Genomic DNA, 144,179 nt, shown 5'->3' with positions numbered 1-144,179 from the left:
AAATGGGTGGAAATTAATGTTATTGAGGTATACAATACAGTAGGATCAGAATTACCCCTAATATTGTGATTTTAGCTGTTTTTATGTTTTTTTCAAAAAAACATCCAGATCCAAAACCAAAACCCGAAAAGGATGGTTTTGGCAAAACCAATCCAGATCCAAAACACGGGTGGAGATCCAGATCCAAAATGAAAATACAAAACCTGAAAAGTGTCCGCCGCACATTTCTAATGCATACCGGTGTTATTAAAAACCACTATGCATGCAATAAGTGGTGGGATGTTGCATTACTTGATACATCCCATCCTATATATGGGACATAAAGGGCTATTCAGAGATGGACGCAGATATTGTTCCGCAGCACGATTTGCGTTAATCTACTCACATGCTGGGAGCAAGGACGTCCAGCACGTGTGTTTCGCTGCCCCGCGATACGTTCACAATTTAGTTGGGAACGCATATCAATTAGAGGACGACTCCTGCCTGCACAGCCTGGCTACGCTGGCAAGCAGTTTTGCACCATTTTTTTTCTTTGGAGCCGATGTGTGTGATGTCACGCAGCCGCCCTATAAACGGACCGTACACGTCTGCGTTGTCCGGACTGCGCAGAACAATCGACCCCACCGCTGGCCACCGCTGTCAATCACCTTGCAGGCTCATCCTTCCGTGATGCGACCACATGATGAAGGGTTGCGCACGCGCACTATGGCCAGTGCGTGTGTGCAGACCCGATGAAAACTGCCACTGCCTTAATAAGGGCCATATTCCCACCCACTTCCTTTCTGCTTTCAGCACACTGCTTTTATCTTGGCATATCTCCTTTAGGTGGAGATTTATCAAACTTTAGATGGAGATGAAGAGCTAAATTTACTAAGCAGCGGATTCTGTGACAGTTAGAATCCACTGGAAAGAAACCACTGTGTATTGACAATGGTTTCAAGGTCTAAGTGCTAGTATTTTTCAAGTGAATCTGCCATTGATCCCTGGCACATTCTAAATAACAACTTGCCATGTTGTGTTCTATTTGGCAGCTATTTCTATTGAATCCACCATTGCTACAAAAGCTAAACAATAGAGAAGCACTGTACAGCCGCGGACCTCTGAGTCTAGGCTGGTATTTGAAAATAGGGGCAAAAAACGGCAAGGGTATACTTCGAATTTCCAATAACCACCACCAGAGTGAATCAGCTGGGGTGGATAATGCTATAGCTGGGGAACAAAATACCTATTTAAGGGTAAGGACCTCCCTGGTTAGCATACTTGCTTTCTAAATGACTCTCAACAACCCCTTTGTATTTAAACTATTTATATTACATATTTGACCCCTAAAAAAGATGAGAGTTATCTTTTCCATACCCAGACTAAGCATTTAGAATAATAATAATGTGGAGCATGCCTTTAATGATAAGAATCATCTTATAATTAATACGGTGAAAAGCTTTCTCAAGATGTTACACAGTCTGCGTCACATTAAAAAACTAGTTACAATTTCTGAATCTTAAGTCTGTGTCATTGTGACATTTCCCTTCTCTGCATTGTATGACATGTACATTTGCAAATTCTAAAAAGCATTCACTTGCAAAATTTAAATGAGACTATTTGAAATAGCTTTGTGTTTTCCAGAGGACTACAGATGAACACAGGTGCATTAAACAAATGGCATGGGCTTATTTGCATGTGATTTTATATTCTGTATAAAATTTTATATTTTATTACAAAATGCATTTTAAATTATCATATAAGAATCTTTTAGGTGCTCACAAATTTGCACCGGAAATGGAGTATCTCACAGGTAGTTAGTAAAATTCATTACAATAGTTAGTCATCAAATTATAGCATCAAATTAAATTATTATTATTTATTATTGTGCTGTGGCAAAATGCATACGTCATATAATTTCTAGAATTAATTTTCCAATTGGATGAGACCTGGCCTTTTGCCACTTGGACGGTAGTATAGTAAGGGATAACATAATATATTGATCCCAAAGGGGCAGTGCGGTGGTCTCGTGGTTGGAGGAGACCAGCACCACAAGTGCAGATGAGTCAGTCTAGGCCCAAGAGCTGGCAATGGTAGCTAATTGATGTTTACATACACTTAGCAGCCTGATACCCCTGATTTACATAAGGATCTGCTGATACAGTCTCAAAATGACTGAAATACAGGGTGATAGCACTTATCTATCAAGTACATTTTGTAATGTGCCTAAAAAATATGTGGTTGCTATATGGTATACTGCAATGATTGATGTAATGTATAGTTGTCTGTCACAGTCAACTAAATCTTGTTACATTCTATACTGTGGAGTACATTTACTAAGCAGTGATAAGAGCGGAGAAGTGAGCCAGTGGAGAAGTTGCCCATGGCAACCAATCAGCACTAAAGTAACAGCTATAATTTGCATACTATAAAATTATACAGAGCTGCTGATTGGTTGATGGGGAAACTTCTCCACTGGCTCACTTCTCCGCTCTTATCACTGCTTAGTAAATGTACCCCTGTGACCCTAAGGCAAGGACACTATCATAAATATGGCAATTCACCTCTAGCAAACACAATGAAGTATGTATTTCTAATGCTGCTCATCTGTCTTGTAGTATCAAGCCATAAATTACTCATACAGTAGTCCAACAATGCAGAAATTATACACATTGCTGAATTAATCAGCAAACAAGGATATATAAGCAAGGTCTAAATAACAGCCAATGGGTCAGATGCAATGATAAGCTTTCGCAGCAAGCAGAGGTACAGTAAGACAGAAATGTACTCCAAAGACAAGTCTTCAAAGACAAAGACAAAGACTTCAGTACACAATGGTTTTTAGTAAGCAGACAAGGGGTTTGTGAACTTGTCTTAGTAAATGGTCCATGAAGGTATACAGTATTAATCCTTACAGAGAGGACCTATTATTCCATAATAGGGACAACTGACCTCTAAGGTTGTTAGGAATATTGCTCTAATATTTCCATCTATCAGCATTCATGATCCCCTTAGTGGACTTTGTTATATAGTGCACACACTGTATACCTGTAAAATATAAGCGATTAGCCTTTCAAGAGGTACACATGTGTATAATCCGCAATGATAACAGTGTATTATATACTTATAATGAAAGCAATAGCTTCTCAATAGGTACACACGTGTATGATCCGTAAAGATAACAGTGTGTTATATATTTATACAGTAAGGTACTAGTCACTAAGTGTGATTCTAATACCATACACACTAGTGTAGTATTACTTTACAAATCTTCTTTCTATTTCATGAATCTGTATTGCAACAATTGTTGCTCTTATGTTACACCAGTCTAAGGACATTTTGCAACATCTCTTTCCTCACCTCTAAACAGTGTGGACTGAAGTAGATTCATTTTGTGCCTACATTTATAAACAGCTATAACTGTAGTATCTAATTACATCTCTCAATTGACTCTATTAATATACGGGGTACAACTTTGATTACCTTGGATTCATCATAAGGGGGGATGTTTAATATCCACACAGACAGTAATTAATTAATCTATACACCTTATTCTCAAGACATATCAGTTCTTAGTATCTGTGTGAGCGCCCCACACATTAATATTGTGTGAGTACCCTAGAACCTGTTACTGTCAACTTTTGACAAGCACTTATATTCTTAGTGTTATTGATTCATTCAGAATCAGTACGTAAGGAGATACACAGTCTATCGCAATATAGGGCACTAGTGGCACATTTTCCTTCATGTCTCAACCATCAGTGCCAATGTAGTCAATGTTATCTATTCAAGAGTAACTCACCTGCATATTTTTACTAGGTGGGAAAGAGGTCCTAATTGTAATATTCCATATACTCTACCGTACCTACGCACCAGAGGCAGTGTCCCATTATAATATCTTATTAACTGTGGCTATATTCAATTTCTCCACACGACATTAAGTATATCCAGGACTGGTAAACACCATCCAGTCTGTATCTTGAGTGGCTACTGTTTCACACAAAAACAAATAATTATACTTGTTGCAGGAGTTATTGTGGTGACCCCACTTTTTAAGAATCTGTCTTACACAATCCTTTTTTCTTTCTATATCACTTACATGTTTGTATATGTTATGTTTTTAACCTCTATATTTTGCTGTGTGTGTCCTACTACAAGGCTAAGCTACGTTTTATTTTGATAATCAATCCAACAAATAGATATTGTGAACCCAACTCAACAACCGCCTTTCTAGTTCTCTTCATATATTGTGATATCCTGGTTGTAATAGGGTCGCACCCCCAGAGAGGCTTAAAGTCTAATTTAGACACACGTATATTGGGGTCTCACTGATCCATTTACAAATAAAATCCTTAATATAGATCATTCAAGTGTGCAGATGTATTTTTCTCCCTTTTTTTTTCATACAGTATTCCAATATGGGAGCAGATAGCAGAGTAATCATACTGATGTCAAATTCAAATGTCTTCGGGATGTGCACAAGAGTAGGTTTCCAGAACAACTTGCATTCACAGTTCAAGAGAGATTAAGTGGAGACATTGCCAATAATAACCAATTAGCTTTTGTAATTTTATAAATTGTACTAGAAAAATTTTAGTTATATGCTTATTGCTTTCTATGGGCAACTTCTCCGCTATATATTTATCCAAGGCATAGCACAGTACATATTCCAAAAACCATTCCTTGACAGGTTAACTGGTAGTGCACTTACATATATATATATTTATTATATATTTGTGTATATATTAGTGATGAGCGGGTTCGGTTCCTCGGAATCCGAACCCGCCCGAACTTCAGCTTTTTTTACACGGATCCGAGCGACTCGGATCTTCCCGCCTTGCTCGGTTAACCCGAGCGCGCCTGAACGTCATCATGACGCTGTCGGATTCTCGCGAGGCTCGGATTCTATCGCGAGACTCGGATTCTATATAAGGAGCCGCGCGTCGCCGCCATTTTACACGTGCATTGAGATTGATAGTGAGAGGACGTGGCTGGCGTCCTCTCCGTTTAGAGAAGAAATAGATAGGAGAGTGAGAGTGAGACAGTGACACTTCATTTACTGGAGCTTAGGAGGAGTACTCAGACAGAGAGTGCAGAATTTTGCTGATAGTATTAGTTAGTTATACTAGTGACAGAGTGAGACAGTGACACTTCATTTACTGGAGCTTAGGAGGAGTACTCAGACAGAGAGTGCAGAATTTTGCTGATAGTATTAGTTAGTTATACTAGTGACTGACCAGTGACCACCAGTGCAGTTTTATATTATTTAATATAATCCGTTCTCTGCCTGAAAAAACGATACACAGTGACTCAGTCACATACCATATCTGTGCTCAGCCCAGTGTGCTGCTGCATCATCTATGTATAATATCTGACTGTGCTCACACAGCTTAATTGTGGGGGAGACTGGGGAGCAGTTAGGTTATAGCAGGAGCCAGGAGTACATATTAAAATTAAACAGTGCACACTTTTTTTCTGCAGGAGTGCCACTGCCAGTGTGACTGACCAGTGACCTGACCACCAGTATATAGTATACTATATTGTATTGTGAATGTCTGCCTGTAAAAGTTAAACACACGTCGTGTGACTTGTGTGGTGTTTTTTTATTCTATAAAATAAAAAACGAATTCTGCTGACAGACAGTGTCCAGCAGGTCCGTCATTATATAATATATACCTGTCCGGCTGCAGTAGTGATATATATATATTTTTTATATCATTATTTATCATCCAGTCGCAGCAGACACAGTACGGTAGTTCACGGCTGTAGCTACCTCTGTGTCGGCACTCGGCAGTCCATCCATAATTGTATACCACCTACCCGTGGTTTTTTTTTTCTTTCTTCTTTATACATACTACATCTCATTATCATCCAGTCTATATTAGCAGCAGACACAGTACAGTACGGTAGTCCACGGCTGTAGCTACCTCTGTGTCGGCACTCGGCAGTCCGTCCATAATTGTATACCACCTACCCGTGTTTTTTTTTTCTTTCTTCTTTATACATACTACATCTCATTATCAACCAGTCTATATTAGCAGCAGACACAGTACGGTAGTCCACGGCTGTAGCTACCTCTGTGTCGGCACTCGGCAGTCCATCCATAATTGTATACCACCTACCCGTGTTTTTTTTTTCTTTCTTCTTTATACATACTACATCTCATTATCATCCAGTCTATATTAGCAGCAGACACAGTACAGTACGGTAGTCCACGGCTGTAGCTACCTCTGTGTCGGCACTCGGCAGTCCATCCATAATTGTATACCACCTACCCGTGGTTTTTTTTTCTTTCTTCTTTATACATACATACTACATCTCTTTATCAACCAGTCTATATTAGCAGCAGACACAGTACGGTAGTCCACGGCTGTAGCTACCTCTGTGTCGGCACTCGGCAGTCCATCCATAATTGTATACCACCTACCCGTGGTTTTTTTTTCTTTCTTCTTTATACATACATACTACATCTCTTTATCAACCAGTCTATATTAGCAGCAGACACAGTACGGTAGTCCACGGCTGTAGCTACCTCTGTGTCGGCACTCGGCAGTCCATCCATAATTGTATACCACCTACCCGTGGTTTTTTTTTCTTTCTTCTTTATACATACATACTACATCTCATTATCATCCAGTCTATATTAGCAGCAATCACAGTACAGTACGGTAGTCCACGGCTGTAGCTACCTCTGTGTCGGCACTCGGCAGTCCATCCATAATTGTATACCACCTACCCGTGGTTTTTTTTTCTTTCTTCTTTATACATACATACTACATCTCTTTATCAACCAGTCTATATTAGCAGCAGACACAGTACGGTAGTCCACGGCTGTAGCTACCTCTGTGTCGGCACTCGGCAGTCCGTCCATAATTGTATACCACCTACCCGTGGTTTTTTTTTCTTTCTTCTTTATACATACATACTACATCTCATTATCATCCAGTCTATATTAGCAGCAGACACAGTACAGTACAATAGTCCACGGCTGTAGCTACCTCTGTGTCGGCACTCGGCAGTCCATCCATAATTGTATACTAGTATCCATCCATCTCCATTGTTTACCTGAGGTGCCTTTTAGTTGTGCCTATTAAAATATGGAGAACAAAAATGTTGAGGTTCCAAAATTAGGGAAAGATCAAGATCCACTTCCACCTCGTGCTGAAGCTGCTGCCACTAGTCATGGCCGAGATGATGAAATGCCAGCAACGTCGTCTGCCAAGGCCGATGCCCAATGTCATAGTACAGAGCATGTCAAATTCAAAACACCAAATATCAGTAAAAAAAGGACTCCAAAACCTAAAATAAAATTGTCGGAGGAGAAGCGTAAACTTGCCAATATGCCATTTACCACACGGAGTGGCAAGGAACGGCTGAGGCCCTGGCCTATGTTCATGGCTAGTGGTTCAGCTTCACATGAGGATGGAGGCACTTAGCCTCTCGCTAGAAAAATGAAAAGACTCAAGCTGGCAAAAGCAGTAGCACCGCAAAGAACTGTGCGTTCTTCGAAATCCCAAATCCACAAGGAGAGTCCAATTGTGTCGGTTGCGATGCCTGACCTTCCCAACACTGGACGTGAAGAGCATGCGCCTTCCACCATTTGCACGCCCCCTGCAAGTGCTGGAAGGAGCACCCGCAGTCCAGTTCCTGATAGTCAGATTGAAGATGTCAGTGTTGAAGTACACCAGGATGAGGAGGATATGGGTGTTGCTGGCGCTGGGGAGGAAATTGACCAGGAGGATTCTGATGGTGAGGTGGTTTGTTTAAGTCAGGCACCCGGGGAGACACCTGTTGTCCGTGGGAGGAATATGGCCGTTGACATGCCTGGTGAAAATACCAAAAAAATCAGCTCTTCGGTGTGGAAGTATTTCACCAGAAATGCGGACAACATTTGTCAAGCCGTGTGTTCCCTTTGTCAAGCTGTAATAAGTAGGGGTAAGGACGTTAACCACCTCGGAACATCCTCCCTTATACGTCACCTGCAGCGCATTCATAATAAGTCAGTGACAAGTTCAAAAACTTTGGCCGACAGCGGAAGCAGTCCACTGACCAGTAAATCCCTTCCTCTTGTAACCAAGCTCACGCAAACCACCCCACCAACTCCCTCAGTGTCAATTTCCTCCTTCCCCAGGAATGCCAATAGTCCTGCAGGCCATGTCACAGGCAATTCTGATGATTCCTCTCCTGCCTGGGATTCCTCCGATGCATCCTTGCGTGTAACGCCTACTGCTGCTGGCGCTGCTGTTGTTGCTGCTGGGAGTCGATGGTCATCCCAGAGGGGAAGTCGTAAGCCCACTTGTACTACTTCCAGTAAGCAATTGACTGTTCAACAGTCCTTTGCGAGGAAGATGAAATATCACAGCAGTCATCCTGCTGCAAAGCGGATAACTGAGGCCTTGACAACTATGTTGGTGTTAGACGTGCGTCCGGTATCCGCCGTTAGTTCACAGGGAACTAGACAATTTATTGAGGCAGTGTGCCCCCGTTACCAAATACCATCTAGGTTCCACTTCTCTAGGCAGGCGATACCGAGAATGTACACGGACGTCAGAAAAAGAGTCACCAGTGTCCTAAAAAATGCAGTTGTACCCAATGTCCACTTAACCACGGACATGTGGACAAGTGGAGCAGGGCAGGGTCAGGACTATATGACTGTGACAGCCCACTGGGTAGATGTATGGACTCCCGCCGCAAGAACAGCAGCGGCGGCACCAGTAGCAGCATCTCGCAAACGCCAACTCTTTCCTAGGCAGGCTACGCTTTGTATCACCGCTTTCCAGAATACGCACACAGCTGAAAACCTCTTACGGCAACTGAGGAAGATCATCGCGGAATGGCTTACCCCAATTGGACTCTCCTGTGGATTTGTGGCATCAGACAACGCCAGCAATATTGTGTGTGCATTAAATATGGGCAAATTCCAGCACGTCCCATGTTTTGCACATACCTTGAATTTGGTGGTGCAGAATTTTTTAAAAAACGACAGGGGCGTACAAGAGATGCTGTCGGTGGCCAGAAGAATTGCGGGACACTTTCGGCGTACAGGCACCACGTACAGAAGACTGGAGCACCACCAAAAACTACTGATCCTGCCCTGCCATCATCTGAAGCAAGAAGTGGTAACGAGGTGGAATTCAACCCTCTATATGCTTCAGAGGTTGGAGGAGCAGCAAAAGGCCATTCAAGCCTATACAATTGAGCACGATATAGGAGGTGGAATGCACCTGTCTCAAGCGCAGTGGAGAATGATTTCAACGTTGTGCAAGGTTCTGATGCCCTTTGAACTTGCCACACGTGAAGTCAGTTCAGACACTGCCAGCCTGAGTCAGGTCATTCCCCTCATCAGGCTTTTGCAGAAGAAGCTGGAGACATTGAAGGAGGAGCTAACACGGAGCGATTCCGCTAGGCATGTGGGACTTGTGGATGGAGCCCTTAATTCGCTTAACAAGGATTCACGGGTGGTCAATCTGTTGAAATCAGAGCACTACATTTTGGCCACCATGCTCGATCCTAGATTTAAAGCCTACCTTGGATCTCTCTTTCCGGCAGACACAAGTCTGCTGGGGTTGAAAGACCTGCTGGTGAGAAAATTGTCAAGTCAAGCGGAACGCGACCTGTCAACATCTCCTCCTTCACATTCTCCCGCAACTAGGGGTGCGAGGAAAAGGCTCAGAATTCCGAGCCCACCCGCTGGCGGTGATGCAGGGCAGTCTGGAGCGACTGCTGATGCTGACATCTGGTCCGGACTGAAGGACGTGACAACGATTACGGACATGTCGTCTACTGTCACTGCATATGATTCTCTCAACATTGAAAGAATGGTGGAGGATTATATGAGTGACCGCATCCAAGTAGGCACGTCACACAGTCCGTACTTATACTGGCAGGAAAAAGAGGCAATTTGGAGGCCCTTGCACAAACTGGCTTTATTCTACCTAAGTTGCCCTCCCACAAGTGTGTACTCCGAAAGAGTGTTTAGTGCCGCCGCTCACCTTGTCAGCAATCGGCGTACGAGGTTACATCCAGAAAATGTGGAGAAGATGATGTTCATTAAAATGAATTATAATCAATTCCTCCGCGGAGACATTGACCAGCAGCAATTGCCTCCACAAAGTACACAGGGAGCTGAGATGGTGGATTCCAGTGGGGACGAATTGATAATCTGTGAGGAGGGGGATGTACACGGTGATATATCGGAGGATGATGATGAGGTGGACATCTTGCCTCTGTAGAGCCAGTTTGTGCAAGGAGAGATTAATTGCTTCTTTTTTGGGGGGGGTCCAAACCAACCCGTCATATCAGTCACAGTCGTGTGGCAGACCCTGTCACTGAAATGATGGGTTGGTTAAAGTGTGCATGTCCTGTTTATACAACATAAGGGTGGGTGGGAGGGCCCAAGGACAATTCCATCTTGCACCTCTTTTTTCTTTTCTTTTTCTTTGCGTCATGTGCTGTTTGGGGAGGGTTTTTTGGAAGGGCCATCCTGCGTGACACTGCAGTGCCACTCCTAGATGGGCCCGGTGTTTGTGTCGGCCACTAGGGTCGCTTATCTTACTCACACAGTCAGCTACCTCATTGCGCCTCTTTTTTTCTTTGCGTCATGTGCTGTTTGGGGAGGGTTTTTTGGAAGGGACATCCTGCGTGACACTGCAGTGCCACTCCTAGATGGGCCCGGTGTTTGTGTCGGCCACTAGGGTCGCTTATCTTACTCACACAGTCAGCTACCTCATTGCGCCTCTTTTTTTCTTTGCGTCATGTGCTGTTTGGGGAGGGTTTTTTGGAAGGGACATCCTGCGTGACACTGCAGTGCCACTCCTAGATGGGCCCGGTGTTTGTGTCGGCCACTAGGGTCGCTTATCTTACTCACACAGTCAGCTACCTCATTGCGCCTCTTTTTTTCTTTGCGTCATGTGCTGTTTGGGGAGGGTTTTTTGGAAGGGCCATCCTGCGTGACACTGCAGTGCCACTCCTAGATGGGCCCAGTGTTTGTGTCGGCCACTAGGGTCGCTTATCTTACTCACACAGTCAGCTACCTCATTGCGCCTCTTTTTTTCTTTGCGTCATGTGCTGTTTGGGGAGGGTTTTTTGGAAGGGCCATCCTGCGTGACACTGCAGTGCCACTCCTAGATGGGCCCGGTGTTTGTGTCGGCCACTAGGGTCGCTTATCTTACTCACACAGTCAGCTACCTCATTGCGCCTCTTTTTTTCTTTGCGTCATGTGCTGTTTGGGGAGGGTTTTTTGGAAGGGACATCCTGCGTGACACTGCAGTGCCACTCCTAGATGGGCCCGGTGTTTGTGTCGGCCACTAGGGTCGCTTATCTTACTCACACAGTCAGCTACCTCATTGCGCCTCTTTTTTTCTTTGCGTCATGTGCTGTTTGGGGAGGGTTTTTTGGAAGGGACATCCTGCGTGACACTGCAGTGCCACTCCTAGATGGGCCCGGTGTTTGTGTCGGCCACTAGGGTCGCTTATCTTACTCACACAGTCAGCTACCTCATTGCGCCTCTTTTTTTCTTTGCGTCATGTGCTGTTTGGGGAGGGTTTTTTGGAAGGGCCATCCTGCGTGACACTGCAGTGCCACTCCTAGATGGGCCCAGTGTTTGTGTCGGCCACTAGGGTCGCTTATCTTACTCACACAGTCAGCTACCTCATTGCGCCTCTTTTTTTCTTTGCGTCATGTGCTGTTTGGGGAGGGTTTTTTGGAAGGGCCATCCTGCGTGACACTGCAGTGCCACTCCTAGATGGGCCCGGTGTTTGTGTCGGCCACTAGGGTCGCTTATCTTACTCACACAGTCAGCTACCTCATTGCGCCTCTTTTTTTCTTTGCGTCATGTGCTGTTTGGGGAGGGTTTTTTGGAAGGGCCATCCTGCGTGACACTGCAGTGCCACTCCTAGATGGGCCCGGTGTTTGTGTCGGCCACTAGGGTCGCTTATCTTACTCACACAGTCAGCTACCTCATTGCGCCTCTTTTTTTCTTTGCGTCATGTGCTGTTTGGGGAGGGTTTTTTGGAAGGGACATCCTGCGTGACACTGCAGTGCCACTCCTAGATGGGCCCGGTGTTTGTGTCGGCCACTAGGGTCGCTTATCTTACTCACACAGCGACCTCGGTGCAAATTTTAGGACTAAAAATAATATTGTGAGGTGTGAGGTATTCAGAATAGACTGAAAATGAGTGGAAATTATGGTTTTTGAGGTTAATAATACTTTGGGATCAAAATGACCCCCAAATTCTATGATTTAAGCTGTTTTTTAGGGTTTTTTGAAAAAAACACCCGAATCCAAAACACACCCGAATCCGACAAAAAAAATTCGGTGAGGTTTTGCCAAAACGCGGTCGAACCCAAAACACGGCCGCGGAACCGAACCCAAAACCAAAACACAAAACCCGAAAAATTTCTGGCGCTCATCTCTAGTATATATATATATATATATGCGTAAAAATAGAGATTAATACTGCGCCACATGTGATGTATAACAGATATGTATTTGAATAGGCTGCCCTGAATGATACTCCCCTATTTGCTAATAATGGGGCGTCAGCTGGGTCTCTCACTAAACCAGGGGTGGTAAACCCTGAGATACAATTGTGTGAGATACGGGGGAAGAGAGATATATAGCGACCACTGTATCAATAAATAGTTTTAGGCGCCTATAGTAATAAAGTTGATTTAATATAAAGATGCATATAAACATATATAAAAAACATACATAAAAAATGGGACAACAATAAATACACAGCTGGACTAAAAAACACTAAATGAACTAAAAACTACAGTAAAAATATTTTAAAAGTACTTAAAAGCAAATATTCCTTATCTTTAGAGTGAGGTAGGTACAGGTCACCCAACGCGTTTCGTCTGATGAGACGTCTGCTGTGTAAAGGGTACCGACAGCTCTTCCAGTGACCTTAAGTGTGGTGCGAAAATCTTTACCTTTTTACCTCAAAGGAGGAGCCCTAAGGAGAGCGAGAAGCTAAGCAAAGAGACCTGGGGCCCTTTGGAATAGAGTCAGCCTATCCCTGCAAACCTTACATACTGTAACATACAGCAGGTGGAGCTTGGCCTGTCGTCCCAGCATTTACAGCACTGAGCAGGGCAGCATCAGAGGCAGGACGGGGCAGAGAAGGAGGTGAATTATTCTCCTCAGCACTAGCCTTTTGACAGCATCAATCTAGGGAAGGCCTGTCTGGAGGTGCGACCTGACAAAGATTGGCAGCGCCAAGCGGAACATGTCCTGTTGTAAGCCTAATTGCTGATCTTCTGTGATAAACCAGTTAACTTTAGGTATATCCTGTTGTCCAGAAAATAAGACACAGAGACTACAGACACCCAAACTGTGCAATGGTACAAGGCTGCAGGTGAAGACTCTGCACAAACATGTAATTGAAGCGCCAATATTCACAGGCAATGGCCAGGGAGAGACTGTCTTCATTCCAAGAATCGTCTGATCCTATCAGACTACTGCTTCCAGTTCAAACAGCTGCAGTTCCCGGTAAAGGTCTGCTATGCCATGACCATTAACAAAGCTCAGGGGCAGAGTTTGAAAGTGGCTGGTGTAGATCTGAGGAGTGACTGCTTCTCCCATGGCCAGTGGTATGTTGCCTGTTCCGGAGTCAGCTCCTCTGACAGCCTGGCCATTCTCCAGCATGAAGGAAAGAATAAAAATGTAGTTTACAAGGAAGTCCTTCAAAATTAAAGTGGCATGCCAATATAATAATTATCTATTATTAATTGCATTTTAGTAATTTTTTGATTTTTTTCATATATATATATATATATATATATAGTTACGAGTAAAGCGGCACTCTCAGGTCTTCATTCAAGAAAGACAGGACATCACCCCGTCAAGCAACGTTTCGGTTTTATTTCAAAAAACCGTCTTCAGGCTTACATAACAGTACACAAACAAAATTCTTACCTATATAGCAGCATATCACCATGTGCAGATCGTGCCAGGTGTGCACAGCGTCCATTTCCGCCAAAGCGTCAATTTCCGCTGACATCACCTGGAACGCAAAGTAACCACTGTGTATTAACCCTTCACCAACAAATCATATTCAAGTGACAGAGACATGGACACATATATTTCAAAAGTCAATAAACACAATAGTGCAAATTAACTAATTCATTATTACATAATGATGACTATATGCAGTCAGACATGTAAGGATACAAATACTTATGCAACGGTGATTGTTTTTGTAGTTAAAAACTAAAACATAACTCATTACAACCAGCCTTTAAAACATGTGGACTCCTTTATGTAGGTAAAACCTCTTGTACCTTCAAAGAGAGGATGGCACAACACAGGAGTGCCATCAAATTAGCCCTAGAAGGCAGGGTTTCGGAACAACCTGTTGCCAAGCACTTCAAAGCTAAGGGTCACAATTTATCTAGCTTAAGGTATAAAATGATCGATCACATCCCTGAAGGACGTAGGGGGGGTGATCGCAACAAAGCGTTGTTGCGGTGTGAAACCAGGTGGATCTATTTTCTAAATACCATAGCCCCACATGGATTAAATGAAACATTGTCTTTCTCCAGTTTTTTGTTTTAAAGGCTGGTTGTAATGAGTTATGTTTTAGTTTTTAACTACAAAAACAATCACCGTTGCATAAGTATTTGTATCCTTACATGTCTGACTGCATATAGTCATCATTATGTAATAATGAATTAGTTAATTTGCACTATTGTGTTTATTGACTTTTGAAATATATGTGTCCATGTCTCTGTCACTTGAATATGATTTGTTGGTGAAGGGTTAATACACAGTGGTTACTTTGCGTTCCAGGTGATGTCAGCGGAAATTGACGCTTTGGCGGAAATGGACGCTGTGCACACCTGGCACGATCTGCACATGGTGATATGCTGCTATATAGGTAAGAATTTTGTTTGTGTACTGTTATGTAAGCCTGAAGACGGTTTTTTGAAATAAAACCGAAACGTTGCTTGACGGGGTGATGTCCTGTCTTTCTTGAATGAAGACCTGAAAGTGCCGCTTTACTCGTAACTATACATGCAATTGCTTTTGCTTATGAAGGCACCGGGCGTTTAATTTGAATTATCTTAGGAGTGCCGGGTCTGGAACTGTATATATCTTGCATCGCAGTATGTTTAAATGACCAGGGCACCCACTCAAGATTTTGTGGCATGTTTACATTTTTCCTGAATCAAGGAGTGATTTTAACCTGCACAATTTGACTGCACTTTACTTCACGTTTGTTGTATATCATGGAAAGTGGCAAAGATGATGGCATGGGGTTACATGTTGCAACATACCCCCAAGGTGAACTTTTATCATTGTCTGACATAGATGCGGAGCGCATCTTAATTAAGGATAAACTGGCTACCACCACTAGACTGAATTCTAATGAATCCTACTTTTTCCAATTGCTTAAATTAAAGAAAAAAGAAACGGATTTTTATTACCATGGCGTGTCATTGTCCGATTATTATCGGGAACGGAAAATCCCACGTGGTTTCCGTATTAAAAATGTACCGGCAATTGGCCGTAATAATGCTGAATTCTGCCGCAGGTGGGCAGCTGTTTTAAACAAAGCCTCATTTGACTTGATCTTACTCGTAATTGAGGAGGCGACTAGAGAACTTAATATTGTTCGTGAAAAAATCAAATGCTTAGAGGCAACATGTTTGGAAGGTTTGAGCTCTGATAAGGATAATGGATGTGTCAGGAATCTGCATTTTCCATCACATCACTGCTGTGGAACTACAGGTTCCAGCAGTTCAGTTCTGTTCCAGTTCTCGTTTTCAGTCCTCTGCAGCCTGGAGTACATAGTGCTTCAACTAACTCACAGCTGATCTGGACACCCAATCCAGCTAGTATCTCCGCCTGCAGTTTGTGTCCAATCACTGCTGGGCAGGTGGTATAACTTCCAGTTTGTGGCTCTCTCACATCGCCTTGGACAACACGTCACATCCCGTGAACAGGCGGCTCCTGTTTGCAATCCTCTGTCTACAGAGATTTCCTTGTGTATTAGACCTGTGGAACAACAGGTCCCAGCTGTTCAAGTTCCGTTCCTGTTTCCAGCTGTTCCAGTTGTTCCTGTGGAACTATAAGTTCCAGCAACCCCTCCAGCTCTCCTGCGACATTCAGTGTGCAAGTTCCTGTGTTCCTGTGGAACTATAAGTTCCAGCAACCACTCCAGCTCTCCTGCTGCATTCAGTGTGTAAGTTCCTGTGTTCCAGTCTCCAGATCCCCGTGTTCCTGGTTACCTGCTTGTTACTCCGTGTTCCTGGTTATCCTACTACAGCTCCGTGGAACTACAAGCATCAGCAATTCCTGCATTCATTTACAGGCTTCACACCAATCTCCAACACAGTGTGCTTCAGCCTCAGCTGTAGAGACTCCATCTCCAGGTGCAGCTCATCACCTCACCTGTGAATCAGCTTGCAAGCTGCCTGTGCTTTCCAATAGCACTGTGAACCCTGCATCAAGTCTTCTTCATCTGCTATCAGGTTTGCTACCATTATCATCACCTCTGCTGGCTCCACGTGTTTATCATCTCTGGTTCCCATACCAGCATATTGCCATAGACTCTCACTGTATTGCCATAGACTCTCACTGTATTGCCATAGACTCTCACTGTTTTGCCATAGACTCTCAGCTTCCACGCTGCATCATACCCATTGCATTTATTATTGTTTATTTCTCCAAGTATTCCTGCTGCCATATTGTTTTATCTTTCTGCTTAATAAACAACATTGTGCACATGCGCAGGAATCCAATCCAGTATCCTCACTTCTTCCATCCTACCTCCACTGACCCACTAGCGCCCCCTCCGGGGACACAAACCAGACCGAACCTGACAGTTTGTCCAAGGCCCATGGACTCGGATGGTGGTCAGAATGTGGGGTCAGGGGCCTTACAAAATCTGGTCTCCCGTTTGGATGGTCAAGAGGCTGCGCAGCAGCAGATGTTCCAGTTTCTACAGGGAATGTCTATCCGTTTGGATACCTTGCAGCCATCCCTTCCAAGTTCTGTTGTTTCTCCAGTTCCTGTTCAAGTCACTCCTGCTCCAGTCATTTCAACTTTCCCTGCACATTCCGTTCCTGTGGATGGATATTGCTCAAGTCAGTCCTATGGCAGTCCCTTCACAGCGAATTCTCCTGAGAGAGCGACTTCCTCCTTTGAAAGCTTCAAGACTCCTTTGTTGTCTGCTGTGAACTCTGAACCAATAAGCACACTTTATCATCTATTGGAACAACTTCAAAGTCTCCTAACAAAAATCATTCCAATAATGCCAGAAATCCTGGGTGGTGCTTTAAACGCAGTGAAGAGTACTGCTCAAAGTATTGAGACTAGTGCGACCTCCGTGTCAACTTTTCTTCAAGCTAAAGTCTCTTCTCCTATGCAGAGGGAGGGCAGATTCCAGAGCTACCCGCGCTCCAAACTAACGGAAGCTGAACGCCGGCATCGCAAGCAGCTTCACCTCTGCTTTTACTGTGGGAGTTCTAGTCATCTTATTAAGGACTGTTCCTTCCGCAACTCAAAAGTTGGTGACAGGTCCCAGCATCACAGTGTTTTCACCTGCAAACCTTCCAACGTATCCTCTACAGTTTCAAGTTCCTTTACCTCGGACAGGAGTGTCCAAAAAGTATACGATTGGGGTCCTGTGACAAATAGACCCAATCCCAAGTTCAGAAATCAACAGAGACTATCTATGTTACCCATAACTAAAGTAGTTTCTGTGCCTACAGCCCGAGAAGGGGCATCCATGTCTACAGCCCGAGAAGGGGCGTCCGTGCCTACAGCCCGAGAAGGGGCGTCCGTGCCTACAGCCCGAGAAGGGGCGTCCGTGCCTACAGCCCGAGAAGGGGCGTCCGTGCCTACAGCCCGAGAAGGGGCGTCTGTGTCTACAGCCCCAGGTGGGGCATCTGATGTTGTGACCCCAGTAGGGGTATCTGATGTTCAGGTTCCAGAAGTGGCATCCGGGCATGCAACTCAAAGAAGTGTGTCTGATCTATTAACCCCAGGAGGGGTCTTTGGAGTTTCATCCTCAAGTGAGGAATCCAGGGCCAAGATCCCAGGAGGAATTCTTAAAGCCACAGATAATGACATGAACTTTTGTTTGCCAACTTCAGAGAGTGCTACCAGCTCAGTACCACTCCAAAAGGGATCATCAGAACATCCGGATTCTGTCTATACAGAGTCAAGTGTCAATGGACCTAGCCCGGTTCCAGCCGTCGGTCCAAAGTCTCCACTGGTTCCAGCCAGCCTGAGTGGCTCCAATGATGGGCTACCTCCTTCGGTTCCAGCCGATTCCAGAATCCTCGGATCAAATCCGGTCCTATCCGTCAGTCCGAGGACTCCACCGGTTCCTGTCGCTTCAAGCTCTTCCGGACCCAATCCGGTCCCATCCGTCTGTCCGGATCAGCCTCCTCTGGTTCCAGCCAGCCCGAGTAGCTCTGTTTCCAATGCTGAGCTACCTCCTTCGGTTCCAGCCGATTCCAGCATCCTCGGATCAAATCCGGTCCTATCCGTCAGTCCGAAGACTCCTGCGGTTCCAGCCGTCGGTCCAAAGTCTCCACTGGTTCCAGCCAGCCCGAGTAGCTCTGTTTCCAATGCTGAGCTACCTCCTTCGGTTCCAGCCGATTCCAGTCTCTTCATATCAAATCCGGTTCCAGCCGGTTCAAGCTTATCTGGACCCAATCCGGTCCCATCCGTCTGTCCAGATCAGTCTCCACTGGTTCCAGCCAGCCTGAGTGGCTCCAATGATGGGCTACCTCCTTCGGTTCCAGCCGATTCCAGAATCCTCAGATCAAATCCGGTCCTATCCGTCGGTCCGAGGACTCCACCGGTTTCTGCCGCTTCAAGCTCTTCCGGACCCAATCCGGTCCCATCCGTCTGTCCGGATCAGCCTCCTTCGGTTCCAGCCGATTCCAGTAAGCCTCCTTCGGTTCCAGCCGATTCCAGTCTCTTCGGATCAAATCCGGTCCTATCCATCAGTCCGAAGACTCCTCCGGTTCCAGCCGGTTCAAGCTCTTCTGGACCCAATCTGGTCCCATCCGTCTGTCCAGATCAGCCTCCTTCGGTTCAAGTCAATTCAAATAGTCCTGTACAAGTTCCAGGTCCATCCATTTGTCTAAAGTTGCCATCGGTCCCTACCGATTCCAGTTCCTCTGAACCCGGTGTGGTTCTCTCCGGTGCTTCAAGTAAACAACTCCTGTCGCTATGTCCAGAGTCTACAGTTCTTGCAGATGTTGCAGTTGCCTCAACCCAGATGGAGGCTCTACGCATCTCACCCCAAGATGAAGCTTCTAGCGTTCTGTCAACCTCAGCAGAGAATTCCCGTCAGTCAATCCAGGAGATGACGTCCTCTCTCCACCCTCGAGCATTTCAAGTTGATTCTACTCCTGCTTTTGAATGCTTATTCCAGTCCTCAACTCTCAAGTGTCCTACATTGTCTTCCGAGACTTCATCTGACATTCAGCCTTCCAAGTGTCCACCAGATACAAAAGCTCCAGTCTACTTTGATGGTGACTATGCTCAGTTTCGTGCAGTGGCGAGCCAATACCTCGCTTTTACTGAGTCTGAACCTTCAGTGACTATTTCTCCAGCCAATGCAATCAGATACTTCCTCCTGTTCTTCAAAGGTAGAGCACTGGACTGGGCGAATCCTCTCATTGAATCTAAAGATCCGCTACTGAGTGATCTTCCCGCTTTCTGCGAAGCCGTAAAACAGGAGTTTGCTCCAAAGTTTATGCATTCAGAGTCATCTGGGCATTCTGGCCAATTTGTCAACAGTTTGTCTACTGCTAAATCCTCTCCAACATCTCTGTCTGTGCAAGATCAGGATACATTAGACCAAGCTATTAAAAATTTCCAAGCTGCAAAGTCAAGACAACGTTCTCAGACTTTAGATTTGAAAGTTGCATATACTTCCGTGCCTCCATCCTACAGCAACACTTCTGACAGTATTGACTCCCCAGATTCAACATCTGCTCAGTCTTCTGATCAGTCTTCCAGTTCTCAGTTTTTCGACTCAACTCCTTCCAAACACGAACAGGTTCTGTTGAATCAACGTATCAGAGATTTCAAGAATTACAGGAATTGGAGAGCTCCAGAACCAGTTCAAAGTCTACCATCTGTTGACGTAAGTGTTGGCTATGCTGCCGTTACCCCTAGTCCTGGTGTCTCATATAGTTTCAAATTCACTGGTCCACAGATTGTCTCAGATTCTGTTGTTCCTAAACAAAAGGCTCCCATGACCACACTAGACCTGGACTCTGACTCTGAAAGTGAGTTTGTTGATGAAGACTCAAGTTACATTATGGGAGGTTCTATCCTTCCTAGCTATGCCTTTTCCCAGGAAGTAAATTCTGTCTCAAATGACCCTGAATGGTCTACTTGTTCTGACGAGGAAAATCTGTCTTCTGAAGATGAAAGTTGGGAAGACTTTTGAGGACCTCTGCTTTTGTGTTTTCCTAAGTTCTTTTTCAAGGTTCCTCCAAGTTCCAGCGTGGGTGTTCGGTGCCCACCCATAAAAGGGGGGGTACTGTCAGGAATCTGCATTTTCCATCACATCACTGCTGTGGAACTACAGGTTCCAGCAGTTCAGTTCTGTTCCAGTTCTCGTTTTCAGTCCTCTGCAGCCTGGAGTACATAGTGCTTCAACTAACTCACAGCTGATCTGGACACCCAATCCAGCTAGTATCTCCGCCTGCAGTTTGTGTCCAATCACTGCTGGGCAGGTGGTATAACTTCCAGTTTGTGGCTCTCTCACATCGCCTTGGACAACACGTCACATCCCGTGAACAGGCGGCTCCTGTTTGCAATCCTCTGTCTACAGAGATTTCCTTGTGTATTAGACCTGTGGAACAACAGGTCCCAGCTGTTCAAGTTCCGTTCCTGTTTCCAGCTGTTCCAGTTGTTCCTGTGGAACTACAAGTTCCAGCAACCCCTCCAGCTCTCCTGCGACATTCAGTGTGCAAGTTCCTGTGTTCCTGTGGAACTATAAGTTCCAGCAACCACTCCAGCTCTCCTGCTGCATTCAGTGTGTAAGTTCCTGTGTTCCAGTCTCCAGATCCCCGTGTTCCTGGTTACCTGCTTGTTACTCCGTGTTCCTGGTTATCCTACTACAGCTCCGTGGAACTACAAGCATCAGCAATTCCTGCATTCATTTACAGGCTTCACACCAATCTCCAACACAGTGTGCTTCAGCCTCAGCTGTAGAGACTCCATCTCCAGGTGCAGCTCATCACCTCACCTGTGAATCAGCTTGCAAGCTGCCTGTGCTTTCCAATAGCACTGTGAACCCTGCATCAAGTCTTCTTCATCTGCTATCAGGTTTGCTACCATTATCATCACCTCTGCTGGCTCCACGTGTTTATCATCTCTGGTTCCCATACCAGCATATTGCCATAGACTCTCACTGTATTGCCATAGACTCTCACTGTTTTGCCATAGACTCTCAGCTTCCACGCTGCATCATACCCATTGCATTTATTATTGTTTATTTCTCCAAGTATTCCTGCTGCCATATTGTTTTATCTTTCTGCTTAATAAACAACATTGTGCACATGCGCAGGAATCCAATCCAGTATCCTCACTTCTTCCATCCTACCTCCACTGACCCACTAGCGCCCCCTCCGGGGACACAAACCAGACCGAACCTGACAGGATGGCTGTTAAAATTACAGAATCAGTCAGAGAAATATCGAGATGATTTGATAGCATTCAAAACAAAAAAATTTTCAGCTGTTACACGTGATTATGAGGACAATCGAGTATACAATTTCTCTAACCCACTATTCAATAGATCTAAGCCTTATCGTCCTAGATTTCGTGGAAATCCCAGACAATTCCCATTGGAGACTGATGCTTCCAGTGGGACATCTCAAAGTGACACGGATAAACCAACTACGAGTAGGAGATATAACAAAGCAAAAGTCCCTTTAGGGATAAAGACCAGGGCACAGAGGGACGCCCTACCAGAGGACGAACCAGAAGGGGAAGGCAGTGTGAAAGAGAGTGCAAGAAAAACGGGAAGAACAAAGAAGTGATCTATAATCTATCATCTGTCCCTTTATCAGATATTGAAGTACGTGTACTTCAACGAGGACTGAGTTTCATTCCTACAACTAAACATCAAAGTTTTGAGAGTAAGGTGGACTTGGCACGCTTCAATAGACAGCTACGATTGAAAGAGTTCTTTTCTAACAAGGACTCAAAAGTGGTTTCTATTAGTGATTGTCCTATACGTTCTAAATCACAGTTTGATCCTATGTCTTCCAATGCAGCCATTCGTTCATACACCAGAACCATGCATAATGAAATTGATAAATTGACCTCTAATCCTGTTAAAATTAAGGGTAATTTAACTTATTCTGAACGTAAAGCTCTGACTAATCTTTCGGGTCGTAAAGATATCACTATCCGCCCCGCCGACAAGGGGGGTGGGATAGTGATTCAAGATCTGAAGGATTATATCAGCGAAGCTGATCGTCAATTATCTGATATTAATGTCTACATTAAACTGATGCGTGATCCTACAGATGAATTCATTAGTGATTTAAGCTATGTATTGCAGGGTGCGGACAGGGATGGTCTGATTGACTCTGATACAGTCGTAGCTTTAATGAATAAAACACCAGCCATACCTGTTTTTTATTTGATCCCAAAACTTCACAAGAGTGCGACCCATCCACCCGGTCGCCCGATCATTGCTGCCCGCAACTCGTTATTCTACCAAGTTTCTAGATATCTAGATTATTATTTACAACCTGTCATTCAAAATCAGAGCACATATTTAAAAGATACTTTTTCATTTCTGGAGAAATTGAATAGTGCTAATGTACCAACTGGGGAATGTTGGTTATGTACAGCTGACATTGTCAGTCTGTACACCAACATACCACATGATAGGGGTGTTCCTGCGGTCAGAAAATTGATCGAGGATAATCCGCAATTATATCATGGACCAGACGTTAATGTTTTCATTGATCTTCTTAACTTGGTTCTCACACGCAATTATTTCTTATTTAATAAGTGTTATTACCTGCAAGTGCTTGGCTGCGCGATGGGGTCCCCTGTGGCCCCCGCGTATGCGAACGCATTCATGTTTGATCTTGAGAAACAACTCTTTTTTGCTAAAGAGGAATATAAGAGGTATATTCCGTTTTTTCTTAGGTACATAGACGACGTGTTTTTATTATGGACTGGTACCCGGGAGTCCTTTGTTCTAATGATGACAGAGATTAATATGAGAGACCCCAATATTAAATTCACATTCAACATTCAGAAAGACAATATCCATTTCCTTGACGTCAGTATTAATAGATCTGCTACTGGCTTTAACACCTCTATATTTAGAAAACCAACAGATTGTAACAATTATTTATTAGCTTCCAGTTTTCACCCAGAACCCCTAAAAAGGGGACTTCCTTATTCCCAATTGCTCAGAGTGCATCGCATCTGTAGCAATGAACAAGATAAATTGAATCAAATGGATTTGATGATCCAGAGATTCTTACAACGGGGCTATCCGAATAAATTGTTACAACAAGCTAAAATGAAGGTATTAGCTAGCCCTAAGTGTAAGTCAACTAGCAAGAGTAAGGGTGACCAAGAAGCATTGGTATATGTAAGCAAATTTACTACTGCAAGTAAAAAGCTGACTTCTAAGGCAAAAAGGATTTGGCCGATATTGCAAGCTGACCCCGATTTAAAATCTCTATCCAGTACCAAGCTGTTACCTTGTTATCGGAGAGGTAGAAATCTGCGTGACATGCTGGTGCACTCGGATATTTCAGATTTCTCATCTCCACAATCCAGTAATTTTTTGAGTAAAAAGCCTGGCAATTATAGATGCCTAGGCTGCACAACATGTATTTACTTGGAAACTGGTGATACATGTTATCACCCGCATTCGGGTAAAGCAATCAAAATAACACACTGTCTAACTTGTACCACTCGTTTTGTAGTATACTACATAAAGTGTCCATGTGGACTCCTTTATGTAGGTAAAACCTCTTGTACCTTCAAAGAGAGGATGGCACAACACAGGAGTGCCATCAAATTAGCCCTAGAAGGCAGGGTTTCGGAACAACCTGTTGCCAAGCACTTCAAAGCTAAGGGTCACAATTTATCTAGCTTAAGGTATAAAATGATCGATCACATCCCTGAAGGACGTAGGGGGGGTGATCGCAACAAAGCGTTGTTGCGGTGTGAAACCAGGTGGATCTATTTTCTAAATACCATAGCCCCACATGGATTAAATGAAACATTGTCTTTCTCCAGTTTTTTGTTTTAAAGGCTGGTTGTAATGAGTTATGTTTTAGTTTTTAACTACAAAAACAATCACCGTTGCATAAGTATTTGTATCCTTACATGTCTGACTGCATATAGTCATCATTATGTAATAATGAATTAGTTAATTTGCACTATTGTGTTTATTGACTTTTGAAATATATGTGTCCATGTCTCTGTCACTTGAATATGATTTGTTGGTGAAGGGTTAATACACAGTGGTTACTTTGCGTTCCAGGTGATGTCAGCGGAAATTGACGCTTTGGCGGAAATGGACGCTGTGCACACCTGGCACGATCTGCACATGGTGATATGCTGCTATATAGGTAAGAATTTTGTTTGTGTACTGTTATGTAAGCCTGAAGACGGTTTTTTGAAATAAAACCGAAACGTTGCTTGACGGGGTGATGTCCTGTCTTTCTTGAATGAAGACCTGAGAGTGCCGCTTTACTCGTAACTATACATGCAATTGCTTTTGCTTATGAAGGCACCGGGCGTTTAATTTGAATTATCTTAGGAGTGCCGGGTCTGGAACTGTATGTATATATATATATATATATATATATATATATATATATATATATCACAAATGTTATATGTGTAGTTTTGTGTTTACTATGTAAAAAAATGTAAAAGCAGTATTAAATTTGCTTAAATACCAGCGCTTTTCATCTCTTTGTGATTATACTTGAAATTCCGTAGCGAAACATGGGTATTCAGCTAGTACTTTTATATACGTTGCTTCTTATCCCCATGTCAACCTCTAGTAGAAAAGTAATTGAAACGGTACTATGTCCAGGGTTAACACAGGTGAAAGCCACCGTTCTTTGAAACCAGCTTTGAGTTTATTTTTGGTGGATCTGATCCTAACCCTAGTACAAGATGGTTTACGAGCATTTGCAGAGGTGATCTCTTTAGAATGGCAGGGTTTCATATGTTTCTACTAACTGAGGGTTGAAATCATATGCCAGGGATATGTTAGAGCCAGGGATGGACTGGAGTTCTAAAAGAGCCCTGGGATTCCAGGGGTCACACGCACCGCAGGTGCATGACAAGGTGGCATGGACATGGTTCATGGGGCATGGCCTCGCAGCATGCTCCTGTGGCCCTTTATGCTGGGCAATATAGCAGAGTGCCAGGAAGTGTACAGTAGTTGCCCAGCCAGCCCCTATCCCCTGCTCGGCCAGGCTTTTAGGCCGGTCGGACCATCAGTCCATTGGTCTTCTGGCATTTGACAGAAGTGCCAGATGGCCAGTCTGGCCCTGGCTAGAACCGTTGAATTCCAATTACCTCAAGTTAAGCTAAGTAGCAGTGGCTGAGCCAGAGAGTGATGGTCGCAGAAAAAAGTGCTGTTTGGTAAATAAATTCCAATGATAAAGATAGGTATTCTAGTTGCATCCTCCATGTGCACTCTGTCTGAAGATGTGTGTACTGTACTGATCATTCCCTCTGTTTCTGGATGATCTGCATGATGTTTTATTTTGTGCTCCCCTTCCCACACCTATATGATTGGGACGGGGGATACAGAAGATAACATTCCTCTCGAAACTGCATGTTCTGTATTGTGTCCTTCCACTCTCCTCCTGTAGCGTGCATCCACCCCATTTCTATGTTTTTTGCATTGTGTTCTCTACTTGAATGTCCTTTACTGTGGTTCCTCCTTCTACATTCTCCATGCTATATAGTGGTTCCTACTTCCTGCCCTCTTGTGATCCTTCTGTCCTCTGCATCTGCATCCTAATGTGCTGCAGTGTTTGATCCTTTAGTCTTCTTGTTTTGACCGTTAGCATCACAATGTCATTACTTGACATAAGGTAAGTCAGCACTGAATGGGCTTGTGCTGTGGGCAAATGTGACTCCTGGAAGTGGAGATGGGCAGTGGGCAGATCCGGAGCAGTAGAGAGGTCGGCTGAGAGTAAGTAAGCAGTGAGCAATCTATATGCAGCAGTAGATTTCTGGATGCTGCCCGTCCGGTACTGTGGACAAATTGCATGATTTCCAGATAGCTTACAGCAATCCAGTATGGGAAGCAGCACCTAGTGGCTGACTTGCTGGCATACTATAATGAGTCATATAATGTCGCCAGGTGTGGGCCCCCATCATTGCCATGGGCCCCAGTGCAATGTACTGATAGTTCCTCCCCTACTAAGTAGCGTGGGCATGAGCTTACTACAAATACTCTACATTTTGCAAACAGCTTTTAAAATACTAAAATACTCAAACAAATCTGATATTGATTGGTTTTCCTTACTATCCAATAATAAAATACTGTTCCTAATGAAAACCCAACACCGTTCCATCATTTCCTACCAGCAGTCCCACAACAGTATCACTTGAAATAGATGAAAATGCAGGTCTAGTGAAGGGTGAGGGAAAGAACACTGCAGCCACTGGTCTGATAAATCAAGAAGGCTGATAGTGCAAGTAAAGCATAAAACCAATTAAGGCACAATGAATGGGATCTGGTCATCCTCGGAATACCGGTGCCCGGATGCCGACATGGATCACAATGCTGGCGCCAGAATCAAAAGCACCAGGATCCCGAACATAAGTATGCCGGGGCAGCTGAGGGTCAGCCCGCAGGTGGAAGGAAGGTTATGTTTAGGCTGCGGGGGAAGGTTATAGCTAGGCTGTGGGGAAGGCGGAGTTAGGGTTAGATTGCAGGGAGGGGGGGTTAGGTTTAGGCACCCCCGGGGAAATTCAGGGTTAGGCTGCAGGAGTAGGAGGGTTAGGTTTAGGCTGCGGGAGGGGGGTTAGGGTTAGGCACCACCTGTGAGGGTTTGGCTGCTGTGGGGGGGCTACGGTCAGACTGCTGGTAGGGAGGGTTAGGGGAGTTGGAGATTAGAGTTAGGGTACTTACCTAACAGGCTTCATAATCCTGCGCATCGCACCGCGGTCAGTATTCTGACCGCTGGCATCCCAAGCGCTGGGATCCCGATACTATCCCCAATGAATCTGTGAATTTGACTGCCAAAACAAAACAGGGACTAAAGTGGCACTATACAAGCTAGAACAAGAACAAGTCAAGAAGTATATGCAAAGTAAATTCATTTACTGTTAATAGACAATTATTTTACTTTCCAAAATCAGGATCAAATGACTTCTATTTAAAATTAATCAAGATCCAAAACCAAAACTAAAACAATACACAAGTTATCCATGGCTGTTGGAGAAATTTATTTTGAGCAATGTGGATTTTGAAAAATATTAGTTCTGGGTTGTAAATTTGTCACCTACAAGTGCAAGCTTTGGAGAGGATGATTATTGCATCTTAGGCCCGTACAAACCTAGATGCTAGAGTTAAGGTTGCACATATCTTGACATGCCTCCAAATCAAAATACAGACATGCAAACAGACAATAAAAGTTTTGAAATTCCAAAGTTACAAAGTACACGAGGCAGGTTACAACAAGATTAAATGTAAAACACAGTATTTTGATCATTGAAAACATTTCCAGAATGAAAAACAGAAAATGAAGGAAATGGTTACTCCCAGTCATAAATATAAAAACTACAGATTTTTTATCATATTTACAAGACTGTTACAGCTATTCGGCTTTGATGTTACCCTTGTTTAATATTCAAAATGTTTATGTATAAACCTAGACCCAACCAAGTGGCTTTTCAGTTACAATAACCTGGTATAATAAAACATGCATGTACAATAAACAGATAAACAAAATAAAAAGTTCACAGTGAAATTCCTGAATAATGAACAGTGTGCCTCATGTATTATTATTATTATTATTATTATTATTATTATTATCATATTTAAAAATTGTGCAGCAAAACATAGCAACCAATTTGAACATGTTTTTTAATGTCCTAGGGAAAATAACTCAATGTGATTGGTTTGTTGTGGTTCAGTCCCATTTTCCACCTAAATACAATATAAATATACAGTATAATCCCTTTGGGTACTTTTACTAAAGCTTCTAAAACAGACAAATGATGGTGTTGCCCATACAAACCAATTAGATTGTCTATTCATTTGTAGAATGCAGTAGAGAAATGCTAGCTAGAATCTAATTGGTTGCTGTGGCGAATAACACCAACTGTTTTTGTAAATCATCTCCTTGTGTGTAGCCAAACTAACTAATGTACAGCATATAACCTTAAAATAAATACATAAATTAGCCACAGTCAATATCACAAACGGGTATGAAAAATACAGTAATTATCACAAATAGTTGATGAGAGGCTGCTATCCTAATTTTTATTAGGTATTGTGTTAAAAAATGACCTATGTTATCCAGCTTGTGATGAACCACACCAGTATCCATGACAAAACATGAAATGAGTACAACTGAGTAAATGTCTACATTATGGAAATGGTGGTTGCATTTCATTTTAAATTTCACATTGCTATCATGATATTCTCTCCTTTAAATACTCAATACAAATACTTATTTATATGGTCCGCTACTGTATATTATTGCCTCCATCTATAAGACTTTCTCCGCTGCTATATCAGCTGTGCCATTTTCTCCTCTGTCTGCGCCATTGCACATCTGATTTCTTGTTCTGGCATAAATAGATATACTACTTTATCTTTACTACTCTGAGTCTGCCTATATTGCAATTTCTAACCAGCCTGACCTAAAACTCTGTTACAGAGCCCTAAGTAGACATTTTGGTGCCCTGTGTCAGAAAGAGCAGTGGTGCCGTGCCCCTACCCCCCCCCCCCCCCCCCACCCCACATACTGTGAATAGGGGAAAAATGGGTGTGGTTTTTGTGGGGATGGGGAGTGGTCACACTACAGTAACCCCCATTCAAATAACGCCATGCAGTAGTATAACCTTAATCACGTTACACCACACAGTAGGCAAATAGGGAAGGGGGGGCGTGGTTTTGTGGGGATGGGGCATGGTCACACTGTAGTACCTTCAATTAAAACTGTGCTACACAGTAAGGCAACTTTATTCACATTACATCACACAGTAATACCCCTTCTTCATGTTACGTTAGATAGTAGTATCCTTTTACATGTTATGTCACACAGTACCCCTTATTCACACTATGCCACACAGTAATACCCCTTACACATGTTATGCCACACAGTAGTACCCCTTATACACGTTATGCCACAGAGTACCCCTTATTCACGTTATGCCACAGTAGTATGTACATTTTCCCACAAAGTAGTGCCCATTATTGACAATAAAAATCACTAATCCTGCTGGTAGATCAGACTGAGGAAGAGGGGTGAAGGGGAAAGGGAAGCATTAGAATTCAACTATTAAATTAAAGAACAATAGTTGAATTCTAATATCCCTCTCTGTCAGATCTAGCAGCACTGCAGTGTTTTTTGTCTATAATATGAACTCTGTCAGTACTCCCCATTAGCCCTGGCTCCTGCTCCCCCTTCCATAGTGTGAATCACCCAGCCACTGCTCTCAGTCAGTCGCTTCCTCATTGACGCTTGCTCCTCAGCACTGTGGGTGATGTCTCTCCCTACACGCTGTGCAACTGCTGTAAGGCACTCAAAGTGATGGCACAAATGATACGCACCAATTATAAAAACATTACAGAGGACATAGCAGTGGAGTACAGCTTTGCCCACATAGTGACCTGTGCGCTGTGCAGCGGCTACACCGCTTTAGTTATGGCTTTGTTCTATTGCTTTTAAAAGTGAACCCTGTCATTTTCTCCAATGTTTCTGCCCTCCGTTTAAATTTTTCCCAGGTCAGTCCTCCTGAAATCTAATGCCTCTATTTTCATGTGGTATATTTCCTCCACTGTATATATACTTAACTGCACTGGGTGATAATAACTTGAACTCAAATTCTCATCCACACTTACCTCTGATATTCTGTCAGCATTTGTAAGTTTGAAGAATCACTTTATAGCAAGTGTGCTCTCTTACTGATTGCTTGAAAGAACACAAAAGGGGTGATTCTTAGCTGAAGTGTAAGAAATAAACGTAGATGTAGCACGTGTTTGCACATATCTAGAGCGTAGCACATTGTGCTAAATGGGCCACTCCTCTACTTGCAACATTTGTTGTGTACACCTCACTTATATCTGCACACAAATATGCTAATATGCTCAATTAGACTCATTATCCATTAAATATCATTGATCCTTAACAATTGTCTAATACAGACAGGGTTGGACTGGCACACAGGGGTACAGGGGAAACCCCCCATGGACCCCACTGCCTAAAGGGCCCCATACACTAGAAGGATTGTGCCCAATTTCAGACCAATTCGGGCATTCGGGACGATATATTGGGTGAAACTGGGCATTTTGGCTGTGTATCTGATCCGATGCGCGGCCCTGTGAGAATCGGTTTGGCTCCTCTAGATCTTTAGTGCTGCACTCGTGATATGTCGGTTCCCACAGGCATGGCTGGGATCGCATACGATATATCGCCTGCAAAATGTACCAAATCGTATGGAATCGTATGGAACCACTCCTGGGAAGCTCCCGAGAGAGTTCAAGGGAAATTGCTTCCGACTTCAGCCTCAGACATATCGTTGTAGTGTATGGGGCCCTAATGGCTAAGCCTTCATATGTAGGGATAAGGTTCCAGACTATGATCTTAAACTACAGTATACATTATAAATGAGATAGATAGATAGATAGATAGATAGATAGATAGATAGATAGATAGATGGGCCCTTCATGCTCCAGTCCGACACTGAATACAGAGTTTCCCAAATGCTGCCACAGTACAGGTTTTAAGGACAACCATGCTTGAGTCCAGATGGTTAAATCAAATTGACTGAGGTATTAAGTAGAGATGAGCGCCTGAAATTTTTCGGGTTTTGTGTTTTGGTTTTGGGTTCGGTTCCGCGGCCGTGTTTTGGGTTCGAACGCGTTTTGGCAAAACCTCACCGAATTTTTTTTGTCGGATTCGGGTGTGTTTTGGATTCGGGTGTTTTTTTCCAAAAACACTAAAAAACAGCTTAAATCATAGAATTTGGGGGTCATTTTGATCCCAAAGTATTATTAACCTCAAAAACCATAATTTACACTCATTTTCAGTCTATTCTGAATACCTCACACCTCACAATATTATTTTTAGTCCTAAAATTTGCACCGAGGTCGCTGTGTGAGTAAGATAAGCGACCCTAGTGGCCGACACAAACACCGGGCCCATCTAGGAGTGGCACTGCAGTGTCACGCAGGATGTCCCTTCCAAAAAACCCTCCCCAAACAGCACATGACGCAAAGAAAAAAAGAGGCGCAATGAGGTAGCTGTGTGAGTAAGATTAGCGACCCTAGTGGCCGACACAAACACCGGGCCCATCTAGGAGTGGCACTGCAGTGTCACGCAGGATGGCCCTTCCAAAAAACCCTCCCCAAACAGCACATGACGCAAAGAAAAAAAGAGGCGCAATGAGGTAGCTGTGTGAGTAAGATTAGCGACCCTAGTGGCCGACACAAACACCGGGCCCATCTAGGAGTGGCACTGCAGTGTCACGCAGGATGGCCCTTCCAAAAAACCCTCCCCAAACAGCACATGACGCAAAGAAAAAAAGAGGCGCAATGAGGTAGCTGACTGTGTGAGTAAGATTAGCGACCCTAGTGGCCGACACAAACACCGGGCCCATCTAGGAGTGGCACTGCAGTGTCACGCAGGATGTCCCTTCCAAAAAACCCTCCCCAAACAGCACATGACGCAAAGAAAAAAAGAGGCGCAATGAGGTAGCTGTGTGAGTAAGATTAGCGACCCTAGTGGCCGACACAAACACCGGGCCCATCTAGGAGTGGCACTGCAGTGTCACGCAGGATGTCCCTTCCAAAAAACCCTCCCCAAACAGCACATGACGCAAAGAAAAAAAGAGGCGCAATGAGGTAGCTGACTGTGTGAGTAAGATTAGCGACCCTAGTGGCCGACACAAACACCGGGCCCATCTAGGAGTGGCACTGCAGTGTCACGCAGGATGTCCCTTCCAAAAAACCCTCCCCAATCAGCACATGATGCAAAGAAAAAGAAAAGAAAAAAGAGGTGCAAGATGGAATTGTCCTTGGGCCCTCCCACCCACCCTTATGTTGTATAAACAAAACAGGACATGCACACTTTAACCAACCCATCATTTCAGTGACAGGGTCTGCCACACGACTGTGACTGATATGACGGGTTGGTTTGGACCCCCCCCAAAAAAGAAGCAATTAATCTCTCCTTGCACAAACTGGCTCTACAGAGGCAAGATGTCCACCTCATCTTCACCCTCCGATATATCACCGTGTACATCCCCCTCCTCACAGATTATCAATTCGTCCCCACTGGAATCCACCATCTCAGCTCCCTGTGTACTTTGTGGAGGCAATTGCTGCTGGTCAATGTCTCCGCGGAGGAATTGATTATAATTCATTTTAATGAACATCATCTTCTCCACATTTTCTGGATGTAACCTCATACGCCGATTGCTGACAAGGTGAGCGGCGGCACTAAACACTCTTTCGGAGTACACACTTGTGGGAGGGCAACTTAGGTAGAATAAAGCCAGTTTGTGCAAGGGCCTCCAAATTGCCTCTTTTTCCTGCCAGTATAAGTACGGACTGTGTGACGTGCCTACTTGGATGCGGTCACTCATATAATCCTCCACCATTCTATCAATGTTGAGAGAATCATATGCAGTGACAGTAGACGACATGTCCGTAATCGTTGTCAGGTCCTTCAGTCCGGACCAGATGTCAGCATCAGCAGTCGCTCCAGACTGCCCTGCATCACCGCCAGCGGGTGGGCTCGGAATTCTGAGCCTTTTCCTCGCACCCCCAGTTGCGGGAGAATGTGAAGGAGGAGATGTTGACAGGTCGCGTTCCGCTTGACTTGACAATTTTGTCACCAGCAGGTCTTTCAACCCCAGCAGACCTGTGTCTGCTGGAAAGAGAGATCCAAGGTAGGCTTTAAATCTAGGATCGAGCACGGTGGCCAAAATGTAGTGCTCTGATTTCAACAGATTGACCACCCGTGAATCCTTGTTAAGCGAATTAAGGGCTGCATCCACAAGTCCCACATGCCTAGCGGAATCGCTCCGTGTTAGCTCCTCCTTCAATGCCTCCAGCTTCTTCTGCAAAAGCCTGATGAGGGGATTGACCTGACTCAGGCTGGCAGTGTCTGAACTGACTTCACGTGTGGCAAGTTCAAAGGGCATCAGAACCTTGCACAACGTTGAAATCATTCTCCACTGCACTTGAGACAGGTGCATTCCACCTACTATATCGTGCTCAATTGTATAGGCTTGAATGGCCTTTTGCTGCTCCTCCAACCTCTGAAGCATATAGAGGGTTGAATTCCACCTCGTTACCACTTCTTGCTTCAGATGATGGCAGGGCAGGTTCACTAGTTTTTGGTGGTGCTCCAGTTTTCTGTACGTGGTGCCTGTACGCCGAAAGTGTCCCGCAATTCTTCTGGCCACCGACAGCATCTCTTGCACGCCCCTGTCGTTTTTTAAAAAATTCTGCACCACCAAATTCAAGGTATGTGCAAAACATGGGACGTGCTGGAATTGGCCCAGATTTAATGCACACACAATATTGCTGGCGTTGTCCGATGCCACAAATCCACAGGAGAGTCCAATTGGGGTAAGCCATTCCGCGATGATCTTCCTCAGTTGCCGTAAGAGGTTTTCAGCTGTGTGCGTATTCTGGAAAGCGGTGATACAAAGCGTAGCCTGCCTAGGAAAGAGTTGGCGTTTGCGAGATGCTGCTACTGGTGCCGCCGCTGCTGTTCTTGCGGCGGGAGTCCATACATCTACCCAGTGGGCTGTCACAGTCATATAGTCCTGACCCTGCCCTGCTCCACTTGTCCACATGTCCGTGGTTAAGTGGACATTGGGTACAGCTGCATTTTTTAGGACACTGGTGACTCTTTTTCTAATGTCTGTGTACATTTTCGGTATCGCCTGCCTAGAGAAATGGAACCTAGATGGTATTTGGTACCGGGGACACAGTACCTCCAACAAGTCTCTAGTTGGCTCTGCAGTAATGATGGATACCGGAACCACGTTTCTCACCACCCAGGATGCCAAGGCCTCAGTTATCCGCTTTGCAGTAGGATGACTGCTGTGATATTTCATCTTCCTCGCAAAGGACTGTTGAACAGTCAATTGCTTACTGGAAGTAGTACAAGTGGGCTTACGACTTCCCCTCTGGGATGACCATCGACTCCCAGCGGCAACAACAGCAGCGCCAGCAGCAGTAGGCGTTACACGCAAGGATGCATCGGAGGAATCCCAGGCAGGAGAGGACTCGTCAGAATTGCCAGTGACATGGCCTGCAGGACTATTGGCATTCCTGGGGAAGGAGGAAATTGACACTGAGGGAGTTGGTGGGGTGGTTTGCGTGAGCTTGGTTACAAGAGGAAGGGATTTACTGGTCAGTGGACTGCTTCCGCTGTCACCCAAAGTTTTTGAACTTGTCACTGACTTATTATGAATGCGCTGCAGGTGACGTATAAGGGAGGATGTTCCGAGGTGGTTAACGTCCTTACCCCTACTTATTACAGCTTGACAAAGGGAACACACGGCTTGACACCTGTTGTCCGCATTTCTGGTGAAATACCTCCACACCGAAGAGCTGATTTTTTTGGTATTTTCACCTGGCATGTCAACGGCCATATTCCTCCCACGGACAACAGGTGTCTCCCCGGGTGCCTGACTTAAACAAACCACCTCACCATCAGAATCCTCCTGGTCAATTTCCTCCCCAGCGCCAGCAACACCCATATCCTCCTCATCCTGGTGTACTTCAACACTGACATCTTCAATCTGACTATCAGGAACTGGACTGCGGGTGCTCCTTCCAGCACTTGCAGGGGGCGTGCAAATGGTGGAAGGCGCATGCTCTTCACGTCCAGTGTTGGGAAGGTCAGGCATCGCAACCGACACAATTGGACTCTCCTTGTGGATTTGGGATTTCAAAGAACGCACAGTTCTTTGCGGTGCTTTGCCTTTTGCCAGCTTGAGTCTTTTCAGTTTTCTAGCGAGAGGCTGAGTGCTTCCATCCTCATGTGAAGCTGAACCACTAGCCATGAACATAGGCCAGGGCCTCAGCCGTTCCTTGCCACTCCGTGTGGTAAATGGCATATTGGCAAGTTTACGCTTCTCCTCCGACAATTTTATTTTAGGTTTTGGAGTCCTTTTTTTACTGATATTTGGTGTTTTGGTTTTGACATGCTCTGTACTATGCCATTGGGCATCGGCCTTGGCAGACGACGTTGCTGGCATTTCATCGTCTCGGCCATGACTAGTGGCAGCAGCTTCAGCACGAGGTGGAAGTGGATCTTGATCTTTCCCTAATTTTGGAACCTCAACATTTTTGTTCTCCATATTTTAATAGGCACAACTAAAAGGCACCTCAGGTAAACAATGGAGATGGATGGATTGGATACTAGTATACAATTATGGACGGGCTGCCGAGTGCCGACACAGAGGTAGCCACAGCCGTGAACTACCGCACTGTACTGTGTCTGCTGCTAATATATAGACTGGTTGATAAAGAGATAGTATACTCGTAACTAGTATGTATGTATAAAGAAAGAAAAAAAAACCACGGTTAGGTGGTATATACAATTATGGACGGGCTGCCGAGTGCCGACACAGAGGTAGCCACAGCCGTGAACTACCGCACTGTACTGTGTCTGCTGCTAATATATAGACTGGTTGATAAAGAGATAGTATACTCGTAACTAGTATGTATGTATAAAGAAAGAAAAAAAAACCACGGTTAGGTGGTATATACAATTATGGACGGGCTGCCGAGTGCCGACACAGAGGTAGCCACAGCCGTGAACTACCGCACTGTACTGTGTCTGCTGCTAATATATAGACTGGTTGATAAAGAGATAGTATACTCGTAACTAGTATGTATGTATAAAGAAAGAAAAAAAAACCACGGTTAGGTGGTATATACAATTATGGACGGGCTGCCGAGTGCCGACACAGAGGTAGCCACAGCCGTGAACTACCGCACTGTACTGTGTCTGCTGCTAATATATAGACTGGTTGATAAAGAGATAGTATACTCGTAACTAGTATGTATGTATAAAGAAAGAAAAAAAAAACACGGTTAGGTGGTATATACAATTATGGACGGGCTGCCGAGTGCCGACACAGAGGTAGCCACAGCCGTGAACTACCGCACTGTACTGTGTCTGCTGCTAATATATAGACTGGTTGATAAAGAGATAGTATACTCGTAACTAGTATGTATGTATAAAGAAAGAAAAAAAAACCACGGTTAGGTGGTATATACAATTATGGACGGGCTGCCGAGTGCCGACACAGAGGTAGCCACAGCCGTGAACTACCGCACTGTACTGTGTCTGCTGCTAATATATAGACTGGTTGATAAAGAGATAGTATACTCGTAACTAGTATGTATGTATAAAGAAAGAAAAAAAAACCACGGTTAGGTGGTATATACAATTATGGACGGACTGCCGAGTGCCGACACAGAGGTAGCCACAGCCGTGAACTACCGCACTGTACTGTGTCTGCTGCTAATATAGACTGGTTGATAAAGAGATAGTATACTCGTAACTAGTATGTATGTATAAAGAATGAAAAAAAAACCACGGTTAGGTGGTATATACAATTATGGACGGGCTGCCGAGTGCCGACACAGAGGTAGCCACAGCCGTGAACTACCGCACTGTACTGTGTCTGCTGCTAATATATAGACTGGTTGATAAAGAGATAGTATACTCGTAACTAGTATGTATGTATAAAGAAAGAAAAAAAAACCACGGTTAGGTGGTATATACAATTATGGACGGGCTGCCGAGTGCCGACACAGAGGTAGCCACAGCCGTGAACTACCGCACTGTACTGTGTCTGCTGCTAATATATAGACTGGTTGATAAAGAGATAGTATACTCGTAACTAGTATGTATGTATAAAGAAAGAAAAAAAAACCACGGTTAGGTGGTATATACAATTATGGACGGGCTGCCGAGTGCCGACACAGAGGTAGCCACAGCCGTGAACTACCGCACTGTACTGTGTCTGCTGCTAATATATAGACTGGTTGATAAAGAGATAGTATACTCGTAACTAGTATGTATGTATAAAGAAAGAAAAAAAAACCACGGTTAGGTGGTATATACAATTATGGACGGGCTGCCGAGTGCCGACACAGAGGTAGCCACAGCCGTGAACTACCGCACTGTACTGTGTCTGCTGCTAATATATAGACTGGTTGATAAAGAGATAGTATACTCGTAACTAGTATGTATGTATAAAGAAAGAAAAAAAAACACGGTTAGGTGGTATATACAATTATGGACGGGCTGCCGAGTGCCGACACAGAGGTAGCCACAGCCGTGAACTACCGCACTGTACTGTGTCTGCTGCTAATATATAGACTGGTTGATAAAGAGATAGTATACTCGTAACTAGTATGTATGTATAAAGAAAGAAAAAAAACCACGGTTAGGTGGTATATACAATTATGGACGGGCTGCCGAGTGCCGACACAGAGGTAGCCACAGCCGTGAACTACCGCACTGTACTGTGTCTGCTGCTAATATATAGACTGGTTGATAAAGAGATAGTATACTCGTAACTAGTATGTATGTATAAAGAAAGAAAAAAAAAACACGGTTAGGTGGTATATACAATTATGGACGGGCTGCCGAGTGCCGACACAGAGGTAGCCACAGCCGTGAACTACTGCACTGTACTGTGTCTGCTGCTAATATAGACTGGTTGATAAAGAGATAGTATACTACTAATATTATATACTGGTGGTCAGGTCACTGGTCACTAGTCACACTGGCAGTGGCACTCCTGCAGCAAAAGTGTGCACTGTTTAATTTTAATATAATATTATGTACTCCTGGCTCCTGCTATAACCTATAACTGGCACTGCAGTAGTGCTCCCCAGTCTCCCCCACAATTATAAGCTGTGTGAGCTGAGCAGTCAGACAGATATATAATATATATAGATGATGCAGCACACTGGCCTGAGCCTGAGCAGTGCACACAGATATGGTATGTGACTGACTGAGTCACTGTGTGTATCGCTTTTTTCAGGCAGAGAACGGATATATTAAATAAACTGCACTGTGTGTCTGGTGGTCACTCACTATATAATATATTATGTACTCCTGGCTCCTGCTATAACCTATAACTGGCACTGCAGTAGTGCTCCCCAGTCTCCCCCACAATTATAAGCTGTGTGAGCTGAGCAGTCAGACAGATATATATAATATTATATATAGATAATAGATGATGCAGCACACTGGCCTGAGCCTGAGCAGTGCACACAGATATGGTATGTGACTGAGTCACTGTGTGCTGTGTATCGCTTTTTTCAGGCAGAGAACGGATTATATTATGTACTCCTGGCTCCTGCTATAACCTATAACTGGCACTGCAGTAGTGCTCCCCAGTCTCCCCCACAATTATAAGCTGTGTGAGCTGAGCAGTCAGACAGATATATATAATATTATATATAGATAATAGATGATGCAGCACACTGGCCTGAGCCTGAGCAGTGCACACAGATATGGTATGTGACTGAGTCACTGTGTGCTGTGTATCGCTTTTTTCAGGCAGAGAACGGATTATAAATAAAAGTGGTGGTCACTGGTCACTATCAGCAAAACTCTGCACTGTACACTACTGAGTACTCCTAATGCTCCCCAAAATTAGTAAATCAAGTGTCTCTCTAATCTATTCTAATTCTAAACGGAGAGGACGCCAGCCACGTCCTCTCCCTATCAATCTCAATGCACGTGTGAAAATGGCGGCGACGCGCGGCTCCTTATATAGAATCCGAGTCTCGCGATAGAATCCGAGCCTCGCGAGAATCCGACAGCGTCATGATGACGTTCGGGCGCGCTCGGGTTAACCGAGCAAGGCGGGAAGATACGAGTCGCTCGGACCCGTGAAAAAAAACATGAAGTTCTGGCGGGTTCGGATTCAGAGAAACCGAACCCGCTCATCTCTAGTATTAAGTAACTTAAATGACAGGGGTAATCTGTGCACTGCGGTAGTGAATTGATGCTGTTTGGGATGTGCTGTTAGTTAAAGGGTGTCCTTACCCACTTTTTAATAATCTAAACAAATGGCTGCTAAGCCTAACAGCGCTCAACCCCTACAGCAGTGTCTGCTTCTGAATATATTGTGCAAAATGACTGGTGACTGATTGAGTACACTGAGTTGTGATGAATAAAATAGTGAATATTTATTAAATTAGAATAAACCTGGGTAGGTAATACTGCTACTGTGAGCAAAGGAAAAGAAAACTTGGGTAATATAAAAATAAAATGTATAATGTATAATAAACAAAAGAAAAGAAGGATAATGCAGGTATGATTGTGAATCACATATAATGCACGTGAGCACTTGTGAATGGATTCTTCACAGGTGCTCTATCAGTAAACCACTGTGGCTTGTGATGAGTCCCTTGTGGTATTTTTTATGATTTGCAGAATGAATGGAAAAAAGTCTGAACAATTGATGCTGACTCTAATTGTGAGGCGTGAATTGATGGATTAATTAAATTAAAATGTCCTAGTCCTAAACGGACTGTTATTTGCCCTTGTGAGTCTCTTCTTAAATAGAGGACAGCGTCCGGTACCCCTATCGTTAAAGGCAAGTGATGGTGCACTAACATTGCGACCGTGAGATAAGGGGCACAGGTGCGGAAGGGTTTGCGGGATCTCCTGGCGGCTCCGGACTGACTTGCCCCTCTGCGTCCGTGCCTTCTCTTGGTTCGTCCTTTTTCGGATCTCCCCGTGAGTCAGCTCCGTGCGCCGGGCCAGTCGCTGTCGGGGGAGAGGGTGCTCTGCTGCAGGGTCTGAACGGAACCTGTGGCAGGGGCACACCTCTCCACTACGGAGACTCACCTGCGGGATCCTCTAGCTGCCCGTCCGTCTGTGCGGCTTACCGGTGACGTGTCAGCACCGTGGCTCTCGATCTCTCCTTGCACTTTCCCGCTGTCTGCTGGTGTGGATTAGGTGTCGTTATTCGCCAACGCGTTTCAACCAAATTAGGTCTTCCTCTGGGAGTCTTTGCAGTGGTCAGGCTGCGTCTAGAGTTAAATAGTAGAAGGGCGGGATTCACTGCTATTCTTCCTTTGTTCCAAGAGTTTAATTGGATGTTGGAATTGTCAATCTGTCACATGAGGGGAGTGGAAATCCTAAATTAAGAAGGAACTAGCTTCGTTTTTTGCTGTGAGCAGAGTTTTTTTCTTTGTAAGATAATAAGATCCTGTAATAAAATAATGCTATCCAATGTTCAGGAATCATGATGATTATGATATAGCTGGAAGTTAAACTAAACTAAGCCGAATAAATAGAATAGGTGAAATGAAAGGAATAACCTATGCTGGAAAAACAGCTGAAAAATGCTGACAATGATAATGATAAGAATATACTGAAAATAAATATAAATAAAGACCTGAATGAAAATATAGTGCAGATGCTGAGAAAACAACTGAAAAATGGTAATGATGATCAAGATAAATAATGTTAAAAATGGGATAAATTAAAATAAAATAAAATAAAATAAACTTGGACCTGAATGAAAATATGGTGCATAAAATATTGCAAGGTGCCAGTGATTTTGGGTACATCTAGGTACCTGATGGGATAACTAAATCACACTTATTGGTTGCACTGACTTCCTGTGCAGTGCAAAATTAATTGTAGATTTTAAATATTTACAACATCCCCAGCATTCTCTATTAGGCACAAGCTGTCATTAAAACAAATGCTAGAAAGCCAAACACCCCCTAATTCCTCCTTTACAGAATCCAGGATTTCACTTTTCCTTGCAGCAATTATTAGTATATAGGGCATGCTGGGCCAGAGTTATGTAACATCCTACTATTTGTTGAAATGATAGCATAGTTAGGAAAGTACTACTGCATGATTGTAACTACTAGACTGAGCTTGTCTGAGACTGATAATTTATCAGAGAGTTAACTTATTCATACAGATTCTGTGTTGAAGAAATCAGCTATTTTATTGCTGAGAGCATTAATATTCTTGCGCAATTTTGCCTGTATGTCGTGTATCAACAGCTGAAGACTTCCTGCCCGACATGCTTACAAGTATAGAAGTAAACCAATCATATTTGTTTCATCCATTTCATAAGATTACAAATGAATATGCTGTCAGCTTGTATAGTTTCGATAAATGCAATTATATTACAAATAGTCTGCAAGCAAAGTCCACATACACTGGGAAAAAAACATTGTTAGACAGCAGTGCACTGCGGCACTATCGCCTGTGCACACATGCTGGGCACTAGGACCCAGAGTCTGCAAGAGGTCGACCTCTGACCAGATGTGCTACAGTATGTGCAGACTGCAACCATTTTTACTGTGTAGAGCGATACAGTACTGTGCATCTAGCTCCTGAAGTAAGATACCTAATACAGGTTAAGTATCCCATACCCAAATATTCCGAAATACAGAATATTCAGAAATACAGAATTTTTTAAATGAGAGTGAGATAGTGAAACCTTTGTTTTCTGATGCCTCAGTGTACACAAACTTTGTTTAATACACAAAGTTATTAAAAATATTGTATTAAATGACCTTCAGGCTGTGTGTATAAGGTGTATATGAAATATAAATTAATTGTGTGTATGTACCAGGGACGTGCAGTCAGGGGAGGCAGGGGAGGCAGTGCCTCCCCTGTCATAATGATTAAAATAATAAAAAGAAGATATTTATAACAGAGTCTGTTATCAATATCTTTTTTCCTTATTTTAATAATCCCCCCCCCCCCCCTGTGGCTGCTTGTGAGGGTGGGAGGCAGCGGGAGAGGTGCCTCCCACTGCTAACATTAAAACTCCGGGCAGCGGGGGGCGGGGCGCAGCAATGGGCTGTGAAAGCCCATTGAAAATTAATGGACAAGCGGCACCTATACTGGTGCCGCAATGACAGGGGCGTGCGATGAATGCACTCCCCTGTCAGTGTCCAGATGTGATTGGCCCAGCGGATCCAGTGCTGGATCCACTGTCCAATCACCCCCTTCCCGGCTGCAGCAGGCACCGTGGGCTGTGTGGACGCCCGCTGCAGCCAGCGCCGCTACTATGGGAGAGACGTCATGAGTCATGACATCTCTCCCATAGTACAGAAGAGACGAGCCGGCGGTGGACGGACGGAGGACGGACGGAGGACAGCGCTGCAGGAGCGGTAAGTATGTGTGTGTGTGTTTTTTTTTTTTTCTTATGTGTTTGTGTTGGGGCACAGCAAGAGGGGCACAACAACTGGGGGGCACAGCAACTGGGTGGCACAGCAACTGGGGGGCACAGCAACTGGCACAGCAAGAGGGGCACAGCAACTGGGGGGCACAACAACAAGGGGCACAGCAACTGGGGGGCACTGCAACAGGGGCACAGCAACTGGGGGGCACAACAACAAGGGGCACAGCAAGAGGGACACAGCAACTGGGGGGGCACAGCAACAGGGGCACAGCAACTGGGGGGCGCATCAACAAGGGGCACAGCAACAGGGGCACAGCAACTGGGGGGCACAACAACAAGGGGCACAGCAACAGGGGCACAGCAACTGGGGGGCACAACAACCAGGGGCACAGCAACTGGGGGGCACAACAACAAGGGGCACAGCTATAAGGGGCACAACTACAAGGGGCACAGCAACTGGGGGGCACAATTACAAGGGGCACAGCAACTAGGGGCACAGCAACTGGGGGGCACAACTACAAGGGGCACAGCAATTGGGGGGCTCAACTACAAGGGGCACAGCAACTGGGGGCACAATTACAGGGGTCACAGCTACTGGGGGCAAAGCGACTGGGGGCACAGCGACAAGGGGCACAACTACTTCGGGCACAGCTAGGGGCAAAGCTACAAGGGGCACAGCGACTGGGGTCACAACTACTGGGGGCACAGCGACTGGGGGCACAACTACAAGGGGCACAGCAACGGGCACAGCAACTGGGGGGCGCAACAACAAGGGGCACAGCAACAGGGGCACAGCAACTGGGGGCACAACAACAAGGGGCACAGCAACTAGGGGGCACAACAACAAGAGGCACAGCTATAAGGGGCACAAGTACAAGGGGCACAGCAACTGGGGGGCACAATTACAAGGGGCACAGCAACTGGGGGCACAGCAACTGGGGGGCACAACTACAAGGGGCACAGCAATTGGGGGGCTCAACTACAAGGGGCACAGCAACTGGGGGCACAATTACAGGGGTCACAGCTACTGGGAGCAAAGTGACTGGGGGCACAGCGACAGGGGGCACAACTACTTCGGGCACAGCTAGGGGCAAAGCTACAAGGGGCACAGCGACTGGGGTCACAACTACTGGGGGCACAGCGACTGGGGGCACAACTACAAGGGGCACAGCAACGGGCACAGCAACTGGGGGGCGCAACAACAAGGGGCACAGCAACAGGGGCACAGCAACAAGGGGCACAGCAACAGGGGCACAGCAACTGGGGGGCGCAACAACAAGGGGCACAGCAACTGGGGGGCACAACAACAAGGGGCACAGCAACAGGGGCACAGCAACTGGGGGGCACATCAACAAGGGGAACAGCAACTGGGGGGCACAACAACAAGGGGCACAGCAACAGGGGCACAACAACAAGGGGCACAGCTATAAGGGGCACAAGTACAAGGGGCACAGCAACTGGGGGGCATAGCCACAAGGGGCAAAGCTACAGCGGGCACAGCTACAAGGGGCACAGCGACTGGGGTCACAGCTACTCGGGGCACTGCTACTGGGGGCACTGCTACAGGGGGCAAAGCTACTAGGGGTACAGCTACTAGGCTCACAACTATTGGGGGAGCCTGCTCCATCATCCCAGTTAGCAGCAGCACTCTCCCCTGTCTGTGCTAACGTCTTCCCGCATTAGCGAGGGCATAATATTCATTAATTTCTCTCTCTCTCTCTCTCTCTCTCTCTCTCGCTCTCTCTCTCTCCTCCTGTGGATTACTTTGTTTGTAAGTATAATTTTCATTTTTACAGGTACCCCTTTTGGATTCTACTGGACAAGTGGACGTGACCGGCGTGGGATGTAGGTAAGTGATCTCTCTCTCATTTTTACAGGAACCACCTATTGGATTCTACTGGACAAGTGGACGTGACCGGCGTGGGATGTAGGTAAGTATGTGTGAGTGTGTAAGTGTGTTTTAATAAATTTTTACTTTCACGGTGTGTGTGTTGTGTTTTTGTTTGGGTATTTTTTGTTGTTGTAGAACTACAGGTACCAGCGGGCCCGTTATTTCCCCGCATGCTGGCACTTGAGGTTCTCCAAGTACCAGCAAGCGGGGGAGGCTTGCTGGGCCTTGTAGCTCCACAACAAAAAACAATATTCTTTTTTATACACACTTATGGCTATCAGCCCGGCACCCACCGCCCAGGGGTGCTGGGGATAGCCTCGGGCTTCACCCCTGGCCCTTGGGTGCCTGGAGGGGGGGTACCTCTTGATTTAAGGGGTCCCCACTCCTCCAGGGCACCCACCGCCCAGGGGTGCTGGGGATAGCCTCGGGCTTCACCCCTGGCCCTTGGGTGCCTGGAGGGGGGGTACCTCTTGATTTAAGGGGTCCCCACTCCTCCAGGGAACCCCGCCCAGGGGTGACTAGTTGGGGGGGTAATGCCACGGCCGCAGGGACCTACATAAATGTGTCCCCCGGCTGTGGCATTATGTCCCTGGCTAGTGGAGTCCGGTGCTGGTTTTAAAAATACGGGGGACCCCTACATCTTTTATCCCCCGTATTTTCGGAACCAGGACCGGTCTAAGAGCCCGGTGCTGGTTGTCTAAATACGGGGAACCCCTGTCCAATTTTTCCCCAGTATTTAAACAACCAGGACCGGCTCAAAGAGCCCGAGGCTGGTTATACTTAGGAAGGGGGACCTCACGCATTTTTTTTTTTACATCTTTTAACCCATTCAGATCCTTCTCCATTAAGTTAATGGAAGCCCTGGACAACAAAATTGCATTCATGTCCTCCTCCCACTCCCTTCCCAGACACTAATTTTTATTTTTTTCTATAAAAATGTACAATATATCACAAGTATGATAAGCAGGCAGGCAGCGGGCATTGGCGGCATCAGACTGAGGTGCAAATTAGTGGCGGAGGGCTGGGTCAGTTGATGGTGGGCTAGTTTGTAAGCCATTGGCGGTGGCAGCAGGCATCGGCTAAGTGGCAGTAGTGGGCATTGGCTCGGCAGCGGTAGGGGTCATCGGCAGGATTCGACGGACATTATGGCTGTAGTGCCTCACCAGCCTCTGACCTCACCGCACGCCACTGGTATGTACACAAACTTTGTTTGATGCACAGTTATTAAAAATATTAGCTAAAATTACCATCGGGCTGTGTGTGAATAAGGTGTATATGAAACATAAATACATTCTGTGCTTAGACTTGGGTCCCATCACCATGATATCTCATTATGGTATGCGATTATTCTAAAATACGGAAAAATCCAATATCCAAAATACTTCTGGTCCCAAGCATTTTGGAAAAGGGATACTCAACCTGTATATGCATTTACCACGGTTTGATACCACTGCTGCTTTACCTCTGGTTACAGCTGTTAACTATTGCATTACCACTGTGTTATATATATCCTGTTACTGCTACTTACCAATAAACCCAGCATCCTGGTTCCAAGATGACATTGAGTACACTGTTTGTATTCAATGTCATCTTGGATACTATAATCAAGCATCACAACTAATAACCCCACTGACAGAAATCTGCCTTTTCCTTTTTAAAGAATTTACACCTATGCACATATATATTTATTTATTTATTTATTACCAGCAATTTATATAGCACATACATATTCCTCAGCACCTTACAGAGAATATTTGACCATGCACATCAGTCCCTGCTCCAGTGGAGCTTGCAATCTATATTACCAATCACATGTACATGCACATAGATTCACCACACCGCACGTCACTGATAGATTCACGCTAGGGTTAATTTTTGTTGGGATCCAATTAACGTACCAGTATATTTTTGGATTATGGGAGAAAACTGGTGTACCCGGGGAAAACCCATGCAAGCATGAGTAGAATATACAAACTCCACAGTTAGGGCCGTGGTGGGACAGCTTTATCAACCAGTGATAATCTTGGTATCACTATGAATGACAAATGGTGCTCCAGCTAATCTGCTCCTGTCATGTGTTTTGTTTTGTTTTTTGTAATATGTAATATAATATATATATATTTTTTTTGCAAACCATGTAATATGGTGCACATTCAGATTATACCTTGAAGGCCAAAACAATTTTAGAAGCAGTCAGTATGTAGAAGACACAACAAAGTAATTAAAAAAATATTTACGGTGGCCCTGATCATGTAAAAAAAAAAAAAAAAAGATAGCGACCTAGTAAATCATAAACCAACACAATTTCTGATGCAATGCTTCTTCTATTTTCTTATTAGAATTGTTTTACCAGGTTTTTATAAATGAAATACAGTAAGTAACCATTTTATTTAAGGTTATATAAGAAAATAAAAAATAAAAAAGAGAATAGAGAGAAAGAGAAATTAAGGAAAAATGGTGAGGGGGCATTCTTGGGAAAGGTACTGTACAATTTCAGAATGTCAATAGCAAATAATACTGCTAGCAGTGCTAGGTAATGATAGCCAAGGACACTAAAATAGTTTTTAAGTGCTAGGGGAAGAACCAGGGGCAGATTTAGGAGTCTAGCCACCCCTAGGCACATTACTGGCCGCCCCCAAGCCCCCACCACCATCACCTAATCACGTTTATTTATGGGCCAGTCCAGATGCCTAAAGATCACCATACAGCCCCAACGTCACCCCACTACCACCTCCCGGACCAAAATTTGCTGCCAAATGTCCCTCTCCTGTCAGTTGCAAAATAAACTATTGAAAAAATAAGTCAAAGTGATGAAACAAAAGAATTACCTGGTCTCATTAGCCTTGTGTGTCGCCCCCCCAACGAGTGCCGCCCCTAGGCACAAGCCTCACATGCCAAGTGGAAAATCCACCACTGGGAAGAACCCAGAATAAAAGTAAGCCAAGGGTCCTAGACCTGGTTAAACCCATCTACTTTACTGTGGAGAAATGGAGTCAATTTTCTCCATATTATCAATAAACCAGATATTTTGCTTTAACCATAACCAAAGATGGAGTTGAAGGTTGTTTCCAGCATTTGGCTAGAGAACATCTAGCAGCTTGATGCAAATTAAAAATTTATTTATATGAAGAATTACTAAATCCAGAAACTGGGAGCCCTAATAGAGCCGTCCAGGGACTCATGGGTACTGATATATGTAGAATATCACTTAACAGGTTCCCAATCTCACCCCAATAAGGGACAACTTTTGGACAGGTTCACCAGATGTGTACAAAGTTGCCCACCTAACATCACCGTTGCCAACACAGGGAAAAATCTTAAAAACTCTGGGCAGTACTAGGTACCATCTAGCATACATTTTATAACAGTTCTCTTAAATCCAAGTGGACATAGATTACTGCTACATTTTTTATATTGTTTTTCGATGAGTCTTTTCCTGGGTGCGGCCCCAAGTCGTCCTCCCAACTACGTTCATGTTTAATAACAGAATCTGAACCATACTGTAAGAACAGAGAATATTATAAAAAAACTGACGTAATACCCTTTCTTGTAGGGGAGAAATAGCATAACTTTTCAAAAGGAGTCAATTGTCTAAAAATGTAAACTCTATGTAAAGAGTGTAGATAGGATCTAATCTGTAAATACTCATAAAATACAGGCCTAGTTATATAATATTTGCATATCAGGAACTCTAGAGAACACCATGAATCACCTTCAATAAAATAACAAATAAATCGAGGGTGGTTGGGTGAATATAACCAAGATTGAGAATAGAGTGTGGAGGGGGGGGGGGGGGACCTGCATTATCTGCATTATCCCAAACTTTTTATATTTAAACCGTGGCTGCATTATCCCAAACTTTTTATGTTCACACTGTGGCTCCCTCCCCTCCCCTGTCCCCTTTTCTTAGTCCTGTTTCCCTTTCCCCATATATATGTTTGCAAAATTTGAAGAAGAAAAAAGAAATATTCATGCTAAAAGATATGGACATCAATGTTGTTAGAGCTCTGGGTTAATGCATGCAGCAGTCTTAATTCATTCTGGGCAGACAACAGAAAGATCACATAGGTGGGAGAATTACAGGGCATAATTAAAAGGCAGCATGTTGTCATACATTTCATTTTTTCATGTATTATGCATATGTGGAAGTATAAATCAATCATTTGACTAATGTCACATACCTTTTTTGTTATCATTACCATCGCTAACTTGTCCATGTATACACTGTTTTTAAGCCAGTGGACAAGGATAGAAGAGTCTGTAGCTAAAATAATCAGCAGCACAGAATATTTGAGATGAGAAACTAATCATGTTGGAGCTACAGCCATTAATGTGATTGTACATGTGATGAAAGGATTCAAGCAGCAAGTTCCATGATGTGATAAAGAGAAATTGGGCAAACAGAAAGCCAAAGACTGAATGTTAAATAGAGCAAAGAGTAGGCACTCAAAACCAACCTAGTTTTGCCTTGTTAAAGATTGCCGCAATAAAAATATTGCCATTCTCGGACGATATCCTGGACCTCCAGCAACTCAGACTCTATTGCATTTACCTCCAAGGACTTTTTTAGCTATAAGCCAAAAAATTTCAAAGCTGTCCTCAAGTGATCTTATCAGGGTTTGGTTAAGGATTTTGCTGTACAAACTATGGTTATTAATTGTAGATTGCATAGCTACCTATAAATAACTGCATATGTGAAACTCAAAATGTAGGCTTCAAATGGAATTAAAATATTAATTTTAATTATGCAAACTCAATATATAAACTAAAAAACAAATAGATATTCTGCCATTACAGTTATGTTATTAGTAGTGGTAGTAAATTGTTTCACAATATACGGAATGGTTTGTAGATTTAAATTGTTTAAAATAGTTATCAAAATGATTTAAATACATTGTAGAATAAATATATATTTTCCTACTTTATATTTCAAAGAATTTTCCATTTTGAATAAAGCGTAAATTGTTAGCAGATGCTGACATCATTCCTGCTGAAATAATATCCATTGTGGTTATGAATCATGTTTACTTGAGTTTATGCAATTGTACTTTCATTTCATGTTATGCTACCTTCCAATATGACCCACTTCCCTCCTTAATTTTCCTGAAATACATGAGAGCATAACATTACATACCAACAGGTCATGTTTATGGTATGTACAATTGCTTACAATTAGTAGTGTACAAGTATTTATTGAGTTCCTACACATTGCCAATGACCTGTTTATAAATAGTATGGGTTATTGGGAATGTACCTGCAGAGGACACAGCCTGACAAGTGTAAAGACCTGGGCACTGTCTGCAGAGCTGCAACACCCACAGCCCGAGGAAGGAGCACAGGAAGACGAATGGCAGTGGGTAGGGTGATTTAAGGAGAGTCTCCTGCATCCCTACATTGGAGCAACATGGAACACCAACCCCTACGAAAGATCTCTAAACATATACTGTTTGTTTTAACACATTTTTATACTTTTACTCACTGTTGTTGCTGCCCCAGTTTTACATATTTTTACATACTAATGTTAATTAGAAAGAAGTGTGTGTGTGTGGGGGGGGGGGGGGGGGGGGCTGTTGCCAAATTACTGCCTTGCCCCGAGTGATAAAAACCCTATCCTCCACCGCACAAATCTAAACATACAGATTGAGCACTGTCACGTGGTGAATTTAGTTGCTTACAGTGGTTACGTGCTCGAGATCATGAGAGTAGCAACCCGAAATGCAATAGGCTACACTCTGTAAATTCATATAGTTGACAGTGATGTCAAAATCCTCCTAGTTTTTACGGACAGTGTAAAGCTGGAACTAATTAATAACTGAGGTGCTGATGTGCATGGCATTCAGCTGGGTGTTGCTAAACTTAAAAACTTTGCAGATTTGTTTTGATAATATCACCATTGAGTTCTGGTCACATACATGTGCCTCGATGAGTGCATTGAACCCACAGGTTGTGCTCCAAGGCAAGTTCCACTTGCAATGAAGGACAAGGTGGTGGCAAAGCTTCCACACATGACAGCAGTTAGAGTCATGTCTCCAGCCACACCAGCATGGCTTTGTATGCATTTGTTTTGAGTTCAATGCTCCTTTGAGAACAAATCACCCCCCTTAGGGCCATTTAATACATCATTGTATAAAGATATTCACAACTTTGGATGCCAAGTGTGGCTTCTGGCAAATCACCCTTGATAAGGAATCATCCATGCTAATAACATTCATGACACCTTGCGACAAGGTAAACATTCCGCAGGAATCCTGCTGTATGGGAGTGAGTTATTCAGCTGTGTGTGGAGCATATCTTTAAATGGTACCTTTGCAAAATAATTGTGGATGCTATGCTGGTTTGGGGTTGTAGTATGAATGACCATGATTAATGCATCAATGCAGTACTTTGGTGAATCTGGTTCTTCAACATAAGACTGACCCATGATAAGTGCCATTGCAGAATATCTGAAGTTACATACGTAGTGAATTTTACCAACTCTTTCTGATAATGACCAATTACCTGTGTACGTTTCTGACATACTATAGTAAGGTGACAATTGCTTCACTCAGATTCAGAATGGTATTGGGATGAACACCAAAATGCTGCTGTCTCAAACCTCAAGTCCTTGTTACCAGCATCTCTGTACCCCAGTATTTTGATGTGTACCTTCCTGTTTTGATATTTGATGCCTCTCAGCGTGGTTTATGTCCGGTGTGCATGCAACAGAACAAGCCTTTTTCTTTTGCTTTAAGGGCCCTTCATGAAACCAGAGTCCAGATATGGGTAAATTGAGAAGGAACCATTAACATTCCATGGGTTCATCTACGGACAGCCTCTAATCACAGTATGACACAAACCACTGTACATTGCTTCTGCTGAATGCTACGTCTCATGATCAAACTTAAACAATATCACACTGATGTGGTGTACAAGCACTTTAGGAACTACATATTGATGTTCTTTCCCATACTCATCTGCAACACTCTGATGCACCTGTTGATGATGGTGGATGTAATGGAGTTTGATGTCCTTCACCTTGAAGACCTTCATAAGGCCACACTCTGGACCTAATGAGATGCGGTTGTTCTTGCGATTGCTGTTGCTATCTTTTGCCGTTCACAATTGCAATTATATGCTTAGATGGGCAGAAGCTAACCTGAGCATAAGAATGCCCACTGCTGTTGCATTATTTCTGTCCAACAGAATACTACTGATACATCGGTACCATCATCGCAAATCAGGTCATGTCACAGAATTTGAGTGTCTCTAAAGATGAGCAGGCTGAACTACTCTCCAGTAGCAAGTAAGATCGCAACTGCTAATGTATGCATGCCCAGAAACACCATCTGAAAAGCCATGACATGCCTGCGTTTATATGACTACTCCCCATTACCTCCCCCAAATGTTGTCTTCCTGTCATTAACTTTGTGACTAATTCCTCTGTGCGACCGCCATCGCAATTCAATCATTGCACATGCTCACTGCGGCTCAGACGCATGTGCTGTGAGAAAACATTCACCGATCTGCATACAATAGCCACTTAGCGACCGTATCTGAATTAGGCCCTCTGTGATGACATGTGCCATCCTCTTTCTAAAGTTGTAATGAATGGCTGGCCTGCCTCTTACAGGAATTGCCTCATGATTTGAGATTCTACTGTGCCATTCAGGATGACATATAGATGTGTCCACATTCATTCATACTGGTGCTGCTAATATTCGTGGCTAATTTTCCATGATAATGGTGCTCATGAATGTGCACAGGCACTGCATACACACTCTCAATCCATAGGATCACACTGTGCACCTGCTTCCACTCCTGTGTTGCACGCGGGTGTGAATAATGACACCTGCAATGCATATGGATGTGGGAGTATAGATGACCGTGGACGCATCTGCGCTCTGTTGTTCTCTGGCAGTCAAAATTTTGTAATCCATCATGATCTCCAAAATTTCTATGCCGCACAGGTCCATCAGGGACACGTTTGTTTGTGCTCTCAGTAAAGTCCTGCATCTGCACAGCTCAAGTGTCCCATTGTGTCTTGCTACAACAGACAAATGTACAGTATTTAAGGTGGACAAATCAGCCATATTCATTTTATTAATGCACTAGGAACTAGAGATGAGTGGGTCCGGTTCCCTGAGAACTTAACCAACCCAAACATAGGGAATCCGAGGCAAGCAGGGCCACCACTCGGATCTCCCTGCCTGCCCCAGATCCCAAATCCAGGCAAAACCTTGAGATCCCGCTGTCAGATCTTGCGGGCTTGCCTCAGGCGCAAGTCCCATTGAAGTCAATGGGTTGACCACTGATTGGCTGAGAGAGCCATCTGTCACAGCTCTCAGCCAATTAGCACTTACCATATAGTTCAATGGGCACAGAATTAAAGATACTGGGCGGCGACACCCCTCGCACTAGCACCCCCTGCTGCTGACCACCAGCACCCCTGCACTGCTGACACACCTGACATCTCTGCACAGAGGACACCGCAGACACCCCTGCATTGCTGACACCACTAGCACACCTGCACAGAGGACACTGCCAGTACCCCCACACTACCAACACCGCCAGCATGATCCTTCTCATAAACACCAGCAGGGGCATTTATCATCGCAGGTCCAACTTCGGCCTACTGTCACAGTAAGTGCTCTATTGGTGTATCCAATCCACACTGTATCCATCCTGTACTGTATTGAGACCCACACTATATCCAACTCACACTGTATCATACCCACACTGTATCCAACCTGACCTGTCTGTAACCTGCACTGTATATGTCACTCACTGTATCCAACCCACACTGTGTCTGACCTACACTGTAACCAGCCTGTACTGTATCTGACCTGCCCTGTATCCAACTCACAATGTATCTGACATGCACTGTATCCAACCTGCACTGTCTGTAAACGGCACTGTATCTGACCTTCATGTATCCAACCTGCACTGTATCCAACCCACACTGTATTCGACCAACACTGCATACAACCCACACCATATCCAACCTGCACTGTCTGTATCCTTCACTGTATCTGACCTGCACTGTATTAAACCCGAACTGTATCCTAAGCACACTGTATCTGACCCACACTGTATCTGACCCACACTGTATGCGACCCACACTGTATCCAACCTCCATTGTCTGTAACTTGCACTGTATGAAACCCACACTTTATTTGACCCACATTGTATCCGACCCACACTGCATCTGACCCACACTGTATCCAACCTGCACTGTCTATAACTTGCACTGTGTCTGAACTTGACTGTATCAAACTTGCACTGTATCTGAAGCACACTGTATCTGACTCACACTGTATCCAACCCACACTGTATCCAATCTGCACTGTCTGTATCCTGCACTGTATCCAACCCACACTGTATCCAATCCACACTGTATCCAACCTGCACTGTATCTGAAATGCACTGTATGAAACCTGCATTGGTTCCAACCCATACTGTATTTGACCCACACCGTATCCAACCTGCACTGTAACCTGCACTGTATCTGACCCGTGCTGTATACAACGTGTCACTGACCTAGGTTGGGGGTGTTGTGAACTCGGGGGTTCTCCCGATGGTAGGGGAGAGGAACCACAGTTGGGTCGGAACAGGGATGGCTTGATATAGGTCTTCCTCATACAGGACTCTGACAGTAAAGCTTGGTGAAAATATTAAAGAACTTTAATGCAGGAAGGGAGCAACACAATGTCACATAGCAGAGAAGGTACGTATGGGGGGAATGTCCAGGCCTATAGGAGAACTTGTGAGCAATGTTAAAGATTCCAGGAAAAGAAGTACTTGTGAGTGTTGGTACAAGATAATAGTGACTGAAGAACTTGTGAGTGATGTTTTTAAAGATACTGATGATTTGAAGAACTGGTGAACGGTGGTTAAAGACTCTGATGATTTGAATGACTTGAGAGTGGTGATTAAAGACACTGTAGAACTTGAGAACGGTGGGTAAAGACACTGATGATTTGTATGACTTGAGAGCGGTGGTTAAAGACACTGGTAACTTGCAAAACTTGGGAGCGGTGGTTAAAGACACTGGTAACTTGCAAAACTTGGGAGCGGTGGTTAAAGACACTGATGACTTGTAGAATTTGAGAACGGTGTTTAAAGACACTGATGACTTGTAGAACTTGAGAGCGGTGTTTAAAGACACTGATGACTTGTAGAACTTGAGAGCGGTGTTTAAAGACACTGATGACTTGTAGAACTTGAGAGTGGCGTTTAGCCCGCAGCCCACACTGACTCCAAGAAGCACTGGTGACAGGATTGCAGAGGAACACACCAGCCGCTGAATACGCTGGAACTGTGCAGCAACTGGCACCTGGAAGTGCCGGAGACACTGGGGTACGACTGCAGAGAGATTCGCCGGGAACAAGAGCACTGGCATCCACTTCAGGGGAAAAGACGATACTCAGGCGCCGAGGCTCTGCCCGGCGTCTGCCTTTGAATCTCCCGCCTCCGCTGGATTGGCGGAGCAGTCTGATGATGTCACCCGCTCCCTGCCCACATGATGCCGGGTGTCATGGCGGCACCCCTGCCCCGGGGAACTGCCGGGAGCCGCGCCAGCCAGACGCCGGAGCCCGTGGACCACCAAAGGCGGAGGCCGCAACACAGACCAGCAGGCACGCAGGGGTGAGCGCGGTGAATGCCGCCTATGGCATGTGACAGTACCCCCTCCTTCAGGAGTGGCCCCCGGACACTTTCCAGGTTTTATTGGATGTCTGGAATGGAAAATCTGCACCAGTCGGGGAGCCATAACTACAGTAGCCTTGACCCAGCTCCTCTCCTCGGGGCCAAAACCTTTCCACTCCACCAAATACTGTAGATTCTTGTGAAGATAACGAGAGTCAAGAATAGCTTTGATTTCAAAGTCCGTTCCAGCTTCAGACTCTGCAGAGGTTGGCCTCGGGGACAATAAATGGAACCGTTTTAAAACAAGGGGGCAAAGGAGAGAGACATGAAAGGAGTTTGGTATCCGGAGGTGGGAAGGCAATCCCAATTTGCAGACAACCGGGTTCAGGACTTTTAACACGGGGTAAGGACCAATAAACTTTGGGGCGAACTTCATAGTGGGCACTCTTAACCGGAGGTTGCTGGTGGAAAGCCATACCCTGTCACCAACCTTGTATTGGGGAGCTGCTCGTCGCTTCCTATCCGCAAAGAACTTATAGCGGCCGGAGACTCTCTTGAGATTAACATGAACTCAACTCCAAATTTGGCTGAAGTGCCGAAGAGTAGAGGCTGCAGCAGGAACATCCTCCGGAGGACAAATGGGTAATTCAGGAACTTGAGGATGGAACCCATAATTAATGAAAAATTGGAACTCACCAGTCGAAGAGTGGTACATATGATTATGGGCAAACTCGGCCCATGGCAACAGTTCCATCCAATCATCTTGCGAGGGAGAAAGATAAACACGGAAAAAAGTCTCTAAATCTTGATTGACGCGTTCAGTTTGCCCATTGGTTTGTGGATGGTAAGCGGATGAAAACTTGAGTTTTATTTGTAAGGCCGTACAGAGAGCTCTCCAGAATCTTGCAGTGAATTGTACCCCCCGGTCAGAGACAATTTCCTGAGGTAAGCCGTGCAGGCGGAAATGTTCTCGGATAAATAACAAAGCCAACTTGGGAGCTAATGGTAACCCGGTCAAAGGTACAAAATGTGCCATCTTAGAGAAACGGTCGATAATTACCCAGACAGTATTGTGATCCTTGGAGAGGGGCAATTCGGTGACAAAGTCCATAGAGATATGGGTCCAAGGCCTCTGAGGAATGGACAGTGGATGCAACAACCCCGCAGGAGGCAAATGAAGAATTTTGTGCTGAGTACACTGAGGACATGAGTTGACATAATCTTGAATATCCTTCTTCATAGTGTACCACCAGTAAGACCTTCGTAGAAACTCCCACATCTTTTGAACTCCAGGATGACCGGAAAACTTGGAAATATGAGCCCACTGCAACAACCTTGGTCGAAATTTAGCTGGCACAGACATTCTCCCAGGAGGAGGACCCAGAGTGGTGGGAGCCGCTGACATAGAAACTGGACTGAGAATCAAAGCCTTCTCAATGGAATTCTCCTCATCCGAAGCTGTTAAGGAACGGGATAAAGCATTAGCCTTGGTGTTAAAAGTCCCAGCCCGGTACTTAATAACAAACGAAAACCGAGTAAAGAAGAGCACCCATCTAGCTTGACGGGGATTCAAGCACTGGGCCGTCTTGAGGTACAGCAAATTCTTATGATCAGTGAAAATTGTAATTAGGTGTTTAGCACCTTCCAAAATATATCTCCATTCCTCCAAGGCAGATTTTATTGCCAATAGCTCTTTGTCTCCAATGGTGTAATTCTGTTCCGCAGGAGAGAATTTGCGAGAATGGAAACCACATGGATGTAACTTCCCTTCTGAAGCGTACTGCGAAAGCACGGCACCTATGCCTACCGTGGAAGCATCAACCTCCAAAAAGAATGGATTTGAAAAATTTGGTTGTTGAAGTACTGGAGCGGACATAAAGGCTGCCTTTAACTGAGAGAACGCTGCTACAGCTTCGGAGGACCAATGACCTGGGTCAGAACCCTTCTTTGTTAGGGTAGTAATAGGTGCCACGATGGTAGAGAATCCCTTTATGAATTTCCGGTAGTAATTTGCAAAACCCAGAAATCGTTGTACCGCTTTCAAGGAAAGAGGCTGAGTCCAGTCCCAGATGGCAGTGAGTTTCTCTGGATCCATACGAAGCTCCGTGCCCGAAATGATGTAACCAAGAAATGGAATAGAAGGAACCTCAAAAGTACATTTGGAAATCTTGCCATAAAGATGATTCTCTCGCAATCGAAGAAGTACCTCTTTGACCTGTATTCTGTGCTCTGTGAGATTTTTAGAAAATATCAGAATGTCATCCAAATATACCACTACACTTAGGTATAGCATATCCCGAAAGACTTCATTAATGAATCCCTGGAAGACGGCCGGGTCGTTGCTGAGGCCAAACGGCATTACCAGATACTCGTAATGCCCATCCCTGGTATTGAAGGCCGTCTTCCATTCGTCCCCCTGTCGGATACGTATCAAATTATAAGCTCCCTTTAAATCAACAAAAAGGAAATTTTTGGCTACGGATGCCCACAGGCGCCTACATACAAAAGTTCAAAGTACTTACATGCATAATGTATACATAAAAGACATATATACAACCCTTAAAGTAGCAGTGAGAGTCCTATTCTTGCTCCTCTCGCTTCCTCCTCTTAATATGGTAGCATGAAAAATAGAGGGGAGAGGGAAACCACATGTGCAGTACAGTAATTTTAATAACATGTATACACAGACAAGAAGTATGGACAATCACATTAAAAATGTGCAGAGTGATAATATCCAAATGTGACAGCCACAAGGTGGTGTTCAAACTAATTACCAGAGAGTTTGAGAACTCAAAAAAGTCCTCAAACAAGTTCTTTAATCTCCAAAGTCCACCCGGGTAGGAGCTGGAAAAATCCTCTGGTCCTTAGGAATGTAGACCAACAAAGGGGCTGACCGCAAATGGAGTGCGCCGACGCGTTTCAACTCCTATTCCTGGAGTCTTTTTCAAGGCTGAATGATAGCTGCACATAGAACATCCGGTTCTTAAATGTACATTATTATTGGGATGTGCACTAGATATTTGTAGTCATTTATTAAAGATTTGCTGATGGGGTAACCACGGCAACGTCTATTGGGACCTGGATAAAACACACTTCCGGGAGAGATTACCCGTGCGGCCGGGACTTGGATATGACACTCTTCCGGGAGAGATAACCTGTGCGGCCGGTTACCATGACGACATGACGGAGGACGCCGCAGCCGGAGGTGACGTTCCGTCGGCGTCAGGTTACTATAGGAACAGCACCATGATCTCCGGAGGAGGGAACAAAGGAGTGGAGCCTCCGGTTGCCAAGGGAACCGGCAGCGTACGTGTATGACAACAGGTGAAACCTGTTAAAGGATTGTTCGTGATTGGCCATAGGAACATTTAAGAACCGGATGTTGTATGTGCAGCTATCATTCAGCCTTGAAAAAGACTCCAGGAATAGGAGTTGAAACGCGTCGGCGCACTCCATTTGCGGTCAGCCCCTTTGTTGGTCTACATTCCTAAGGACCAGAGGATTTTTCCAGCTCCTACCCGGGTGGACTTTGGAGATTAAAGAACTTGTTTGAGGACTTTTTTGAGTTCTCAAACTCTCTGGTAATTAGTTTGAACACCACCTTGTGGCTGTCACATTTGGATATTATCACTCTGCACATTTTTAATGTGATTGTCCATACTTCTTGTCTGTGTATACATGTTATTAAAATTACTGTACTGCACATGTGGTTTCCCTCTCCCCTCTATTTTTCATGCTACCATATTAAGAGGAGGAAGCGAGAGGAGCAAGAATAGGACTCTCACTGCGACTTTAAGGGTTGTATATATGTTTTTTATGTATACATTATGCATGTAAGTACTTTGAACTTTTGTATGTAGGCGCCTGTGGGCATCCGTAGCCAAAATTTTCCTTTTTGCTGAGTTATTTACAGTGTTTTGGAGAAACACTGCTCTTGACTGCGGGGACTATAGGCAGCCTTTCCTTAGACTGCGCGACACGCAGGACGACTAGACAGATTTTCTGTTTCTTCGGTTGTATCCCTTTAAATCAAGTTTGGTGACAACTCAGGCTCCGCAAACTCTACCAAAAAGCTCCATAATGAGCGGCAAAGGATACTTATTCTTAATGGTGACATCATTTAGACCACGATAGTCAATACATGGTCTCAACCCTCCGTCCTTCTTCTTCACAAAAAAGAAACCCGCCCCCGCTGGGGAGGTAGAGGGGCGGATGAATCCTTTCTGCAGATTAGACTTGATATAGTCCGACATAGCTTGGGTCTCGGGCAATGATAAGAGATAAGGGCGACCCCGAGGTGGCATTTTCCCCGGAATAAGCTCAATGGGGCAGTCCCAGGGTCTATGCGGTGGTAGCTGATCGGCCGCTTGCTCCGAGAACACGTCAGAAAACTCCCGATAGGCCTCCAGAATGAGCCCTTCATCTGACTTGGAAGATACACACAGCGGATAGACAGGGGTTAGACAATTTGAATGACAAAAAGAACTCCAAGATGTTATTTGTGTCGAACTCCAGTCGACGTGAGGGTTGTGAAGTTTAAGCCAAGGAAGGCCAAGAACCAGATCGTGGGGCATCTCCCGAATCACTAGGAACTCCAGGTGTTCTTGATGCAGAGCTCCCACTTGCAGTTTGATTGGTACTGTACAACTTGAAATCAGACCGTTAGAAATATGGGTACCATTGATAGCAGTCAACGTAATAGGTCGTTCGACCGACCGTAGCTGAAAACCCAGATCCTGGGCACAGGAAAGGGAAATAAAATTCCCTGCAGCCCCTGAGTCCAGCAGAGCCTTAACGGGTTTGGCTATTGACTCGGAGAACAGAGACACGGAGAGTAAACAGTCCACTGGCGGAGAAGGTTTAGAAGAAACCCCTAGCTCGACTCCTCCGGAACAAGCTAGGACTGCCCGTTTCCCGGGCGAGACTTGCAAAACTTGAGAAAGTGATCCGCGGCTCCACAGTAGAGGCAGAGTCTACCCTCACGACGACGCTGACGTTCTTCTGGGGACAGCCGAGATCGATTAATCTGCATGGGTTCATCAGAACTTGGAATAACCGTTTGCTTAGACGGAAGAGATTGGACCCTTGATCGATCTGACCGACTACGTTCTCCACCTCGTTCCTGCATGCGAAGATCCACCTTTACACAGAGCGAGATCAACTGTTCTAAAGAGTCCGGCAAATCTCTAGTGACCAACTCGTCCTTTAGACGATCGGAGAGCCCGTTCCAAAAGGCAGCCCGAAGGGCATCATTATTCCAGCGCAGTTCTGAGGCTATGGTCTGAAAATTAATCACATACTGTCCCACTGAACGAGAGCCTTGTCGGACACGAAGCAAGTCTGCAGAGGCAGCTGTCGTCCTGCCGGGCTCATCAAAGATCCTTCGGAATGACGTAATGAAATTGGTGTAACTAGAAACCAATGGATCAGATCGCTCCCATAACGGAGACACCCAATCCAACGCTGAACCCTCGAGCAAATAAATAATGTATGCCACCTTGGACCGATCAGTAGGGAAGTTATGTGAAAGAAGTTCAAAATGTACCTCACACTGATTGAGAAAACCACGGCAATTCTTTGGATTCCCATTATAGCGAGAAGGAGTAGGGAGCTGAAGGAGTGACCTGGTTCCAGAGGAGGATGGAACATTACTAGAGACAACCACTGGAGCGGGTACTGGAGCTGGGGCCGGTACTACTGAAGCCAGAGAAGTCTGAATTTGATCCAGCCGGACAGATAATTCCTGGAGATAATGCATCACCTGGCCCTGTGCTGCTTCCGGACTTTGTACTTGAGAAATCAAGTCCTGGATGGTACTTGCCTCTGGGCTCCGATCCCCCGGGTCCAAGAGGCCTGAGTATACTGTCACTGACCTAGGTTGGGGGTGTTGTGGACTCGGGGGTTCTCCCGATGGTAGGGGAGAGGAACCACAGTTGGGTCGGAACAGGGATGGCTTGATATAGGTCTTCCTCATACAGGACTCTGACAGTAAAGCTTGGTGAAAATATTAAAGAACTTTATTGCAGGAAGGGAGCAACACAATGTCACATAGCAGAGAAGGAACGTATGGGGGGAATGTCCAGGCCTATAGGAGAACTTGTGAGCAATGTTAAAGATTCCAGGAAAAGAAGTACTTGTGAGTGTTGGTACAAGATAATAGTGACTGAAGAACTTGTGAGTGATGTTTTTAAAGATACTGATGATTTGAAGAACTGGTGAACGGTGGTTAAAGACTCTGATAATTTGAATGACTTGAGAGCGGTGATTAAAGACACTGCAGAACTTGAGAACGGTGGGTAAAGACACTGATGATTTGTATGACTTGAGAGCGGTGGTTAAAGACACTGGTAACTTGCAAAACTTGGGAGCGGTGGTTAAAGACACTGATGACTTGTAGAATTTGAGAACGGTGTTTAAAGACACTGATTACTTGTTGAACTTGAGAGCGGTGTTTAAAGACACTGATGACTTGTAGAACTTGAGAGCGGTGTTTAAAGACACTGATGACTTGTAGAACTTGAGAGCGGCGTTTAGCCCGCAGCCCACGCTGACTCCCAAAAGCACTGGTGACTGGATTGCAGAGGAACACACCAGCCGCTGTATACGCTGGAACTGTGCAGCAACTGGCACCTGGAAGTGCCGGAGACACTGGGGTACGACTGCAGAGAGATTCGCCGGGAACAAGAGCACTGGCATCCACTTCAGGGGAAAAGATGATACTCAGGCGCCGAGGCTCTGCCCGGCGTCTGCCTTTGAATCTCCCGCCTCCGCTGGATTGGCGGAACAGTCTGATGACGTCACCCGCTCCCCGCCCACGTGATGCCGGGTGTCATGGCGGCGCCCTTGCCCCGGGGAACCGCCGGGAGCCGCGCCAGCCGGAGCCCGTGGACCACCGAAGGCGGAGGCCGCAACACAGACCAGCAGACACGCAGGGGTGAGCGCGGTGAACGCCGCCTATGGCGTGTGACACAACGCACAAGTATGGAACGCTGTTTTTATGGTTGGGGAGATTTTGGGGAACTGCTCAACAAAAAGGCTGATTGATTGGGGCTTTAAATGGCTCAGAGTTTCATCCATCAGTGTCCCAGGGCCTCCAGGAGGGAGGTACAGATTGGGTACTAAGAACAGGCATGTGCTGGGGCATTTGCAACTGTGTAAGGGGCATCCACATCTACTGTTGCTATTTTACACATGGTTTCAGGGTTTCTTTGCTGTTTGTCAACTACTACTACTTTAGAGCAATGATATTCCACACACGAGTCTAAGTGAATTTGTGTGTTGCCTTGTTTTCTATTGAAAGTACTTGCAAGTTGTTTGATAAGTTATTGCTCAAACATTACTAGTTTGCAAAACATTTTTAAACAGAAATAACTGCTGTGTGTTTGTGCCTCTGCTGCTTAGCTTAGACAGCCAGCCTTTGGCCTATGCTAGCGAACAATATTGTGAGTTGTGAGGTCGACAAAATTGACTGTAAATGAATGATATTTAGTTTAATAATACTGTAGGTACAAAAAAAGGCCCAAATGTGATGTTAGCAGCTTTTATCATTTTTTTGAACAAGAATACAGATCCAAAACCAAACCACATGAGGGTGGTATTGACAAACCAAATTCAGATCTAAAACACAAAGGAGATACAGATCCAAAACCAAAACACTGGTGTCTGTGTATATCTCTACTAGGAACTAAGGGGGACATTTACTAAGCAGTGATAAGAGCAGAAGATTGAGAAAGTGGAGAAATTGCCCCATCAACCAATCAGCAGCTCTGTATCATTTTATAGTATGCAAATTATAGATATTACTTCAGTGCTGATTGGTTGCCAACAACTTCTCCGCTCTTATCACTGCTTAGTAAATGTCCCCCTAATTCCATTGTTGAACCACAAGCCACAAAATGACTCATGCCTCAGATGGTATCACTAGTTCCTAAAAAAAATATACTGGCACATTTCAAATGTACAGTAATTATCCAAGTTCAAAAGGCTCTGTACATGTTCATAAAATATCATCTACAGTATAGTCCTCGCTTCATACTCAAAGTTCGAAAGAAGCTGCTCATGTTTATGGTTTGCATTTAATTGATTCCATTTGAGTTTTGGCATTTGTGATTAAAGTTTGTGGTCAAAATTTGTTTTTCTCGTTCTCCATTCAACCCAAAAAATATTTAAGAATAAATGCAGTTGTAAAACACAGTTCACCATATATATATATATATATATATATATATACCATTTATGTGTACGCCACATAAAACCTTTAGAACTAAATAGGCTTAGACGTGTTTGAATTTAAATTGATATATATTTAATACATATATTTTTTTTTTAAACGAATGTCAAAGGAAAAAGCAAAGTTTGTACTGCGATAGTTGAAAAATCAAATATATATAAGTTTTTAAGTGGCGTACACATATTACACAGCACTTTCTAAGAATATATTATAGTAATTCAATTCAGTCCCTTCCCCATATTCCTTAGAACATGGATGCACATACACACTAAGGTTAATATACCTATTAACAGTCAACCTACCAGTATGTTTTCTGGACCAAATACACATACAGGTCAATGCACCAGCTCGATCATATACATGCACACACACATATTAAATATGATCAATAGATTAATATAACCATCCCAAGAACCTATCCATTTCTGGTATGACTTTTGTTGCCACCATTTTTTATAGTATGTTACAGGGACACTGCAGCCTGACACAAGTACACAACATTTAAAAAGACAGTACTGTTTATATATGTATGTATGACTTTTATTATTTTTTCATCTTCACTGGGTATGAACTCATAGGTCCAAATTAATATAAATAACAGGGAAGATGCACAATGACGTAGCTGATCGATAACATAGGGAGGTTTCCATTGCCAAATCTTTAAGAAAACAGCACTGACTTGAAAACTCATGTCAGCTGGCAAATATGCTGATTCCGCCAACAAGATGGATGCCTTCACTGGAGGTCATTCCTTAAAGCACATTCAACATGAAGTGCAAAAAAACTTGGATTTTGTCCTTGGTCATCTAATTCTTCTTCATCTGGTCTTCTCAGTACATATATATGTGCACTTCAAGTTTACAATTAAAAGTGAAAGAAATCTGATCAGGTGCACTGAGTGAAAGTGTGTCACCTCCAGGGGTTAAAGTGCGGGGGAACGAGGTGGAACTGAATTCCACCACCTGTAATGGTAGGGGGAACTAGTTCCACCACCTCCATTACCCTGCACAGTAATTCCAACAGAAAAACCTGACCAATCACCTATGTCAATAGATGATGCAGGTGGCGCTATTGTTACTAATGAGCTGCAGCCACCTCCCCCTTCCTCAGGTCCTGGTGGCTCCATGGTCCTCCTTCTTTTACAGCTCACCCCTCCTGGTACTCACACACGCTGTGTCTGTTGGACAGTATTCATAACCTCCTCAGGACTCAGTGGCTTCCTTTTCCGGCACGACGTATGTGATGTCACCAGTGCTGAAGTGAAAAGGAGCCATGAAGAGGAGCAAGCTCTGTGCACCTTGAAGACAAGATGAGAGGGGTCTGGAGCAAAAGAGGTGGATAAGCTGCTGGAGGGATACAGGGCATGGAACCGCTGGAGGAACACATGCAGGCAGTGAGCTGCTGGAGTGACAGATGCAAAGATGTGTACAAGGGATACTACTGTGGGCATTATGTGTATAAGAGGCACTACTGTAGTCATTATATGTAAGGGGCACTACTTCTGTGGGCATTCTGTATATAAGCGGCACTACTACTGTGGCCATTTTGTGTATAAGTCGCACTACAACTGTGGGCATTATGTGTAAAGGGCACTATTTCTGAGGGAATTGTGTATAAGGGGCACTACTGTGGGCATTGTATATAAGAGGCACTACCGTGTGTCATAACATGCATAGAGGGTACCATTCTGTAGTGCAATGTGAATAAATGGCACTACTGAGTGACGTAACCTGAATAAGGGGCATTACCATGTACACTACATATGGTATAATATGAATAAGATTGTGCTAGTGTGTGGTGTAATAAGAATTGGGGGTAATATTATGTGACCATGCTGCACCTTTGTGAGATCCATGTCCCTTTATAAAGAATGGGAAGTAGAGCACTAATTTATAGTTTGCAGGGGGGTGCCAAAAACACTAGCACTGGCCCTGGCTCCACTTGAGGGAAGGGGGGTGGTAGGTGACGGGGTAAATGAGTTCCACCACCTCTCTAGGACCACTTTAAGCCCTAGTCACTTCAATTGTCTAATCTTCTGCACTTAAGAACTACCGCTGTCACTTAGTAAAACGTAAATTCCCTAAGAAAACTCTGCTCGGTTTACTCTAATTTCCGTTTAATATTATCATGAAACTCAGAGGACATTGGGGCTCTCTTTAATACAAGTGGCACTTTTGTGTTTGAAGCTTTGTTTTACATTTCCTGAGGAAACGAGAAGTACCTTATGAAACGCGTAGATGTGAAGTGGTAGCTGAAGTGAGTTTCTGGAGCAGCATTCACTTTGGATCACAATGTTATTATCTATTTGGGACATTACCCTTTATTTGTAACATGAAGGTCTGAAACTACATGATAGTGAAAAACATTCTTAGCACCAACTTTTGGTAAGTGAAACCTTAATTTGAGCAGGATATAAACTTTGCTACAGTCTACACTATGAGTCTTACTTCTATTTATACAGTGTGACAAAAAAAGCAACGACCACTTTGTATTGTTGGTGTCTGATACAGATCCATTCTCTATTTTTACTGACCTGTTAGCACAACATTTACTGAATATACAAACACAAAGTACATGTTAAGGCGTGTACACATGGTGTGATGTGCTGTAAAGCCCAATACAGGTTGAGTATCCCTTATCCAAAATGCTTGGGACCAGAGGTATTTTGGATATGGGATTTTTCCGTATTTTGGAATAATTGCATACCATAATGAGATATCATGGTGATAGGACCTAAATCTAAGCATAGAATGCATTTATGTTACATATACACCTTATACACCCAGCCTGAAGGTCATTTTAGCCAATATTTTTTATAACTTTGTGCATTAAACAAAGTGTGTCTACATTCACACAATTCATTTATGTTTCATATACACCTTATGAACACAGCCTGAAGGTAATTTAAACCAATATTTTTAATAACTTTGTGTATTAAACAAAGTTTGTGTACATTGAGCCATCAAAAAACAAAGGTTTCACTATCTCACTCTCACTCAAAAAAGTCCGCATTTCGGAATATTCCGTATTTCGGAATATTTGGATATGGGATACTCAACCTGTATTGACTCTTTGATGTGGCCGGAGCCCAGCCCCACCGATATAGTCAATGTTGGACTGCCTGCACAGTCTATTTTTCCTTGTGATGCCGATCCCACGGAACCGCGCATCGGTATCTTATATAGTCAAAAGCGTAAGAAGAATTGCACCGTGTGTACACACCTTAACCCCCTTCAGTGTGCAATGCAGTGCAAGGTGCATTTGGAGTGATATAATTCCCACTGCCAGCAGGCTAGCTCTCCAGGGAGTGGGCAATACCTGAGAATGGGGTCCCTTTCCATGCAGTCTTTATAACAGTATGTTATGGAAACAGGGATACATAGTTGAAAACATTTGGGCACTAGACCTCTTATGGAAATATACACCTTTATTTCTCTCCTCCTGCACAAGACTTTAAAGGACACAAAAAAGGCCTGATTAATGGTTCCAGCCGCCATAGGCTAATACAAATACTGTATGATTACAACAGGCTTCTCCTTTGCCTCCAACTCTGACACTTGGCATGTTAGATGGCATAGACAGTCTTACAAATATGGTTACATTAACACAGCTACGAAAGCACATTTTGCACTGTACACATACAGGTCCACCAGGCCCTTCACTGGCTGGTGCCTGTGGTTGTCCGGCACATTTATCACTGCTCTCCAGCAGCTCTCATCTTCTCACTGCTCACACTACAGCTTTAATGGAGGACACACCCTACACAAGTGCATTATTCCTTCCTTGTGTGCTGCTGCTACTACACTCTGCCTTAGTCACATAAAGTTCTGCCACCCACACCGCAGTCCCAAGCATCAGAGCAGCAGCGCGGCACGGCTGTCCCGTCCTCACCACCAGCTGCCCCGCAACAGAGGAGCGGCATGGCGTCCCCATCCCCCCGCATCAGAGCAGCAGCGCGGCACAGCAGTCCCCCCCTCCCCGCTGCCACGCAACAGAGGAGTGGCATGGCACTCTCCCCAACCCCCCTGCGTCAAAGCAGCAGACGGACAAGCGGGTCGGGAGGAAAGGAAGGCGGAGAGTAAATGGGGGTGAGGGCAGCTAATTTCATTGTGCCTAGGGGCGTCCTGACCCCTAAATCCAGCTCTGGTGGCCGTAATATTCAAAGCACACACTGCCCGGGAACACAGCAGTGAAACATGCTGGCCAGATGCCAAAGCAGCATGGGTGCCACCCTATAGGGCACTCTGCCTTGTGCGACTGCACCATCTGCACTAACCTTCTTACAGTCCTCATACAGACGTCTCCTGTACATCTACAGCTCTGACATTCTCAGCAATGTACTCTCAGCTGCAGCCCACTCCTCTCCTACAGGTGTGGCTCCTCATTCACTCTCTACCTCAACAGTGACCCCCTCTAATGGCTGCTCATGACGCATAGGGGACTCATCTTCCCCCTTAACAGTAAAGCTCTATATTATTTGGGGATTCCTCTTCCTGTCTCTTACCCATACCTCTGCAGCTCTTATTCTCTCCTGTGTTCTGCATGATGGAGAATCTCACTGGTCCGCTTTCATTCTAAGTGCTTTTCCTTTTGATGCCAGGAGGCCCACTCACCACTGGGGCTCTCCCCCGTCACATGCTGTGCTGTAACACTGAGGGAGCCTGCACCTCCTCCCCTCCTCTCTTTGGAGGGGGCATTACATACACTATTGTTATTTCCAGTACTATTTTGTGTTAATACACCACAGAACTGTGGGGGTAATTCAGACCTGATTGTAGCAGCAAATTTGTTAGCAGTTGGACAAAACCATGGGGGTCATTCTGACCTGATTGCATGCTAGGTTTTTTTGCTGTGGTGCGATCAGGTCAAAACTAGAGATGAGCGGGTTCGGTTTCTCTGAATCCGAACCCGCCCGAACTTCATGGTTTTTTTCACGGGTCCGAGCAGACTCGGATCCTCCCGCCTTGCTCGGTTAACCCGAGCGCGCCCGAACGTCATCATGACGCTGTCGGATTCTCGCGAGACTCGGATTCTATATAAGGAGCCGCGCGTCGCCGCCATTTTCACACGTGCATTGAGATTGATAGGGAGAGGACGTGGCTGGCGTCCTCTCCATTTAGATTAGAAGAGAGAGAGAGAGAGAGAGATTGACCTGATTTACTGGAGCTTAGGAGTACTGTAGAAGTGTAGAGAGTGCAGAGTTTACTAGTGACTGACCACAGTGACCACCAGACAGTGCAGTTTTATTTAATATATCCGTTCTCTGCCTGAAAAAAATGATACACACAGTGACTCAGTCACATACCATATCTGTGTGCACTGCTCAGCCCAGTGTGCTGCATCATCTATGTATATATATCTGACTGTGCTCAGCTCACACAGCTTATAATTGTGGGGGAGACTGGGGAGCACTGCAGTGCCAGTTATAGGTTATAGCAGGAGCCAGGAGTACATATTATATTAAAATTAAACAGTGCACACTTTTGCTGCAGGAGTGCCACTGCCAGTGTGACTGACCAGTGACCTGACCACACTGACCACCAGTATAGTTAGTAGTATACTATATTGTGATTGCCTGAAAAAGTTAAACACTCGTCGTGTGACTTCACTTGTGTGGTGTTTTTTTTTTTATTCTATAAAAAACTCATTCTGCTGACAGACAGTGTCCAGCAGGTCCGTCATTATATAATATATACAATTCCGGCTGCAGTAGTGATATATATATATTTTTTATATCATTATTTATCATCCAGTCGCAGCAGACACAGTACGGTAGTTCACGGCTATAGCTACCTCTGTGTCGGCACTCGGCAGTCCACCCATAATTGTATACCACCTACCCGTGGTTTTTTTTTCTTTCTTCTTTATACATACATACTACTACATCTCTTTATCAACCAGTCTATATTAGCAGCAGACACAGTACAGTACGGTAGTCCACGGCTGTAGCTACCTCTGTGTCGGCACTCGGCAGTCCGTCCATAATTGTATACCACCTACCCGTGGTTTTTTTTTCTTTCTTCTTTATACATACATACTACATCTCTTTATCAACCAGTCTATATTAGCAGCAGACACAGTACGGTAGTCCACGGCTGTAGCTACCTCTGTGTCGGCACTCGGCAGTCCATCCATAATTGTATACCACCTACCCGTGGTTTTTTTTTCTTTCTTCTTTATACATACATACTACATCTCATTATCATCCAGTCTATATTAGCAGCAGACACAGTACAGTACGGTAGTTCACGGCTGTAGCTACCTCTGTGTCGGCACTCGGCAGTCCGTCCATAATTGTATACCACCTACCCGAGGTTTTTTTTTCTTTCTTCTTTATACATACATACTACTACATCTCTTTATCAACCAGTCTATATTAGCAGCAGACACAGTACAGTACGGTAGTTCACGGCTGTAGCTACCTCTGTGTCGGCACTCGGCAGTCCGTCCATAATTGTATACCACCTACCCGAGGTTTTTTTTTCTTTCTTCTTTATACATACATACTACTACATCTCTTTATCAACCAGTCTATATTAGCAGCAGACACAGTACAGTACGGTAGTTCACGGCTGTAGCTACCTCTGTGTCGGCACTCGGCAGTCCGTCCATAATTGTATACCACCTACACGTGGTTTTTTTTTCTTTCTTCTTTATACTTATACATACTACTACATCTCTTTATCAACCAGTCTATATTAGCAGCAGACACAGTACAGTACGGTAGTCCACGGCTGTAGCTACCTCTGTGTCGGCACTCGGCAGTCCGTCCATAATTGTATACCACCTACCCGTGTTTTTTTTTTCTTTCTTCTTTATACTTATACATACTACTACATCTCTTTATCAACCAGTCTATATTAGCAGCAGACACAGTACAGTACGGTAGTCCACGGCTGTAGCTACCTCTGTGTCGGCACTCGGCAGTCCGTCCATAATTGTATACCACCTACCCGTGGTTTTTTTTTCTTTCTTCTTTATACTTATACATACTACTACATCTCTTTATCAACCAGTCTATATTAGCAGCAGACACAGTACAGTACGGTAGTCCACGGCTGTAGCTACCTCTGTGTCGGCACTCGGCAGTCCGTCCATAATTGTATACCACCTACCCGTGGTTTTTTTTTCTTTCTTCTTTATACTTATACATACTACTACATCTCTTTATCAACCAGTCTATATTAGCAGCAGACACAGTACAGTACGGTAGTCCACGGCTGTAGCTACCTCTGTGTCGGCACTCGGCAGTCCGTCCATAATTGTATACCACCTACCCGTGTTTTTTTTTTCTTTCTTCTTTATACTTATACATACTACTACATCTCTTTATCAACCAGTCTATATTAGCAGCAGACACAGTACAGTACGGTAGTCCACGGCTGTAGCTACCTCTGTGTCGGCACTCGGCAGTCCGTCCATAATTGTATACCACCTACCCGTGGTTTTTTTTTCTTTCTTCTTTATACTTATACATACTACTACATCTCTTTATCAACCAGTCTATATTAGCAGCAGACACAGTACAGTACGGTAGTCCACGGCTGTAGCTACCTCTGTGTCGGCACTCGGCAGTCCGTCCATAATTGTATACCACCTACCCGTGGTTTTTTTTTCTTTCTTCTTTATACTTATACATACTACTACATCTCTTTATCAACCAGTCTATATTAGCAGCAGACACAGTACAGTACGGTAGTTCACGGCTGTAGCTACCTCTGTGTCGGCACTCGGCAGTCCGTCCATAATTGTATACTAGTATCCATCCATCTCCATTGTTTACCTGAGGTGCCTTTTAGTTGTGCCTATTAAAATATGGAGAACAAAAATGTTGAGGTTCCAAAATTAGGGAAAGATCAAGATCCACTTCCACCTCGTGCTGAAGCTGCTGCCACTAGTCATGGCCGAGACGATGAAATGCCAGCAACGTCGTCTGCCAAGGCCGATGCCCAATGTCATAGTACAGAGCATGTCAAATCCAAAACACCAAATATCAGTAAAAAAAGGACTCCAAAACCTAAAATAAAATTGTCGGAGGAGAAGCGTAAACTTGCCAATATGCCATTTACCACACGGAGTGGCAAGGAACGGCTGAGGCCCTGGCCTATGTTCATGGCTAGTGGTTCAGCTTCACATGAGGATGGAGGCACTCAGCCTCTCGCTAGAAAAATGAAAAGACTCAAGCTGGCAAAAGCAGTAGCACCGCAAAGAACTGTGCGTTCTTCGAAATCCCAAATCCACAAGGAGAGTCCAATTGTGTCGGTTGCGATGCCTGACCTTCCCAACACTGGACGTGAAGAGCATGCGCCTTCCACCATTTGCACGCCCCCTGCAAGTGCTGGAAGGAGCACCCGCAGTCCAGTTCCTGATAGTCAGATTGAAGATGTCAGTGTTGAAGTACACCAGGATGAGGAGGATATGGGTGTTGCTGGTGCTGGGGAGGAAATTGACCAGGAGGATTCTGATGGTGAGGTGGTTTGTTTAAGTCAGGCACCCGGGGAGACACCTGTTGTCCGTGGGAGGAATATGGCCGTTGACATGCCTGGTGAAAATACCAAAAAAATCAGCTCTTCGGTGTGGAGGTATTTCAACAGAAATGCGGACAACAGGTGTCAAGCCGTGTGTTCCCTTTGTCAAGCTGTAATAAGTAGGGGTAAGGACGTTAACCACCTCGGAACATCCTCCCTTATACGTCACCTGCAGCGCATTCATAATAAGTCAGTGACAAGTTCAAAAACTTTGGGTGACAGCGGAAGCAGTCCACTGACCAGTAAATCCCTTCCTCTTGTAACCAAGCTCACGCAAACCACCCCACCAACTCCCTCAGTGTCAATTTCCTCCTTCCCCAGGAATGCCAATAGTCCTGCAGGCCATGTCACTGGCAATTCTGACGAGTCCTCTCCTGCCTGGGATTCCTCCGATGCATCCTTGCGTGTAACGCCTACTGCTGCTGGCGCTGCTGTTGTTGCTGCTGGGAGTCGATGGTCATCCCAGAGGGGAAGTCGTAAGACCACTTTTACTACTTCCACCAAGCAATTGACTGTCCAACAGTCCTTTGCGAGGAAGATGAAATATCACAGCAGTCATCCTACTGCAAAGCGGATAACTGAGGCCTTGGCATCCTGGGTGGTGAGAAACGTGGTTCCGGTATCCGTCATTACTGCAGAGCCAACTAGAGACTTGTTGGAGGTACTGTGTCCCCGGTACCAAATACCATCTAGGTTCCATTTCTCTAGGCAGGCGATACCGAAAATGTACACAGACCTCAGAAAAAGAGTCACCAGTGTCCTAAAAAATGCAGCTGTACCCAATGTCCACTTAACCACGGACATGTGGACAAGTGGAGCAGGGCAGGGTCAGGACTATATGACTGTGACAGCCCACTGGGTAGATGTATGGACTCCCGCCGCAAGAACAGCAGCGGCGGCACCAGTAGCAGCATCTCGCAAACGCCAACTCTTTCCTAGGCAGGCTACGCTTTGTATCACCGGTTTCCAGAATACGCACACAGCTGAAAACCTCTTACGGCAACTGAGGAAGATCATCGCGGAATGGCTTACCCCAATTGGACTCTCCTGTGGATTTGTGGCATCGGACAACGCCAGCAATGTTGTGTGTGCATTAAATATGGGCAAATTCCAGCACGTCCCATGTTTTGCACATACCTTGAATTTGGTGGTGCAGAATTATTTAAAAAACGACAGGGGCGTGCAAGAGATGCTGTCGGTGGCCAGAAGAATTGCGGGACACTTTCGGCGTACAGGCACCACGTACAGAAGACTGGAGCACCACCAAAAACTACTGAACCTGCCCTGCCATCATCTGAAGCAAGAAGTGGTAACGAGGTGGAATTCAACCCTCTATATGCTTCAGAGGTTGGAGGAGCAGCAAAAGGCCATTCAAGCCTATACAATTGAGCACGATATAGGAGGTGGAATGCACCTGTCTCAAGCGCAGTGGAGAATGATTTCAACGTTGTGCAAGGTTCTGCTGCCCTTTGAACTTGCCACACGTGAAGTCAGTTCAGACACTGCCAGCCTGAGTCAGGTCATTCCCCTCATCAGGCTTTTGCAGAAGAAGCTGGAGACATTGAAGGAGGAGCTAACACGGAGCGATTCCGCTAGGCATGTGGGACTTGTGGATGGAGCCCTTAATTCGCTTAACAAGGATTCACGGGTGGTCAATCTGTTGAAATCAGAGCACTACATTTTGGCCACCATGCTCGATCCTAGATTTAAAGCCTACCTTGGATCTCTCTTTCCGGCAGACACAAGTCTGCTGGGGTTGAAAGACCTGCTGGTGAGAAAATTGTCAAGTCAAGCGGAACGCGACCTGTCAACATCTCCTCCTTCACATTCTCCCGCAACTGGGGGTGCGAGGAAAAGGCTCAGAATTCCGAGCCCACCCGCTGGCGGTGATGCAGGGCAGTCTGGAGCGACTGCTGATGCTGACATCTGGTCCGGACTGAAGGACCTGACAACGATTACGGACATGTCGTCTACTGTCACTGCATATGATTCTCTCACCATTGAAAGAATGGTGGAGGATTATATGAGTGACCGCATCCAAGTAGGCACGTCACACAGTCCATACTTATACTGGCAGGAAAAAGAGGCAATTTGGAGGCCATTGCACAAACTGGCTTTATTCTACCTAAGTTGCCCTCCCACAAGTGTGTACTCCGAAAGAGTGTTTAGTGCCGCCGCTCACCTTGTCAGCAATCGGCGTACGAGGTTACATCCAGAAAATGTGGAGAAGATGATGTTCATTAAAATGAATTATAATCAATTCCTCCGCGGAGACATTGACCAGCAGCAATTGCCTCCACAAAGTACACAGGGAGCTGAGATGGTGGATTCCAGTGGGGACGAATTGATAATCTGTGAGGAGGGGGATGTACACAGTGATATATCGGAGGATGATGATGAGGTGGACATCTTGCCTCTGTAGAGCCAGTTTGTGCAAGGAGAGATTAATTGCTTCTTTTTTGGGGGGGGTCCAAACCAACCCGTCATATCAGTCACAGTCGTGTGGCAGACCCTGTCACTGAAATGATGGGTTGGTTAAAGTGTGCATGTCCTGTTTTGTTTATACAACATAAGGGTGGGTGGGAGGGCCCAAGGACAATTCCATCTTGCACCTCTTTTTTCTTTTATTTTTCTTTGCGTCATGTGCTGTTTGGGGAGGGTTTTTTGGAAGGGACATCCTGCGTGACACTGCAGTGCCACTCCTAAATGGGCCTGGTGTTTGTGTCGGCCACTAGGGTCGCTTATCTTACTCACACAGTCAGCTACCTCATTGCGCCTCTTTTTTTCTTTGCGTCATGTGCTGTTTGGGGAGGGTTTTTTGGAAGGGACATCCTGCGTGACACTGCAGTGCCACTCCTAAATGGGCCCGGTGTTTGTGTCGGCCACTAGGGTCGCTTATCTTACTCACACAGTCAGCTACCTCATTGCGCCTCTTTTTTTCTTTGCGTCATGTGCTGTTTGGGGAGGGTTTTTTGGAAGGGCCATCCTGCGTGACACTGCAGTGCCACTCCTAGATGGGCCCGGTGTTTGTGTCGGCCACTAGGGTCGCTAATCTTACTCACACAGCTACCTCATTGCGCCTCTTTTTTTCTTTGCATCATGTGCTGTTTGGGGAGGGTTTTTTGGAAGGGACATCCTGCGTGACACTGCAGTGCCACTCCTAAATGGGCCCGGTGTTTGTGTCGGCCACTACGGTCGCTAATCTTACTCACACAGCTACCTCATTGCGCCTCTTTTTTTCTTTGCGTCATGTGCTGTTTGGGGAGGGTTTTTTGGAAGGGACATCCTGCGTGACACTGCAGTGCCACTCCTAAATGGGCCCGGTGTTTGTGTCGGCCACTAGGGTCGCTTATCTTACTCACACAGTCAGCTACCTCATTGCGCCTCTTTTTTTCTTTGCGTCATGTGCTGTTTGGGGAGTGTTTTTTGGAAGGGCCTTCCTGCGTGACACTGCAGTGCCACTCCTAGATGGGCCCGGTGTTTGTGTCGGCCACTAGGGTCGCTAATCTTACTCACACAGCTACCTCATTGCGCCTCTTTTTTTCTTTGCGTCATGTGCTGTTTGGGGAGGGTTTTTTGGAAGGGACATCCTGCGTGACACTGCAGTGCCACTCCTAAATGGGCCCGGTGTTTGTGTCGGCCACTACGGTCGCTAATCTTACTCACACAGCTACCTCATTGCGCCTCTTTTTTTCTTTGCGTCATGTGCTGTTTGGGGAGGGTTTTTTGGAAGGGACATCCTGCGTGACACTGCAGTGCCACTCCTAAATGGGCCCGGTGTTTGTGTCGGCCACTAGGGTCGCTTATCTTACTCACACAGTCAGCTACCTCATTGCGCCTCTTTTTTTCTTTGCGTCATGTGCTGTTTGGGGAGGGTTTTTTGGAAGGGCCATCCTGCGTGACACTGCAGTGCCACTCCTAGATGGGCCCGGTGTTTGTGTCGGCCACTAGGGTCGCTAATCTTACTCACACAGCTACCTCATTGCGCCTCTTTTTTTCTTTGCGTCATGTGCTGTTTGGGGAGGGTTTTTTGGAAGGGACATCCTGCGTGAAACTGCAGTGCCACTCCTAAATGGGCCCGGTGTTTGTGTCGGCCACTAGGGTCGCTAATCTTACTCACACAGCTACCTCATTGCGCCTCTTTTTTTCTTTGCGTCATGTGCTGTTTGGGGAGGGTTTTTTGGAAGGGACATCCTGCGTGACACTGCAGTGCCACTCCTAGATGGGCCAGGTGTTTGTGTCGGCCACTAGGGTCGCTTAGCTTAGTCATCCAGTGACCTCGGTGCAAATTTTAGGACTAAAAATAATATTGTGAGGTGTGAGGTATTCAGAATAGACTGAAAATGAGTGGAAATTATGGTTTTTGAGGTTAATAATAATATGGGATCAAAATGACCCCCAAATTCTATGATTTAAGCTGTTTTTTAGGGTTTTTTGAAAAAAACACCCGAATCCAAAACACACCCGAATCCGACAAAAAAAATTCGGTGAGGTTTTGCCAAAACGCGGTCGAACCCAAAACACGGCCGCGGAACCGAACCCAAAACCAAAACACAAAACCCGAAAAATTTCAGGCGCTCATCACTAGTCAAAACTCGGCAAAACTGCGCATGCGTATGCGTATACGGGTACAAAGTGGATCGTTGCTGAGCGATGGATTTTAAGAAGAATCCATTCACACAGCCGAACGTAAGGAGATTGACAGGAAGAGGGCATTAGTGGGTGGCAACTGACCGTTTTCTGTGAGTGTTTGGAAAAATGCAGGCGTGTCCAAGTGTTTGCAGGGCGGGTGTCTGACGTCAATTCCGGACACGAACAGGGTGAAGTGATTGCAGCGGCCGAGTAAGTCAAGAGCTACTCAGAAACTGCACAAACCTTTTTTTAGTACCGCTCGGCTGCAAAAGCATTCATACACTTGCAAAGCAAAAATACACTCCCCTATAGGCAGCGATTATCTGATCGTAGTGCTGCAAAAAGTAGCCATCGAGTGATCAACTCGGAATAACCCCCCATGTGCACTGCAGGGGAGGCAGATATAACATGTGCAGAGAGAGTTAGATTTGGGTGGGCTGTGTTCAAACTGAAATCTAAATTGCAGTGTAAATATAAATCAGCCAGTATTTATCCTGCACAGAAACAAAATAACCCACCCAAATCTAACTCTCTCTGGACGTTATATCTGCCCTCCCTGCAGTGCACATGGGGGGTCATTCCGACCCGATCGCTTGCTGCAGTTTGTTGCAGCGCAGCGATCGGGTCGGAACTGCGCATGGCAGCTTTCGTTACCTAGCGATCGCATCTGAGACAGAGGCGGTCGCTAGGCGGGAGGGGGCTGAACGACGGCATTAAGCCGCCGTATAGGGGGAGCGGTCCGGCCAGTGCAGGCGTGGCGGGACCATTGGGGGGGCGGGTAGCGGCAGCTGTGCGACGTCTCACGCAGCCGCTGCGGCCAGCGCAGCTCCTGTGGCTGGCCGGGAGTTACTCCTCAAATACAAAGGCATCGCCTCTGTGCATGTCTGAGTTTACGATCGTAGCTGTGCTGAATTTAGCACAGCTACGATCAACTCGGAATGACCCCCATGGTTTTGTCCAACTGCTAACAAATTTGCTGCTGCGATCAACTCTGAATTACCCCCATGGTTTTGTCCAACTGCTAACAAATTTGCTGCTACAGTCAGTGCCGTAACTAGGCATTATAGTGCTGTTTGCAAGAAACGATAGTGGCGCCCCCCCATGTAAGACAGGGGCAGTGCGCGCCGTAGGCGCGCAAAAATTTTATAGGGGCGTGGCTTCACGGGGAAGGGGCGTGGCCATAAAATAATAGCAATTCATACTACGGTGCACAGTAGTCTACATTATTCAAATTACGCTGCACAGTAGCGCCACTACACCAGGTAGAGCCCCTTTTATACATTACAATAGACAGCGTCCCCCTTTTTACACATTACAGCAGACAGTCCCCCTTTTTACACATTGCGGCAGACAGTCCCCCTTTTTACACATTGCGGCAGCCAGGACCCCATTTTACACATTGCGGCAGCCAGGACCCCATTTTACACATTGCGGCAGCCGGGACCCCTTTTTACACATTGCTGCAGCCGGGACCACTTTTTACACATTGCGGCAGCCGGGACCCCATTTTACACATTGCGGCAGCCGGGACCCCATTTTACACATTGCGGCAGCCGGGACCCCTTTTTACACATTGCGGCAGCCGGGACCCCATTTTACACATTGCGGCAGCCGGGACCCCATTTTACACATTGCGGCAGCCAGGACCCCTTTTTACACATTGCGGCAGCCGGGACCCCATTTTACACATTGCGGCAGCCGGGACCTCATTTTACACATTGCGGCAGCCGGGACCTCATTTTACACATTGCGGCAGCCGGGACCCCATTTTACACATTGCGGCAGACGGGACCCCTTTTTACACATTGCGGCAGACGGTGTGTGAGAGAGAGGGAGAGAGAGAGAGAGAGAGAAAGAGAGAGAGGGGATATACTTACCTTCTCCCCGCTGACAGGCTCCTCGAGTCTCCTGGTGCAGGCTGTGAGGTGAGAAGGAGGAGGAGGGAGGGGGAGCAGGGAGCCGCAGCAGCGCTATTTGATTGGTAGTAAGCGCCGCTGCAGCATCCCCCTCTCCTCCTGTATTGGCTGCCCGGCGCTGCTGTGGATGCTGGGGAACCGCATCCCAGCATCCATAGCAGCGCCGGGCAGCCAATACAGGAGGAGAGGGGGATGCTGCAGCGGCGCTTACTACCAATCAAATAGCGCTGCTGCGGCTCCCTGCTCCCCCTCCCTCCTCCTCCTTCTCTCTGCTGCCCGGCGCTGGTTTCTCTTTTCCCTCCAGCGCGGCGCACGGCGCAGACTTCGGCGGCATGTAATGAGTCAATTTGACTCATTACATGCCGCTGGCCGTGCGCCCTCAGGGCAACTGCGCTGTGTGCCAAGCCCCCTTGGCACACACGTAGTTACGGCCCTGGCTACAGTATGATCAGGTCTGAATTACCCCCACGGTTTTGCCCAACTGCTAACAAATTTGCTGCTATGATCAGGTCTGAATTACCCCCTGTGTTACCTTTTTCTCTTCTGGAAACAGCAAGTTCTCTGACTGTCATTGCTAGTATACTTGTACAGTATAACCAGTCTAGTCCATTCCAGCTACGTAATAGACCATGGAGGCCCTAACCTGTACACAAGACATTGAGCAAGTTTGTTGCAAACTGGTTTCTTTTTTTGCACCTTCTTGCATAGAAAAAAAACCAACTTTAAAAAATGTAACCATTATTACGTGTACTTAACTAAATGCATAGATTTTCCAGAGTAATATGGATCTGTGCTTCTGGAATGCCCTTATCTGCATGCATGGTTTCAAAAGTGATATACCAGCCTTAAATCTGCAAATCCATCTGTAAAGAGGCATAATTAATAACATACATGTATGGTCAGCATAGCCCCCAATTCCATGGACTCTGGACATTGAACTAAGCCCGAGGGAGAACACCCCACTACTATCTATTTATGTCCCATCAGTTGCAACTGTAGATTTGACCAAAATTTATATGACTTTGCATCGCTGGTAGTTCTTTGTTCCTGGCACATTTGTAGTACAAGAACATGCAAGACTTGCTCTGACAATTGCTATATGTTCAACTTTACCTCAGCCCTTTTTAGGGTTTGGGTCCTCTGAGCAAAATGTCTTTTGAAATATTGGGAAAAGCATGGAATGTTGAATAACACCATAGTGAAGCTGCAAGGTACCAATGCGTACGTACCATTACATGTATAGAATGAAACGCAGTCTCTGTCAGTTCACGGTTGGTGAAAAATTAAGTGAAAGTGTGGTTCAACAGTATGCACATAAATAGGCAAAGCTAATTTGCTCCCCTAAAATTATTTGCATTGTTCTTCAATACTAGGCACATCAGTGCACCTACTCCATACTTTCTGAAAGAGTAAGTCACCCAACACAACTTCCCTAATCAGCTAGTGCAAACATCTAATCCAGAGGTTCCCAAACGTGGTCCTCAAGGCACTCCGACAGTCCAGGTTTTAGGTATATCCATGGCTCAGCACAGATGGTTAAATCAAGTTGACTAAGGTCCTAAATAACCTGTGGCCAAGCATGGATACAATTAAAACCAGGACCGTTGGGGTGCCTTGAGGACCACGTTTTGGGAACCTCTTCTCTAACCCCATGGAATGACTGGTAGATGAACAGATGGACTAATTAATCTGTGAATGGTGCACTGAGAAAAAGATCCACCTGTGCTAATGAATAAGACTCCTACTGTGCGATTATAAAGTAAATAACTGCATCTGAGCAGTGGAGTAATTCCCAAAGGCATCAGTAACCATGTGTGAGTGTGTGTAATGGGTGGCAGCAGGGGCAGCCTCCTGTGGCACTGGGTTATCCTCTGGCACTTTTGTATTCTGTTCTATGCAATGCCTGGAGCATTAGAGTGGTATAATGTGGCCAAATTCACAGGCTGCACGGCATCTGTGGGGGAAGGGATGAAGGTAGTCAAGTAGGATATCTTGCCTCCGGATTAAGTTCCACCACTGCTTCTGAATAATGTTCCTGTAGCCAACACATTAACACATTTTGCTAAGGCAATTAAACCTAATATAGTAATGTGTTCTATGATTACAATGAAAACTTTAAAAAAAAAACTTGATTATCCTGTGAGACCTGGCTCTGACCTTCATTCTTTGAATGCGGCTATACTGTATGTTTACTTTTGGATTGAGAACAGCCTGTTATCAAAGTAAGTCAGGAAAATAAACAGGGAAAACACTTATCGCAAAGAAAAACTTCTGGCGTTCAGTGGGTGTGTCAGCTATCGTCATTTTGATTGAACAGTCTGTCCAAAATTTCTAAATGTCTCTGTTCAAAATGTACTAATGTGAACTTACTATTGTTTAGACATAAAGATAAGAAAACATTGACGTTCTCATAGCACTTAGAATGTCATTAAGGGAAAAGGGCAGTTTGTGTATTTGTATGTATGTAATTTAAAAAAAAGGAGGTAACGAGCTTTCTGAATGATAGTTTTATGGTTAAAACACTTTTGAAATTAACAAAAAACAACAGTTAATTAAAATAATATTAGAGGTGTGCGTGGATCCCCATGTTTAGGTTTGTCAAAACCACTCTCAAGTATTTTGGCTTTGTATCTGGATTTCTTTAAAAATTAGTAAAAACAGCTAAAATCAAATAATATTGTTCCTAAAGTATTATAAGCATCAATAACATTCATTTACAGTCAAATGACCACCTCAAAGCTCACAATATTGTTTTCACCAATATTGACTAAAGGCTGCAGCGAGCTGGCTAGCTAATCTAAAGCGATAGTCGATGGCACAAATGCACAACAGTTTAAAAGATTATACAAGTTGAGTAGCCCATATCCAAATATTCCGAAATACGGAATTTTTTGAGTGAGAGTGAAAATAGGATTTTGGTACTTACCAGATAAATCCTTTTCTTTGAATCCATAGGGGGCACTGGAGTACTCTTGGGATATGGACGGCTTCCACAGGAAGTAGGCACTGAATAAATTAATTTTGGAACTATACCTCCCCTGCATATCCCTGAGTACCTCAGTGTTTTTTACTGAGCCGAACAGGAGCGATAGAGAGGTTGACAATGGAGCATTACATATAACATAACGGACAACAATAAAGTTGACCCAACATTACTGACAACTAACCAGTTGACACCATAACTTGTTAATCTGAACCAGTCGGTGAAAGTGTGTTACCATAAGATCTATTGAACCTACCCCAAACCAGGTAAACTGCTTTGGGTGGGCGTCCAGTGCCCCCTATGGATTCAAAGAAAAGGATTTACCTGGTAAGTACCAAAATCCTATTTTCTTTTTCATCCACTAGGGGTCACTGGAGTACTCCTGGGACGTACCTAAGTTTCCCCCTCGTGGGCGGGAGAGCTGTTTGGCACCTGTAACACTAGGCGGCCAAAGCTAGATGCTGATGCCGCAAACGTATCAAACTTGTAGAGGCGCACAAACGTGTGCACCGAAGACCATGTAGCCGCCCGGCAAAGCGGTGTCGTAGAAGCTCCACGACTCGCTGACCATGATGTTCCCACAGCACGTGTGGAATGAGCTGTTATTGATGTAGGCGGCTGTAACCTAGCATGAAGGTAAGCCTGACGTATGGTCACTTTAATCCAACTGGATAAGGTCTGCCTAGAAGCTGGCCAACCCATCTTGGCAGCATCATAGAGAGCAAACAACGTATCCGTCTTACGAACGGTCGACGTTCGGGATACATAAATGCGTAATGCGCGTACCACATCCAACCTACCAGAGTCTCCTGTTAACATAGGAACTACTATTGGTTGATTGATGTGAAAAGATGACACTACCTTTGGTAGAAAAGCGGAATTCGCCCGGAATTCCGCTCTGTCATCATGAAACACTAAATACGGTGGTTTGCACGACAAAGCACCCAATCTGAAACACGCCTTGCTGACGCTAAGGCTAAAAGAAACATTATTTTCCCAAGTGAGAAATTTAATATCCACTTGTTGTAAGGGTTCATAATAAAAAGACTAAGAAATCTAAAAACCAGATTCAAGTCTTATGGCGCAGTAGGTAGAGTGAATGGAGGCTGAACTCTGAGGACACCCTGCATAAAAGGTGTGAACCGACGGCAATAGGGCCAATCTACTATGAAAATAAATGGACAATGCCGATATCCGCACTTTTAGTGTGGATAAACTCAGACCTCTATCTAACCTAGGCACACCAAATTCTGTAATAATGAGCTGCCGTAACCGGCTTCCTAGCTCGTAACATGGTTGGAATACCCGATTCTGGAATGCCCTCACTTCTTAAGAGGGCTGTCTCAACAGCCACCCCGTCAAACGCGGCCGCGCTAAATCGGGTAAAATGAACGGACCCTGCTGTAACAGGTCAGAACGTAGTGGGAGCGGCCAAAGACCGACTGCGAGTAGACCGCGGAGATCCGAGAACCAAGCTCTCCGAGGCCAAAGAGGCGCCACTAGTATAACTGTGACGGACTCTCTTTTGATCCGTTTTAGCCACAGAGGGAGCAGCGGAAACGGTGGAAATAGATACGCGAGACTGTATGGCCACGCGATTGTGAGAGCATCCACCGCCACTGCCTTTGGATCTCTCGTTCTGGACACGACCTGGGGCGTTTGATGACTGTGGCGAGATGCCATCAGGTCCACCTGCGGGTAACTCCACTTCTGGACCAGCATGTGAAATACTTCTGGATTTAATGCCCATTCTCCTGGATGAAAATTCAGACGGCTGAGATAATCCGCCTCCCAGTTGTCCACTCCCGGAATGACTACTGCCGATAATGTCATTTGGTGATACTCGGCCCAATAGAGGATTCAAGCTACAGATGTGACTTTGCTTTTTTTTTTTTTTTTTTTTACAAATTTGGCACAACATGCAAAACACAGCTAAACTGTTTTTCATGAGAAGTGAGTGGATGAATTTTAAAATTTTTGTTTGCCATAAAAGAATATGTATAAAGTAACATATTAAGGAAGCAAATTAAGAAAAAAACACAAGACATGACTAAATCTCTGAGTATATAGCATGCAAAACCGTGCCATACATGACGGGACACAGCAAAGATGCACGTGGACACATCTGTACCTCCCGCATTGCCATACGGCTTTGCGTTCCTCCTTGTTTGTTGATGTATGCGACTGCTGTCGCATTGTCTGACTGCACCGGAACAGCCTGAGCCTGCAGCCTGTGCACTGCTTGTCGTAGCGCATTGTAAATTGCCCGGAGTTCCAGGACATTTATAGACAGCAATCTTTCGTGATCCGCCCAGAGACCCTGGAGCTGATAAATTTGAACTACAGCTCCCCAACCTCTGAGACTTGCGTCCGCCGTGAGAATTATCCAATTCCAGGCACCGAACCGTTTCCCTGCGGTTAGATTCTGTACTTTGAGCCACCAGAGTAGAGACTCTCTGGCCCTTGGAGACAACCTCAATTCTGCAGTAAATCTGCAGATGCGAGCCCGACCACTGTGCGAACACATCCAATTGAAAAGGACGTGAGTGAAGTCCTCCGAACTGAAGCGCTTCGAAAGCCGCCACCATTGTCTAATAGGCGAATGCACAAGTGAACCGAGACTGTGCGCGGCTTGAGCACTCCTTGTACCAGATGACGAATGACCTGTACTTTCTGTTCGGGTATGTAAATTCTTTGATTTACCGTATTGAGAATCATACCTAGGAATTGAAGTCGTTGAGACGGAATCATTCAGGAATTCGCGTAGACAATGGTAGGAAATCAGATTTTCCTCCCCACTTGGTCTGCGATCTATCTCGTTTGGAATCCGACTCCGCCTGTTAGGAACGTAGCCAAAGTGGACGTTATGCGCTACTAGCGAAGCTGAAAACGCAAGAACCAACTGCCAACGTCCAAAGAAGCTGTAGGCAGCAAGAAGTGTAAGGTGGTCTTTATTTAGGGCAAACCTGAACTGGAATGCCCTGCCACTACAGCCTTGTTACCTCAAACCCTTACCAAAGCAGGGCGAAGCAACAGCCCTACTGCTGTGTAGGGTATACTCCGATATGTAGTAAAACACCCAATAAATGCAATTGTCTCTGATTGGAAATTGTTCAGCCTTCGCTGAGAACCTGACGTACTGGCCTGGTGCTATGAGGGCTGGCGGCAAATCGACCGCAACAATGTAACTGAAACTGTCTGTGCAGTCTTTACGCAGAGTACTAACCACTATACGATCACGGCAACTTAAACGAGCCAGGTAGGAGACGAACCTACAATCATGTTATGCATAGTCAGATGCGTTATACATTGCGCCACTGGCCCAGATTCGTATTTGTCCGACACACTGTGTGACCGACTTTGCAGCGAAGCTGCTTGTTTGATTATGCATAAATGCATATAGCAGAGGATAGTTTCAATCTGCCTACCTCTGGGTTATGGGCCCAGCATGCTTCCATTGCAGTACTCTGCTGCACATGTAAGTGCAAGAGATCATGTACTCCAACCAGTAAGTACACCACGGAAGTAACGTGTGTATAAACCTGCATTACCGTGCATGTGGTTACCAGCAATAGTGAATCTTCCTGTAGAGTCATGCTGTACAAAAACAATTAATAAATTAAACTCCTAACAACACCACGCTCCTCCAGAGTCTAAGTGTTGTAGGGCAGCAACTTCCGAGAAAGAACCAGGAAGTAACATTAAAAGAAAAAGTTGTCCTACCATGTTTTTTTTTTTTTTTTAAACACCTGTTAAACCTGGATCTGAACCAGTGTCCATGCAAACACAATGTTCACTGTGGCCGGAAAGCCTAACCACTTGGCTACAGAGCCACCTGTAAAAACAATAAGCAAAGCTGCTGTGGTGTGGCCATGTTTGCAGTGCTCAACAGATACTGTTAATAAGCACTGAGTGCTGACCAATTATTCTTGCTTACTGCAAAATAGACTTTTAATGTCAGCATATTATATATATATATATATATATACATACACATACATACAACAATGTATATTCACACATGTTCAGACTTTAATAAATATATATATTCTATATATATATATATATATATATATATATACATACCCCTATACACATATCCTGATACACAGGTATAACACATTTTTACAAGTCTGAAACTAAATGTGACCTCGCACAGGCTTAAAACCTGAGATGACTGCTGCTTGACCACAGCTTAGTTAATGGGCCCTTCTAGTGGCCAGCGCCGGGAGCGCGCTCTGGAGAGCTATCCTGACTGTAAAACCTATGGTAGGTTTATATTGATAGTGTAAGCCCAAACTGAGCTATTTTTAACAGTTTAAACTAGCATGTATTAGTATGCAATCTAGTTGGATCACCAGTTTCCCCCAGATGGCAAAACAGTATGCAACCCTGCTTAGCTTCCCAGCTCAGATGAGTTTGGGCGTATCCAGTGTGGTGTGGCTGTAGATTAAAAATACCTACAGCACCTTGTACTCCCAGGTGGCTAATCAGGCCCAACACTGCTTAGCTTCCAAAATCAGATGAGATTGGGCGTATCCAGTGTGGTGTGGCCAAGTGAATTAAGCCAAAGTTGCTGCAGGTGAGACCTGAACTCACACTGCTCCACAGATACTGTTTTATAAGCACCATGTGCTGACCAATTGTTATAACATATCTTACTTTACAACAATGAACAAAGCCAGTATTTGGCTGCCACAACCATGATTCAGATTTGCAGTCTTTAGGATAATATCATTATAAACAGTTATGATATAAATAATTATGTATATCCATGTTTTAGACATGGCAGGGAAACTGCTTATTAGTAATTGCTGGTGTCTTACTCATGCAGACAGACAATACAAAAAAAAACCAAAACAAAAACAAAGACAGACAAGTTGCACGACTCAGTAAATAGCACTAAGGTGTCTCTATAAATATATATCTGGCCAAGTGCAGTGCACGCCAGCCATATGCCTGCTCCCAAATTCCCCTCAACACCCCTGCGCCTTCAATGGAGGAGAGATGTAACACAGGAAATTCTGGAAATACAACAGGAAACATGGTTAATCTTGTTTTAACAAAGACTTCATAGCCTTTTGTAATACATATGCAGCGCTGCTGTATTCCCTTATCAATAAGAGTTGAATCATGAGATTTTATCCAGTGACCCTGACATTTCTGTGTGCAGGGAACATCACTGTGGCAGCAAAGTTACTCACTAGGCTAAGAAACCTGCATTTTGACTCTCATTTGTGTGTCCCCCCATGCTCCGTATACCGTTCTCTATACACGGAGCCGGGCTATGGTGGAGAGGGAGCCCGAAGCGGCATCGAGGCCTGGGCCACACACACACACACACACACACAGTATCCCACACAGTATCCCACAGAGTGGGGCGGCAGCGTGAGCTGACCGCCCCGTTCAACATACCTGGACCCTGTGGTGAGGGCTATGACGGGGCTTCTCTGTAAGTTCCGTCCAGCCTTTACTGCAGGTTTTAGTCCTGCAGGTGGTAGTGACGGAGCTCTTTTTAGAGAGGTCCGACACCCACAGCTGCTAAAGCAGCCTTCACTTATCCCGGACCCACGCCTATTGGAAGGGGGGAAGGGATGTGGTAAATCGTTGAAAAAAGAAAAAACTTAGAAAAAATCCAATAAAATGTGGACCTCTGTGGCAGCAAAGCCACAAGCCTACTAACTGTGTCGAGCACAGAAAAAACACTGAGGTACTCAGGGATATGGAGGGGAGGTATAGTTCCAAAATTAATTTATTCAGTGCCTACTTCCTGTGGAAGCCGTCCATATCCCAAGAGTACTCCAGTGACCCCTAGTGGATGAAAAAGAAATAGTGAAACCTTTGTTTTCTGATGGCTCAGTGTATACAAACTTTGTTTAGTACACAAAGTTATTAAAATATTGTATTAAATGACCTTCAGGCTGTGTGTATAAGGTGTATATGAAACATAAATGAATTGTGTGAATGTACACACACTTTGTCTAATGCACAAAGTTATTAAAAATATTGGCTAAAATAACCTTCAGGCTGTGTGTATAAGGTGTATATGAAACATAAATGCATTCTGTGCTTAGATTTAGGTCCCATCGCCATGATATCTCATTATGGTATGCAATTATTTCAAACTACGTAAAAATCCGACATCCAAAATACTTCTGGTCCCAAGCATTTTGGATATAAGGGATACTCAACCTGTAGTACATCTATGAAACATTGTGGCTCAGTAGTGGCAGACATGACAGCAGTTTAATAAACTATACGATCCCACATAATGTTTTCATTAATCAAGAACTAGATCAGAGACCCAAGACCACCCATAGAATGTTTTCATGAATCAAGAGTATTTATGTAGTGGTAAGGGGGGTACACATGGAGCAATGTTCACATAATTTCTAAGCAATCAGACTAGATTGCTTAGAAATTAAGAACACATCGCTCCATGTGTAGGGGTGCCGGCGACAGCGATGCGCAGCCCCGCCCGTCGCTATCGCCGGTGCTAGATTGGCCTGCATGGAAGCACAATCTAGCACATCACTCAGTCACCGCTGGGTGAAATGAGCGACCCCCCCTTCCCCTCGCTCATTACACATCACGCAGTGCTGAGGGGCCTGTGATTAATCACTCAGCACACATCTCTGGGGAAATCTCTCCATCTGTACTAGGCTGTAGCCAGGTAAAGCATTGATTGATTGATTGATTGATTGATAAGGAAACTAAACAAAGACAATGAAAGCAATATTTAAAATCCAAGAATCCAAATGTGTGTTTTCCAATGCAATTTCAAAGTGCAAACTTCTCAAAGTAGCAATTCACAGACCCGAGGCAAGTAGAGGGAAATTGACATATTATTTATGTATTGATAGCCAGGTAACAAATTGATTGATTCCTTCATCAATGATACTAAAATTCAGAAATATAAAGAAAATCAAAAAGGAGAGTTATGGTAGACCTACCTTGGTTAACTCTCTTATTACGAAGTACATAGGATCCACAGGAAACATCGGGGTGTAGTGAATGGATCAGGAATCTGAGCATCAAACAAAGCTTTAGCTGTCCCAAGATGCTCTGCTTCACTCCTCTATAACCCCGCCTCCAGGCACAGGCAAACCAGTTTTGTTAACAAGTCCAATGCAGAAAGCAGGAAGAAAAGAAAGATGTTAGTCACATAAGAACACATTCTCACAGACAGGAGAAGGAATGAAGTCAATCTTGCTTTGAAACCAGATAGACAAGGTAGAAATATGAACCTTGAGAGAGGAATTCTGGAAGTCCTGAACTTAGTGGCATCATAATGCTTAGCAGCGCACCAGGTGAAGTAAGTGTGCCACACTCTATAATAGATATGGGCAGAGGCTGGTTTGCAGGCCTTCAGTATAGTCTGAGTGACCACCTTGGAAAAACCTTTGGACCTCAAAAGTGAAGCTTCAATAGACATGCCATCGAAGACAGCCAGTTCAGGTCCGGATGAAGACAAGGACCCTGAAGCAGAAGATTCTGATGCTGAGGGATCAGAAGGGGCTGCTCCACCGAGAGTCCGTGAAGGTCTAAGAACTAGTGACGTCTGGAATGCTCTGGAGTGATTAGAATGAGCTTTCCTACTTCTTGTTTGAACTTCCAAAGAATTTGAGGCAGAAGCGACACCGGAGGAAAGATGTAAGAAAACCGAAAGGACAACGGGACTTCCAACACGTCTATGAATGCTGCCTGATCCCTGATTCGAGATCCGAAGACTGGAACCTTGTGATTGTGTCGGGAAGCCATGAGGTCCAGGAGACCCCATCTGTCCACCAGTAGCTGAAAGATCTCGGGAGTTGAAAGACTTCCCAGGAGGGCCCACTCTCCGGCATAAACATCCTGATGACCGAGGAAGTCTGCTTCCCAGTTGAGCATTCCTGGGATGAACACTGCTGATATGGCCGGTAGATAGCGTTCCGCCCAATGCAGAATCCTGGATACTTCCCTCATTGCCATGCGGCTGTAGGTGCCACCTTGATGGTTGATATAGTCCTCCATGGTGGCATTGTCTGACTGGACCTGAAGCAGTCTGTTTGTAGAAGAAGATGAGCCAGTGTCAATGCATTGAACATTGCCCTCAACTCCGGAATATTGATTGGAAGGTGAGATCCTTCCTTTGTCCACCATCCCCGAAAAGAGTGCTGCTCTGTCACTGCTCCCCAGCTGTGGAGACTGGCATCCATTGTTAGAAGGACCAAGTTGGGGATCCAGAAAGGACGGCCCATGCTCAGTCGCTGGTCATGGAGCCACGAGGTTAGTGCCAGACAAACCTCCGGACTCAAGGAGATCATTTGAGATCTGATCCGATGAGGCAGGCTCTTCCACTTGGAGAGGATCAAACGGTAGTGCCTGGAATTGGTAATGTAGGTTGCCAATAGCAAACCGCTGATGCAAAGTGGCAAAATGCTGATATGTACCCTGTATATTCAGGGAAACCATGTATTCCCCAGGCTCTGTGGCCAGCACTCTTGAACAGAAGTTTCCATTTGAAACTTGGAGACTCTCACAAATTTGTTTGTGCAAATGCTGGTACTTAACCCCAGGTACTATAGGCCTTATTCAAATAGGTGTTAATACATCTAGACCTGTTCCCACTTTCCCTGGTGGTCTAGTGAAGTCCCTGCTCGATGACAGTGTCCACGGCAGCCAGAGCCGCGGAAGTCCCTGCAGCAAGTACCCGGGCGCAGTCAGTGGGAGTATGTGGCACTGTCAAGGGGGTGATGGAGCTGCAGCACTGAAGTAACCTATACTTACAATGCTACCAGCCCTTAGAAAAAATTGTAAAGTTTTATAAAAATAATAAGCTTTTAGGGCTGCATTAGCAGACCACCATTCAGTGCACCTGCTATTTTGCTGGCACCAACTTAAAACTGGTTTGACTGTGCCTGGAGGTGGGGTTATACAGATGTGAAGCAGAGCATCTTGGGACAGCTAAAGCTTTAACTGGTGCCCAGATTCCTGATCCATCCACTACACCCCGATGATCCCTGTGGAACCCTATGTACCCTGCTGCAGAAACAGAGATATGGAACAATCTATTAAAATCCATATAGAGTTTATTAAGACTGTTTCATCTAAAATGAGTGTCCTGAAAATTATGATTGTTGATCTAATTAGAAGTTAATTTAATCACAAACTGTTCCAACAGGCCTTAAAAGTTAGGACAATACAGAAGATTTAATCAAGGTACCTCCCATGTGTCTTACCAGCAGCTGTCCAGCACCGAGGAGGAGCGATCTGCAGTGACCGACACAAGCACCACTCGGAGCTGTCTGGGAGGAGCCATTGACAGCAGCTCCATTGCTGCTTGGAGCTGCCGCGCAAGTGCAGCATGCGCCACTGGGAGAACTTACATCTGTGAGGGGGAGACTGCTGTTAAAAGGAAAATGGTGTGTGGGGGATGGAGGGGGGGGGCAGCCTGCTGTGCCGCACATTTGAGCCTTCCTGGAGTGTCGGCTCAAATTCAATCTATGTGTGACCGCAAGGGAGCTGCGGGCCCTGGCGGCAGCTTGGGCCCCATAGCAGCTGCACCCCCTGTAGTTATGCCACTGGTTGTTCCATCTATTTTGCAATAAAACCTAGTAAGAACAGTAACAACATAAAAGAGAGTGCCCAAAGACCTTTCCCTGTGCCACACAAAGACAAAAGTGCAGTTTTCCTAAGCTAGTAGCTGTGCATCAGGGAATGCAGCCACTTGTATTGACACGCCCGTGACACTCCCATAATACGCCCACTGAAAGGGCAATTTTGTGTACACTACTAGCTACCTCCCAGTCACCACCCAGGAATGGCCATCATTTGTCAGCTTGAATGGAAAGCAACAGCACATTTGTGTGTACACTCTGTATAATGGCCCTCATTCCGAGTTGATCGCTCGTTATTTTTCATCGCATCGCAGTGAAATTTCGCTTAGTGCGCATGCGCAATAGTCGCACTGCGACTGCGCCAAGTAACTTTGCTATGAAGATAGTTTTTTTACTCACGGCTTTTTCTTCGCTCCGGCGATCGTAGTGTGATTGACAGGAAATGGGTGTTACTGGGCGGAAACACGGCGTTTTAGGGGCGTGTGGATGAAAACGCTACCGTTTCCGGAAAAAACGCAGGAGTGGCCGGAGAAACGGGGGAGTGTCTGAGCGAACGCTGGGTGTGTTTCTGACGTCAATCCAGGAACGACAAGCACTGAACTGATCGCACAGGCAGAGTAAGTGTGGAGCTACTCTAAAACTGCTAAGTAGTTTGTGATCGCAATAATGCGAATACATCGGTCGCAATTTTAGGATGCTAAGATACACACCCAGTAGGCGTAGGCTTAGCGTGTGTAACTCTGCTAAATTCGCCTTGCGACCGATCAACTCGGAATGAGGGCCCATGTATGAATAGTAACGGTATTCAGAACTTTTTGCACATGCGCAGTTGCAAATTACCACTCAACTACTTCCAGGATGCGGCCGCAAGGTGTAGGGACATGCACTGCATCCACTGCGTACAGATGTGTAGCTTTGTTCAGCTCTGTATAGCCCCCTTAGCCATTCTTACCCTGTCAGGTGGTGTTTTATCAAGGTGGGACTGTCACGATCCGGGTATCTGGACGCCATTTCTTACCCATCAGATGCCTCCTAAGGCTGGCTCAGCGCTCCAGGACCGGATTCCATCTGTTATCCTGATGTGTACATTCCTGTATCCTCTCCTGTCACTCTGGGACGCTGTCACAGTAAACGCCATATTACACCTGGCATGGCGTCTCCCGCGGCCTCCGCCGCCGTCCCTGAACTTCTGCATGCAGAGTGTCTGAGTGGCGATTACGTCAGCCGCGGCCTCCGCTGTGTCCGCGTGGTTGGATGTGCATCTGTCAGCCTGGCGCCTCCTGTCTCCGGTGGCCGGCGCCGCCATTACTGTTTTCATTACCACATGGATTACAAACCAAACTTCCCTCCAAGTGTCTGCATGGGCGCAGCCATCTTGGATTCTGTCAGCTGATCATTTCCACCAATCTGTTCTCAGTATTGATAATCTGCATAATTGCCTAGCCAATCCCTTCCTTGCTGCAGGTATAAATACACTGTGCCTGAGCAAGGAAGGCGTCAGTGCTTTGGTTGTCAAACCTAGTTCCTGTTTGTCTCTCTCCTGTGATTGTCTTCCAGGTTCCAGCTCCTGTCTCAAGACTTCCACCATAGAGACCCGCACCAGCATTCCACCTGCGGTGTAGCCTGACTCTCCAATCCATTGTGGATTCATCTGTTTCCAGCTACAACATTACCTGCTTCCAGCTCAGCTTCCAGCAGAGTACAGCTTCCCTTAAAGGGCCGGTGTCCTTTCTACACTTTACCACTCTCCACCGGTATTATTATTTCTCCGCTCTCAAGTTCTACATTTCAGTTCATATTTCATCGCTCCCAAGTTCATTTATTATTTAACTGGTTCCAGCCAGTATCCACTCCGTGCTAACAACAGTCTGGTTCCAGCCAGTATCCACAGCAGCTGTTTTATCTTCAGCAACCCAGCTTTTCCTGGAACACCAGCTGGCACAATCCTGGGTTATCTCCATTGCTACAGTCGGGCCTGGTAAGGACTTTCCATCTAGAAGATCATAAGAACTATCTCACACTACCAGTGCCCTGTGGCTCCTGCCATCCTGTAGTACCCAGGAACTGTATTTATTCTTTGCTGACTTTTACGTTTTCTTTTACTGCTGCTGTGTTGCGGAGTTGTCATAATAAACATCATTGACTTTTATCCAAGTTGTCGTGGTCACGCCTTCGGGCAGTTATTATTCATGTTACTTACATGTCCAGGGGTCTGATACAACCTCCCAGGTTCCGGTACATCTCAGCCCCTACAACTGAGGCTGCCTCCCGTCAGCTCAGGCCCTCAGTTGTGACAGTAAGCACTGACCTAATGAATCCAGCCGGAGACCAGGATCAAGCGGCCAGGCCGATGCAAGAACTGGCAGCCCGACTAGAACATCAGGAGGCTGCACAGGGCCACATCATCCGCTGTCTCCAGGATCTCTCTACTCGGCTGGATGGGATTCAGACAACTCTCCGTGGATCAGGCGCGTCTGGTGCGTCAACCACAGTGACTCCAGCTATAACCCCACCCACCTTACCCATTTCTGCTCCACGTCTTCATCTTCCAACGCCAGCAAAATTTGATGGATCTCCAAGATTCTGCAGGGGATTTCTCAACCAGTGTGAGATTCAGTTTGAGCTACAACCTGGCAATTTTCCCAGTGACCGTACAAAAATTGCCTACATTATTTCTCTTCTCAGTGGCTCAGCCCTTGATTGGGCATCACCGTTATGGGAGAGGTCCGACACCCTGCTATCTTCCTACACTGCCTTCGTGTCAACATTCAGGCGCATCTTCGACGAGCCAGGCCGGGTAACCTCAGCTTCATCCGAGATTCTCCGTTTACGCCAGGGGTCACGTACTGTAGGACAATATCTGATACAGTTCCAGATCCTGGCATCCGAACTGGCATGGAACGACGAGGCCCTGTATGCTGCATTCTGGCATGGCTTATCTGAGCGTATTAAAGATGAGTTAGCTACCAGAGACTTACCTTCTAAGTTAGATGAGCTAATCTCACTCTGCACGAAAGTTGATTTACGTTTCAGAGAGAGAGCAACTGAGCGTGGAGGATCATCTGCTCCAAAATCTTCTGCTCCTCCTCCTCGTCAACTGTCACCATCTAAAGATGAGCCCATGCAACTTGGCCGTTCCCGTTTAACTCCTGCTGAGCGCCGAAGGCGTCTCTCCGAGTTTCTCTGTCTCTATTGTGCAGCTCCGTCTCACACCATTAATGCCTGTCCCAAACGTCCGGGAAACTCCAAATCCTAGCTCGCCAAGGAGAGGGCCGGCTAGGAGTAATGATCTCCTCTCCATCTCCTCAAGATTGTAATCTCCCAGTCTCGCTTCAAGTTGCTCAACGTTATCGGAACGTCATTGCCCTCCTTGATTCCGGAGCAGCTGGGAACTTTATTACCGAAGCCTATGTTAAACGGTGGTCCCTACCCACCGAGAGACTTCCTTCGTCCATTTCTTTAACTGCCGTGGATGGCAGCAAAATTTTTGATGCAGTTATTTCTTTAAGGACTCTACCAGTTCGTCTGAGAGTGGGAGTTCTTCATTCCGAACTTATTTCTTTTTTAGTGATTCCAAGAGCCACACATCCTGTGGTCCAGGGCCTTCCATGGCTCCGTCTTCACAATCCTACAATTGATTGGACGACTACGCAAATCCTGGCATGGGGTTCCTCCTGTGCTGAGACATGTTTGTTTAAAGTATTGCCTGTCTGTTCTTCCTCCCCCAGGTCGTCTGATGTTCCACCTCCTCCATATCAAGATTTCACGGATGTGTTCAGTAAAGCTTCTGCTGATATCCTTCCTCCTCATAGAGAATGGGACTGTCCGATTGATCTCGTTCCAGGGAAGGTTCCACCTCGAGGCCGAACTTATCCGTTGTCTCTGCCTGAGACGCATTCTATGGAGGAATATATTAAAGAGAACCTAGCAAAGGGGTTCATTCGACCTTCTTCTTCTCCAGCCGGCGCAGGCTTCTTTTTTGTAAAAAAGAAAGATGGTGGTCTGCGGCCGTGCATCGACTACAGAGGTTTGAACGACATTACCATCAAGAACCGTTATCCTTTACCCCTGATTACTGAGCTCTTTGACAGAGTTAGCGGAGCTACCATCTTTACAAAGCTGGACTTGCGAGGTGCATACAATCTCATCCGGATCCGTGAGGGTGACGAGTGGAAGACCGCCTTTAACACCCGTGACGGACATTATGAGTACCTCGTCATGCCCTTCGGATTGAGCAATGCTCCAGCTGTCTTCCAGCATTTTGTCAATGAGATCTTCAGAGACATTCTATACCGTCATGTCGTGGTCTATCTAGACGATATCCTCATTTTTGCCAACGAGTTAGAGGAACATCGTTTTTGGGTTAAAGAGGTTCTGTCCCGTCTCCGTGTCAATCATCTCTATTGCAAATTAGAAAAATGCGTCTTTGAAGTCAAGTCCATTCCGTTTCTAGGGTACATTGTGTCCGGTTCCGGACTAGAGATGGATCCTGAGAAACTACAAGCAATCCAAAATTGGCCGGTACCCTTAACCCTCAAAGGGGTCCAGAGGTTCTTAGGGTTCGCCAACTATTACCGAAAGTTTATACGAGACTTTTCCACCATTGTGGCGCCTATTACTGCTTTCACTAAGAAGGGTGCTAACCCGTCCAAGTGGTCTGAAGAAGCCATGCAAGCATTTCATCTTTTAAAACAAAGGTTCATCTCTGCGCCTGTTCTGAAACAGCCTGACATCGACTCTCCTTTCATCTTAGAGGTGGATGCCTCCTCCGTTGGAGTAGGAGCGGTGTTATCTCAGAGGGCTAAAGATGGCCATTTACACCCTTGCAGTTTCTTCTCCCGGAAGTTCTCCCCAGCTGAGCGCAACTATGCCATTGGCGACCAGGAGTTGCTAGCCATCAAGCTCGCTCTAGAAGAGTGGAGGTATCTGTTGGAGGGAGCTTCTCATTCAATCACCATACTTACAGACCACAAGAACCTTTTATACCTGAAGGGCGCACAATGTCTCAACCCTCGTCAGGCCAGATGGGCACTTTTCTTTTCCAGGTTTGACTTTAAACTCCAGTTCTGTCCGGGCTCTCAGAATCGCAAGGCCGATGCCCTTTCCCGCTCATGGGAGCAAGAAAATGAGTCAGAGTCTTCAGACAAGCATCCTATTATAAATCCGTTGGCATTCTCCATGGTAGGGATGGACTCTACGCCCCCATCAGGGAAAAGTTTTGTGAAGCCGATGCTAAGGAAGAAGCTCATGCATTGGGCCCATGCTTCCCGTTTTGCCGGACATACAGGTATCCAAAAAACCCTGGAGTTTATCTCTAGGTCCTATTGGTGGCCAACTCTGAAAAAGGACGTCTTGGAGTTTATTGCATCTTGCCCAAAGTGTGCCCAACATAAAGTATCCCGCCAGTCGCCTGCGGGGCAACTGGTTCCACTATCCGTTCCCCGTCGACCATGGACCCACTTGTCGATGGATTTCATTACAGACTTACCCATGTGCAACAAGTTCAATACCATCTGGGTGGTAGTTGACCGGTTCACCAAGATGGCACACTTCATTCCTCTCACCGGTCTTCCGTCAGCTTCCAAGTTGGCTCAAGTATTCATACAAGAGATCTTCCGACTCCACGGTCTTCCTGAAGAAATTATCTCAGATCGAGGAGTTCAATTCACAGCCAAATTCTGGCGAAGTTTATGTCAAGTCCTCCAAGTCAAGCTAAAGTTTTCCACGGCTTACCATCCTCAGACCAATGGTCAAACCGAGAGGGTGAATCAGGACTTGGAGGCCTTCCTCCGCATCTATGTGTCCTCCTCTCAAGATGACTGGGTTCAATTACTTCCCTGGGCCGAGTTCTGTCATAACAACCAGTATCATTCTTCATCTGCTTCAACACCATTCTTCACTAACTTTGGATTCCACCCTAAAGTCCCTGAGTTCCAACCGCTTCCAGCAACTTCTGTTCCCGCAGTGGATATCACCTTGCATCAGTTTGCCAATATCTGGAAGAACGTACGATCAGCTCTGCTCAAGGCATCGTTCAGGTACAAGAAGTTTGCGGATAAGAAGCGTCGAGCAGTTCCTGCTCTCAAGGTGGGTGATCGGGTATGGTTATCCACGAAGAATTTGAGGTTAAGAGTTCCCAGTATGAAGTTTGCACCTCGCTATATCGGTCCTTTCAAGATTGAACAAGTCATCAATCCTGTTGCTTACAGACTCCAGTTGCCTCCCTTCTTAAAAATACCCAGGACATTCCATGTTTCCCTGTTGAAACCGCTGATCTTGAATCGGTTTCATTCCTCACTTCTTCCAACTCCGAAAGTCCAAACTCAACGAGGCGTTGAGTATGAAGTGGCCAAGATCCTGGACTCACGTCACCGTTACGGTCAACTACAATATCTTATTGACTGGAAAGGTTATGGTCCTGAGGAACGTTCATGGACCAATGCTTCTGATGTCCATGATCCTGCCTTGGTCCGGAGATTCCATTCCAAGTTTCCTCAAAAGCCAAAGAAGTGTCCTGGGGCCACTCCTAAAGGGGGGGGTGCTGTCACGATCCGGGTATCTGGACGCCATTTCTTACCCATCAGATGCCTCCTAAGGCTGGCTCAGCGCTCCAGGACCGGATTCCATCTGTTATCCTGATGTGTACATTCCTGTATCCTCTCCTGTCACTCTGGGACGCTGTCACAGTAAACGCCATATTACACCTGGCATGGCGTCTCCCGCGGCCTCCGCCGCCGTCCCTGAACTTCTGCATGCAGAGTGTCTGAGTGGCGATTACGTCAGCCGCGGCCTCCGCTGTGTCCGCGTGGTTGGATGTGCATCTGTCAGCCTGGCGCCTCCTGTCTCCGGTGGCCGGCGCCGCCATTACTGTTTTCATTACCACATGGATTACAAACCAAACTTCCCTCCAAGTGTCTGCATGGGCGCAGCCATCTTGGATTCTGTCAGCTGATCATTTCCACCAATCTGTTCTCAGTATTGATAATCTGCATAATTGCCTAGCCAATCCCTTCCTTGCTGCAGGTATAAATACACTGTGCCTGAGCAAGGAAGGCGTCAGTGCTTTGGTTGTCAAACCTAGTTCCTGTTTGTCTCTCTCCTGTGATTGTCTTCCAGGTTCCAGCTCCTGTCTCAAGACTTCCACCATAGAGACCCGCACCAGCATTCCACCTGCGGTGTAGCCTGACTCTCCAATCCATTGTGGATTCATCTGTTTCCAGCTACAACATTACCTGCTTCCAGCTCAGCTTCCAGCAGAGTACAGCTTCCCTTAAAGGGCCGGTGTCCTTTCTACACTTTACCACTCTCCACCGGTATTATTATTTCTCCGCTCTCAAGTTCTACATTTCAGTTCATATTTCATCGCTCCCAAGTTCATTTATTATTTAACTGGTTCCAGCCAGTATCCACTCCGTGCTAACAACAGTCTGGTTCCAGCCAGTATCCACAGCAGCTGTTTTATCTTCAGCAACCCAGCTTTTCCTGGAACACCAGCTGGCACAATCCTGGGTTATCTCCATTGCTACAGTCGGGCCTGGTAAGGACTTTCCATCTAGAAGATCATAAGAACTATCTCACACTACCAGTGCCCTGTGGCTCCTGCCATCCTGTAGTACCCAGGAACTGTATTTATTCTTTGCTGACTTTTACGTTTTCTTTTACTGCTGCTGTGTTGCGGAGTTGTCATAATAAACATCATTGACTTTTATCCAAGTTGTCGTGGTCACGCCTTCGGGCAGTTATTATTCATGTTACTTACATGTCCAGGGGTCTGATACAACCTCCCAGGTTCCGGTACATCTCAGCCCCTACAACTGAGGCTGCCTCCCGTCAGCTCAGGCCCTCAGTTGTGACAGGGACATTCTGTGTTTAAATGCTGTCATCACTAAAATGGTGTGTATCAGCTGAACACCAGACACACAATGCCCATCTTATGTGCTCACATGACCTCTTCCACTTATCCCCTGCAAGAGCACTCTAGTTAAACCTGCACCTGCCACAAGCAACTTGTTGGAACAATGTGGTATAACACTGCTTTGTGTGCTCACTTACCAGTATGTATCTTCTGCCTCCGTTATGCTGCCTGAACCTGTGCTCCTGTCTGCTAGATTCCTGCCTTTGCTGTTGCCTCTGAATCTGCTTCAAACTACTCTTCAGTCTGGTACTATTACCTAGGGTCCTGCTAGCACTATTTCCAGCCTGTGTTCAAGCTGCCTCTTCTCCAGTTTCAGTCTGGTTCAAGCCTATGGTTCTAGTCCAGTTTAAGCTGCACTTTCTTTGGTTCCAGTCCAGTTCAAGTCACCAGTTACAGTCTGGTTCAAGTTGTATTTTCTCTTGCCCCATTCCAGTTCCAGTCTGGATCAACTTGCATTATACTGTATTGCCTGTGTACTTTATCCTGGAACCAGTCCTGTCTAGCCTGGTTGCTATTTTCATGTCTAGAAGTTACTAGAAGTATCCTTCAAGGCTACCATAATGCTTCTACCGCCAAGTCTTCAGTCTGATAGTATCCTGATTTCTAGCAAGTCCTCTGAATACATCTGCTTGCTCATTGTGGGTTCAAGCGGACTACTGTATATCCAGTTACACTTCAGGCTGTACTGCCACTCAGTGAGACTCTGTCTTCCCTGTATAACAGTTTCTACCTGTCTCTGGGACTCTCTGCTCACCATTGTTGTCCCGAGGGTTCTCTTTCTGGGTGTTGGGATCCATACTGAATCTCAGCTAGTGTTGTCACTCCGGGTACTGGGGACTGGATCTATATTCCTCTGGGAGGATACAGGTTCCAGCCATCCAGCTCTGGTATTTGGTTTTAACTACTGTTGGTGGATTCCAGGTGTACTACTGATTACTGTATTACTTGCTGTATCACCCTGAGTTATCATGCATGGGTTCCAGCCCCTGTGTTCTGGGTTAGGAGTTGTGTGCCACTCAATTGTTTTCTGGGACAGTCTGTGAGTCTATCAGTTCTCACCAACCTCTCTTATGGCACCAGGCAAAAACCATGTGGGCCCTGCCTATTAGTAGAAATGTTATCCAACCACCTAGGTTCCTCTATGACTCATCAACCCAGTCCTGAGTCCGATCTGAAATCTCGAACTGTGACATTCTTTTTCCATCAAGCCCCTTGCCAATTGCCCTGCCCTGTTGTGATTCCATTTGCCATACCCTTACTCTTCCCACCACATCCCTATTTTCTCCCACACTCTTGCTCTCAACTTTCTCTAGACAGTGCAAAGCATCTTACAGCACCCAGTACCCAACACTGTAATTGTTACAAAGAGTCTTTCAAAACCTTGGCACTTATATAGGCCATCTGTTTTTTAGGCATAGCAAATGGCCATACTGTACCTTGCAGAATTGGGAAGTTTGAAATTCGGGCAAAGGGGTATAGCCATGTCACACTGGGGGTACAGCCACATCTTTTTGGAAATCAGCATATTAACCAGAAGAGAATGCTATTTGCATGGGGAATATCTGCTAACTTCTCTACTTATCAGGAAGATTCCCCTAATTGAGAGATAGCAAGACATTCGCCTCAAATAATGATTGTCTTGCTAAAATAGGGACAATTTGCCACAACTTGTACATTTTGTGTTTCAGAATTTGTCATAAATATCAAGTCTAGATTAAGCCCTGTTTGGATTGTGTTACAGTAGTTGCTGTGAGATTACATTTGCAGACTTTTCAGTCAATAACTATGAAATTGCCCTTTATGGTGTGTCTTGTGTATCAGACTTCTAAATTCCTGAGGGGATTAAGTAATTGTTCATTTGCACATTATCCTGTACATTGTAAATGCTTTCTTATTCATTTCAGGACTTCAGTATTTTATTGCGTTCAAGAATAGTTCATTGAATGTGCTGGTTTTGAAAGCTAGATATGCTAAAGAACATTTCAGACATATAACTAGAGAACACAGAACACAGGAAATGTAACATTCCATAGCCTCTGTGTATACAAGTGGCAGAATTTTCCATTTACAGCAAAGTAGAGTTTTTCAGACCTGCCCTCTACCAGGGGTATTTTATGGGAATTATAGGTCAGGCCATTGAATGAAAAAGAGTTAGAACTGCAGGTGCCATTACTTTTTTTTATTTCCAGTTACCTCACACCACTGAAATACAGATGTGTCCATTTACATCTAGCCTCCCTGCACGTTAAACAGCTCTTCTAGTCACAACATTTCATGTGGCATTTCATATGCAGTTACAGATGCAGATGCACACAGAATATAGGCATTCTGTATATCATATTAATGAGTCTGCTTGTGCGTGTTATTGCATAGCAGTGTGAATAAGATGCTTTTTCTGCAAAAAAAAGATGCCCAATGCTATTCTAGTTGCACGAGACCTGTCAGCTCACTAATGCCAGGCATCTCCCGCTGCGTTGCGTATTGAGGCAAGATGTATGAGGACACATACATGGATGGTTAGACAGCAATTGGGCATGTTTCTGCTTTAGAAGAATATGTGCAATACCATGCAATGGGCCTTATTCTTAGTGATCATAAGTCCTATGTGACTATCCACCCACATCTATGAAATCACATTGCCCCCAATCCCTTTGGTCACCAGAGAAGCTGTCATCACCAGTAATGGCACAGACACCTACAACATGCTAGGTGTAGAAGATGTGACATTCGATATGCACAACTCACAATAGGTTGCAACTCTGACTATACACTAACGGCACGCCCATGGGGCACGTCTCTTATGTGCAAATGCCATGTTGCTGTCGATAATGCCTATTTAGCCATTGGTGTAAAGTGCCTGAGACTGCATTTGGACTTGTGTGCGACTCAGAATCAGGTCCAATACATTTTTGTTTCAAAGTATCTGAGCGATTTAGGACCACTACATATGTCTGCAAACAACTGCCATGTTTACACTTGTGGTACCCCAAATGTATAGAAGTGTGGGCACAGATAAGTTAGGAATAAATGGTTCTTTACAACATCGATAGCAGCTCCAATGATCTTCCCTCTTTCTGGCAATGACTACACCGGCTTTCCTCTCCCACACTGTAGCTGGGAGGCTCGGCCTGTACACAGTAAAGTGACTTTTAATATGAAAATGGACATAAAAATCTGATAGATTTATTGTTAGCAATGCAGTGACTAAGGACGTCTATGTCTGAAGCATAAAGGAAAAAAATGGCATAATCGAAAAATAGGACAAGCAATTATTATCACCAAATGGCATACAGCTCCACACAATAAAGATTACTGAATAAGGAACGTAGAGGCAGATGTATTAACCAGGAGAAGGCATAAGGAAGTGATAAACCAGTGATAAAAGCAAAATGATAAATGCACCAGCCAATCAGCTCCAATATGTAAATTAACAGGTAGGAGCTGATTGGCTGGTGCGTTTAACACCTTGCACTTATCACTGGTTTATCACTTCCTTATGCCGTCTCCAGGCTTAATACATCTTACCCATAAATAATTATCATCATACATATAGCATGTAAGCCCACACTATAAAGATTGTGCTGAGATGCTTTGAGTTCATAAGTAAAGAAGACTCCTTTTGTTGGGCCGCTCTTATGAAATGTATTTTTATCGGTATTAAGACATAAAATATTTATTGATATGCATTTAAAGCAAACATTCCTTCTGCCTGCTAAAGAATAGTACTTAACAGGATGTGCAAGAGTGTAAGTTGTGCAAAAATACAAAAGAACACAGGGCCTAATTCAGAGTTGATCACAGCAGCAAATTTGTTAGCAGTTGGGCAAAACCATGCAAGTGTGCCAGATGTAACATGTGCAGAGAGTGTTAGATTTGGGTGGGGTGTGTTCAAACTGAAATCTAAATTGCAGTGTAAAAATAAAACAGCCAGTATTTACCCTGCACAGAAACAAAATAACCCACCCAAATCTAACTCTCTCTGCAAATGTTATATCTGCCCCACCTGCAGTGCAAATGGTTTTGCCCAACTGCTAACAAATTTGCTGCTGCGATCAACTCTGAATTACCCCCACAGTGTGCAAAGCTGCAACTTACAAAAACTACAAAGTTTACACATAAGCAAGATTACAAAGATACATATGGGCAAGAGATACACGTTACGGATGGTGTAATGGTTACCATTACTGCATCACAGCACTGAGGTCATGGGTTCAATTCCCACCATGGCCCTAACTGTGTGGAGTTTGTATATTCTCCCCGTACGTGCAAGGGTTTGCGCTATATAAATAACTGGTAATAAATAAATAAGAGATACAGACAGTATGTTTCAGCCAATGCTGTAAGCGATTCTCAATGATGGATAGGTACTGACCTGCTAATCACAGTTTTTCATGGCTGTATTTATTGGGTTACATAAAATATATACAGTGAGTAATACATAAAAAAGACAGAAGGTAGACTTCTGTCTAAAAAGCGATAACATAGTCAATACAAATTCATAAATACAGCATAGTATATGCCTAATGAAGTAGGAATAATAACTCAAGTATCCAAAAGGTACACTTGACTCAGGTATTATCAATTTCTTACATACATTAGTGAGGGATATACTGTAGATATGATTCATTATATCAGAGTGTGTATGTTGGTTCATTGGTAATTGGAGAACAGACCTCTAATGTCAGGTCAGGGCTGTTTCTAGAAAAATTTGGCTCCCAGTGCTAGCATTTAAAAAAATGTGCCCCCCCCCCCCATTCAAAAAATAAATAAAAATGGCGTGGCCTTGCAGGAAAAGACTACCTTACACCCCAGTTTTGATCCTGCAACAACAGAACTCGGCCACCACAGGAAAAACAACAACTTTTCATCATATTAAGCCCCATACAGCTATGCACTTGCACCATATCAGACTCTCGAATACCATGGAGACTCTCGAATACGAGGAAAGGCTTGCTAGGCGTGTTTACACGGGAAAAAAGGAGATTAAGAGGGGACATGATTAACATTTACAAATATATAAGGGGACAATACACAGAGCTATCAGGGGATTTGTTTTTGGTAAAATCAACACAAAGGACACTTGGACACCCACTTAGTTTAGAGGAGAGGAGATTTCGCAGACAGAAACGGAAAGGTTTCTTCACAGTAAAGACAATATATATATTTGGAATTCCCTGCCTGAGAAAGTAGTAATGGTGGACTCGGTCATTGCTTAAGAATGGGCTAGATAAATTCCTATTCAATAAGGATATACAGGGTTATGGTGGGTAAATCATGCACAATAGTAAAAAAAATAAAATAATAAAAATTAAAAAAAGGAATAGACATAACGGCTGAACATTCACAGCAGTTAAAATTTAGTCTTAAAAATATTACTGTGTAGTTGATCACTAACAGGTTGAACTCGATCGACAAATTGTCTTTTTTCAACCTCAGAAAATATGTTACTATGTTTCAATAAACCACAAAATCATAGTTTGTATACCTATTCCGGTGGTGGCAAAGGATAGAGCAGCAGAGAAGGGAGATGTGGTGGAGTGGAATAGAGCAATAGTCAGAGAGGGGGCAGAGCAGTGGCTAGAGAGGGGTAGGGCCTGACAAAGAAGGGAAGGGGTGGAGCAGACTGAGTTGACCCGGCGTATGCCTTTAATAGTACATATACTATAGTCCCAGCACATACTATCAGCTATCAGCTGGAAGAGAATGACTCACAACAATGTGAGAACTACAGGTGGTTTAGGCCTGGTTTAGACTCAACAAATAATTTATTAATGAAATAAATGTTTTTTTATTATGTACATTTTAAATATTTGATGGACTGCAATTCAAAAAAGGCAGATCTAATATAAGCTATGATACCAACTGTATACAGTGTTACCAAGAGGAGCCGGCAGGTACTTTTTACCCTGGCCCAGGCTTCATGGAGGGGCCAAGCCTGGGTGCAAGTTATCACCCCCTTACCTGACAGCAACAGCTGCAGCTCTTCTCCTCAGCCCAGCACATGCTGCTGCAGGGTGGCTAGTTAGGTGCTTAAAATACTATTTTTTTTAATGTATTTTTTCTAAGGGTGCAAGGCCCGGGTATCTACTGCCCTGACTGTGTTATATACACATGTGTATATATATAATCATGGGCTATGGAGCCTCCCCCTGCTTTCAGTATTGGCTAGCGCCTATTGAAAAGGGAAGGTTATGCGCGCACTAGGACACGCCGTCTGACGAAGTCCTCCATGCCAAAAACGCGTCTGGACGGGGCTTAGTGATGTGCACATCTCTGAGACCCGGCTTCCTCTTACCACTACATGGACCAGGCTGGTGATACACCGTTCGGTTGTTTGCTCGGCGAGACCGATGAACATACCTAGATCGGCTCCAGCAGTACATCCTGGTACATCATGTGAGTCGCAACCCGTGAAAGGTTGTCAGAGGGATGAGTTTGCCTTGGTCTTGTTTGTTATAAAACCATGTGGTAGCCAGCCCACAGTGCCTTTATCTTGGTACGAGTTTCTCCTACCGGATCTGTGTTTTTAATACCTGTCTTGCCAATAAAACTTTTATGCACTATGGAGCGCACCCTTTCCTTTTGTCTTTAACTATATATATATATATATATATATATATATATATATATATATATATTAAACACTCCAAGCTCCGGCACTCCACGGTATCCAGTATCCAGTGTAGTCACTCAGCCTGGCACCCTTCTCTACACAGCCTGCATGGCTGCGCACTACATAATCATCCATTGGCGGCACTCAGGACTTACTTGAAGAATGACACAAATAAGTTTTTCAGGTGGGCAACGTTTCAGCGCTAACCTGCACTTTTATCAAGCCACATGGCTTGATAAAAGCGCAGGATAGGGCTGAAATGTTGCCCACCTGAAAATCTTGTTTGTGTCGTTCTTCAAGTAAGTCCTGAGTGCCGCCGTTGGAGGATTATCTCCTATATAATAGCCCAGAGTGACTGTGTGTATAATGTTGGGCATAGCTAGGAGCTCTCATTGGGTTAGCAGCAGGTCTATTACACCCAGTCCACAGCCGATTGGACGAGAAACGTCCTCCCACACAAGTTACATCCAATGGGAGGCTCTGCCCTTTGGCTGCTGTGTGTTCCCAGAGCAGGATTAACAATGGGGCTGATGAAGCTGCAGCTCCAGGTCCACACCCCAGAATAGGCCCACTGCATCTGCAGCAACATACCCTCCAACAATTTACACATAAAAATTGGTACAAATTTGAAAAGGGGGTGACATGGCCATGCTGCTTTTCCTATACCTTCAATGAAAGTTTGGAGAGCCAGAAATTGGTACAGACCATAAAAAAATAAGATTTTACTCACCGGTAAATCTATTTCTCGTAGTCCGTAGTGGATGCTGGGTACTCCGTAAGGACCATGGGGAATAGACGGGCTCCGCAGGAGACTGGGCACTTCTTTAAAGAAAAGATTAGGTACTACATCTGGTGTGCACTGGCTCCTCCCTCTATGCCCCTCCTCCAGACCTCAGTTAGGGAAACTGTGCCCGGAAGAGCTGACATTACAAGGAAAGGATTTGGAATCCAGGGTAAGACTCATACCAGCCACACCAATCACACCGTACAACTCATGATAACTATACCCAGTTAACAGTATGAACAACAACTGAGCCTCATTAAACTGATGGCTCAGAACAAAAAACCCTATAGTTAAGCAATAACTATATACAAGTATTGCAGAAGTCCGCACTTGGGACGGGCTCCCAGCATCCACTACGGACTACGAGAAATAGATTTACCGGTGAGTAAAATCTTATTTTCTCTGACATCCTAGTGGATGCTGGGTACTCCGTAAGGACCATGGGGATTATACCAAAGCTCCCAAACGGGCGGGAGAGTGCGGATGACTCTGCAGCACCGAATGAGCAAACTCAAGGTCCTCCTCAGCCATGGTATCAAACTAGTAGAATTTTGCAAACGTGTTTGATCCCGACCAGGTAGCAGCTCGGCAAATTTGTAAAGCCGAGACCCCTCGGGCAGCCGCCCAAGAAGAGCCCACCTTCCTCGTGGAATGGGCTTTGACTGATTTAGGATGCGGCAGTCCAGCCGCAGAATGTGCAAGTTGAATCGTGCTACAGATCCAGCGAGCAATAGTCTGCTTTGAAGCAGGAGCACCCAGCTTGTTGGGTGCATGCAGGATAAACAGCGAGTCAGTTTTTCTGACTCTAGCCGTCCTGGAAACATAGATTTTCAGGGCCCGGACTACATCCAGCAACTTGGAAGCCTCCAAGTCCCGAGTAGCCGCAGGCACCACAATAGGTTGGTTCAAATGAAACGCTGATACCACCTTAGGGAGAAATTGGGGACGAGTCCTCAATTCTGCCCTGTCCATATGGAAGATCAGATAGGGGCTTTTACATGACAAAGCCGCCAATTCTGACACATGCCTAGCCGAAGCCAAGGCCAAAAGCATGACCACTTTCCACGTGAGATATTTCAACTCCACGGTCTGAAGTGGCTCAAACCAATGTGATTTTAGGTAATCCAACACAACGTTGAGATCCCAAGGTGCCACTGGAGGCACAAAAGGGGGCTGAATATGCAGCACTCCCTTAACAAACGTCTGAACTTCAGGCAGTGAAGCCAGTTCTTTTTGAAAGAAAATAGACAGGGCTTAAATCTGGACTTTAATGGATCCCAATTTTAGGCCCATAGTCACTCCTGACTGTAGGAAGTGCAGAAATCGACCCAGCTGAAATTTTTCTGTTGGGGCCTTCATAGCCTCACACCAAGCAACATATTTTCGCCATATGCGGTGATAATGTTTTGCTGTCACATTCTTCCTAGCTTTTATCAGAGTAGGAATGACTTCAACCGGAATGCCCTTTTCCATCAGGATCCGGCGTTCAACCGCCATGCCGTCAAACGCAGCCGCGGTAAGTCTTGGAACAGACAGGGCCCCTGCTGTAGCAGGTCCTGTCTGAGAGGCAGAGGCCAAGGGTCCTCTGAGATAATTTCTTGTAGTTCCGGGTACCAAGTCCTTCTTGGCCAATCCGGAACGATGAGTATAGTTCTTACTCCTCTCTTTCTTATTATCCTCAGTACCTTTGGTATGAGAGGAAGAGGAGGGAACACATAAACTGACTGGTACACCCACGGTGTCACTAGAGCGTCAACAGCTATCGCCTGAGGGTCCCTTGATCTGGCGCAATATCTTTTTAGCTTTTTGTTGAGGCGGGACGCCATCATGTCCACCCGTGGCCTTTCCCAACGATTTACAATCATCTGGAAGACTTCTGGATGAAGTCCCCACTCTCCCGGGTGGAGGTCGTGCCTGCTGAGGAAGTCTGCTTCCCAGTTGTCCACTCCCGGAATGAACACTGCTGACAGTGCTATCACGTTATTTTCCGCCCATCGGAGAATTCTTGTGGCTTCTGCCATCGCCATCCTGCTTCTTGTGCCGCCCTGTCGGTTTACATGGGCGACCGCCGTGATGTTGTCTGACTGAATCAGCACCGGCTGGTTTTGAAGCAGGGGTTTTGCCTGACTTAGGGCATTGTAAATGGCCCTTAGTTCCAGAATATTTATGTAGGGAAGCCTCCTGACTCGACCATTGTCCTTGGAAGTTTCTTCCCTGAGTGACTGCCCCCCAACCTCAGAGGCTTGCATCCGTGGTCACCAGGACCCAGTCCGGTATGCCGAATCTGCGGCCCTCGAGAAGATGAGCACTCTGCAGCCACCACAGCAGAGACACCCTGGCCCTCGGGGACAGGGTGATCAGCCGATGCATCTGAAGATGCGATCCGGACCACTTGTCTAACAGATCCCACTGAAAGATCCTTGCATGGAACCTGCCGAATGGAATTGCCTCGTAAGAAGCTACCATCTTTCTCAGGACTCGCGTGCAGTGATGCACTGACACCTGTTTTGGTTTCAGGAGGTCTCTGACCAGAGATGACAACTCCTTGGCCTTCTCCTCCGGGAGAAACACCTTCTTCTGTTCTGTGTCCAGAATCATACCCAGAAACAGCAGACGCGTCGTAGGAACCAGCTGCGACTTTGGGATATTCAGAATCCAGCCGTGCTGTTGTAGCACTTCCTGAGATAGTGCTACTCCGACCAACAACTGCTCCCTGGACCTCGCCTTTATAAGGAGATCGTCCAAGTACGGGATAATTATAACTCCCTTCTTTCGAAGGAGTATCATCATTTCGGCCATTACTTTGGTAAATACCCTCGGTGCCGTGGACAGACCAAACGGCAACGTCTGGAATTGGTAATGGCAGTCCTGTACCACAAAACTGAGGTACACCTGGTGAGGTGGGTAAATGGGGACATGTAGGTAAGCATCCTTGATGTCCAGTGATACCATGTAATCCCCCTCTTGCAGGTTTGCCATCACTGCTCTGAGTGACTCCATCTTGAATTTGAACCTTTGTATGTAAGTGTTCAAGGATTTCAGATTTAAATTAGATCTCACCGAGCCGTCCGGCTTCGGTACCACAAACAGCGTGGAATAATACCCCTTTCCCTGTTGTAGGAGGGGTACCTTGATTATCACCTGCTGGGAATACAGCTTGTGAATGGCTTCCCATACCGCCTCCCTGTCGGAGGGAGACGTCGGTAAAGCAGACTTTAGGAAAACGGCGAAGGGGAGACGTCTCGAATTCCAATTTGTACCCCTGAGATACCACCTGAAGGATCCAGGGGTCCCCTGTGAATGAGCCCACTGCACGCTGAAATTTTTGAGACGGGCCCCCACCGTGCCTGAGTCCGCTTGTAAAGCCCCAGCGTCATGCTGAGGACTTGGCAGAAAACGGGAGAGGGCTTCTGTTCCTGGGAACTGGCTGTTTGCTGCAGCCTTTTTCCTCTCCCTCTGCCACGGGGCAGAAATGAGGAGCCTTTTGCCCGCTTGCCCTTATGGGGCCCAAAGGACTGCGCCTGATAATACGGCGTCTTCTTATGTTGAGAGGCTACCTGGGGTAAAAATGTGGATTTTCCAGCCGTTGCCGTGGCCACCAGGTCTGTTAGACCTACCCCAAATAACTCCTCCCTTTTATAAGGCGATACTTCCATATGCCTTTTGGAATCAGCATCACCTGACCACTGTCTTGTCCATAACCCTCTTCTGGCAGAAATGGACAGCGCACTTACTCTTGATGCCAGTCGGCAAATATCCCTCTGTGCATCACGCATATATAGAAATGCATCTTTTAAATGCTCTATAGTCAGTAATATACTGTCCCTATCTAGGGTATCAATATTGTCAGTCAGGGAATCCGACCAAGCCACCCCAGCACTGCACATCCAGGCTGAGGCGATTGCTGGTCGCAGTATCACACCCGTGTGAGTGTATATACATTTTAGGATATTTTACTGCTTTCTGTCAGCAGGTTCCTTAAGGGCGGCCGTATCCGGGGACGGTAGTGCCACCTGTTTAGACAAGCGTGTGAGCGTTTTATTCACCCTAGGGGGTGTTTCCCAACGTGCCCTATCCTCTGGCGGGAAGGGGTATGATGCTAATAACTTTTTAGGAATTAACAGTTTTTATCGGGGGAAACCCACGCATCATCACACACTTCATTTAATTCCTCAGATGCAGGAAAAACTACAGACAGTTTTTTCTCACCCAACATAATACCCTTTTTAGTGGTACTGGTATTATCAGAAATGTGTAAAAACATTTTCCATAGCCTCAATCATGTAACGTGTGGCCCTACTGGAAGTCACATTTGTCTCTTAATCGTCGACACTGGAGTCAGTATCCGTGTCGGCGTCTGTATCTGCCATCTGCGGTAACGGGCGTTTTAGAGCCCCTGATGGCTTTTGAGACACCTGGACAGGCACAGGCTGAGTCGCCGGCTGTCTCATGTCATCAATCTTTTGTAAAGAGCTGACTCACATAATTCCTTCCATAAGCTCATCCACTCAGATGTCGACTCCCTAGGGGGTGACATCTCTGTTACAGGCAATTGCTCCGCCTCCACCTCATTTTCCTCCTCATACATGTCGACACAACGTACCGACACACAGCACACACACAGGGAATGCTCTGATAGAGGACAGGACCCCACTAGCCCTTTGGGGAGACAGAGGGAGAGTATGCCAGCACACACCAGAGCGCTATATATATATACAGGGATAACCTTATATAAGTGTTTTTCCCCTTATAGCTGCTGTATTGTTATACTGCGCCTAATTAGTGCCCCCCTCTCTTTTTTAACCCCTTTCTGTAGTGTAGTAACTGCAGGGGAGAGCCAGGGAGCTTCCCTCCAACGGAGCTGTGAGAGAAAATGGCGCCAGTGTGCTGAGGAGATAGGCTCCGCCCCCTTCTCGGCGGCCTTTTCTCCCGTTTTTCTGTGGAATCTGGCAGGGGTTAAAATTCATCCATATAGCCCTGGGGGCTATATGTGATGTATTTTCGCCAGCCAAGGTGTTTTTATTGCTGCTCAGGGCGCCCCCCCCTAGCGCCCTGCACCCTCAGTGACCGAAGTGTGAAGTGTGCTGAGGAGCAATGGCGCACAGCTGCAGTGCTGTGCGCTACCTTGGTGAAGACAGGATGTCTTCTGCCGCCGATTTTCCAGACCTCTTCTTGCTTCTGGCTCTGTAAGGGGGCCGGCGGCGCGGCTCTGGGACCGGACTCCGAGGCTGGGCCTGTGTTCGGTCCCTCTGGAGCTAATGGTGTCCAGTAGCCCAAGAAGCCCAATCCACTCTGCACGCAGGTGAGTTCGCTTCTTCTCCCCTTAGTCCCTCGATGCAGTGAGCCTGTTGCCAGCAGGTCTCACTGAAAATAAAAAAGCTAAAACTAAACTTTCACTAAGAAGCTCAGGAGAGCCCCTAGTGTGCACCCTTCTCGGCCGGGCACAAAAATCTAACTGAGGCTTGGAGGAGGGTCATAGGGGGAGGAGCCAGTGCACACCAGGTAGTCCTAAAGCTTTACTTTTGTGCCCAGTCTCCTGCGGAGCCGCTATTCCCCATGGTCCTTACGGAGTTCCCAGCATCCACTAGGACGTCAGAGAAATAGGAACTGTACCTGCCAAAAAGGTACAGTTGGAGGGCAGTTTCTGCGCTGTAGACAGGGGAAAAAAATCTTTTTACTGCAGCGTCCTATGTCCTGCTGCCAGTCCGCCTGCCCCCTCCGGCATCAACAATCCCCACTCTCTAGCCGCGGCGTAGGTGGAACAAAAGCTACTGCGGCCACCGGCATAGATGTGTACGAAAGAGCCACAGCGGAAGGCTTTCATAGTACTCCCTGCGCTGCATACTCTCTGAGTCCCGGAGCCTCCTCTGTGCGTGATGTCACAGAAGTACCTACCCACCACAGCCGTGCCCAGATCCCCAAAGGCCCTGACTCCGCAACACAGCACCTGGGCTGCCGGCCTGGAAGCCCCGAGATGTCTAATGTAACAGATAGAGTGGGTGATATCGCTGAGGGTAATGTCTGAACACTGAATCAATGTATAAGGTGACAGTGCTGTGCAGTGCAATGGGTGTGCAGTGTCACTGACATGGCACAGCACTCTCACCTTTTACATTGATTCGGCCAGTCACTCAGTTCTGCCAGCCAATCACTAATGTTAGCGCTGGTGTCCCAACGCGCCGCATTACAGGGAAGTAGACACACTAAATAAACTACAGCTCCCAGCAGCCCTTAGCGCCAAAGCATTTCGGGGCTAAAGCCTGCTGAGAGCTGTAGTTTATTGAGTGCATCTTCTTCCCTGTAATGCAGCACATTGGGACACCGGCGCTAACAATAGTGACTGGCTGCTTGTCTGCTGTGCGAGTCTCTGGGAGAGCCACTGCCAAAGGCAGGACAGCAGCTTAGCTGCTTCCAGGAGGAGAAGCATTACCCACTCCTCCCCCACTTGCAGTACCTCCTGGCCCCATCCGCGGCACGCCCACACCCCCCTCCACCACCTGCGGTGGCTCCGGACGCCCACACCCATCACTCCCCCAACCACAACACCTACTAGGTGATTTATCAGGCCCTGCGTGCGCTGTTCACGCTGTTGCAAGGGACTAAGATCCCTTAACCATCGCCTTGTCCGTGCAATATTTATGACTATGATTATTACAATTATGATTGTACAGATATTGCATGTCGCAAGGGTTATGGGGGCGTAGCCCCTTACGACGGTGTGAAGAGCGCCCATAGGGCGCGATGAATCACCTAGTATGTATATATATATATATGCAGACAATTATGATATAGCGCTGATTATTAGCAAGGTGATTATAATATGTATGTGTATAAAATACACTTAGCGTGTGTCCATATATTTGAATCACTGCAGCTTTTCTTGAATGCTGCACATAGGCACTAGATCCTTCTTGTATTATTTGGACCGCAGCTCCCCTTTCAACAGTCCGAACTCCTCCGGAGAAAAAGATATCTGTCCCCCCTATATATGCTCTATTGACAGATATATATATATATATATATATATGATTGCAAGAGAATGCCGCGCCACTTGTGATAACACAAACTCTCAATTAAAAAAACTCCCAGTTATTTGGGCGTCAGCTGCCCCCTAAGGAAACGGCAATGGTATGTTGCCGCAAAACAAAGGATAGGGATACCGGATAGGGGTATGAGCGACCTAAGGTGTTTGTATGTTACCAAGTATAATAAATATAATAAAAAGATATATGAGATTTATAAAAATATATTATCAATTTATTTCACAACATTAGGAATGAATTTAAAGTGCAATGTAAATGAGAGAGGCAAAAAATTATTAATTAAGAGTTAAAAAAGAGAGAGTCTCTTACATAAAATATGGTTCTAAAAAGACAGTTCTTTTAAAAAAGAGAATGGGCATATGTTAGATCCTCAATTAAAGTGCAAATTGCCTGTGCAAATAAGCTCATTTAAAAAGTGGAGTAATAGCATATATAATCTTAACTGATATAGCAGGAGGTCTCTGGGTGAAGGCCCAACGCGTTTCGTCTCCAAGACTTCTTCATGAAAGTCAGAGTTGAAAGCTGTAAAATGCATTCCAGTTCCACACACGTGTGAAGCACCTTATAATCCTGGAAAATTATAATTAGTTCTACTACATAAATAGACTGCTAAAGTATATCCTAAACCATCTATTATCATTGTTAACAAGCAGACTGACAATGTAATACCCTTGGGAATAGTTCAGAGTCAGACCCACATTACTTTTTAACAACTGAAAAAGTCGCTCACTAGCACAGCATTGATTCAGTGGCATGTCAGCAGTACATGATATTGATTGTACAATAAATATCCAAAGGAAATATGTACTATCAACTTGTATCATTATTTACTGAGTTCCAAACAATGGAGGTCATTTAGGAGGCAAGAAATATGGTAGAGCACCACAGATGCGCAGAAGCCAATCTTTTCCTGTGTTGACATCAAAGAATCAATATTTTCTAAGACTTGTCTTGCAAACAAAAAAACAATGTTTATTAATATAATTATTATATGCCATCTTGGTAACTGTTACTGATCAATAAGAGGAACAGTGAACCAAATATTACACTGCTGGTATTTCATATATATTAAACTCTAACTTAATTATATCTTTGAGAATAATGGAACAGTTTTTACTGAGGAAAAATGTTTTTGAAGAGTGAAAAGTCCCATTGCTGATGGAAATAGACATTTGGAATAGTTTTATTTTTGCTTTCTACAACACATTGTAGTCATTTGCACTTGTCTCAGGATGGTGATATAAGACTAAAAACATTAATTCTTCAACTATTTTTTTTAATATATTTTTAAAATATACAATATCAATTTTTAACCTAGTTAATTTTTGTTTCCGCATCCAGCAAGCTAACTCACATATGTATATATCGGCAAAACTGGCCCAGAAAAGCAGTGAAGTAACTCTTACTGCTCCAGACTGTGATTGCATTTAACAGTTTTTGATAAATGACTGTAATCAGGGGTATAGCCAGAACTCTGTGGGCCTCATAGCAACATTTTGAAGGGGCCCAAGTCCCAATGATTCTACAGAGACACCTCTCAGAAGTTGTTAATTTTATGCCCCATAATAGTGCCCTAGTTGATTTTCTGAGCCATAGTAGTGTCCTAGTTTATTTTATGAACCATAGTAGTGTCCTACTGTAGTTCACGTTATGTCACATTGTAGGGCTGCCAGTACACATTATGTAATACAGTGCCCCCAATTCACATTATGATATACAGTGTCCCCAGTTCATATTATGCCACATCACAGTGCCCAGTTTATATTATTCCACACTGCAATGTTTTCCAGCTAATTTTACAACACACTAGCTGAATACCCACGCTTCGCTACGGTATTTAAAGAATAATGCCAATCTTTGTCAGGCTGCACCTCTGGGCTTCCACGGATTGATGCTGTAAAAATGCTGGTGCTGAGGAGAATAATCTGCCTCCTTCTCTGCCCCGCCCTGCCTCTGATGTTGCCCTGCTCAGTGCTGTAAATGCTAGGATGACAGGCCAAGCTCCTCCCACTGCATGTTAAATATGTTAGGTTTGCAGGCTGACTCTATGTCAACTATACCTAGTCTATGCAGGTAAGGATAGAGGCACACACGGGTAGGGGCAGAGGCACACATAGGTAGAGGCATAGGCATATGGGTAGGAGCCTCTGCCCCCACCCGTGTGAGCCTATGCCCCTACTCATGTGTGCATCTGCCCTTACCTGTAGGTGTCTCTGCTCCTACCCATATGCCTATGCCCCTACCCATGTGTGCCTCTGCCCCTACCCATGGGTGCCTCTGGCCCTACCCGTGGGTGCCTCTGGTGCTATATAAATAACTGGTAATAATAATATACTGCAGGCCCCAAGGCAAAAGTTTGTAAGGGCGCCTATGTACAGTACCACCTAATGGTGAAAAAATGATATAACACATGTAACTTTGACAGGGAAGGTGGGCCCCTCTCAGCTCTGGACCCCATAGCAGCTGCACTCACCACCTATGGTAGCTATGCTCTTGGCTGTAATAGCTAATTTTTTATCGCTGTGATGCACAGACCCCATGTTGTTCCTGCAACTGGATGAAACACAATGAACTTTGCACTTCTGAAAGTCACTTGTGGTTTAGAGCTGCTCACTTTACAAATATCTTCCTCTATATCCTTACTTCAAGTCCTCACTGTCAACTGGGTTTGATAATGCACAGATTAAGTAAAGGTAAGATGTTGTCTCAGGCACTGGCGTTTCTATAATGGGTGCAGTGTGTGTGGTGCACACGGGCCCCTGAGTCTAGAGGGGGCCCCCACCGCACACGCTGCACCCATTTTGTGAATACTCACCCCTCCAGAGTCCCTCGGCAACGTCCACGGGGTTGTTAAAACTCCGTGAAAATGGCCCAGCGGCCATTTTCACTGAGTTCTGCGCATGCGCAGTAGAGAAATCTCAGAGAAAATGGCCACCGCGCCATTTTCCAAGGGATCTGCACATGCGCAGTAGAGTCTGAGCACTCTAGTGCTCAGACTCTCCCCGCTGCCGGCAGAGAGGAGGTGGCCCGTATGGAGGAGGCTACTCTCAAGCCTCCTCCTCTCTTAAAGCGCCCCAGGTCTCAGGCCTTCATTATACTGACCAGGCTTCACAATGCTGCCAGATACTGGTTGTCTACATTGTTGTGTCATTCTTGCCCATCGATAGAGCCAATCTTACAAATTCTGTTTCACTTGAGATCCTTGACTATAAAGTCACCAATAACCCACCCAGATATTCACTTACTTATCACATGTTAAATATATTACATGTGTCTTCATTTGAAGTCATTTAAAATGTTGATACTAAAAAGATAATTCTATTGCCGGGAAACTTTACTGTGATTTATGTATTACACTGGCTACTACTGTAATTGAAAATAAAATGTATAGCACATTCCAAATAATCCATTTATTAAAGCATCCTGCCCCATATCGTATGCGTAGCTGCGTTTATTAACACAGTATGTGAGAATACTCATGAGTAATTTTGCTTGGAGCAGCTCTTCCGATAAGCGCAGTCTTTTGCGATGTGAAGGGCTTTTCGAGTTTATGACTTCGGAGCCCTATTGCACATACGCGGCTGCTGCCAGCGCATTTTAGTGTTAGTATTTCCCGCCCTAAATGTGACACCTATTTACAGCAGTAACTGTACAAGTGGCATTACAATTGAATCATAACTGTACACATATATCAGATTCAATGTTGTTATAACTAGAGATGAGCGGGTTCGGTTTCTCTGAAACCGAACCCGCACGAACTTCATGTTTTTTTCACGGGTCCGAGCAGACTCGGATCCTCCCGCCTTGCTCGGTTAACCCGAGCGCGCCCGAACGTCATCATGACGCTGTCGGATTCTCGCGAGACTCGGATTCTATATAAGGAGCCGCGCGTCGCCGCCATTTTCACACGTGCATTGAGATTGATAGGGAGAGGACGTGGCTGGCGTCCTCTCCATTAGAAATTAGATTAGAAGAGAGAGAGAGATTGTGCAGAGTCAGACAGAGTTTACCACAGTGACCAGTGCAGTTGTTGTTAGTTAACTTTTATTTATTTTAATATATATCCGTTCTCTGCTATATCCGTTCTCTGCCTGAAAAAAAACGATACACAGCAGCAGCCAGTCACACTGTGTGACTCAGTCTGTGTGCACTCAGCTCAGCCCAGTGTGCTGCACATCAATGTATAAAAGGCAAAGCTTATAATAATTGTGGGGGAGACTGGGGAGCACTGCAGGTTGTTATAGCAGGAGCCCCCAGGAGTACATAATATTATATTAATTTAAAATTAAACAGTGCACACTTTTGCTGCAGGAGTGCCACTGCCAGTGTGACTAGTGGTGACCAGTGCCTGACCACCAGTATAGTAGTATATTGTTGTATGTATTGTATACTATCTCTTTATCAACCAGTCTATATTAGCAGCAGACACAGTACAGTGCGGTAGTTCACGGCTGTGGCTACCTCTGTGTCGGCAGTCGGAACTCGGCAGGCAGTCCGTCCATCCATAATTGTATTACAATATATACCACCTAACCGTGGTATTTTTTTTTCTTTCTTTATACCGTCATAGTGTCATACTAGTTGTTACGAGTATACTACTATCTCTTTATCAACCAGTGTACAGTGCGGTAGTTCACGGCTGTGGCTACCTCTGTGTCGGCAGTCGGCAGGCAGTCCGTCCATCCATAATTGTATTATTATTATAATATATACCACCTAACCGTGGTTTTTTTTCCATTCTTTATACCGTCGTCATAGTGTCATACTAGTTGTTACGAGTATACTACTATCTCTTTATCAACCAGTGTACAGTGCGGTAGTTCACGGCTGTGGCTACCTCTGTGTCGGCAGTCGGCAGGCAGTCCGTCCATCCATAATTGTATTATTATTATAATATATACCACCTAACCGTGGTTTTTTTTCCATTCTTTATACCGTCGTCATAGTGTCATACTAGTTGTTACGAGTATACTACTATCTCTTTATCAACCAGTGTACAGTGCGGTAGTTCACGGCTGTGGCTACCTCTGTGTCGGCAGTCGGCAGGCAGTCCGTCCATCCATAATTGTATTATTATTATAATATATACCACCTAACCGTGGTTTTTTTTCCATTCTTTATACCGTCGTCATAGTGTCATACTAGTTGTTACGAGTATACTACTATCTCTTTATCAACCAGTGTACAGTGCGGTAGTTCACGGCTGTGGCTACCTCTGTGTCGGCAGTCGGCAGGCAGTCCGTCCATCCATAATTGTATTATTATTATAATATATACCACCTAACCGTGGTTTTTTTTCCATTCTTTATACCGTCGTCATAGTGTCATACTAGTTGTTACGAGTATACTACTATCTCTTTATCAACCAGTGTACAGTGCGGTAGTTCACGGCTGTGGCTACCTCTGTGTCGGCAGTCGGCAGGCAGTCCGTCCATCCATAATTGTATTATTATTATAATATATACCACCTAACCGTGGTTTTTTTTCCATTCTTTATACCGTCGTCATAGTGTCATACTAGTTGTTACGAGTATACTACTATCTCTTTATCAACCAGTGTACAGTGCGGTAGTTCACGGCTGTGGCTACCTCTGTGTCGGCAGTCGGCAGGCAGTCCGTCCATCCATAATTGTATTATTATTATAATATATACCACCTAACCGTGGTTTTTTTTCCATTCTTTATACCGTCGTCATAGTGTCATACTAGTTGTTACGAGTATACTACTATCTCTTTATCAACCAGTGTACAGTGCGGTAGTTCACGGCTGTGGCTACCTCTGTGTCGGCAGTCGGCAGGCAGTCCGTCCATCCATAATTGTATTATTATTATAATATATACCACCTAACCGTGGTTTTTTTTCCATTCTTTATACCGTCGTCATAGTGTCATACTAGTTGTTACGAGTATACTACTATCTCTTTATCAACCAGTGTACAGTGCGGTAGTTCACGGCTGTGGCTACCTCTGTGTCGGCAGTCGGCAGGCAGTCCGTCCATCCATAATTGTATTATTATTATAATATATACCACCTAACCGTGGTTTTTTTTCCATTCTTTATACCGTCGTCATAGTGTCATACTAGTTGTTACGAGTATACTACTATCTCTTTATCAACCAGTGTACAGTGCGGTAGTTCACGGCTGTGGCTACCTCTGTGTCGGCAGTCGGCAGGCAGTCCGTCCATCCATAATTGTATTATTATTATAATATATACCACCTAACCGTGGTTTTTTTTCCATTCTTTATACCGTCGTCATAGTGTCATACTAGTTGTTACGAGTATACTACTATCTCTTTATCAACCAGTGTACAGTGCGGTAGTTCACGGCTGTGGCTACCTCTGTGTCGGCAGTCGGCAGGCAGTCCGTCCATCCATAATTGTATTATTATTATAATATATACCACCTAACCGTGGTTTTTTTTCCATTCTTTATACCGTCGTCATAGTGTCATACTAGTTGTTACGAGTATACTACTATCTCTTTATCAACCAGTGTACAGTGCGGTAGTTCACGGCTGTGGCTACCTCTGTGTCGGCAGTCGGCAGGCAGTCCGTCCATCCATAATTGTATTATTATTATAATATATACCACCTAACCGTGGTTTTTTTTCCATTCTTTATACCGTCGTCATAGTGTCATACTAGTTGTTACGAGTATACTACTATCTCTTTATCAACCAGTGTACAGTGCGGTAGTTCACGGCTGTGGCTACCTCTGTGTCGGCAGTCGGCAGGCAGTCCGTCCATCCATAATTGTATTATTATTATAATATATACCACCTAACCGTGGTTTTTTTTCCATTCTTTATACCGTCGTCATAGTGTCATACTAGTTGTTACGAGTATACTACTATCTCTTTATCAACCAGTGTACAGTGCGGTAGTTCACGGCTGTGGCTACCTCTGTGTCGGCAGTCGGCAGGCAGTCCGTCCATCCATAATTGTATTATTATTATAATATATACCACCTAACCGTGGTTTTTTTTCCATTCTTTATACCGTCGTCATAGTGTCATACTAGTTGTTATGAGTATACTACTATCTCTTTATCAACCAGTGTACAGTGCGGTAGTTCACGGCTGTGGCTACCTCTGTGTCGGCAGTCGGCAGGCAGTCCGTCCATCCATAATTGTATTATTATTATAATATATACCACCTAACCGTGGTTTTTTTTCCATTCTTTATACCGTCGTCATAGTGTCATACTAGTTGTTACGAGTATACTACTATCTCTTTATCAACCAGTGTACAGTGCGGTAGTTCACGGCTGTGGCTACCTCTGTGTCGGCAGTCGGCAGGCAGTCCGTCCATCCATAATTGTATTATTATTATAATATATACCACCTAACCGTGGTTTTTTTTCCATTCTTTATACCGTCGTCATAGTGTCATACTAGTTGTTACGAGTATACTACTATCTCTTTATCAACCAGTGTACAGTGCGGTAGTTCACGGCTGTGGCTACCTCTGTGTCGGCAGTCGGCAGGCAGTCCGTCCATCCATAATTGTATTATTATTATAATATATACCACCTAACCGTGGTTTTTTTTCCATTCTTTATACCGTCGTCATAGTGTCATACTAGTTGTTACGAGTATACTACTATCTCTTTATCAACCAGTGTACAGTGCGGTAGTTCACGGCTGTGGCTACCTCTGTGTCGGCAGTCGGCAGGCAGTCCGTCCATCCATAATTGTATTATTATTATAATATATACCACCTAACCGTGGTTTTTTTATACCACCTAACCGTGGCAGTCCGTCCATAATTGTATGCTAGTAAACTATCCAATCCATCCATCTCCATTGTTTACCTGAGGTGCCTTTTAGTTCTGCCTATAAAATATGGAGAACAAAAAAGTTGAGGTTCCAAAATTAGGGAAAGATCAAGATCCACTTCCACCTCGTGCTGAAGCTGCTGCCACTAGTCATGGCCGAGACGATGAAATGCCAGCAACGTCGTCTGCCAAGGCCGATGCCCAATGTCATAGTACAGAGCATGTCAAATCCAAAACACCAAATATCAGAAAAAAAAGGACTCCAAAACCTAAAATAAAATTGTCGGAGGAGAAGCGTAAACTTGCCAATATGCCATTTACCACACGGAGTGGCAAGGAACGGCTGAGGCCCTGGCCTATGTTCATGGCTAGTGGTTCAGCTTCACATGAGGATGGAAGCACTCAGCCTCTCGCTAGAAAACTGAAAAGACTCAAGCTGGCAAAAGCACCGCAAAGAACTGTGCGTTCTTTGAAATCCCAAATCCACAAGGAGAGTCCAATTGTGTCGTTTGCGATGCCTGACCTTCCCAACACTGGACGTGAAGAGCATGCGCCTTCCACTATTTGCATGCCCCCTGCAAGTGCTGGAAGGAGCACCCGCAGTCCAGTTCCTGATAGTCAGATTGAAGATGTCAGTGTTGAAGTACACCAGGATGAGGAGGATATGGGTGTTGCTGGCGCTGGGGAGGAAATTGACCTGGAGGATTCTGATGGTGAGGTGGTTTGTTTAAGTCAGGCACCCGGGGAGACACCTGTTGTCCGTGGGAGGAATATGGCCGTTGACATGCCAGGTGAAAATACCAAAAAAATCAGCTCTTCGGTGTGGAGGTATTTCACCAGAAATGCGGACAACAGGTGTCAAGCCGTGTGTTCCCTTTGTCAAGCTGTAATAAGTAGGGGTAAGGACGTTAACCACCTCGGAACATCCTCCCTTATACGTCACCTGCAGCGCATTCATAATAAGTCAGTGACAAGTTCAAAAACTTTGGGTGACAGCGGAAGCAGTCCACTGACCAGTAAATCCCTTCCTCTTGTAACCAAGCTCACGCAAACCACCCCACCAACTCCCTCAGTGTCAATTTCCTCCTTCCCCAGGAATGCCAATAGTCCTGCAGGCCATGTCACTGGCAAGTCTGACGAGTCCTTTCCTGCCTGGGATTCCTCCGATGCATCCTTGCGTGTAACGCCTACTGCTGCTGGCGCTGCTGTTGTTGCCGCTGGGAGTCGATGGTCATCCCAGAGGGGAAGTCGTAAGCCCACTTGTACTACTTCCAGTAAGCAATTGACTGTTCAACAGTCCTTTGCGAGGAAGATGAAATATCACAGCAGTCATCCTACTGCAAAGCGGATAACTGAGTCCTTGACAACTATGTTGGTGTTAGACGTGCGTCCGGTATCCGCCGTTAGTTCACAGGGAACTAGACAATTTATTGAGGCAGTGTGCCCCCGTTACCAAATACCATCTAGGTTCCACTTCTCTAGGCAGGCGATACCGAGAATGTACACGGACGTCAGAAAAAGACTCACCAGTGTCCTAAAAAATGCAGTTGTACCCAATGTCCACTTAACCACGGACATGTGGACAAGTGGAGCAGGGCAGGGTCAGGACTATATGACTGTGACAGCCCACTGGGTAGATGTATGGACTCCCGCCGCAAGAACAGCAGCGGCGGCACCAGTAGCAGCATCTCGCAAACGCCAACTCTTTCCTAGGCAGGCTACGCTTTGTATCACCGCTTTCCAGAATACGCACACAGCTGAAAACCTCTTACGGCAACTGAGGAAGATCATCGCGGAATGGCTTACCCCAATTGGACTCTCCTGTGGATTTGTGGCATCGGACAACGCCAGCAATATTGTGTGTGCATTAAATATGGGCAAATTCCAGCACGTCCCATGTTTTGCACATACCTTGAATTTGGTGGTGCAGAATTTTTTAAAAAACGACAGGGGCGTGCAAGAGATGCTGTCGGTGGCCAGAAAAATTGCGGGACACTTTCGGCGTACAGGCACCACGTACAGAAGACTGGAGCACCACCAAAAACTACTGAACCTGCCCTGCCATCATCTGAAGCAAGAAGTGGTAACGAGGTGGAATTCAACCCTCTATATGCTTCAGAGGTTGGAGGAGCAGCAAAAGGCCATTCAAGCCTATACAATTGAGCACGATATAGGAGATGGAATGCACCTGTCTCAAGTGCAGTGGAGAATGATTTCAACGTTGTGCAAGGTTCTGATGCCCTTTGAACTTGCCACACGTGAAGTCAGTTCAGACACTGCCAGCCTGAGTCAGGTCATTCCCCTCATCAGGCTTTTGCAGAAGAAGCTGGAGGCATTGAAGAAGGAGCTAACACGGAGCGATTCCGCTAGGCATGTGGGACTTGTGGATGCAGCCCTTAATTCGCTTAACAAGGATTCACGGGTGGTCAATCTGTTGAAATCAGAGCACTACATTTTGGCCACCGTGCTCGATCCTAGATTTAAAGCCTACCTTGGATCTCTCTTTCCGGCAGACACAGGTCTGCTGGGGTTGAAAGACCTGCTGGTGACAAAATTGTCAAGTCAAGCGGAACGCGACCTGTCAACATCTCCTCCTTCACATTCTCCCGCAACTGGGGGTGCGAGGAAAAGGCTCAGAATTCCGAGCCCACCCGCTGGCGGTGATGCAGGGCAGTCTGGAGCGACTGCTGATGCTGACATCTGGTCCGGACTGAAGGACCTGACAACGATTACGGACATGTCGTCTACTGTCACTGCATATGATTCTCTCAACATTGATAGAATGGTGGAGGATTATATGAGTGACCGCATCCAAGTAGGCACGTCACACAGTCCGTACTTATACTGGCAGGAAAAAGAGGCAATTTGGAGGCCCTTGCACAAACTGGCTTTATTCTACCTAAGTTGCCCTCCCACAAGTGTGTACTCCGAAAGAGTGTTTAGTGCCGCCGCTCACCTTGTCAGCAATCGGCGTACGAGGTTACATCCAGAAAATGTGGAGAAGATGATGTTCATTAAAATGAATTATAATCAATTCCTCCGCAGAGACATTGACCAGCAGCAATTGCCTCCACAAAGTACACAGGGAGCTGAGATGGTGGATTCCAGTGGGGACGAATTGATAATCTGTGAGGAGGGGGATGTACACGGTGATATATCGGAGGGTGAAGATGAGGTGGACATCTTGCCTCTGTAGAGCCAGTTTGTGCAAGGAGAGATTAATTGCTTCTTTTTTGGGGGGGGTCCAAACCAACCCGTCATATCAGTCACAGTCGTGTGGCAGACCCTGTCACTGAAATGATGGGTTGGTTAAAGTGTGCATGTCCTGTTTTGTTTATACAACATAAGGGTGGGTGGGAGGGCCCAAGGATAATTCCATCTTGCACCTCTTTTTTCTTTTCTTTTTCTTTGCATCATGTGCTGATTGGGGAGGGTTTTTTGGAAGGGACATCCTGCGTGACACTGCAGTGCCACTCCTAGATGGGCCCGGTGTTTGTGTCGGCCACTAGGGTCGCTAATCTTACTCACACAGCTACCTCATTGCGCCTCTTTTTTTCTTTGCGTCATGTGCTGTTTGGGGAGGGTTTTTTGGAAGGGACATCCTGCGTGACACTGCAGTGCCACTCCTAGATGTGCCCGGTGTTTGTGTCGGCCACTAGGGTCGCTAATCTTACTCACACAGTCAGCTACCTCATTGCGCCTCTTTTTTTCTTTGCGTCATGTGCTGTTTGGGGAGGGTTTTTTGGAAGGGCCATCCTGCGTGACACTGCAGTGCCACTCCTAGATGGGCCCGGTGTTTGTGTCGGCCACTAGGGTCGCTAATCTTACTCACACAGCTACCTCATTGCGCCTCTTTTTTTCTTTGCGTCATGTGCTGTTTGGGGAGGGTTTTTTGGAAGGGCCATCCTGCGTGACACTGCAGTGCCACTCCTAGATGGGCCCGGTGTTTGTGTCGGCCACTAGGGTCGCTAATCTTACTCACACAGCTACCTCATTGCGCCTCTTTTTTTCTTTGCGTCATGTGCTGTTTGGGGAGGGTTTTTTGGAAGGGACATCCTGCGTGACACTGCAGTGCCACTCCTAGATGGGCCCGGTGTTTGTGTCGGCCACTAGGGTCGCTTATCTTACTCACACAGCGACCTCGGTGCAAATTTTAGGACTAAAAATAATATTGTGAGGTGTGATGTGTTCAGAATAGGCTGAAAATGAGTGTAAATTATGTTTTTTGAGGTTAATAATACTTTGGGATCAAAATTACCCCCAAATTCTATGATTTAAGCTGTTTTTTAGGGTTTTTTGAAAAAAACACCCGAATCCAAAACACACCCGAATCCGACAAAAATAATTCGGTGAGGTTTTGCCAAAACGCGTTCGAACCCAAAACACGGCCGCGGAACCGAACCCAAAACCAAAACACAAAACCCGAAAAATTTCAGGCGCTCATCTCTAGTTATAACGAAGTAGGATTACTGATGAAAAAGCATATGCTCATACAAAACCCTCCTTGTTCTCAACGTCCTGCACACTCAGAGAGAATCACATTTAGAATAACTGCAGAAAAATACAAGCTTCCTATAATATACATGCAGTACTTGGCATGAAGTGATGTAAATATTCCCAGAGTGCTATGAGTCATTTTAGAAGCGTGTAATTCATTTTAATGGCAATAAATATGTTGCTATCAAATTCCCACATTATGGGCCTAATTCAGACCTGATTGCAACAGCAAACTCTTTCTCTAATGGGCATAAACATGTGCACTGCAGGTGGGGTAGACATAACGTGCAGAGAGAGTTAGATTTGGGTGGGTTATATTGTTTCTGTGCAGGGTAAATACTGGCTGATTTATTTTTACACTGCAATTTAGATTTCAGTTTGAACACACCCCTCCCAAATCTAACTCTCTCTGCACATATTATATCTGCCCCCCTGCAGTGCACATGGTTTTTCCCATTAAAGAAAAATGTTGCTGCTGTGAATAGATCTGAATTAGGCCCTATGTTACAGCAAACATTAGAAGCTCCTTTGCTTTCACTGCATAGAGATAGTATACTGTCAATCTAGGCTTCCTTCTTAATATACTTTATCAGTGGGGCTTTGTGACCACTTGACCGGGATACAATTACATGATTTGCCCCCACTCATATCGCTGCATCACTGGTCTGCCCACATCTTTGACTTATTTATGTACCATCTTCAGCACTGCAGAAACTCAGGGAAGTTGTTCCACTGCAGTCCGACTAGAGAGCCAGTGAGCCCACTTCAATAATCACCTTTGACTAGAGATGTGCACTTGAAATTTTTCGGGTTTTGTGTTTTGGTTTTGGGTTCGGTTCCGCGGCCGTGTTTTGGGTTCGACCGCGTTTTGGCAAAACCTCGCCGAATTTTTTTTGTCGGATTCGGGTGTGTTTTGGATTCGGGTGTTTTTTTCAAAAAACACTAAAAAACAGCTTAAATCATAGAATTTGGGGGTCATTTTGATCCCAAAGTATTATTAACCTCAAAACCCATAATTTCCACTCATTTTCAGTCTATTCTGAACACCTCACACCTCACAATATTATTTTTAGTCCTAAAATTTGCACCGAGGTCGCTGGATGACTAAGCTAAGCGACCCTAGTGGCCGACACAAACACCTGGCCCATCTAGGAGTGGCACTGCAGTGTCACGCAGGATGGCCCTTCCAAAAAACACTCCCCAAACAGCACATGACGCAAAGAAAAAAAGAGGCGCAATGAGGTAGCTGTGTGAGTAAGATAAGCGACCCTAGTGGCCGACACAAACACCTGGCCCATCTAGGAGTGGCACTGCAGTGTCACGCAGGATGGCCCTTCCAAAAAACACTCCCCAAACAGCACATGACGCAAAGAAAAAAAGAGGCGCAATGAGGTAGCTGTGTGAGTAAGGTAAGCAACCCTAGTGGCCGACACAAACACCTGGCCCATCTAGGAGTGGCACTGCAGTGTCATGCAGGATGGCCCTTCCAAAAAACACTCCCCAAACAGCACATGACGCAAAGAAAAAAAGAGGCGCAATGAGGTAGCTGTGTGAGTAAGATAAGCGACCCTAGTGGCCGACACAAACACCTGGCCCATCTAGGAGTGGCACTGCAGTGTCACGCAGGATGGCCCTTCCAAAAAACACTCCCCAAACAGCACATGACGCAAAGAAAAAAAGAGCGCAATGAGGTAGCTGTGTTAGTAAGATAAGCGACCCCAGTGGGCGACACAAACACCTGGCCCATCTAGGAGTGGCACTGCAGTGTCACGCAGGATGGCCCTTCCAAAAAACACTCCCCAAACAGTACATGACGCAAAGAAAAAAAGAGGCGCAATGAGGTAGCTGTGTGAGTAAGGTAAGCGACCCTAGTGGCCGACACAAACACCTGGCCCATCTAGGAGTGGCACTGCAGTGTCACGCAGGATGGCCCTTCCAAAAAACACTCCCCAAACAGCACATGACGCAAAGAAAAAAAGAGGCGCAATGAGGTAGCTGTGTGAGTAAGATAAGCGACCCTAGTGGCCGACACAAACACCTGGCCCATCTAGGAGTGGCACTGCAGTGTCACGCAGGATGGCCCTTCCAAAAAACACTCCCCAAACAGCACATGACGCAAAGAAAAAAAGAGGCGCAATGAGGTAGCTGTGTGAGTAAGATAAGCGACCCTAGTGGCCGACACAAACACCTGGCCCATCTAGGAGTGGCACTGCAGTGTCACGCAGGATGGCCCTTCAAAAAAATACTCCCCAAACAGCACATGACGCAAAGAAAAATTAAAGAAAAAAGAGGTGCAAGATGGAATTGTCCTTGGGCCCTCCCACCCACCCTTATGTTGTATAAACAGGACATGCACACTTTAACCAACCCATCATTTCAGTGACAGGGTCTGCCACACGACTGTGACTGAAATGACGGGTTGGTTTGGACCCCCACCAAAAAAGAAGCAATTAATCTCTCCTTGCACAAACTGGCTCTACAGAGGCAAGATGTCCACCTCATCATCATCCTCCGATATATCACCGTGTACATCCCCCTCCTCACAGATTATCAATTCGTCCCCACTGGAATCCACCATCTCAGCTCCCTGTGTACTTTGTGGAGGCAATTGCTGCTGGTCAATGTCTCCACGGAGGAATTGATTATAATTCATTTTAATGAACATCATCTTCTCCACATTTTCTGGAAGTAACATCGTACGCCGATTGCTGACAAGGTGAGCGGCGGCACTAAACACTCTTTCGGAGTACACACTTGTGGGAGGGCAACTTAGGTAGAATAAAGCCAGTTTGTGCAAGGGCCTCCAAATTGCCTCTTTTTCCTGCCAGTATAAGTACGGACTGTCTGACGTGCCTACTTGGATGCGGTCACTCATGTAATCCTCCACCATTCTTTCAATGGGGAGAGAATCATATGCAGTGACAGTAGACGACATGTCCGTAATCGTTGTCAGGTCCTTCAGTCCGGACCAGATGTCAGCATCAGCAGTCGCTCCAGACTGCCCTGCATCACCGCCAGCGGGTGGGCTCGGAATTCTGAGCCTTTTCCTCGCACCCCCAGTTGCGGGAGAATGTGAAGGAGGAGATGTTGACAGGTCGCGTTCCGCTTGACTTGACAATTTTCTCACCAGCAGGTCTTTGAACCCCAGCAGACTTGTGTCTGCCAGAAAGAGAGATCCAAGGTAGGTTTTAAATCTAGGATCGAGCACGGTGGCCAAAATGTAGTGATCTGATTTCAACAGATTGACCACCCGTGAATCCTTGTTAAGCGAATTAAGGGCTCCATCCACAAGTCCCACATGCCTAGCGGAATCGCTCCGTGTTAGCTCCTCCTTCAATGTCTCCAGCTTCTTCTGCAAAAGCCTGATGAGGGGAATGACCTGACTCAGGCTGGCAGTGTCTGAACTGACTTCACGTGTGGCAAGTTCATAGGGCAGCAGAACCTTGCACAACGTTGAAATCATTCTCCACTGCGCTTGAGACAGGTGCATTCCACCTCCTATATCGTGCTCAATTGTATAGGCTTGAATGGCCTTTTGCTGCTCCTCCAACCTCTGAAGCATATATAGGGTTGAATTCCACCTCGTTACCACTTCTTGCTTCAGATGATGGCAGGGCAGGTTCAGTAGTTTTTGGTGTTGCTCCAGTCTTCTGTACGTGGTGCCTGTACGCCGAAAGTGTCCCGCAATTCTTCTGGCCACCGACAGCATCTCTTGCACGCCCCTGTCGTTTTTTAAAAAATTCTGCACCACCAAATTCAAGGTATGTGCAAAACATGGGACGTGCTGGAATTTGCCCATATTTAATGCACACACAATATTGCTGGCGTTGTCCGATGCCACAAATCCACAGGAGAGTCCAATTGGGGTAAGCCATTCCGCGATGATCTTCCTCAGTTGCCGTAAGAGGTTTTCAGCTGTGTGCGTATTCTGGAAACCGGTGATACAAAGCGTAGCCTGCCTAGGAAAGAGTTGGCGTTTGCGAGATGCTGCTACTGGTGCCGCCGCTGCTGTTCTTGCGGCGGGAGTCCATACATCTACCCAGTGGGCTGTCACAGTCATATAGTCCTGACCCTGCCCTGCTCCACTTGTCCACATGTCCGTGGTTAAGTGGACATTGGGTACAACTGCATTTTTTAGGACACTGGTGAGTCTTTTTCTGACGTCCGTGTACATTCTCGGTATCGCCTGCCTAGAGAAGTGGAACCTAGATGGTATTTGGTAACGGGGGCACACTACCTCAAGAAATTGTCTAGTTCCCTGTGAACTAACGGCGGATACCGGACGCACGTCTAACACCAACATAGTTGTCAAGGCCTCAGTTATCCGCTTTGCAACAGGATGACTGCTGTGATATTTCATCTTCCTCGCAAAGGACTGTTGGACAGTCAATTGCTTGGTGGAAGTAGTAAAAGTGGGCTTACGACTTCCCCTCTGGGATGACCATCGACTCCCAGCAGCAACAACAGCAGCGCCAGCAGCAGTAGGCGTTACACGCAAGGATGCATCGGAGGAATCCCAGGCAGGAGAGGACTCGTCAGAATTGCCAGTGACATGGCCTGCAGGACTATTGGCATTCCTGGGGAAGGAGGAAATTGACACTGAGGGAGTTTGTGGGGTGGTTTGCGTGAGCTTGGTTACAAGAGGAAGGGATTTACTGGTCAGTGGACTGCTTCCGCTGTCGCCCAAAGTTTTTGAATTTGTCACTGACTTATTATGAATGCGCTGCAGGTGACGTATAAGGGAGGATGTTCCGAGGTGGTTAACGTCCTTACCCCTACTTATTACAGCTTGACAAAGGCAACACACGGCTTGACAAATGTTGTCCGCATTTCTGTTGAAATACTTCCACACCGAAGAGCTGATTTTTTTGGTATTTTCACCAGGCATGTCAATGGCCATATTCCTCCCACGGACAACAGGTGTCTCCCCGGGTGCCTGACTTAAACAAACCACCTCACCATCAGAATCCTCCTTGTCAATTTCCTCCCCAGCGCCAGCAACACCCATATCCTCCTCATCCTGGTGTACTTCAACACTGACATCTTCAATATGACTATCAGGAACTGGACTGCGGGTGCTCCTTCCAGCACTTGCAGGGGGCGTGCAAATGGTGGAAGGCGCATGCTCTTCACGTCCAGTGTTGGGAAGGTCAGGCATTGCAACCGACACAATTGGACTCTCCTTGTGGATTTGGGATTTCGAAGAACGCACAGTTCTTTGCTGTGCTTTTGCCAGCTTGAGTCTTTTCATTTTTCTAGCGAGAGGCTGAGTGCTTCCATCCTCATGTGAAGCTGAACCACTAGCCATGAACATAGGCCAGGGCCTCAGCCGTTCCTTGCCACTCCGTGTGGTAAATGGCATATTGGCAAGTTTACGCTTCTCCTCCGACAATTTTATTTTAGATTTTTGTCCTTTTTTTACTGATATTTGGTGTTTTGGATTTTACATGCTCTGTACTATGACATTGGGCATCGGCCTTGGCAGACGACGTTGCTGGCATTTCATCGTCTCGGCCATGACTAGTGGCAGCAGCTTCAGCACGAGGTGGAAGTCGATCTTGATCTTTCCCTATTTTTGGAACCTCAACATTTTTGTTCTCCATATTTTAATAGGCACAACTAAAAGGCACCTCAGGTAAACAATGGAGATGGATGGATACTAGTATACTTATGGATGGACGAGCGACTGCCGACACAGAGGTAGCTACAGCCGTGGACTACCGTACTGTGTCTGCTGCTAATATAAACTGGATGATAATGAGATAAAATTAAAATATATATATATATCACACTAGTACTGCAGCCGGACAGGTATATATTATGTAATGACGGACCTGCTGGACACTGTCTGTCAGCACTGCAGACTCCTAAAGTAAGCTACTAGTATCAAGAAGATAGAAAAAAAAAACCACGGGTAGGTGGTATACAATTATGGATGGACGAGCGACTGCCGACACAGAGGTAGCTACAGCCGTGGACTACCGTACTGTGTCTGCTGCTAATATAGACTGGATGATAATGAGATAAAATTAAAATATATATATATATCACACTAGTACTGCAGCCGGACAGGTATATATTATGTAATGACGGACCTGCTGGACACTGTCTGCAGAATGCGTTTATAAAAACACCACACGACGAGTGTTTAACTTTTTCAGGCAGACAATCACAATATACTGGTGGTCAGCAGACAATCACAATACTGGTGGTCAGTGGTCACTGGTCAGTCACACTGGCAGTGGCACTCTGGCAGCAAAAGTGTGCACTGTACTTAAAATATGTACTCCTGCTATAACTGCTCCCCAGTCTCGCCCACAATTAAGCTGTGTGAGCAGTGAGCACTCAGCAGTCAGATAATGATATACAGTATATGATGCAGCACACTGGGCTGAGCACAGATATGGTATGTGTGACTGTGTCACACTGTGTATCGTTTTTTTTCAGGCAGAGAACGGATTAATTAAACTGGTGGCACTGGTCACTGGTCACACTATCAGCAGCAAGTAGTACTCCTCCTATATGCTCCCCAAAACTTGTGTCTCTCTCTAGTACTCTAGTCACTCTAAACGGAGAGGACGCCAGCCACGTCCTCTCCCTATCAATCTCAATGCACGTGTGAAAATGGCGGCGACGCGCGGCTCCTTATATAGAATCCGAGTCTCGCGATAGAATCCGAGCCTCGCGAGAATCCGACAGCAGGATGATGACGTTCGGGCGCGCTCGGGTTAACCGAGCAAGGCGGGAAGATCCGAGTCGCTCGGCCCCGTGTAAAAAAACCTGAAGTTCGGGCGGGTTTGGATTCCGAGGAACCGAACCCGCTCATCTCTACCTTTGACCCCCCCAGACACACGCACACGCACATGCACACACACACACACACACACACACACACACCTGGCGCCCTGAAACCTCTAAGGAAGTGAGGTATCATTGTGATATAGAAGCATAATATACAAGCTGCATTGAGCAGTTTTATAGCACCCAAGCATCCATCTACAGTACATTTCAGTGCCAGCGTTAGAGCGATTGGTGTTGTTTGGCCCTGAGAACCCCATCTGTTCTCAATCCTTATTTGGGTTCTCCAGGTCACTGCTCATAATACATACTTGTAAGGATTGTAACAACAACAAAAAAGCCATTACTGCCTCACAGCACAGAGGTCATGGGTTTGATTCCCACTGTGTGGAGTTTGTATATTCTCCCTTTGCTTGCCTGGGTTTCCTCCTTGTACTTTGGTTTCCTTCCACAATCCAAAAATATACCAGTAGGTTAATTGGCTCCCAACAAAATTAAACCCTAGCGTGAATGTATCTGCATGTGCATATGATGGGGAATATAGATTGTAAGCTCCACTGGGGCAGGGACTGACATGAGTGTCTAAATATTCTCTATAAAGCACTGCAGATTATGTGTGTGCTATATAAACCAGGGACGTGCACTGGTGGGGAGAGGGGGGGGGGCAGTCCGCTGCTGTGGGGCTCTGGTGGTGGGGGGAGGGAGTCTGCTGCTGTGGGGCTCTGGTGGTGGGGAGAGAGAGGGGGGATTCCGCTGCTGTGGGGCTCTGGTGGTGAGAAGAGGGAGGGGGTGAGTCCACTGCTGTGGGGCTCTGGTGGTGGAGAGAGGGGGTGGGGGGAGTCCGCTGCTGTGGGGCTCTGGAGTCCGCTGCTCTGGGGCTATGGTGGTGGGGAGAGAGGGAGGGGAGCCCGCAGCTGTGGGGCTCTGGTGGTGGGGAGAGAGTGGGAGGGAGTCCGCTGCTGTGGGGCTCTGGTGGTGGGCAGAGGGGGGGGGAATTTTCGCTGCTGTGGGGCTCTGGTGGTGGGAAGAGGGGGAGAGGAGTCTGCTGCTGTGGGGCTCTGGTGATGGGGAGAGGAGGGGAGAGTCCGCTGCTGTGGGGCTCTGGTGGTGGGGAGAGAGGGGGAGAGTCCACTGCTGCGGGGTTCTGGTGGTGTGGAGAGAGGGGGAGAGTCCGCTGCTGCGGGGTTCTGGTGGTGGGGAGAGAGTGGGGGGGAGTCTGCTGCTGTGGGGCTCTGGTGGTGTTGAGAGGGTGGGGGAGTCCGCTGCTGTGGGGCTCTGGTGGTGGGGAGAGGGGGAGGGAAGTCCGTTGCTGTGGGGCTCTGGAGGTGGGGAGAGGAGGGGCGCTGCTGTGGGGCTCTGGTGGTGGGGAGAGGAAGGGGAGTCCACTGCTGTGGGGCTCCGATGGTGGGGAGAGGTGGGGGGAGAAGTCCGCTGCTGCGGGGCTCCATGAATGGGGACAGGGGGGGGGAGTCAGCAGCTGCAGGGTTCCGTTGGTGGGGGAGGGAGCAGATGCTGCCACTGTGTACTACAGGGGGGGGGGGGAGCTGTCGCAGCTGTCACTGTGTTGGGTGGGGGTGAATACTATAGCACGTGCAATTTATTCTAATTCATGAATGGCCCATGCCATCCATTACTTTGTGTATATATATATATATATATATATATGCGTGTGTATATATAAATATATGTTTGTGTGTATACATATATATATCTGCGTGTGTGTATATATGTATTGTATACATATATATGAATATATATTTATGTGCATACACACAGGGCGCACCCAGTAACAGCCAGGGTATGCAGGTTGGGTTTGTCATGTGACACAGAGTGTGATCAAACTTAGGTAAAGTATGCTTGATAACTTATTTTTGATCAGGGAATTCTATCTATCTATCTATCTATCTATCTATCTATCTGTCTGTCTGTCTGTCTGTCTGTCTGTCTATCTATCTATCTATTTATCTATCTATCGGGGGCACCAACACCTGTCTTGCCTCCAGGCATCTGGGACGAACTTACGTCACTGGTTACAGCTGTCCCATCTCTACTGCGGCTGCCTTGTCCCTTCTGACTCCTCAGCTGGGTTCAGCAGACTGTGGGGTTACATGCTGGATTGTTACTGTCTCATAATGCTGCTCTTCATGTAGCTGTGTCCCGGTGTATCCTGTTTGGACTGATCCCTGCGTATGTCCTTTCGGCAGCATACTTTCATCGTTCGCAGGCTCCTGCTGCTACAGATGGCTCATTTCACCTCCAGTAACCCGGTATTTGTTTTTACCCCTTACTAATACCCCACCTCCTTTTGTGTCTCCCCCACCCTTTCCCACTCATTCTTCTCCTGTCTACTTTCCCTATAACTATGCACTTAATTCAGAGTTGATCATAGATGTGCGAAAAAAAACACATGTACGATCAAAATCTCTGACATGGGGGGGCGCCCAACACAGGGATAGTCCGCCCCGCATGCCGGGCCCTATCCCCCGCCCAGAGATGTGCAAAAGAATCGCAAAGCGGTGATGCTTTCACACCTGGCATGGAGCATGCCGTGACCGATTAAAAAAATAGTCAGGCTGCGCTGCCAGGGGTCAACCTTAGTTTAAAGAGTCCGCAATCTAATTGCAGATGCATCGGGAGGTGGCCTCACACGTGCTGTGCGGCTTTGCAATGTGCTGGGTCGCCCTTACCATGTGAGGAGATGGACACAGATCTGACTGCATATGCAGCAATCTGTCCATCTCTGAATCAGGTCCTATGTCCCTACACATTGTTCTTGGACCTGCCTACATTTCCTGCTCTGTGTATTATAATTAGATTGCAGTTTTTCTTTCTTAATATTGCCTGGTCTACAAGTTTATTTTAGTGTGCTTTTCCTTTGCCTTATTCCCCCATTTGTAACTGCTTGTAGTCCCTTTTCCTTGCATTAACTAGTTCTGATTTTTACTTACATACTGGCTTATTGCTATATTTGGTGGTCTCCCCCTATTCCTCCTCCCTCTCTCTCTCACCTCTCCAGTCACCCACTATTCCTCCTCTCTGCCATCTCCCTCTATTCATCTCTCTCTCACTCCCGTCTCCCCTGATTTCTCCTCTCTCCTGTTTCCCCGCTACTTCTCTCTCCTATCTCCCCCTATTCCTTCTCTCTCTCCCATCTCCCTCTATTCCTTCTCTCTTCCTTATCCCTATATTCCTTCTCTCTCTTCCTTCTCCCCCTATTCCTTCTCTCTCTTCCTTCTCCCCCTATTCCTCTCTCTGTCTGCCCTCTCCCCCATTCCTCCTCTCTCCCTTTGCATTTTCTCCCCCTAGTCCTCCTCTCGCTCCTGTCTCCCCCTGTTCCTCTCATCTCCATACTTCTCCTCTCTCTTCCATCTCCCCACATTCCTCCTCTCTTTCACATATATTTATAAAAATGTACAATATATTAGCCTCCTGCTCATCACACGTTTGATGAGCAGGCAGGCTGCGGGCATTGACGGGGGCAGCGGCAGTAGCGGGCATTGGCTCGGCGGCTATAGGATTCATCGGCGGTACTCGAAGGACATTTCGGCTGCAGTGCCTCACCAGCCACTGACCTCACCGCACGCCACTGATATAAACAACTGGTAATAGATAAATCAGTTCTTATCCATTATAAAGAGTGGGACACCTTGTTATGTCCTGATGTACATCTCTTTACTTCAATGAATCATGCAGTATGAAGATTATGTATTTTATTTCTTATGGGTAAGTAGTACTTGCATGGTTACAGATAGACATCAACTCCACATGCTGCTCTCCTTCTCCTTACTCTCCTTCTACTTCCTACTTCCTTCTACTTCCTGATCACATGTTCCTCTGTGCAGCCAAATTCTTAAAGGTACACTACCTCATCTAGCTAATGCACATAAACTATCTTCATAGATACTACATCTCCCCCTTCCTTTCATATATGTAAATTAATATATTTCTTTAAAACACATAAAATTGGTTTTATGTTCAACCAACTAAACATACAACAATATGCTGACTGAATTTGAGCATGAATATTAACCCACAATATACAATACACATTAAACTGGAAAAGATTTTTGAACAACAAATGATGAGCTTTAAGATGAAAGTCATATCTGCTCAATAAGCCTTGTAGGAGGTTTAATGACTTTGCCTGCTTTCGTCTGATTATATGATCCTTCACTCAAAGGAACAGACACAATAGAATCACTTGGTGCTGAGGATGTTATAGGTGGTATGTTGACATCATCTTGACTTGGTGCATCAGAAGATAAGGATGGGAATATCTTCTTGAAATGGGACACATTCCTTGTCACAGTGTGATGGTCATTTCCTGCAACAACCATTGTTCCTTTCCTTTTCACTACAGTCAGTGGACTTGGGTGAAAAGCAGTCATGTCCTTACGTACTACTTTTTGTTTCACCAGAACATGATCTCCTTCTTGTAAGTCCGAAACAATAGCTCTCCTTTTCCGTTCTGCATATTGTTTAGCCTTTTGTTTATTGGCAGAGTCCTTCTGTCTAACCTGATGATCTCTAGATGAAGGAGTCAAATGGATTTCTGGAAGAGTGGATCTGATTACTTTTCTTTGAAACATTAATGTCTGAGGAGGTACATTTGTTGTGGAATGAGGCACTGAGCGATATTGTCTGAGAAATTGATTTAGAGATTGTTGAATTGGAATTTGGGATACTTTACAAATCTTTATTTGCTTTCCCAGATTACGCATGAAACATTCAACAAGACCATTAGCCTGTGGCCACAGGGGAGTGATTTTTTGATGTCGAATTCCAAAATGTTTCATGAATTTGCTGAAATCATCACCTTGAAATGACGGACCATTATCAGTCTTTATTGTTCCTGGAATTCTATAAGTAGTAAATATTCTATCCAATGCTGGTAAGACAGATGTGGCAGACGTTGAAGATATTATTTCAAGAACAGGATATCTTGAATATTCATCCACAGCCACTAGTACGTATTTACCATTGTATAATGGTCCATAGAAATCAACATCGACATTTTCCCAGACATTGTCAGGTAGATTAGTCATCCGCAATGGTTCACTGCTATTTTGCGTAGAAAGAAGGGTGCATGTCATACAGTTACGGATTTCCGATTCAACAAGTTGCTCCATGGAGGGAAACCATACCTTTTCATGTAAAAGTTGTTTGGTCTTTACGATTCCTAAATGACTGGCATGGGCAATATCAATTACCCTCTTTCTCAAAACAGCTGGAATAACAATTCTGGCACCTCTGAGAATTATTGAATCATCATGTACAGTAAGTTCTTGACAATGTTTATGAAGTGTTCAGAATTCTTGTTCCTCATTAGTTGAAAATAAAAACTGTCCCAGTCGCCAATCATTGGAAATAATGCAGTGTTTTACTTCTGAGGAAGAAGCCTCTTTGATGTTGGCACTAGTAAATGAATCAGGAAATTAATTGTTAATAATAAAGTTCACATATTCCTCCACTGAAGTAGACTGCGATATGTCAGAAGGCAGAGGATGTCTGGACATGTAATCTGAGGGATTGTCAGCACCAGCTCTATGAATGATGGAGAAATTGTATGCCTGCAAACGTAAGCCCCATCGCCGTATCCTAGCTGGTTGTTTGGATTTTGGATTTCCAAAAAGTGTCACTAGGGCTTGATGATCAGTCTGGATGATAAAGTCAATGCCGTATAGATAGAGATGAAAGCGGTCACAACCCCAGACTACTGCAAGAGCTTCCCTTTCTGGTTGAGAGTAATGTTTTTCCACCTCTGTCAAACTGCGACTTGTACATGCTACAATATGATGATCCCCATGTGTATTCACCTGAGTCAAGATAGCTCTGAGCCCCACAGGACTGGCATCCACAATAAGTTCTGTTTTCCAGTCAGTGTTGTAATATGACATTGTGACACTATCCTGCAGACATCTTTTTATGTCATCAAATGCTTGTGATTGAGAGGAAGTCCATATGCATTTTGCATTTTTCTTTGTGAGTTCCCTAAGTGGGGCAGTCAGAGTAGCGTAATTTGGAATGAATTGGGAGCAATAGTTAGTCATCCCAAGAAACGATTTGACCTCACCAGCATTAGCACGTTTGGACATATTTGTGATAGCCTGGACTTTTTGTGGATCAGGACCAACTCCATCTTGAGAAAAGATATGCCAAAAAACTTTGAGCTTCTGTTGAAGAAAGACGCATTTATCTTTATTCAGTGTTACGTTTTTGGCTTGAAGACACTGCAACACTTGATGCAGAGCTACATCATGTTCCTGGCGTGTTTCTCCAAAAACCAGGATATCATCACTGTAATTGATGGCATTTGGAACTGACTGTATAACCTGACGGATAGCATTTTGAAACACCTCTGCTACAGATACGATTCCAAATGATAGCCGTTTGTATCGTCGTAACCCAACATGAGTTGAGAATGTTGTTATTTGCCGTGTCTCTTCATCAAGTTCCAGTTGATGATAACCTTTATTTAAATCCAATTTCGAAAAGAAACTTGCACCTGTGAGTCGATGTATGATATCATCCATAGTAGGAGTAATATGGCGCTCTCTTTTAATGGCAACATTAGGACGACGCATATCAACACATATTTTCACTGCATTTGGTTGACCTGGTTTGGGCACTACCACAATAGGGGATACCCATGGCGTCAGACCAGATACCTTTTCAATTATATCTAAGTCTTCAAGGGCCTGAATTTCTTCTTCCACTTGCTTCTTTATGTTGATAGGAATACGCCGATGTTCTTGAGCAATTGGGATAACTGAGTGATCAATGTGAAGATGAACTTGATAGTCTTTTAGTTTTCCAATGCCATGAAAAAGATGATCATACTCCCATAGTAAAACATCCACATCACTTCGTAGTGGTTTTGTGTCATGTAGGACAGGAGTGAGATTGGGAGGGTCATGTAAGACATGAGTGGAATCATGAGTGTGTGCCACAATTTGTATAAGACCCAACTCTGATGCAGTATCCAATCCCAAAAGATTACCTCTTGCATACTTAGTGACATAAAATACAGCTTTTGTCATTTTGTCATTTTTGCGTGCAATTATGTCAAAAGAACCCTTTAGTGGAAGAGGTCGTTTATTACCATAGGTGAATATTTTCACAAATGTTGGATTCAAAATTACTCTGCCATGCAGCTTCTTGAAACTGGTAGCATCCATTATATTTACAGAAGCACCGGAATCAATGAGAAAGTCAACAGAAGTGTGTTCTAGAGTGATGGCAGTTTTTGGACTGACCTTGATTAATCATGTAGATAAATCCTTCTGACTTGTCATCACTGTCAGATGATTCTACAGGCAGATCCACTGTAGAATGTTGATCCACACAACGCACTTTCTTTCGCCTGGATTTAAACTACTGTGAAGATTGTCTAGGTGTAGACTTGATTTCCTTAGATTTACAAACAGAGGAAAAGTGATTCATTTTACCACATGCAGTGCAAATTTTACCTGTGGCAGGACAGTCTCCTGAATGTGGATAGGAGCGTCCACATCTGTAACATGATCTAGATTTCCCTGTCTCCAGAATGGTACTTGTGTCAGTGTGTAATTTATTGCACACTTGCAGCTGGGTCATGCCCCTCCCCATGTCTTTAGCATGTGTCTCTGAAAGTTCTAGACTTCTAGCATATTGCTGCAGCTCAGTCAGCGTCATTTCAGATTTAAGAGCACGTCTGCGCAACTTTCCACGTGTGCCAAATGCGATTAGCTGCTGCTTAATTTCATCCTCTACATCATGGAACTGACAAATTTTGGCAAGAATCCGTAATCTAGTAATCTATGCATCAACAGATTCAGTTTGCAGTTGCATAGCTGTCCTGAATAGGTATTTTGAATGAGACAGGCTGCATTTTGGGGCAAAATAGGCAGTCAGAGAGTCCCTGCATTTGTTATAATCCCTGGTGTCTGCCTCTGGCAAAGTATCATACAGTTCATAAATCTTGGAGCCAGCACTGAGAAGAAGCATGCTTTTCTTTTGCTATCAGAAGTAACCCCCATAGCTTCAATATAGTGATCAAACTGGGTAAGCCATTTTCTCCATAACTCTGCTGCATGAAGGGCATCAGTATGCAGAAACTGAGGGATTAATGCTAGCATGTCAGCCATGGTGACTATGAGGAATGTACAGTAGCTGAGTATAAGTAGTTAAAAGTTTATCCTCGTCGCCAGTTGTTATGTCCTGATGTACATCTCTTTACTTCAATGAATCATGCAGTATGAAGATTATGTATTTTATTTCTTATTGGTAAGTAGTACTTGCATGGTTGCAGATAGTAACATAGTAACATAGTATCTGAGGTTGAAAAAAGAAAATTGTCCATCGAGTTCAACCTATTTGTGGTCTCCTATGCATGATGATTTGACTAAAATTTCTGACTGATGCTGCTGTCAGCCATTGCATTTTATCCCTATTTATAGTAACTATAATGCATGACTATGCACCATACCCCTGGATATCATTATCCATTAGGAATTTGTCTAACCCATTCTTAAAGGTGTTGACAGATTCCGCCATTACAACTCCCTCGGGCAGGGAATTCCAAACACGTATTGTCCTTACCGTGAAAAAGCCTTTACGCCGTATTGTGCGGAATCTTCTCTCCTCTAACCTGAGCGAGTGTCCACGAGTCCTCTGTGTTGATCTAACTAAAAACAGGTCCCGCGCAAGCTCTGTGTATTGTCCCCTTATATATTTGTAGATGTTGATCATATCCCCTCTTAGTCTCCGCTTTTCCAATGTAAACATGCCTAGTCTTTAAGCCTTTCTTTGTATTCCATCGTCTCCATGCCCTTAATTAGTTTGGTCGCCCTCCTCTGTACCTTTTCAAGCTCCAGGATATCCTTTTTGTAGTACGGTGCCCAGAATTGTACACAGTATTCAAGGTGTGGCCTCACTAGTGATTTATATAACGGGAGTATAATACTCTCGTCCCTAGCATCAATACCCCGTTTTATGCATGCTAATATCTTATTAGCCTTCTTTGCTGCAGTCCTACTTTGGGTACTACTGCTTAGCTTGCTATCTATGAGGACACCTAAGTCCTTTTCCAGTACAGAATCCCCTAATTTTACCCCATTTAGTAGGTAGGTGTAATTTTTGTTCTTGTTACCACAGTGCATTACCTTACACTTGTCTGTGTTGAAGCGCATTCTCCATTTGGCTGCCCATGCTTCTAATTTAACTAAGTCGTTCTGAAGAGACTCGGCATCCTCCTCTGTATTTATAGCTTTACACAATTTGGTATCATCTGCAAAAATTTACACCATGCTCTCTAGACCTTCTGTTAGGTCGTTAATGAAAATATTGAATAGCGGTCCAATACTGAGCCTTGCGGCACACCACTTAGCACTTCAGTCCAAGTTGAAAAAGATCCATTAACCACAATGCGCTGCTCCCTATTATCTAACCAGTTTTTGACCCAAGTGCATATTGTGCTTCCTAGCCCTGATTCTTGTAGCTTGTAGATAAGTCTCATGTGTGGTACAGTATCGAACGCTTTGGCAAAGTCTAAAAAGATTACATCCACGTCTTTACCCTGATCTAGGTTTGCGCTTACTGTTTCATAAAAGCCAAGTAAGTTGGTTTGACAGGATCTGTCCTTCATAAACCCATGTTGATTCCTTTTAATGACCTTATTGACTTCAAGGAACTTCTGAATACTATCTCTTAGAATACCTTCCAATACTTTCCCCACTATAGATGTAAGACTAACTGGTCTATAATTACCTGGTTCATCTTTACTTCCCTTTTTGAATATAGGCACTACTTCCGCTATACGCCAGTCTTTGGGAACCATACCTGATATAACTGAATCCTTAAAGATCAAAGATAGCGGTTTTGCCAATTCAGAGTGAAGCTCCATTAGAACCCTTGGGTGAATACCATCGGGCCCTGGTGATTTATTAATCTTTAAATGTTTTAATCGGTCACAGACTACTTCCTTGCTTAAATAAGTACCTATCAGTGGGATATTCGCATTATTGAGATTGTGTGTCAGTCCCTGAAATGGGTCCTCTCTAGTGAATACTGTTGAAAAAAACTAATTTAGTGTGTCCGCTATGTCATTATCATTTTTGCTTAAGACTCCCAACTTGTCTTTTAAAGGGCCTATACTCTCCTTCTTTAATCTCTTGCTATTAATGTATTTAAAGAATTTTTTGGGTTTCGCTTTGCTTTCCTTTGCTACTAGTTTTTCAGTTTCTACTTTAGCCGCTCTTATTTCCTTTTTGCAAATTTTGTTACATTCCTTATAGTGCTGAAATGACTCTGCTTCCCCGTCAGATTTGTATTTTTTAAATGCTCGCCATTTCTTGCCCATAAGTTCCTTAATCTTTTTGTTAAGCCACATCGGTTTATGATTTTTATTCCTTTTCTTGCTACTCATAGGAATAAATTTGAGTGTATTTTTAGCTAGCAGGAATTTTAGTACCTCCCATTTCTCCGTAGAATTTTTTCCTAAAAACAAGACATCAACTCCACATGCTGCTCTCCTTCTCATTACTCTCCTTCTACTTCCTACTTCCTTCTACTTCCTGATCACATGTTCATCTGTGCAGCCAGATTCTTAAAGGTACACTACCTCATCTAGCTAATGCACATAAACTATCTTCATAGATACTACACACCTACTTTTGCTTTTAGAAGTAACAATGGCAGGAATTAATTTCCTGCTGTGTGGATGGAAATTGTTTTACAAGGTGCAGAATTGTGACGATGCAGCACAGAATTATCTGTGATTATCTGTGGGGTTGGATGTGAGAAGAGAGAGAGCAAGTCCTCCATCCATTTAGGCCCAGCGGGTCTGTGGGCTAAATAGGCCTTACAGCTGCATTGGTGTGTTAATGGTCTCTCACACTGCTTGGGGAAGTCTGAAGTCTCTGAGAGAAGATATGTGAGGACACATCTGTATATTGTAACAAGGTCAAGGGAACAGGTACCACTTCCTGGGATAGATGGCAGGATGCAGCAGCTGAGAGATCGCACAACTCCATTGGTTTGATGTAACTAGCCTCAACCAGTTTTATTGTGCAGAAAAATAGAAATAAACATCAAAATAAATTCAGTGCCAACCGGTGCTAACTATACACAAGCTAACCCTAACTCACTAAAAAAAACAATACAAGAAGTTTTATACCAGGCACAGCACACTGGATTTCAAGAAGAGGTTTCTCTCACAGAGACTCCATAGTCTCTCCTTTTCCCCAAGCAGTGTGAGAGACCAGAAATCTGGCTGACAGCCTTTTTAACTAGAAGGGCTGTTTAACGTGCAAGAAGGCTGTATATATGTCAATCAGCCATAACATTTACACCAACTGCCTAATATTGTGTAGGTCAGTCACCGGTTCACTGGTTGTCCTTACTTGGACCACTTTTGGAAGGTACTAACCAGGGGCGGATCTAGACTGTTCTTTAAGTGGGGGCGATTTAATGATTAATCCTGACTCCTCCTCTTTGCATACCTGGCACCTCCTCTTCTTTGCCTCAACTCCTCCACTTTACTATTTTTTAATAACTTTTGCTTTGGCACATGGATTATTCCGATTTACATATGTTTATGTATTCACGGTCTGTGTACATACACAATGCAAAGTGTGCTAAATGCTTATATGCAAAGTCACAGATGTCAGCGTCAGGTTAGCACTGACCAGATTGCGGTGGCTCAGCATTGCATCAGTGGTTCGTCCGTGGACAAACACATCTGTAAGGCGACCACATGAGATAATGGGGCCAAAAAAGAAGCACTTAGACTGTAAATGGGGCTGAGTGTATGTAGGCTGGGGCCACTCACTGAGCATCAGTCACTGTTTGTCTGTACCCTCAGGGTGTACGCTGCACTCTAACAGTAACACACATACATTTATGGGGAGAGAGATATCTGACATATTGCTACAGCGAACACATTTTAGTAGTTTGACTCTTCTCTTCCTTATAGTATCTGTGTGTATACTGTACATG

This window comes from Pseudophryne corroboree, chromosome 1 (genome assembly GCF_028390025.1).
Source record: "Pseudophryne corroboree isolate aPseCor3 chromosome 1, aPseCor3.hap2, whole genome shotgun sequence".
Taxonomy (NCBI): Eukaryota; Metazoa; Chordata; class Amphibia; order Anura; family Myobatrachidae; genus Pseudophryne; species Pseudophryne corroboree.
The sequence above is the reverse complement of the archived record's forward strand: the minus strand, read 5'-3'. Positions refer to the sequence as shown.